The 139,361-nt window shown below is 59.2% G+C and overlaps 2 protein-coding genes across 3 annotated transcripts; one reads left to right on the top strand and one right to left on the bottom strand.

Annotated features, from left to right (window-relative positions):
* Positions 1-40,702: 40,702 nt before the first annotated feature.
* Positions 40,703-47,428, bottom strand: IRX2 (iroquois homeobox 2). Of its 2 annotated transcripts, none has more exons than XM_062212162.1 (5): positions 47,183-47,428; positions 45,651-46,056; positions 44,770-45,489; positions 44,144-44,216; positions 40,703-41,493 (listed from the first exon to the last, which is right to left on the bottom strand). In XM_062212162.1, the coding sequence occupies exons 1-4, from the start codon at positions 47,426-47,428 to the stop codon at positions 44,164-44,166; spliced, it is 1,425 nt and encodes a 474-aa protein (XP_062068146.1). In that variant the 3' UTR covers positions 40,703-41,493; positions 44,144-44,163. The 2 variants fall into 2 exon arrangements, with proteins under 2 accessions (XP_062068146.1, XP_062068147.1); XM_062212163.1 differs by lacking the exon at positions 40,703-41,493 and adding an exon at positions 42,867-43,604.
* A 2,901-nt stretch (positions 47,429-50,329) lies between these two features.
* LOC133774707 (basic proline-rich protein-like) lies at positions 50,330-97,942 on the top strand. The gene is made up of 4 exons (XM_062212617.1): positions 50,330-51,115; positions 51,312-51,762; positions 52,276-52,327; positions 97,549-97,942. Exons 1-4 carry the CDS (start codon positions 50,330-50,332, stop codon positions 97,940-97,942), a joined length of 1,683 nt encoding a protein of 560 aa, XP_062068601.1.
* The last annotated feature ends 41,419 nt before the right edge of the window (positions 97,943-139,361 follow it).

Genomic DNA, 139,361 nt, shown 5'->3' on the forward strand with positions numbered 1-139,361 from the left:
TAATTAACTACATCTGGTGCAGAAAGAGTTGCAAGGGGGAACGGCCGGGCTCCCTCTGTAAACTGTCACCCCCGCCCTGACGGGGGAGGCGACTCCAGCGGGCACAGGTGCGGGAGGCCCTGTGGCCAGCGGGGCAGCGGGCAGCGGGCAGCGGTGCCTGGTGGAGGGAGGGCTGCTTCAAGCCCGCAGCGGGTTCTGTCCCCAGCCCCGTGTCGCCATCTCAGAACCTGTTCCGGATGGAAGACCCCGTGGGGTAGGAGCGTGCCACGGCCTACCCCGAGAGTGTGCAGGCCAGGGCCCCCTGAGCCCTGGACAGAAGGCCGCTGAGCACAGATGCACACCTGGCTCCCCCCTACCGTGGCCTGAGAAGCCCCCCTCTTCCCTCCTGGCCCAGCTTCCGGCTGCTGCACACACAGGGGCAGAGCCTTCGGCCGTGTGCGAGGAGGCCCAGGGCACCCACTAGGGAGGCTGTGCCTGGGCCTTGCTCCAGGAAGTTACAAGAGCGCTTGGCAGGTTCCCACCCAGACAGAAGCGGCCTCCCACCCCCAGGCCCACGTGTCCCCCCCCCCCGCTGTGCCTGGCCCCCCCCCCCGTACTGCCCTTCTTCTCTGTCCCGGCACCCGTGAATTACCCGTGTGTCCTTGTCTGGGGGGGGGGGCTCAGGCCAGTGTCCCTCCCGGGCCAGCACTGGCCACTCTGGAGCGGACACACAGACAGGCCCCCACGTCTCGGCCACAGGTGCTGGGTGGGTTGCATGCACACCCCCATGACAAGCTATGGTGTGGGGCACTTGTTCCGCCCCTGGACGCTGGCTGCACGGGCTCCGATGGACAGTGGACACCCCTCAGCCACACACCGCTTTCCTGGCCGCTGCACCTCCCTCCGCTGGCTTGTCTGGTCCCACCGTGCCCACTGAGCCTGGCATACCCACCAGCGTGAAGAGGGCACGACTCAGGGCCGCACTGGAGTCGCCAGGGAGAAACTGGACAGGAGGAAGCCAGCGTATCCTCACTGGTACAGGAAACCTCTACACCCCGCCAGAACCTGTCGGCGGTGATAAACTGACTCAGTAAAGTTGCAGGATACAAAACAAACATACACAAAGTAGCATTTTTATACACTAAGGATGATCTCACCAAACGAGAAATCAAAACAGAAATCTCATTCAAAAAGCTACCAAAAATCAAATATATAGGAACACACACACACACACACTCACACTCACACTGGAGCATTAGACAGCCATCAACCAAGAACGAGATCTTGTCACGTGCCCCAGGATGGGTGGGACCGGAGGACACACGTGGAGTGAAATGAGCCAGACACAGAAAGACTGAAACCACGTGTTCGCGCCTGTGTGGGAGCTAATGCTGAAAACAAACCTCCGTCAGGACGCAGCATGCTGGGTAGGAGGGGCTGGGAGGGGCGGGACGGACCGGAGTTTGTACTGAAGGGGCGGGGAAGCTGGTGAGGTTGTAGCAAAGATACGGACAGGAGGTCCACGGCAGGGGGGCAGTGTGAGGGGCACATGGGGCCTGCTGCCTCACACCTCCCAATGTACGTTTTGTAAATTTAAAACAATTCTGAAATAAAACGTTAAATAACAAAAGGAGCCCCTGTGTGCTGCAGGGAGCCAGCCCAGAGATGGGACCGAGCCCCGAGCACACGCCAGGGCCCTCAGCTCCATCTCAGAGCCCACGAGACACGGGCGCCTGCAGGTTGGGGCCCCTGCACCGCACGTCGGAGGGCCCGGGTTCGAGTCTCAGCTCCTGCTCCTGACCCTCGGAGGCAGCACTGACAGCCCAGGAGCGGGCTCTGCCCCCTCCATGTGGGAGACTTGGGCTCAGGTCCCAGCTCCCAGCTTTGGCCAGCCCAACCCCAGCCGTCGCTGGCATCTGAGGGGCGGACTGGCGGATGGAAGCCGTCTGTCTCCCCTTCCCTGTCCCTCCGCCTCTCAGTTACATAATAAACATTTAACACGAGAACGGGAAAAGCACAATCTACTTGGCATCGTAAGTAGATCTTTCCAGTTACCGGGTGACAGTGGACGAAGTGGCAGGGCTGCTGAAGGGCTCGGCAGCCCTCGGGGTGGGCGGGGCCCGCCGGGACAGAGCACAGCCACCAAGGACCAAGGACAGCTGGGGGTATGGCCAGGGAGTGCAGCAGACCGAGGGCCGTGCCGACTGCCCGGGGCTGCATGGAGGGCTCGGTGCTCCATGAACCTGGCCGAGTCCACCCCGGAAGGAGCAGAGGCTCAGTCACCCAGCAGCTCTGCCCCGGAACGGCTCGCTCCATCCTGCTCGGCACAACATCTACATGGGGCAGGGTTTTCGTAATGGCCGCAGAAGTGGCTGACGGTCCTCCCCTGAGCTGTGGGATCCTGGGTGGCTCACGAGGGCTCAGACCCACCCCGTGGGTGCAGCTGCAGCTCACCCCCAACAGAGGCGCTTCCTCCTTGTCCTTGGGAAGCGCTCCTGTGGCGCCCCCGTGGCACCCCTGATCGCAACACCTGCGGGGTTGAGGGCCTGGCCACGCGGCCACGTGGGGGCGCTCTGGCCACCGGTACAAGCTGAGCTCAGCATTTCCGCCCCAGACAACTTGGCGAGGCTTTTCTTGCCCCCAACCTTGGGATCCGTCCAACCTTCTCGTACTTCCGCTCGAGGCCCCAGGCCTACTAAATCAGACACATCGTCTCCTCTGGGCTGGTTTCAATCCCCAGGCCCTGGATCCGTGAGCCAAGTAAAACGGCTGTGGATGCCACGGGGTTTGGGGTGACTGGTTTTGCATCTGCGGGAACCAGGACAGGATTTGGCAGCCGGCAGTGGACGTCGCCGTGAGCGAGCCCGCAGTGTGTGGGCTTGGAGAGGCGGTGGGAGACGCTGTAGGCCTGGGCGGGGTTGAGCGCCGCAGCCAGACCGCCCTCCTGGGGGCTGTGGTGAAAACTCAGGGAGAAGCCAGGAACACCGGGAAGACGTCGTTAGAGACCCTCGCAGCGCAGAAGTGAAGACGGCAGCAGAGCTGTGGCCCGCGGTCACGGCTGCAGGGTGGAGGAGGAGAGGACGCGGCGAGGCAGCGGGGTCCAGGGTCCGGTGCTTCCCTCGGCCGCGTCGCCCAGGGTGAGGACACAGAGGGCCGGGCTACGGAAGGAACGATTCTGTTTCCAAGCAGAGTTTGGAGAAGATGCAGGGACAGGACCGGCCAGCTTTGACCTTGAACTTCACGCTTGGGCTCTCCCGGGAGAGTTAGGGCAGCGCTAACAGGGTCCGTCTAACCTGGAAACTCCTCCCGGATCCGGAGGCTGGGCCTCACCGCCCCTGCCCACAGTCTGCGAGAGGCTTCCACGCGGTCCTCGGAGGGGGCGCGGGTGACAGAGCTGGCTCTGGCGAGCGGCGTGGGCCACGAACGCACACAGAGGAGGCCCGCGGTGTCTGGAGACGCCTGGTGTCTATGGACGTGATCGGAGCGGGCAGCGGCCTGTGACATCGGGGGCACAGACAAGCACGTTCAGCCGTGAACCTGGTCCTGTCTTGGAAAACGTGAGGAGCCAGCCTGGTCGGGTGCCCTCTGCCAGCCCCGCCCGGAGCAGGGAGCCCGCACTTGTCCTGCTGTTGCAGACTGGGGCGGGGCCTGCACACGACATCTCCCTGGGTCACAGGGGCCTCCAGGTCTGCGGGACCTGTGTCCAAGGAAGCGCACGCAAAGCCTCAGCCCCACGTGGCCCTGGGCCTGATGTTGGAGCTCCTGCTGTGCCAGGCCAGCCGGCTGCAGGGCACGGTGAGGTGTGCCGCACTCTGGCCCGAACGCTGCTCCCACGGGAAATGCCTCCCCGTGGAACAGACACCAACGCGGTGGTCCTCTTTGCAGATGTGGTCGGAGCATGGGGTTCCGGTACGTCATAGGACAGGCAAGGCTCTTGGTAGGACCAGAGCCGGGCCTCTCCGCCACAGTGCCGGGTGCCTGGGTTCTGGGTGGGGTCCACGGAAGGGTGGGACCTCCACCATCTCGGGGTCTCCCGCTGGCTAAGTGTGGGAGGCCGCTGTCACTCACGGACTCTCTCCTGGACCCAGGCCGAGGACCGGAGGCTTGACCACGGTGTAGGAGCAGACATTCTGATAACAACTCAAGGGTCAGTGGAGCTGTGGCAGGGGAGGGGGAAGGGAGGGGGGAGGAGAGGATGAGAGGAGGAGGGTAAAGGGGGAGGAGAGGAAGGGGGAGGGAGAGGGGCAGGGGGAGGAACAGCTTCGCAGAGAGCAGATTGCTGGGACACCCCCCCCCGCCCCGAGAGGACAGGAATTTGCTGTCAGAGCTGCTCCTGCAGGTACACCTGCCTGGGGGGCCACACACCTGCACGTGTTCCCAAGCACAGCCGAGGCCTGAGAGGAAGGGCAGTGACCAGGAACCCACGTGGACACGCAGTGAGCTGAGAGATGACCAGGAACCCATGTGGACACGCAGTGAGCTGAGAGATGTCCAGGAACCCATGTGGACACGCAGCGAGCTCAGAGACGTCCAGGAACCCATGTGGACACGCAGTGAGCTGAGAGATGTCCAGGAACCCATGTGGACACGCAGTGAGCTGAGAGATGTCCAGGAACCCACGTGGACACGCAGTGAGCTGAGAGACGTCCAGGAACCCATGTGGACACGCAGTGAGCTGAGACGTCCAGGAACCCATGTGGACACGCAGTGAGCTGAGAGACGTCCAGGAACCCACGTGGACACGCAGTGAGCTGAGACGTCCAGGAACCCATGTGGACACGCAGTGAGCTGAGAGATGTCCAGGAACCCATGTGGACACGCAGCAAGCTCAGAGACGTCCAGGAACCCATGTGGACACGCAGTGAGCTGAGAGACGTCCAGGAACCCACGTGGACACGCAGTGAGCTGAGAGATGACCAGGAACCCACGTGGACACGCAGTGAACTGAGAGACGTCCAGGAAGGTTCACCCCGCGCCCCTCCTGCGGCCTCTTCCTGGCAGAGGCCACCTGCGGAGACCAAACCTGGGAGCAAGAAATGCAAGGACGTGAAGGCTGAGGATCCTGCCCCTGACGGATGTGCCACACCGGGGATCCAGTGTCCCGATCTGCCCCTGACGGATGTGCCACGCCGGGGATCCGGTGTCCTGATCTGCCCCTGTCGGATGTCCCACACCGGGGATCCGGTGTCCTGATCTGCCCCTGACGGATGTCCCACGCCGGGGATCCAGTATGCGGCCTCTGAAAGGGAACCTGCAGATGGACACTGATTAGTGCATCCCCCAGGGTGAGGACAGACACAGGGACACACCCTGCGCAGTGCCCCCCAGGGTGAGGACAGACACACGGACACACCCTGCGCAGTGCCCCCAGGGTGAGGACACACGGACACACCCTGCGCAGTGCCCCCAGGGTGAGGACAGACACACGGACGCACCCTGAGCAGTGCCCCCCAGGGTGAGGACACACGGACACACCCTGAGCAGCGCCCCCAGGGTGAGGACACACGGACACATGGACGCACCCTGAGCAGTGCCCCCAGGGTGAGCACAGGCACCCCTCCCTCACCCCGGGCGTCCAGGAGAGCTGCTCTGGCCGGTGGTCCCCTGGCTCCCTCCCCCCACCCAGCGGGGCCTAGCGGTCTGCATCCTGGTGCTGGGATCAGGGCCCCCCCGTGGAGGGGATGGCAGCCCTCCCGTCCCGTTATCTCGCCCAGCCTGTGCTCCCTGGCAATCACACAGGGCGGGGCAGTCAGAGCTGAGGGCGGCACGCGGCTCTGCCGTGCACACAGGGGCAGGGACGAATCCGACTTAGAAAGGACTTCAGGTGTCTGGCTCTGTGGGGGCCGGCGGCCCCCAGCCAGAACGGGGTGGAGGGAGCCCATTCAGGCCCTGAGTTGGAGCTGCCTTCACCGGATCTGGCATTCAGGGTCCCTTATCTTTCCCTTCCCACCTCCTTCCGCCCCTCCCCCCACCCCAGGCACACACCACGGGCTTTGATTGTCAGTCAGCCGGGTCTGGGAACAGTGCCTGCGCAGGAAATGGAGAAAACCCTCCCGCACCTCTCTGTCTGTAATGAAGCCTGCCGTCCGGAGCCAACCTGCGCAGGGCGCCAGCAGCTCCTCTGGCCACCGCGGCCCTCGGCCCCCGCCACGCTCTCGGCCACTGCCCGGTGCTGGGAAGGACGCCGGGCATTCCCGCCGCAGGACGCCGCACCAGGTGCTCTGTGAGGTGTGCTCTGGGCGAGGAAGGGGCATCCACCGGGCGCCACGGGGTCCTCAGAGGCCGGGAGAGCAAGCTGCACACGTAGGCGCTTCGCACCAACCCTTGGGAAGGCACCTGCACCTCTCAGTCACAGCAACTGGAGACGCGAGAGAGGTGGGGCTCTCAGCGTGGGATTCCTGAGGGCCCTTAGAGAATCGGGCTCCGCCCCTGCCACAGGCCCCCTGGCACACGGGCATTCTGTCCTCACAAGCCCCAGGCCACTTCTCGTCTCTCGCTGGACCCCAGCCTCATGCTGCCGTCTGGAAATCGGCTTTCCCCGGGGGCTGCAGGACGCTGCCCGCCGGCCTCTGACCTCTGCAGGCTCCGTCTCTGTTTGCTTTGCTGGCCTCGCTTCCTCCGGTCCCTGAGACCCTGGGGCCCCCTGCATTCCTGGCCTCTGCTCCCCTCCAGTCCCCAAAGGCTCCAGGCACGCCTGCAGCTGCGGGGTGTCCCGCAGAAGTCCCCGCCCTCCAACACCAAAGCCACCCAGCCAGCTGCCTGGTGCACGTTGCCAAAGGACGGCGTGGAGTCGCCAGGAGCCAACCTCTCTGCAGCTCCACCTGCACCCAGCTGAGCCTGTCTCCCCGGGTCCAGACCAGCTGCCCTGCTGGACGCCCAGGACAGAGAAGGGGGCAGGCAGGGAACCTGCCCTGGGTGGCCTATGAGGAACAGGGACACTGACAAAGCCACGCCGGTGACAAACGCTGCACGCCCTGTCCAGCTCCACCTGTCCATATCACCAGATCTCAGGGCGGGCGTTCGGCTCAGCCATCGGGACGCGGCTTAGGGCGCCACAGCCCATGTCAGAGTCTGGGTGCGAGTTCCAGCTCCACTCCCTACGCGGCCTCCTGCCGGGGTGCACCCTGGGAGACAGCAGGTGACAGCTGCAGGAGGTAGGTCCCTGCCACTGACATGGGAGATCTGAGTTCAGTGTCTGGCCCCCAATCCAGCCTGGCCCAGTGTTGGCCACTGTGGGCATTTGGGGAGTAAGTGGGTCCTCCAAACAAATTAGGTAAATAAACAGAATGATTTCTGGGTCTCGAAAGCGCACTTTTCAGAGGAAGAAGAGAACAGCTCTCACTTGCATTAGGGACTCCCGGACGTGAGGACAGAGACGCCAAGTGTGTCTTTTCCAGTAGTAGTGTGTCCAGGGCGGGAGCACAGACTGCACGGGTGTGCACACGTGTGTGTGCGCGTGTCCAGAGCAGCTGGCCATCTCCCTGGTAACCCGGCCGTGGGGGCTGCCTGCACTCAGCACAGCTCCTAGGAAGCACCCATCACCACTTCGTACTCTGGGGAACCGGCCGGCGGCGGGCGCACGGAGCCAGTTCCCAGCAGCTCCCCGCCCTGCTGCCAGCAAAGACAGCACCGTGCACTGACAACGTGCAGCCGCAGCCGGCAGCCCAGGGAGTCCCGAGGCTGAGCCAACAGCAGGAGGCGCCCAGCACCCACAGCCGGTGGAGAGGTCCCAAAGGGGCATTCGGGGAGCCCAGGGACCCCATGCTGTGCAGAACACCCCAAACCCACTTCCTCCGCCACCTTCCACCCTAACAGTGCATCGCTCCCCTTTGTCAGCCCAGCCTGTGCCCATGCCCCGGCCCCAGGACCTCCGGCTGCCCCAAGGAGGCAGGGGCTGGAGCCGGCTGGCCGGCCGAGCAAGGCGCCGTCTGTCTGAGGTGCAGACCACAGCACCGCACACGGAGTCCTGGGGTGAAGCCGCCCCTCCTCACCGCCAGCCCCCGGCCCTGGCAGCAGCGCCCGCCGGCGTTCCGCCCCATCGCTCCGTGGCGCAGCCTTCCGGACGCAGCCCCCCAAAGTACTTTTGCAGGAGCACGCTTCGAGAGACCACCGCCGGAGGGGCGGCCCCGGAGGCCCCGAGCTTCAGACAGCCGCGTGATTTAGGGCCCCGAGCGGCCGCGGAAGGCTGGGGTCTGAAACCTCAGCACGCCAGCCGCGCAGCCTGTGTGGGCCAGGCCAGGGCCTCCACCTGGGAGCAGGGGCCTCCCCCGTGGGTCGTGTGCACCCGGGGCACCAGGGAAAGAGCGGACAATGAGCAGCGGTTCTGTCTGCCAACCTCTCGTGCATTCAACCATGCAGAGCGCTCACAGCCGAATCGCGCACTCAGCGGCCGGCAGTGCGGGGCGCCGCCCCAGACACCTGCGCCGGAAGCGCTCGCTGAGTTCTGCCCTGGTGAAGTTTCTTGGCCCGAGGAACGAGAGCGGTCACTTTCTCCCACAATCCGGACTGTCCAGCTCTGCTCCGGAAACTGACCACAGAAGTGGGACACGTGAGAGAAGGCTCGAGAACCTTGGAACCAGCAGCGTTTAGGGACATCAGTGTTCTTCTCTAAGGGACCAGCAAGGTTTCTGGACTCCTGATTTACCCACGCACCCGCGGCAGCCAGGCACTGACCGGGACTGTGGTCCATGTTGCACACTCCAGCTCTCCCGGGGGACCCTGTGTTAGCGGGTGCAGAGCGCCATGTATTTCATCGTGCACACAGAGCGGGTGGATGCCCCGAACCAGTGGACACGCATGAACAGGTGGACACCCGTGAGCTACCGGACGAGTGCTCCCGTGTCCGAGAGAGCTGGGGCTGCTGCTTGGGAGACACGGAGACAGCGACCCCGCCAGGGGAGCAGCTAGTGGTCAGCGGCCAGCGTTCAGCGGCCGCCCCCCCCCCCCCCCCGAGCAGCGCACTCTGAGCAGGCTGGTGCCTCATCGGCGATCTGCCACGCCCGGTGACAGCTAACGCTGGCTGTGACGGCTAAGGAGACAGGACGATGCACCAGATTAATACTTTGCCTTTTTAATCTATTAATCTACCACCTCTGGGACATGATTTTGAATCCACTGCAGAGCAGAGTGACTGAAAATCATTCTGCTCTGACAGCTTTAAAAGATCAGAAGTGAAACGTGCTAAGAAGGGTCTCGGCCCGAGGATACGGAGCCAGGGCGCGACCCGCGGAGGTCCTCACCCGGGGGGCTCCACGCCCTCTCCAAGGGGTCTCCAAATCGCACCCACGCGTGGACCAAGGCTACTCCAGGTGGGCTGGGCCTGTTTGTCGCTGATGGATCTGGGGGCCCCAGAGGAGCTGGGAGGTGCGGCTCCCCGCACGGAGATGAGCTGTGGGCTGCGCAGGAGGCGGCTCACAGCCAGGCGCCAGGGGCTCACGGGTTTGCCACATGAAAAATACAGCTTTCCCCCAAAATGATGGTGACACAAACAAAATGTGTGTACATTTGCATTTTTCACTTTATTTTTTTCTTAGTTGAGAGAGATCTTCCTTCTGTTGGTTTACTCCCCAAATGCCTGCAACAGCCAGAGCTGGGCCTGGGCGAAGCTGCGAGCCAGCAGCTTCACCGGGCCCCCCGCATGGGTGCAGGGACCCGAGGACTTGAGCCATCATCCACTGCCTTCCAGGGGCATCAGCAGGGAGCCGGATGGGAAGAGGAGCATCCAGGACTCGAACCGGCGCTCTGCTGTGGGTCGTACGGTCACAGCAGCATCGCCCACTCCCACGGTGTCCATTTTTTAAAAGATTTATTTGAGAGGCAAAGTTACAGAGAGGGAGAGACAGACAGAAAGGTCTTCCATCCGCTGGTTCACTCCCCAGCCGATCCGAAGCCAGGAGCCAGGAGCTCCATCTGGGTCTCCCACGTGGGTGCAGGGGCCTAAGCACCTGGGCCATCCTCCACTGCTTTCCCAGGCCACAGCAGAGCTGGATCAGAAGAGGAGCAGCTGGGACTCGATCCTGTGCCCGTGTGGGATGCTGGCACTGCAGGTGGAGGCCCAGCCCACTACACCACAGAACCGGCCCCTGTGTCCATTTTTTAAAAACAAATTGGGGAGCACCTGTTCCCTGGTCAGGCCGTGTGTCCACAGGAAGACTCTCCCACAGCTAGGGACAGAGCCAGAGCCGTGGACGAGGCCCTGCCCATGGCTCTCACAACACCCAGGACCGTGAAATCATTGCCGCCCCAGCCTGCACGGCTTCGCAAAATCAAAGCGGGTGAGGCAGGGGCCAGGCACGCGTGGACGAGGTGAGGCAGGGCCACACTGCGCGCTCACTCCCTTCCCTCGGGGGCCGAGGGTCCAGCGTGCACACTCGGCCTCTGGGTGCCGAGGGCCTGATCCTCCGACACTGAGCCGAGTGATCCCCACTACACAGCAGTTGCTCCAAGCCCCTGGGGTCAGCCTCGGAGAGCCCTGTCCCCGGCCGGAGAGGCCTCAGCCCGGGCAGAGTGCAGAGCGGACAGCTCCCACGGAGCACTGTGTCAGTGTCCCCACGAGGCTACCCCTCAGCCAGGCCTCTCAGGCGCAGGAACTCTGGCCACAGCAGGGAGTGGCACCCAAGGCGCGGCTCCTGACAGCTGTCATCGCAGTGTGCTTCCTGGACAGAGATGTCAACCCCAGCGCCCAGCGCCCCAGCGCCCCAGCGCAAGCAGGCCCGTGATGGCCCCGTCCCACAGTCCAGGCCTGGGCTTCCCTGGTGCACCCAGTTCTCAGCAGGGGGTCCGAGCCGCCCCTGCCGATGGCCGGAAGTGGCATGGGGGCAGCACAGCCACGGTGCTGCCGAGGTGTCGGGGCGGCCTGGCGCTCTGAGAGGTGCCGCAGAGAGGGGCAGGCGTGTTCCCCACGGGCGCCAGCACAGATCTCAGGGGACGCCCCCTTGGCTGTTAAAGAAGTGACCAGAGGAGCGGTGATGCGGACGACCCCGTGGCGAAGGCCGGTGCTGCAGCCAGGCGTCCGGAGCAGCAGGCGCCCAGCCGCAGTGGGGACCACGGGGTCGGCCAGTGCCCGGGGCCAGGGGCTCGCTGGGACGGCCGGGCTGGCCGATAGCACCTTCTCTCCCCCCAGGCAGTCGCCACACACGTTCAGGAAGAGGCGGCCCTTGCTCCCCTCGCCCTGGCCATGTTCCTAAGCCGTTGCTTGTTTAATGAGAGGCGAGCAGCCTCGCTTCGCCCCCGACCTAATGAGCTCCTCCAGATGTGGAGCCGGAGACCACAAAGAAAACAGCTGTAAGTGTAGTGTAGTGGGGCACCTGGCCCGTGTCGGAAGCTGCTCCATGCCGCCCCTCTAGCTGCAAGGAACCACTGGCCAGGCATCTTCCCCCCTCCCCAGAAGAGGTGGATGGGTGCGGGGAGCATGTAGCAGGGAAGGGGGCGCCAGGCCTACCTTTGATCTCCCACCCACTGCTCCCAGTGCCCAGGGTGCTGTCCACACCCGCTGCTCCCTGTGCCCAGGGTGCTGTCCACACCCACTGCTCCCTGTGCCCAGGGTGCTGTCCATACCCACTGCTCCGTGCCCAGGGTGCTGTCCACACCCGCTGCTCTGTGCCCAGGGTTCTGTCCACACCCGCTGCTCCCTGTGCAGGGTTCTGTCCACACCCGCTGCTCTATGCCCAGGGTTCTGTCCATACCCACTGCTCCCTGTGCAGGGTTCTGTCCACACCCGCTGCTCTATGCCCAGGGTTCTGTCCACACCCGCTGCTCTGTGCCCAGGGTGCTGGCCACACCCGCTGCTCTGTGCCCAGGGTGCTGTCCACACCCACTGCTCCATGTGCAGGGTGCTGACCACACCCACTGCTCTGTGCCCAGGGTGCTGTCCATACCCTCTGCTCTGTGCCCAGGGTGCTGTCCATACCCACTGCTCCATGTGCAGGGTGCTGACCACACCCACTGCTCCGTGCCCAGGGTGCTGTCCACACCCACTCTCCATGTGCAGGGTGCTGACCACACCCTCTGCTCTGTGCCCAGGGTGCTGACCACACCCACTGCTCCATGTGCAGGGTGCTGACCACACCCACTGCTCCGTGCCCAGGGTGCTGTCCACACCCGCTGCTCTGTACCCAGGGTGCTGGCCACACCCGCTGCTCCGTGCCCAGGGTGCTGTCCACACCCACTGCTCCATGTGCAGGGTGCTGACCACACCCACTGCTCCATGTGCAGGGTGCTGACCACACCCACTGCTCTGTGCCCAGGGTGCTGTCCATACCCTCTGCTCTGTGCCCAGGGTGCTGACCACACCCACTGCTCCATGTGCAGGGTGCTGACCACACCCACTGCTCCGTGCCCAGGGTGCTGTCCACACCCACTGCTCCCTGTGCCCAGGGTGCTGTCCATACCCACTGCTCCGTGCCCAGGGTGCTGTCCACACCCGCTGCTCTGTGCCCAGGGTTCTGTCCACACCCGCTGCTCCCTGTGCAGGGTTCTGTCCACACCCGCTGCTCTATGCCCAGGGTTCTGTCCACACCCGCTGCTCTGTGCCCAGGGTGCTGGCCACACCCGCTGCTCTGTGCCCAGGGTGCTGGCCACACCCACTGCTCCATGTGCAGGGTGCTGACCACACCCACTGCTCCATGTGCAGGGTGCTGACCACACCCACTGCTCTGTGCCCAGGGTGCTGTCCATACCCTCTGCTCTGTGCCCAGGGTGCTGTCCATACCCACTGCTCCATGTGCAGGGTGCTGACCACACCCACTGCTCCGTGCCCAGGGTGCTGTCCACACCCACTCTCCATGTGCAGGGTGCTGACCACACCCTCTGCTCTGTGCCCAGGGTGCTGACCACACCCACTGCTCCATGTGCAGGGTGCTGACCACACCCACTGCTCCGTGCCCAGGGTGCTGTCCACACCCGCTGCTCTGTACCCAGGGTGCTGGCCACACCCGCTGCTCCGTGCCCAGGGTGCTGGCCACACCCGCTGCTCCATGTGCAGGGTGCTGACCACACCCACTGCTCCATGTGCAGGGTGCTGACCACACCCACTGCTCTGTGCCCAGGGTGCTGTCCATACCCTCTGCTCTGTGCCCAGGGTGCTGACCACACCCACTGCTCCATGTGCAGGGTGCTGACCACACCCACTGCTCTGTGCCCAGGGTGCTGTCCACACCCGCTCTCTGTGCCCAGGGTGCTGTCCATACCCACTGCTCCATGTGCAGGGTGCTGTCCACACCCGCTGCTCCGTGCCCAGGGTGCTGTCCAGCTGCTGCCTGAGCTTTCCTGACACCACTGTTGCTGCTCTGCCCATGGTCTCCCAGTCAGGCTGCCGAGCCCCTCGTACGCCAGTTGTGCCCTTTAAGTCCCCTCAAGTGAGACCTCTTCCACGTGACCTGGCATGGTTTTCCTTAGAAAAGCAACTCTCAAGTGACTTCCGGATGGAAGAGGCAGGGGTCTGTGTGGTCACTCCTGGGGACTGGGGGCGCCCTTGTGAAGACCCCGAGTTAGAACTCCCCCCAGGGCAGGGCACCCCGACAGCCATGCCCGACACGTGTTTGACGAGTGACTGTGTGAGCGTGCCGCCGTGGTCCAGATCAGCAGAGACCCACAGCTGAGTGCTGGGAGTGAGGACGCAGAAGGGGACAGTCCCCACACCCATGCCCCTGCCAGGGCCGTGCCAGTGCAGCTCACGAGCCACCACAGTTCAGGAAATCATCGAGGTGAAAGACATGGCACAATGAGAGCAGGAAGGACTGTGTGAGTTTCTCTGTTGTGTTTACAGAGCTCTTCATTCATGGGAAGCGTGCATAGGAAAACCTGTGCGTAGATTTCAAACTGTTTCTCACCAAAAGAGACATCTTTGTTTCCATTTTCCATGAATTTTTTTAAAGATTTATTTTATTTATTTGAAAGACAGAGTTACAGAGAGAGAGAGAGAAAGGTCTTCCATCCACTGGTTCACTCCTCAGATGGCTGCAATGGCCAGGACTAGGCCAGGCTGAAACCAGGAGCCAGAAGCTTCATCCGGGTCTCCCACACGGGTGCAGGGGCCCAAGGACTTAGGCCATTTTCTGCTGCTTTCCCAGGTGCATTAGCAGGGAGCTGGATCGGAAGTGGAGCAGCTGGGACTTGAACTGGTGCCCATACGGGATGCTGATGTCACAGAATGTGGCTTTACCAGCTAGGCCCCAGCACAGACACCCTAACCATTCTCTTCTCTTCTCTTCTCTTCTCTTCTCTTCTCTTCTCTTCTCTTCTCTTCTCTTCTCTTCTCTCTCTTCTCTTCTCTCCTCTCCTCTCCTCTCCTCTCCTCACCACTCTCTTCTCTTCTCTCCTCTCCTCTCCTCTCCTCTTCTCTTCTCTTCTGCCTAGCAGAGTTAGACAGTGAGAGAGAGACAGAGAGAAAGGTCTTCCTTTACGTTGGTTCACCCCCCAGATGGCCTCTACAGCTGGCGCACTGCACCAATCCGAAGCCAGGAGCCAGGTGCTTCTCCTGGTCTCCCATGGGGTGCAGGGCCCAAGCACTTGGGCCATCCTCCACTGCACTCCCGGGCCACAGCAGAGAGCTGGCCTGGAAGAGGAGCAACCGGGACAGAACCGGTGCCCTGACTGGGACTAGAACCCCGGGTGCCGGCACCGCAGGCGGAGGATTAGCCTAGTGAGCCACGGTGCCGGCCACCATTTTCCTTTTTAAAAATACAGTTTCTTGTGGGACCTATTGAAGAGCACGGTGCTCCATCTGGGATTCCACCTCTGGCTCCAGTATTATTTGCTCATTTAAAAACAGCAATGTGTCAAAAACTGCATGGTAACGCGTGACCTCCAACGCGGAGGCGCAAGGCAGTGGGGCTTGCTGCATGTGCGGCTGAACGCGGAAGCTGACGGCGGCACGTTGTTCCCTGCATCGGTGGGGCTGCCCAGCTGCTACTGAATGCAATTTAAATGCCATCCACACCGTGGCTGGCGAAGTCCTGACAGAGGAAGATGACGGGATTCCACAGCAGTAACTTCGTTTCCTACCTTGAGGCCAGGTGAAGGAGCTTCCAAATGTGGTCCTTGAGCTGGGTTTGCAGCCACAAGGCTTGGGCTCCAGAAAGTACGTCTTATCTTTCGAAAGTGACTTGAAAAGCTCTGAGTCTTGAGCCCTGAACACATTTCTTCGGGGCTCTCTCCGCTTTCCTCGTTATTTTATTCTGTGAAGTCCAAGAGCTTCCTTAAATCGGTCTCAATCCCTCTGGTTTGGAATGAACTTCGTGCGGGTACCCAGCGATGCTTCATCCTGATCCTCCGCTCTTGTCGGGGGAAGAGCGCTTCGCACAGGAGTTCACTCGGAGCTGGAGCTCAGTGGATACGTCGTCACCTGGATACACGGAGCACTCGACTAAGGGAGCCGTTCGCTCGGCTCTGTGGCTGTTTCTAAGAAGTGCCGGCCACCCCTGGCGGCCCCGGGAGGGATCAGGGCAAGAGTCGGCAGACCTCACTGCCACGGACACAGGCACAGGGAGATGGACGCGTGCCGAGATGATAGGTGACAGGTGGACAGCCAGACATAACAGATGGATGACAGAGACAGACAGAGATAGACAGATGAGCGATAGACAGACAACAAATGGTAGATGGATAGACAGGTAGATATAGACATAGATGTAGCATAGACCAATGTATAGACAGATGGTAGAGGATAGATGATAGACGGATGGATGATAGACGGATGGATGATGAGTATAGATAGATGGATACATGATGGGTAGATAGATGAAAATGGATATATAGACAATAGATGGCTAGATAACAGGTATAAAAAATGGATAGGGCTGGCACTGTGGTGTAGCGGGTAACGCCACAGCCTGAGTGCCGACATCCCATATCAGTGCCAGTTTGAATCCTGGCTGCTCCACTTCCAATCCAGCTCTCTGCTATGGCCTAGGAAATTAGTGGAAGATGGCCCAAGTGCTTGGGCCCCTGAATCCGTATGGGAGATCTGGAAGAAGCTCCTGGCTCCTGGCTTTGGATCAGTGCAGCTCTGGCCATTGCAGCCAACTAGGGAGTGAACCAGTGGATGGAAGACTTTGTCTGTCTGTCTGTCTCTCTCTGCCTTTCCTTCTCTCTCTGTGTAACTCTTCCTTTCAAATAAATAAATAATCTTTTTAAAAAGATGGATATACAGGTGGATGATAGATGATAGAAAGATTGATAGATGGAAAGATGGCAGGCACAGAAAGATGGCCAGATGATGGTTAGACAGACGACAGATAGTTGACTGGTAGATGAACATTTGACACAGACACAGACACAGACGGAGGACGGAGAGAGAGGCAGGGAGCGGCTGGAGGGAGAAGGCGGATGCTGTGCCACTGCAGGCAGGTGGATGGTCGTCCACGCTGAGCCCTGCGGCTCCTGGCTCTGGTGTCTCCATCGAAGCTCTGAGGATGGCGTGGCCTTTCCTCTCCACACACGTGGTCCAGCATCTCACTCCTGGGTGTGCACCCAAGGGCAGCGAGAGGGGTCTGCTCATCAGAAAGCCAGCTCCCGTGTCCACTGCAGCTCTGTGCACAAGGCTGAGAAGCGGAGGCCACCGCCACGTCCATGCGCTGGTGGGAGGAGAGAGATGCCGCCGGCACAACCCCCTCGTCACCTGGACGCACAGGGAGACGAGCGCCGGTGAAGTCACAGAGGTATGGCGGTGTAGGAGGGAGCAGTGCAGCCTGGGGCCCAGCGGTGGGGAGGGCAGCCGGGCGGAGGGGTGAGGCAGGGACCAGCAGAGGCCACGACCCCCGGGCCGGACAGCAGTCGGAAGTTCTGCGGTCCCTGTCCCACAGGACGGTGGCCGGAGTGGGGTGAGGGTGCTGCATAATTCTGTGACAGCTACACTGGGAGACAGGACTGCGCGAGGTTCGAGGAGCTGCATGTACCCACGCTGACTGGGCACCACACACGGGTCGCAACCGGGAAGATTCAACATAGCTGGCCTTATGTGTATGGGACTTGACTATTTAAAAATTAAAATAATAAAAAAATTAGGCATATGAATCAGTAACAATAAAATCAGCACTTAGGAAAGAATTCTGGAAAACCTTCTCCCTTTCTAGACTTGGTTTCTAGAATTGAGAGATTTGGAGATTTACAAAAGTTCAGAGGGGGCTGGCGCTGGACACTGGTTCAAGTCCCGGCTGCTCCAGTTCCCATCCAGCCCCCTGCTAATGCGCCTGGGAAGCAGCGGAAGACGGCCCGAGTGCCTGGGCCCCTGACCCATGGGAGACACTTGTAAAAGCTTCTGGCTTCAGCTTGGCCCAACCATGGCTGTTGTGGCCCTCTGGGGAGTGAGTCAGTGGATGGTTCTCTCTCTCTCTCTCTCTCTCTCTCTCTCTCTCTTTCTCTCTCTGTAGCTCTGCATCTCCAATAAATAAATAAAGATTTAAGAAGTTCATGGAATGAGATTGCCTTCTGCACCTCTACTAATGTATTTGCTTAATGTATTTTTAAGATTTATTTATTTATTTGAAAGGCAGAGTTACAGAGAAGCAGAGGCAGAGAGAGAGAGAGAGAGAGAGAGAGAGAGAGAGAGAGAGAACCATCCACTGGCTCACTCCAGCGGATGGCTGCAATGGCTGGAGCTGCACTGATCTGAAGCCAGAAGCCAGGAGCTTCTTCCGGGTCTCCCATGCAGGTGCAGGGGCCTAAGGACCTGGGCCATCTTCTACTGCTTTCCCAGGCCACAGCAGAGAGCTGGATTGGAAGTGGAGCAGCCGGGACTTGAAGCTGTGCCTACATGGGATGCTGGTGCTGCAGGCGGCTGCTTTACCCTCTACACCAAAGCACTGGCCCCTGCTTACTGCATTTTTTTTTTGACAGGCAGAGTGGACAGTGAGAGAGAGAGAGACAGAGAGAAAGGTCTTCCTTTTTGCCATTGGTTCACCCTCCAATGGCCGCTGTGGCCGGTGCATCTCGCTGATCCGAAGCCAGGAGCCAGGTGCTTCTCCTGGTCTCCCATGCGGGTGCAGGGCCCAAGGACTTGGGCCATCCTCCACTGCCTTTCTGGGCCACAGCAGAGAGCTGGCCTGGAAGAGGGGCAACCAGGACAGAATCCGGCGCCCCAACCGGGACTAGAACCCAGTGTGCCGGCGCCGCAAGGCGGAGGATTAGCCTGTTAAGCCACGGCGCCGGCCTGCTTAATGCATTTTTAAAAAGTACCTGCTAGAGGCAGAGAGACACAGAGCTTCTATCACGGGTTCACTCCCCAAAGGCCAGCATGGCCGGGACTGGGCAAGGCTGAAGCCAGAAGCCAGGAACCGTCCAGGTCTCAGAGGAGTGGCCGGGTCCCAGATGCTGAGCATCACGGCTGCCTCCCCAAAACGTGCCTTAGCAGGAGCTGGGCTCGGACGGGAGCCCAGGCACTCAGGTGGGACGCCAGCACCCCAAGCGCCGTCGCAAGTGCTAGGCCAAGTCCCAGCCCCAGCCACCTTTTGACTCCCGTGGGGGGACTCGAATGCTCCCTCCACCTGTAGCCACGCCTGCTTCAGGAAGTGGCCAGACAAAGCCGGAAAGCAAACGCGGAGCTGTGGCTCGATCTGGGAGCGCAGGTGCTGCGGCCTTGAGAGAGAAGCAGGCTTCCGGGACGCGTGGGGGCTCCCCTGACGCGTGGGGGCTCCCCTGACGCCTGATGCCCCTCGAGAGGTCACGGGAGACAGCGCTCTGCAGAGCTGGAGGCGGGGTCTTCCTGCCAGTGGGGGAGCAAAGGTCAGGGTGAGGGTCCCTGAGACTGCCCGGCGGGGAGCGGGAGTCCTGGCTTCCGGTGGGCTGAGAGCAGACACCGGAGCCGCATGGGCAGGGCAGGGTCAGGAGGAGCAGAGCAGGGGCACAGAGCAGGGAGGTGGGAGGGCGAGGGAGGCGCAGATGCCCCCGACAGACCCCGTGAGCCTGGAGGAGGCTGCATTGCCCGGCCGCCGGCAGCCAGAGCAGCTCCTGAGGACGCCGCTTCTCCCAGGGAAGAGCGAGGGCTCCCATCGCTGGCTCTGCCCAGCCGCCCGGCCCAGGGCCGTCATCCCCAGGCCTCTGCAGACGCGGCTGGATCCAGGGCAGCACTGGAGGAGTTCGGGGACCAAGTCTGTAACCCACGCGCTGGGGGACGTCCGGCAGCCACGTCCGTCCCCAGCTCTGTGGTCAGGCCGAGGGCCCGGGGCCTCTGCAGACGCGGCTGGATCCAGGGCAGCACTGGAGGAGTTCTGGGGACCAAGTCTGTAACCCACGCGCTGGGGGACGTCTGACAGCCACGTCCGTCCCCAGCTCTGTGGTCAGGCCGAGGCCCGGGGCCTCTGCAGACGCGGCTGGATCCAGGGCAGCACTGGAGGAGTTCTGGGGACCAAGTCTGTAACCCACGCGCTGGGGGACGTCCGGCAGCCACGTCCGTCCCCAGCTCTGTGGTCAGGCCGAGGCCCGGGGCCTCTGCACTGCTCGCCCGAGGCCCTGCCAAGCAGCAGCCCCGCAGGAGGAAGGCTCTGCGCTGCTGCAGGGATCGGCTCCCACCCGGCTACGGTGGCTCCCACCTCGTCTCCTGGCCTTGACCCAGGGGTGCGCCAGGGCTTACCTGATGTGGTCTGGGGTCGGGAGCCCAGTGTTGCTGGGTGCTGGACAGAGCAGGAGCCAGGGAGGGCGGGGGACTGCTGCCTGTCCCCAAGGCCTGCTCAGCCCAGTCTCCCAGTGGCCCAGAACAGCCTCGGTGGGCACCAGCAGTGGGCTGTTGCTCAGAGACAGGGTGTGCACTAGTGTGTTGTGAGTAAGCTAGCATGTTGTGGCGTGTGTTAGCATGTCATGACATGTACTAGCATGCTGTGGCATATACTCGTGTGTCATGATGTGTACTCGTGTGTCGTGGCGTGTAATCACATGTCGTGATGTGTCCTAGCAGGCTGTGACATACTCGTGTGTTGTGGCGTGTACTCGCGTGTCGTGATGTGTCCTAGCAGGCTGGGATGTGTCCTAGTGTGTTGCGGTGTGTAGCAGCGTGTTGCCCTCCCTGCTCTTCACGCAGTCAGGAGCGCTTCCTGCAGACCCCCACTGCCGTTCTGGGACTGTGCCGTCACTGTTGCCCCTTGGAATGAGACGGGCGTTTGGTCCCGAAGCCCCGTGGTTCTGTCCCCGGGGAGGTCGCTGGCCCAGCACAGCTTGGCCTGGGGACTGTTGCACGGGCTTGGTTTTGATTGGCCCATCCTTTTGCCCAAAAATATTTTTAAAAATAATCCAAAATGCATTTTTTAGAAAATTCACAGTGGAACCAAGAATCAGCTTGAAATAAATGTTGGATTCCTGTGTTGGCAGAGACAGAGGCCATGGTCTCCAGCTGAAAAGTGGGGCGGGGGCTGAGCCCTGGGGAGACCTCGGGGAGGGACCCCGACAAGTTTGTCCTCCCTGCGGAAGGTGGACGTGCAGAGAGGGGGCCACGTGCAACACGGTGCGCTCACCCCCACAGACATTTAGGGTGCGAGGACTGGTCACAGACGCTTACGTATCGCTCGTCAACGCAGCCACCAAGCACGTGTGCTCCAGGGAACCAGCTACTTCTCCACGCATCTGAATCCCAACGTTCACACTTGTAAAGTGACTTACGAACTTCACTTTATAATTTTAAATTTCCCCGATATTCAATGACTACGGAGAAATGTGAGAATTTCTGAATGTGGTCCTGAGTGGCCTCTCCCTGCCCGCACGTTTAAAGGTAGAAGCCATTCTATTCCCCAGCCATCGCCACATCGCAACTAAGCGAGCAGCACGGCGGTGACTTCGGCGAGTCACACAGCGCTGGCTCGGGCCTGCCCTGTCACTCATCTCGGCCATCACAGAGCGGCACGCTCGGCTCTGGCCCGGGGCTCCCCTCCCCTCTGGTGTGGGGCAGGGTGGTCCCAGGCCCCCCGGGAAGGCCAGGCACCCCAGCTCCCGGGGCCCAAAGCACCCGCGTGTGTCTGAGAAAACACAGACCTCCAGCTCCCAAGGAGACGGCACTGAGCCAGCTGCGGTCCGGCAGTGACACCGGCCTGTCCCCTGTCCCCTCCCCTCTGCCCCAGCTGAGTGGGCGTCCTGCGGGTGGACACTGGGGACAGCCACCCTGCTCCCGGGGGCCAGGGTGAGGCCGAGGCGGCCAGCAGCACAGGCTGGCACTTCTGGGAGGGAATCATCACCAAGTCTCTGATGCCGGGAAGCTCACAGCTGCATTGCCTGGGCAGAGAGCAAAGCAGCCGTGGACCAGTGCCCCCGGTTCCTGCCCCTGCTCCTTCCCTCCGGCCCCTTAGATTTCCAGTGGCCAGTCACAGAGGGATCCTCGTCTACCAAGAGAGAGAGAGAGACAGTGCGGGGAGAGAGATCCTCCATCGTCTGTTCACTGGGTCACTCCCCAAGTGCCCGCAGCTGCTGGGGCTGGTCCAGGAGCCTGCAGCTCCATCAGGGTCTCCCAGGTGCGTGGCGGGAGCTGAAGCCCTGGAGCCGTCACTGCTGCCCGGGCACACGAGCAGGGAGCTGGGTCACACTCGGATATGGGATGTGGGCGCCCTGGTCCGGGCTTACTGGCTACACCACAACACCGGCCCCGGAAGAATCCTGGTTAAGCTCTCGAGCAGTTGGTGAGGGACTCTATGTGACCGCACCTGTGGTGTGGGGTGGGCTGCAAGGCAGAGGGGGTCTCAGGTGGCTTTGCCCAAGTGGACCTCATGCCCTGGCAGTCCCTGTGTTCCTGGGGGACAACCAGGTGACCTGGCCTGGGTGCCCTGCACCCAGGGTGAGTCCTGTGTCCAACAGCTGGCCAGGGGCTCACACAGAGGAGGACCAGGCCCTGAGTGCCTGCCCATCTCCCAGGGCCACTGCCACTGTCCACGGCTGAGCCACCGTGGCACACGCCACAGCTGGGAAAACACTGTGCCCCTCCTCTGACTGCCCTTCCCCCCATCTCTCAGGAAACCAGACCCTAAGAGCAGGGTGTGAGTAGACAGAGGCATGCTGGGAACATCCTTTTGCCTCTGTCGGGATGGAGGGGCGTCCTGGGGAGTGGGGGTCTCCGTGGCAAGGGAGGGAGCTGCCACCTGGGACAGGAAGCTGGCGTGGGGTCTTGCCCATGCAGGGACCCGCTCTGCCCCAGTTTCCTGGCTGGGGGCTCACCCCCAGAGTCACAGCCCTGAGTGGGGACCAGCCGGGCACGAGGCTCACTCGGGGGGGGGGGGGGGGGGGGCGTTGCCCCTTTCTGGATCTTCTACTTGTGGATATTTGTAAGTGGAGTCGTTCTCCGTGTCCCCAGGGAACCGGTTCCAGGACGCCCCACAGATGTCAAAGCAGTCACAGGCTGGAGCCCCGTATGTAAAACAGCACAGATCGGACACACGTCTTCCCTTGAGTTTGAGATCGGCTCAGTGTTACGCCCAACACAAGGTGACGCCAGGTAAGTAGCTGTGACACTGCATTGCTCAGGGACAATGACAGGACCTGCTCCGTGTACGTTCAGCCCAGATACCATCTTTTTCCCGAACGTTTTGCAGCGCATGCTTGGCTGAGTCCCTGGACGTGGAGCCTGCAGTACAGAGCACTGATTAGTTTGGAAAAATTCAGAACAGGAAAGGCGAGCTGGAGGGGCCGGCGTGGTGGTGCCGCGGGTGAGGCGGCAGCACGCGAGGCTGGCATCCCCCACCGGAGTGCCGCTTTCAATCCAGCTCCCTGCTGGTGCACCTGGGAGGACACTGGAGGACAGCCCCAGTACGGGGCCCTGTCACCTCTCTGGGGGACCACCGTGGCGCTCTGGGCTCCTAGCTTCAGCTTGGGACAGCCCCAGCCATTGCTACCATTTGAGGAGTGAACCAGTGGATAGAAGATACCTCCCCCCCCAAATCAATCAACGTTTAAGACAATAATAAAAGGAATTAAAAGGCAGAGCAGAATTAGGCGACGTCTGTCGGGCCCCGGGCTTCTGAGCTGCCCTGAGTGACAGCGGCAGTAACACGTGTGTGCAGCGTGGGTAACATGTGTGCAGCGTGGGTAACACGTGCATGCAGCGTGGGTAACGTGTGCAGCGTGGGTAACACGTGCATGCAGCGTGGGTAACACACGTGTGCAGTGTGGGTAACATGTGTGCAGTGTGGGTAACACGTGTGTGCAATGTGGGTAACACATGTGTGCAGCGTGGGTAACATGTGTGCAGCGTGGGTAACATGTGTTGCAGCGTGGGTAACATGTGTGCAGCGTGGGTAACACGTGTGTGCAGCGTGGGTAACGTGTGCAGCGTGGGTAACACGTGTGTGCAATGTGGATAACACATGTGTGCAGCATGGGTAACACGCGTGTGCAGCGTGGGTAACATGTGTGCAGCGTGGGTAACACATGTTGCAGCGTGGGCAACATGTGTGCAGCGTGGGTAACACGCGTGTGCAGCATGGGTAACATGTGTGCAGCATGGGTAACACGCGTGTGCAGCGTGGGTAACATGTGTGCAGCGTGGGTAACACGCATGTGCAGCGTGGGTGACATGTGTGCAGTGTGGGTAACACGTGTGTGCAGCGTGGGTAACACATGTGTGCAGCATGGGTAACACGCGTGTGCAGTGTGGGTAACACATGTGTGCAATGTGGGTAACACATGTGTGCAGCGTGGGTAACATGTGTGCAATGTGGGTAACACATGTGTGCAGCGTGGGTAACACGTGTTGCAGCGTGGGTAACACGTGTGCGCAGCGTGGGTAACACGTGTTGCAGCGTGGGTAACATGCGTGTGCAGCGTGGGTAACATGTGTGCAGTGTTGGTAACACGTGTGTGCAGCGTGGGTAACACATGTGTGCAGCATGGGTAACATGCGTGTGCAGCGTGGGTAACATGTGTGCAGCGTGGGTAACACATGTGTGCAGTGTGGGTAACACGTGTGTGCAGTGTGGGTAACACATGTGTGCAGCGTGGGTAACACATGTGTGCAGTGTGGGTAACATGTGTGCAGCGTGGGTAACACGCGTGTGCAATGTGGGTAACACGTGTGTGCAGCGTGGGTAACATGTGTTGCAGCGTGGGTAACACGCATGTGCAGCACACGCTCACGTGTGCCGGGAGTGCAGCTCCTGGTCACAGAGCCCCACTTGCATCCCACTGCAGCGCAGGAACCAGATGACGAAAGGGCAGTGACACGGCGGTGGCGCCCGGCGCTCCGCGGCAGCTTCCCAGGGCCCACATCGCTCGTCCTCCCCTCGTCCTCAGCCGAGTGCAGCGAGCAGCTGGCCAGAATTCCCGAGAGCCTGTGATGAGGGCGCCTGCGCTGTCGGAGTTGGTGACTAAATGGAAGAAGACGGATGCTCCTTGGTGGGTTTCCTGAAGCAAGCTTGTCCTGAAGACCCCAGCGTCCCGCCTCGTCCGTGCGCCCCACGGCGGGAGACGGGGCTTCTGATCACGGCGGCCAGGGCACCCGCTCCGCTCTCTCCCTGCTTTCAAAGTCGTGGCCGACTCCCAGCTCGGGGGCCTGTGTCCTGGGTCATCAGACTGTGCAGAACACAGTGGAGCAAGGAGGCCGCACACGCACACGGGCACGGCCCCTGGGCTTCTCCCCACCGTGACCACCATGGGGCCACCGCTCCGGACTGCCCCCAGCTCCCGATCGCTCTCCAGACCCTGTCCTGAGGGGTAAGAGCGAGTGAGCTGATCCGCGCTAGGCTCCTGGGAAGTGCGGCCACACGCCAGCCTCGCCCCACACTGGGCTTTGTTGCGGTTGGGTGGAATAAGCCGGAGGAGGTGGTGTGTGCCAGGAACAGCCCATGGGAAGGCAAAGGAAGACTCAGAAGGGCCGCACAAAGAACACACGTGTGGTGGGAGGGGCCACACAAATGACATGCATGTGGTGGGAAGGGTCATGTGGATGATGCACGTGTGGTGGGAGGGACCATATACAATGACACACTGTGGCGGGAGGGGCCACGTGGATGACACACGTGTGGTGGGGGTGGCCATGCAATGACACATGTGTGGTAGGAGGGTCACACAAATGACACACGTGTGTTGGGAGGGGCCACACAACGACATATGTGTGGTGGAAGGGGTCATGTGGATGACACGTGTGGTGGAGGTGGCCATGCAATGACACACATGATGGGGCCCCAGCAGCCCTTCTGCCTACTTCTCACAGGGACATTTTTCCGTTTGTTAAAATCCAAGGTCATTTTAGTCACTTGTCAATCGGTGTGAGGGATTATTAATGGAAGTCTTGACAATGCTGTTCAGACAGGATCTGGATCTATATGCGTGTGACCAGGGTGGTGTTGGGGTCTCGGAGAGCCTGGGGTAACTGTTGCCGACTTCGCCGATACACGGAGCTGACAGCTTTTCTCCCTCCGAGTCTCTCCGACATGGCCCTGCCAGCCCACGGAAGGCATGTTCCCACGTCTCTCCGTGTGTCTCAGTGCAGAGACGCGGGTGGTCCACGTGCACAGCTCAGCACACGCCAGCATCTGCCCCTCTGGTCACACCCGCACGAGGAAGGAAGAGAGGACTGTTGTGGGGGGCAGAGGAGGAGCGGGGGTGCGAGCCCGGCGCTGCTGCGGGTGCCCCCAGGGCCGGGCACTCAGCGACACAGCTGGCCATGGCTGTGCCTGGCCAGGGAGAGCACGCCGTGCACCCGGCTCCTCTGCATGGTTGCTGTGTGGACGAGGGGCTCAGTGCATGGGAACCACAGTCGCCTCCTTCCGACAGGTGGGCCCACGGGAGGAAGACGCTCCAGGTCTGCTCTGGCGCTGCCGGGCACGTGATGCCAATGCCATAAACCCCAGGCCCTGGTGGTCTGCACTGAGGCTGCCCGCTGGCCAGGGCCACAGAGGCTCCTGGGCCCACCTCGGGACAAAGCACAGAACTTGCTGGTCGGCCACCACCATCTCGCCCTGGCGGTCCTCAGCCCACCATGGCGCTGGGCTCCTTCTGGGCTGTGTGAGGTCACTCAGTCCTTTCCCTCCGTTGCCAGGTGAGCACACCGGCAGTGGAGGCCACATTGTCCTCTTTGATTTACAGAAAGCTTGTTTATTTGAAAGTCAGAGAGAGAGAGAGAGACAGACAGACAGAGACAGAGAGACAGAGGAAGAGAGAGAGAGAGAGAGCTTCCATCCGCTGGTTCACTGCCCAGATGGACGCAATGGCTGGGGCTGAGTCAGGCTTCCTCCAGGTCTCCCATATGGGTGCAGGGGCCAAGCACTTGGGCCGTCTTCTAGTGCTTTCCCAGGCGCATTAGCAGGGAGCTGGATTGGAAGTGGAGCAGCCGGGGCTTGAACCGGCGCCCGTAGGGGATGCAGGCGCTGCAGGCTGCAGTTTTGCCCACTGCACCACGGCTCTGCCTCCCCCCTCCCCCGTTCTCTTTCGATTAAGGCTTCCTTTGGGTCAGGAGTCACATTTTCTCTCAGCGTGTATCACGTCGCCTCTCTGGGGGCTTCGGAACCATTCTGCTGCTCCTCTAATGAGGAGGTCGACAGCCACACAATTGTTAATAACTTCGAGAGAGAGAGCGAGAGGGAGAGAGCGAGAGAGAGAGAGAGAGGGAGAGAGATAGAGAGAGGGAGAGAGAGAGAACGAGAGTGAGAGAGGGAGAGGGAGAGAACGAGAGAGAGAGAGAGTGAGAGAGAGAGAGGGAGGGAGAGAGAGCGAGCGAACGAGCGAGAGCTAGAGAGAGAGAGAGGGAGAGAGAGAGAGCGAGTGAGAGAGGGAGAGAGAGAGAACGAGAGAGAGAGGGAGAGAGAGAGAGGGAGAGGGAGAGAACGAGAGAGAGAGCGAGCGAGCGAGAGAGTGAGGGGGGAGGAGAGAGAGCGAGCAAGAGTGAGAGAGAGAGGGAGAGAGGCATCTTCCACCTGGTCATTCATTCTCCAAATGGCTGGGCCAGGCCATTCGGGTCTCCCACACGCAGGGCAGGGCCCTGGGCACTTGGGCATCCTCCACTGCTCTCCCAGGGAGCTGGACCGGAAGTGGAGCGGCCGGGCCTGAGGTGGGTGCCAGTGCCTCCAGAAGCGGCTTAGCCGCTGCCCCCAGCGCGGGCCCCCGAGGGACACAGTCGTTCTCGTCGGCAGGAGGCAACTGCGCTCTTCGTGTGTGCGTAGTTCAAACACCGTCTTCATTTTTAAAAAACTGTGCATTTTTTTGCCACGGTGTTCAAGCTGACGTTGGGAGAGTTTGCTCCTGGGTGGCAGGTGGATTGCTGTTGAGTGCCTACAGCACCATGCGTCAGCACAGAGGGAGGCGCCGAGCACGGGAGGCCCAGCTGTGCCCGGTCCCCTGTGGCACGTGTGCGGCTGTGACGGGAGGCTGGGCAGGTGCCATCCCCGCTGCCCACGTGCCCAATACGAGGAGCTTGCTAGGTGCCCGTCTAGTGTGTGCTTGTGAGCTGCCACCGCCCCCGGCTGTCCCTGCAGACCGTGCCGTGTGCCGGGGCTGTGCCAAGAGGGCAGTCCCCAGCTCAGTGCCACACAGGGTCCTCCCCTGGACGCCTGGGGTCCAGGAGGGCGGAGGCGCTCACCGTGATCAGTTATCACCACAGGAGCTTCATCAGAGGCCGCCACGGCCCGCGAGGGGTCCAGCTCTGCGTAGCCGGACTCGCAAGAGGTCAGCAGGGAGGTCTCGGGTCGAGCCGTGGGCAGGGAGCCCTCACTCACCGTCCCCGCCTCCATGCATGGCAGCGGCTGCTGGGACCAGGAAACGCCTCCCTGAGCTCCCACAGGCTCGCGAGGCACCTTTGTGGAGAGGAGGGGGCCCAGCTGCTGGTCCGTGACAGCCGACCGCCCCCAGGCCCCTGCAGGACGTGGCGACTGGACGGCAGCTGTGGAAAACCCCCGGGAAGTGACGGAGCGCGCAGGCCAGGATGAGACGGGGAGCGAGGAGCTGAGTGTGCGCCCGACTGGCTGTGGGTGGTCAGGTTTCTTTTTGTTTGTTTGTTTGTTTAAGATTTATTTATTTATTTGAGAGGCAGAGTTACAGACATAGAGAGAGAGGTCCTCCATCTGCTGGTTCACTCCCCAGATGGCTGCAATGGCCAGGGCTGGCTAATCCAAAGCCAGGAGCCAGGAGCTTCTTCCGGGTCTCCCACATGGGTGCAGGGGCCCAAGGGCTTGGGCCATCTTCCACTGGATTGGAAGTGGAGCAGCTGGGACTCGAACCGGCACCCAAATGGGAAGCTGGCACCACAGGTGGAGGATTAACCGCTACACCACAGCACCAGCCCCCTAGTGTCCAGGTTTCTGCTCCCACTAAGGCTGAGGTGAGGATGCCCAGCCGAAAGAGGGGGTGAGCAGTTTGCAAGGCAGTGCGGGAGGAGAGCTGCACCTCTGCGGGCCGCTCCTGCCGCTCGGCGTGGACGCCGGCCTCCCGGCTCTGTCCTGGCCAGCCTGTGTCAGCAGGAAGCCAGGAGAGCGCGGGCAAAGGGAAACGTTGCCAGGAGACGCGACGACGCACGCAGCGCTCGCCAGACGCCCATAACCTTCAGAAACGCACGCTCCACGCGGGAGGGACAGGGTTCACACACACATACACATCCTGCGTGCATCACAGAGCTTCCGGGTCTTCCAAAAGTGCATGGACGGTGTGCATCCTGGAGAAGCCGCGTGGGTTCAAAATGTGTTTGCCTCAAAATAAACTGGTTTTATTTATTTGAAAAGCCAAGAGACAAAGTTCTTCCATCCATTGGCTCTCTCACCCCAGTGCCTGTAACAGCCGGGACTGGGCCAGGTTGAACCCAGGAGCCAGAGACTCCATCTGGTGGCAGGAACCCCTTACGTGAGCCATCACCCGGTGCTTTCTAGGGTGCACAGGAGCAGGAGGAGCGGAGCGAGGCCCCGAAGCCCGGCGCTCAGCACCCCGGGCAGTGCGTTAACCACCGCACCGACGCCCACCCCTACGCTTGCCTTCTCAGCCACTCTGGAGTATTCTTGTATAGAGGTGGAGACAGGGATACACAGTGCCAACTTAGATATAAAATGCAGATACAGATGCAAACCTTTAAGGTCAAAAGGGACAAATTCTCAAGAAAGAAACCTGGGAAGAAAGCGTGCCGGCAGCGCCTCCTCCAGCAGGGACGGGGTTCTGGGAGCCGGGGACAGCAGGGTGCCCCCTCCCCGGCTCCCCACGGCTCTCACCACCTTTTCAGGGGTGCCCCCCCAGCTCCCCACGGCTCTCACCACTTTTCGCATGGCAATGGCCTTGATGGTGGGATTTGTTTTTGCCGATGCTGAAAGCTCTTTGCTGGTAATTTGCCGTAGAAGACTTGGGGAGACAGCTTCTGCAGCAGCACCGGCACCTGTACCGGGAAGAGGGTGCCGGCTCTTGCCGTCTGCACTGGGCCCTGGACTAAGCCAACAGGGGAGCGGTGTCTTCAGGATGTTGGAAACGCACACTGCGGAAACACAGTGCAAGGAGTTCAGACCGTCTGCAGCCAGCTGAGCTGAGCTTTTCGTTTCGCGTTCCCACGGTCGTGTGCGTGGAGTCGCTTGGTGCGTTCCTCTGAGTCGGCTGCACGATGGCCACACCCAGAGGCCATCACAGAGGCCCAACGCAGCACCGGCTGTGAGCCCCTGCTGGTCGCAGGGCCCTGTCTCCGTCCTCCACGGCACTCGTCTGCCCAGGTGAGTGGGGGTGAGCGAGGGGCCCAGCACAGGAGACCCCAAGGCTGAGGCGCAGGGGGAGAAGCCAGCCTGCAGGAGGAGGGCCCAGGCCTCAGCAGAGGCGGAACCCACAGCAAAGCCCTCATTCTGAGTCACGGGGCCAAGTTACAAACCTCGGCTTCCTGCCCTGTGAAATGCAGGTGTTGTCGCGTTGTGGACACCAAATGCGGTGTCGTGAGGCAGGTGCACAGAGGAGGTGCCAGGCAAACACCACCAGCAGCTCCCCAAGCAGGGCCCTGGCCCCAGCACCCTCCTGGTAAGGCATGGACAGCATCAACCCTGGGGGCTGGGAGGTCCTGCAGGATGCTGAACTGAGGGGCTGTATGCCAGGGGCCTTGCACACCACCGCGGAGAAATCTTGGCTGACCCCAGAACCCTGATCGTCAGCCCCAGCCGGCAGGAAAATCCGGAGTGGAACACCTCCAGCCAAAGGCCCTCCCCAGGGCAAGCTGCGCGAAAGACCCCAATTTCCTTCCCCAAAACACAGAACAGCACCGGGCTCCTCGGCTCTCATCAGAAAGCTGGAGTTGGCTGGCGTTGCGTTAGAAAGAACTCCCCTCTCCTTCCCAGGGGAGCTGTTCTGAGTCACAGAAGCTGTGATCCCAGGATGAAGGGGCTGCACCCCTCCCTGGGACCCCCGTGGCCAAAAGAAGTCTCGCCGCTGTCCTCCATTGGCTGTCGCCACGACTGTCAATCAACCCAGTCTTGTGCCCTGGGAGACTCCACCCCCACACACGGCCAGGTCAAGGGGCCTGGGGTGGGCGGTCCCGCAGAAGCTGGGCTGAGTTGCATAATCATTACGCCAATTAATCCGCACCTCCTTCCCGGCCCCCAGCCGCCGCCCCCCGCCCCCCCAACGGCATTTCCTGGGAAGCCAAGGAGCAAACTCATGTATAATTTAGTCCTTTTCCAGACCGAGGCCCACAGGACATTAGCTGAGTTGTGATGCAAATGATGTCAGCGGCCACTAATTAAAGAAAGAAAATATTGGGCTGAACGACGATTTCCAAATGCCTCTGCTATTGAAGTCTCGTGTCAAGGCCACTCATTAAAATTAATAGCACTTAGTGCCCATAAAGACAGTTTGGATTTCACAAGTCTCTTTCCCATCGTGGGGGCTCCTGCTCCACCGCGGGGTCGGGGTGCGGAGACCCGGGAGTGGGACGAGGGCCTCCGGGGAGCCTCGGCAGGCCTCCCAGATGGACTCAAGCTCCCTCCGCAAACGCCACGCACACGCGTGTGCACGCGCACACGCAGCCGGCGGCGCAGGCCTCCAGCCCTGACTGTGCACCCTGATGAGCGAGGAGCCCCTGGAAAGCGAGGCAGGAGGCAGCCGGGCCCAGGGTGCCACCGGGATTGGCCCCTGTTGGCAGTGGGCTCCCCCGTGGCCCCTGCTCGGCAGATGGGAGCCCTGGCCGGGGCGTGGCTGGCGAGATGGGTGCTGAGGACCCAGCGGAGGGCAGGCAGCTGGAGAAGGAGGAGGAAAGAGGAGAGAAAAGGCCATGCAGAGGGCGCAGTGGTGCGGCCGGGGCCGGAGGCCGCGCTTCTAAATTGCCACAAACCTTACTGCCAAAAACGCGGGATTCCAGGTGAGCTCGTGCCTGTGGCATCTGTGGCTTCTCCTCGCTCTAAGCACATGAAACACTGCTCTTCGGGGGCAGCCCTCTCAGCACACCTGGGGCCATCCCCAGACAGGCCCGGTCCTCACAGCAGGCGGGGTCGGGGTGGGGGGGCCGGGGCCCGGGGTGCTGCCTGTGCCGCACAGGCGACGCGGGCTCAGAACACACAGTGCAAGGAGGCGCCGTGGCTGCCGCCGTCCACTGAAGCCAGTGGGGAGCTTGCAGGAAACCCGCGTCCCCTGCAGGGCCACTGGGCTCGCCGTCCACACTCAACTGCTGCATTGCACAGCAGCGCGAAGACCCCACGACCCCCAGGAGAAACTCTGGAAGCCAGCTGAGCTGGAAGGGGGCACTTCGGTGACCTGGCACTCACCACTGCACCGTGGCCGCCGCCCTGTGCTCCGAGATGCGGCTGGCCCTGGTGGCTCCCACGCTCCCCGGAGCTCAGCCAGAAGCCCCACGGGCAGAGCCGGCGCTCTGGGGGCCCCCCGTCGGCGCCCACATTCTCACGCCGGGCAGCAGACGCTGCCTGGGGGAGTGCACCCTCATTTCCCGTGTCGGCTGCAGGTCAGTGCCAACCCAGCAAGACCTGCTTGGCCCCAGGGGACCGGGAGCCCCAGTCCTCGCAGAGACGCAGCCTCTAGAGGGGTGCAGGTCACCGTACTCCAGGGGCCCCACTCCCCCTGCACGGCTTCCCTGCCGCCGGGCTGCCGTCTCGCCACGCCACTGGCTGTTTTCTCAGCTTTTTGAAGTGTGCCCACACAGAGGGTGACACGGGCGGGCACCGGGGGACAGGAGGAGGTCGCGTGACTGCGACCTTCGCCCCCGGTGACTGCCGGCAAGTCCGTGCCGCGTCCGAGCGGGCAGCATTCCCTCCCAGAATGTGCACGGCCTAGGAACAGGTCTTCACCCGGGAGAGCGGCCATGGGGGAAAAGGAGAGCAGAAAGCCCCCCGGGCGTCCGTGCCCATGCGCAAGGTCTGCCCACGCCCCCTCTTGCCATGCCACACACGCCTCCATCCCCCCGTGAACAGCCTGCTGGTTGTGTGAGTTGTGTGAGCAGAGCTGTGTGTTTCTTTAGTTGTGCGAGTTGAGTTGTGTTTAACTGTGTGAGTTTAATTGTTTGAGTCGAGCTGTGTGTTAGCTTAATTGTGTGAGTTGTGTGTTTTAGTTGTGTGAGTTCAGTTGTGTGTTTAATTGTGTGAATTGAGGTGCATGTTTGTTTAATTGTGAGTAGAGCTGTGTGAGTTGTTTTTGTGAGTTGTGTGTTTCTTTAGTTGTGTGAGTTGAATTGTGTTTTAGTTGTGTGTGAATTTAATTGCAGGTTGTGTGTAGTTTGTGTGTTTAATTGTGTGTAGTTTAATTGTATGAGTTGTGGTTCTTTAGTTGTGTGAGTTGTTTATGTGAGTTCAGTTGTGTGTTTTAGTTGTGTGGGGTGAGCTGTGTGAGTTGTGTTGGTGTAGTTGTGTGAGTAGAGTTGTGTGTTTCTTTAGTTGTTTGAGTTGAGCTGTGTGAGTTGTGTGTGTGAGTTCAGCTGTGTGAGTTCTGCTCCAGAGGCCAAACTAAGTAGGAAGAAAAGTCTTACTTGACATGTATTTTATTTTATCTTATTTTTTTTCGACAGGCAGAGTGGACAGTGAGAGAGAGAGAGACAGAGAGAAAGGTCTTCCTTTTCCATTGGTTCACCCCACAATGGCCACTGTTGCCGGCGCACCGCGCTGATCCGAAGCCAGGAGCCAGGTGCTTCTCCTGGTCTCCCATGGGGTGCAGGGCCCAAGCACTTGGGCCATCCTCCACTGCACTCCCGGGCCATAGCAGAGAGCTGGCCTGGAAGAGGAGCAACTGGGACAGAATCGGGCGCCCCAACCGGGACTAGAACCCGGGGTGCCAGCACCACAGGCAGAGGATTAGCCTATTGAGCCACAGCGCTGGCCACTTGATATGTATTTTAATTGTCTCATTAATATTGAGGTTTTACAAATGAAAATATGAACGCAGGTCATATCTGAATTACAGACAAGCAACAGAAGTCTGCAGAGTACCCCCCCCACACACTTAATGAAAAGCATCCACGTTTGTCCGGATCTGAGCTGCAGCCCCAGGGCCTGTGTGCACTTAGCGACTGTTTCCCGTTTGTGGGGACACACACGCACACTCGTGCCCTACCATGCGCTATTCGTGTTCTTTGCATTGCGCACTAGCTTGGGCGTCATTTCTCCCGCCATCTGCGATGCACCCCTGGAGTCAGGGCCGGCGGCTTCTGTGCTATGGAATTCAGGCCCTGGGCAAGCTCTCGGCACGGGGGTCAGGATGCCGAGTGGGACCTCGGCCTGGGCTCCACCTCCAGCTGCCCTCCTACCCTCACGGGAAACCTGGGCTGAGGCCCCGGGGCCCAGGCATCTGGGGAGTAACTCAGCAGGGAGACAGCCCTTCGCTCTCACTCTCCCTCCCCAAATAGCAATTCTTCAAAAATAAAACTTTTAAAAAAATTTAGAGAAATCTTTTAAAAATGCACACACACCTAGAATGCACAAGACCAAGAGTGAACACTAAGATAAGCCCTAAGCTTTCGTTAATATCGGTAATAATAGATGGATATTGGTTCATCAGTTGTCACAAACGCACCGCGCTATTACGAGACGCTAGAAACTATGGAGGCAGGGGATGGGTCCTGGGACTCTGTGTACTTGTCAGATAATTTTTCTGTCAGCTGAAAACTGCTCTAAAAAGTCTACTTAAAGCCAGCGCCGTGGCTCGCTTGGCTAATCCTCCACCTGTGGCACTGGCACCCTGGGTTCTAGTCCCAGTTGGGGCGCCGGATTTTGTCCCGGTTGCCCCTCTTCCAGTCCAGCTCTGCTGTGGCCTGGGAGGGCAGTGGAGGATGGCCCAAGTGCTTGGGCCCTGCACCCCATGGGAGACCAGGAGGAAGCACCTGGCTCCTGATCAGCACAGCGTGCCAGCCATAGCGGCCACTTGGGGGGTGAACCAATGGAAGGAAGACCTTTCTCTCTGTCTCTTTCTCTCACTAACTCTGCCTGTCAAAAAAAAAAAAAAAGTCTACTTAACAAATAAGGCACTCAGCAGGTGCAGGCGCTGACCTCCTTGGTCTTGGACACGATGCCTGCAGAAGCCAGCCACTTCTCGGCTCTAAGGCAGGACAGGGACAGCAGGATGCGCTGAGCCCAGGCCGGCTTGGGTGCCCCCTTGCTCCTGGTGAATGCCCCAGGGTACCCGCGAGGCACTGGTGGCGCTGGGTGACCTCCTGAGGTGCAGGCCAGGACTCACTGTGACCAAGAGGCCACGGGGTCCCGGGGGCTGCGTGCAGGCTGAGGGGCTGGGCTGACATTCCCCGTCCAGGGAAAACTGCACTCCATGCCCCCACCCCTCACGGCCTCCCAGGGCACCACTGGGGTCTGTCTGCCCCGGCCTCCGCCCACCCTGTGCACACCCCTCATTTCCGACCCCATGTGTCACTGAAGCCACGGCCCCGGTCGTCCCAGCAGGCCTGTGCTCACCTGGCATCTCATCTTCCCAGGGGCCCCTCCCTGGGGAGGTTGCTGTGCCCTCCCCAGGTGCTCATGGGAGAACGAGGCCGTCAGGGAGGCCCAAGTCCGCTCCCCGAGGGCCCTGGTGCAGCGCTTCCGGCTGAGCGTGCAGGCTCCCACACGGATCTTCTTGGTCTTGGAGATTTATTTGAGGGGCTGTGGTGTAGCAGGTAAAGCCGCTGCCTGAGGCGCCGGCATCCCTTATGGGCGCTGGTTCCAGTCCCGGGTGCTCCACTTCCGATCCAGCTCTCTGCTAATGCCCCAGGGAGAGCAGCAGAAGACGGTCTGAACACTTGGGCCCCTGCACCCACGTGGGGGACCTGGAAGAAGCTCCTGGCTCCTGGCTTCCGATGGGCCCAGCTCCAGTCACTGTGGCCAATTGGGCGTGAACCAGTGGATGGAAGACCTCTCTCTCTCTCTCTCTCTCTCTCTCTCTCTCCCTGCCTCTCTGTCACTCTGCCTTTCACATAAATAAAGGTAGAGTGACAGAGAGTGAGAAGCAGAGAGATCGTCCATCTGTGGGCTCACTCCCCAAGTGCCCACAAGAGCCGGGCTGGGCGAGGACAAAGGGACTCCACTCAGGCCTCTCACTAGGGGGGTGGGGACCCAGGTACTTGGGCCATCACCTGCTGACTCCCAGGGTGTGCCCGAGGAGGCTGGATCAGTGTAGAGCAGCCGGGACTTCACCCAGGCCCTGTGACGTGTGATTGGGGTGCCCCAGCCAGCAGCCGCACCTGCTGCTCCACACGGCCGACCCCCTAGGCTACCTCTGCCATCTCTAGTGCTACAATACAGTATCATTGAAAGAGTTATTTATTTATCTATTTATTTAGAGACAGAATGACAGAGACAGGGACACACACACACACACACAGATCTTCCATACGCTGGTTCATTCCCCAAACAGCTGCAAAGGCTAAGGACTGGAATAGGCTGAAGCCAGGAGCCTGTACCTCCATCCGGGTCTCCCACACAGGGGCAGGGACCCAAGCACTTGGGCCGTCTTCTGCTGTGTTCCCAGGAGCATCAGCAGGGAGTCGGGCAGGCAGTGGAGCAGCCAGGACTAGAACCGGTGTCCATATGGGATGCCAGCATGGTAGGCGTTGGCTGAATCCATTGTGCCACAATGCCAGACCCTGTTTTATTTTAAAGGTTTTATTTAAATGGTTGATATTTATAAATCATGCTGTACATTTTGTCTTTGATGGATAAGTGAATATTTTAGAAGAAAACTCTTGGAAAACCACAATTTAATTATTTTTATTTCTCAGTTCTGATTGCTCTACAGCCGCTGCTGAAAACCAGTGTAAACGCGCACTGTGAGTGGAGTTACACCTGATTTGGGGGTTACTGTTGCCGAAGCACAGATTCTGTGAAAATCTCGGTGACTCCAAGGTAGAGACCGTGCTCAAAGACAGCAGAAGAGTGGTAGATACACACAGAACTTGTGAACTACACTGTCGTCACGGGAGCACAAGTGCGGACGTTGTCAGCCTGTCGGGATAGAGCGCTGGCTGCGTAGCGGTCAGCGTGCAGGCCTCCTGGACGCCGGTGACGCCGGTAATGTCCACGCACAGTCTCGCTCTGTGCTCACTTTGCCATTGTCCCCATCTGAAGGTGAGCTGTTCGGGGAAGAGATTCAGGCACACAGCACCGGACAGTTCACAAGCCTGGCTCACACGGTCCGGACTCAGGGCCACCAAACGGGCCTCGGCTTGTCCGTGCTGCCACCCCACACCACAGGGGGCAGAACCCACTGGCAGTGGTCGGGCCGCGGGGACTCCAGGGCTGCCCGGCCCCCAGCCTGCTCCTGCCCTCCAGCCCTAAGGCCCGAAGCCCCACATCGCTCTGCTGGTTCAGGAGAGCCGCCCGGTGCTGAGCGGGGCCGTTCCAGTGCCCGTGAGTGGAGGCCCCAGAGGGAACACAGAAAGCCCCCCGCGTGTTCAGCGCGATTTCTCCCAGGCAGAGGGAGCCACAGGTGCGAGTGGGCCGAGGAAGGAGAGCGCTCCCAGGTTTCTGTCCCCAGGGACCTAACTCGGCAGGGAGTGGGGGCGTTGGCAAAGCCAGTGGGAGCACCCTTGCCGATGCCCTGAGCGTGGCCCCGGAGGCCACTGGCACCGCCCAAAGACCCAGGGTCATGCAGGTCACTGGGGGGCACCTGTCTCCAGGATGCATCTACTGCCTGCTCCGCCCCCCGCTGAGGAGGGGGTAGGGGGTCCACTTCAGACACTGCGTGCTCCCATCTGTAGTGGCCCCCATCTGCCCCCAAATTTCCGCCCCAGGCCCCTCCAGGCGTTCACACCACCAAGGGACCATGGGTGCAATGCGCATCCTTCCTGGGAGCACCCCTGCCCAGGGCTGGGGCCCATAGCGCACCTGCGTGGAGCCTGCGCCTGAATTCACCCCACCTCTGCTTCCGGTCAGGAAAAGCTGTTGGACACCTAACCCGTCCGCAGGGTCTGTTCACCGCCTCTCCACGCACAGCCTGCGGGCAGCCCCTGCCCTCACCGCCCCTTCCCCGCGCCTCCTGGCCCGCCCCAGGCGCTCCCTGGGGGCGACAGGTGGGGCCCTTGCAGTAACTCCCGCGTGTGGCACAGCCCGGGGTCACCAAGCTCACTTCACTGGAGCGCGCAGGCTCGCAGGAGCGTCATGGAACAAATTGCTCTCCCATCACCGGAGCGGCGCAGCACGGGGCTGGGGCCCCAGACCCAGGTCGCCCACCTCCCTAAACCGCAGAGCGGGGAGCCCGAATGCCAGGGCCCGGCGCTGGAGCCGTCCTGGGGCTCCTGACCTCTCTCTGGGCCAAGTTACTCGGGGTGCCCGTCAGGGCCCCTCAGGGCCACAACTTCCCCCAGACCCCACCTGGGGTCCCTCACCCCCCCCCCCCCCCCGGGGCGGCTGCTTCCTGGTTTGTCTTGGCTTGAGCTGCCCGCCCCGACAGACTCAAGCCAAGGACGCCTGTGCCCCTGGGAGGACGCGAGGCACAGGCTCCGCCTGGCCGGGTGGGGAAGGCAGCCTCTGTCTCGGGCTGGGACGTGGGCGACCCCCGTCCCGGCCACACATCACCTCCTCCAGGCAGCCCTCCAGCCTGATTGTCAGGAGGAGCGCCGCGAGTGGGACTGGGCAAGGGAGTCCAGGCCTTCCAGGGGTTGAATTGGCTTTGCTGGGAAAGATCCACATCGTGGGCCTGCGCACGCGGGGCCTGCGGGGCCACCCTCCCTCCGCGCGCGCGGCCTGAGCGCTTCCCCGCAGCTCCCACGGGAATCCCGCACTCCGCGCCGCACGCAAGGGAATGGAGCCCCGGAGGAGGGCTGGCCTGCGGCTCCCGGCGGCTTCAGCCTGGACGGCGCCCGCGAGCCCCGAGCCTGCCCTCGCCGGGCCGCTGCCGCTTGGCCCCGCGCGCTCCTGTCCCTCCCCGGGGAAGGAGGCCGCGAGTCCTGGGCCGGCGGGAGCGACGGGGCGGGAACGGGCCTGCGTACGCGGAAGGCCGGAGCTGGGCTGGGCGGGGCAGCGGGAGTGGGTCCCGAGCGGGGCTCAGGAGCGGGAGCCGGGCGGGCAGTCCCGCGGGCGTCCAGGCGGCCCCGCGGGCCTGGCTGAGGCCTCCAGGGAGGAGCCTTGGAAGGGAGCCCAGCCGAGGGGCCCGAAGGCCGTGTCGGGAAAAGCAGCAGGCGGCCGGGCCCCCCAGGCACGGGGGCGCTCCGCGCAGGGCGGGCCGGTGCAGGGGTCCCGGTCCGCCCGGCCCTCGGGCGCCCCACCGCCGGCTCGTCCCGCCAGCCCCTGCCTGCCCCTGCGGTTTTGTCTTTCAGGGCCTGGACGTGACCAGTCACGCGGGCACGTGGCTGCGTCGCGACGGACTTGGGTCTGGGGGTGTGAGCGCGACGGCGGGGCGTGGGGGGCGCGGCAGGCAGGGGCTGGGGCACCGCTGCGGACCGCGAAGACGCCCGGGGGCTTCAGCGCCAGCCGCCCGGGCTGCCGTGGCACAGGGAGCACTGGGCGCCCGCGCCTCTTCGTCCCGCGCTCCGGGTGGGTGTCAGGACGCCCCTCCGTCTCCCTCGCCCCCAGCCGCCCCCCTCCCCCGGGGGCCACGCGCTGGTCCCCACCTGTCACTCACCTGTCAACCTTTCCCTTCGCTCCCGCCCCGCCTCGCCCGAGCAGCGGGTGGGGTGCGCGGGAGCCGGGTGCCCGGGAGCGCACCGCCGCCCAGCCCAGGTGGCCCGCGTGCCCGCGTGCCCCTCGGGCGTCCAGGGTTAAAACCTTCGCTTCTGCGGAACTTGGGGGCGGGCGGGAACGGCGGGCACAGGAGCGGCCCCCGCCCTGTCGCTGGGCGCAGCCGCAGAATTCCAGCTGCTTGGTCTTCCTCCGCCACCAGCGCTTGGGGCCCAGGCGGGGTGGGGAACAGCGGGGGACCGAGCCCGCTGGGGGCTGGAGGCGAGCAGGTGACCCGGCAGGGGGGGGCGCTCTCCTTAAAGGTCGCGAGGAGCAGCTCTGGCGACCTCTGTGCCACCAGGAGCATTAACTAATTACCAGACCGGGGAAATGAAAAAGCAAATATTCCTTAAAACGAGAGAAGGTGATTATGACCCTGCTGTTGAAACCAGCGATTAATAATTGATCGGGAGTTACACGCAATAAATCGACAATTTATCTGCCCACAAACACGCCCGCGCGCGTGGCGCCCGCGTTCCGCTTCTCCCCGTGGGCGTCTCGGCTGAAGATCTCTCGCCGCCAGTTCGTGCAGAATTTGATTTAATTTGTTTTCAGCTCCACACAGAACAAGACAACATTGAGACACCTTAGGAAAAAAAAAAAAGAAAGAAAGAAAGACTGTGCCTTATTATCTGGGGGCCAAACGGCACCGTCGTCCTCTCTCCCACCTGGGCTTGCAAGAGAACAGACGCCCCCGATTTCAGAACGCAGCCCATTTTGATTTATTCGTGTTGCGTGGCCAGCACAGGGCTCCTAAGCAACATCTTCTTAGAAAGGGGGGACGCGGCGCCCCGGGCCAGCAGCCGGAGCCGGAGGGGCGCCGCCCCCTCCCAGGTGAGGCGGGGAGCGCGCACAGGTGTGGGCGCCCGGCCCGCCGGCTGGGGTCCCCCTGCTTTCACTTTCGCGCGCCCACGCGAGGGCCAGGGAGAACGCTCGATCCGGAAGCCACTTGGAGCCTCTGGAAAATCGCACTGTTGTCGAGAACTCCGCGCACTAAGCCTTCCGTACTGGTGGCGATGTGCCCCTTGGGGGACAGCCGAGGGCCAGGCGGGGACGCCGGCCGTGGGAACCCGCGCCGCCCGTGCGCGCGCCACGGACCCCGAGGGCCAAGCCCACCCTTTGGGTTACTGCGTTGCAAAAATAACTAGAAAGTTATTTTTAGGAAAGAAATTCGAAAACAAGTAACGGACTGATCCGCCCATGTGTTTAGCTGGTCAGCGACACGCGCGTTCTCCGGGCCTCTCCGCGCCCAGCGGCTGAGGACGTGGCGGTCACGGGGACCCCTCCCCAGGTGGGGGGCGTCCTGGGCAAGCCGAGCCGCGGCAGCGCCAAGAGCCCGGCCGCTCCCCGCGCGTTCACTCCGTGCGGGAAAGACCTGCGCGGGGGTGGCACGGCTGCCCGGGCCTTCCCGGCTCAGAGTCTGCGGAAGTCGGGGAAACGCCCGGGGACGCCGCCGGCCAAGCTCCGGGCTCCCGGGCGCGGCGCCCCAGCCTCCAGGCCGCCCCGCAGCTGCTCGCTCCGCCGCCCGGGCCTCCCGCCTCACGCCCGACCGACCGCGGGACGCGGAGTGCCGGGCAGCCCTGCACAAAGAATAACTCCCTTATTGGGAACAAATGTTGACATTTGACGCGCGCGGGGCAAGCGCCCCCCCCCCCCCGCCCCCAGGGCCCACCTGGGACGGGAGCGCGAATTCCGATACAGCAGCTTCCGCGGGGCCGAGGGCCCAGGGGCTGGGCGCGCACCCGGCGCCACGTCAGTGCCTCGCAGCGCCTGGAGATGGCAGCTGTCCCGGGAGACCCCAGCGAATGCGGGCCTCCTGGTCAACACGTGCATCCTTTCTCTCTAACAAGTGGGTTTTGGTGAGCTCCTGTGAAATCCAGATATAAAACCCAGACGCCTTAAGCGTGGTCCCTTCCCCTGGTTAGTTTTCGCTCTTTCTCTCTGGCTCTGTCTCTCTCTGGCTCGCGCGCGCGCTCGCACACACACACACACACACACTTTAAATCGACCCCCGCAAACACCTGCAGGTTTTCTGTCCTTATGTATTTTGAAATCAAGTCCTGCAGAAAGCAGTTCGGGTCAGCTGACAGGGTGGGTAAGTTATGGAAATCTCTGATGATGTGTTGTGTGTAGCAACATCAAAGAGGCTTCTTGTGCCTTGCTAATCTCCGGAGCAGCTCCGGGTTGTCGCCGGTGGAGAGGCCCCCATCATCCCGGAGCATGGCGGGGGAGAGGGGCAGGCACCTCGTGGCCAGCCAAGCGGTCTTCCTGCGGCGGAGCCCTGGCTTCCGGGTCCCAGAAGGCACACAGATCCATTTTCCTCGGGGTGTCTGTGGGAAGGTCTTCTTCCGGGTCTCCTTGGTTTGCCGCGGCGAACGTCTTTGGGTGCTCAAGGTCACCTCTCACACACAGAGACTGCTGCTCTGTGAGGCTGGAGGTGTGCACAGTGTTCGTCCACACCCTAGACCCTCACCTTGAAGGCACAAGGTTCCTCAGGCATTGTCTGTATGTATTCTTGATGGCTTTGTGTCTAAAACCAAAACAGGCACACAGTTAGCACTCAGGATCGCTTCCGGATCCCCTGTGCTCCCAGGCACACCGCCCCTGCCCCTGCCACGGAGTGGGTCTTCCCTTGGGAGAGGCCGTCCCTCTCCCACCAGCTCCCTCCCAAACATCCCCGCCTCCATCGGGAGGGGGGACACACAGCCCCTGGGCCCCCGAGGAAACCGCAGGAAACCGAAAGCAGCCGCTCCCCCCACCAGCAGGGCTGTGTGTCCAGTTGTCTCCTGGCTGTGCCTCAAGTATCGCGATTACTTCCAAATACCCTTTTATAACAAGACCCCAGCAAGAGGCCACTCTTTTCCAAGGCACAGAAAGCCACTGGAGAGAGATCCGTTTGTCAATATCAACTGCTCTAGCAATTTCCCAGCCTCAGACACGTCGGCCTATTGGAGCTGGCAGATGCTTAGACAAGATTTTATAAATTGTTCAATATCAGCCCATAATGAACCCCAACTGACCACTCCCAAGCAGCTAAAAGCACCCGCGACCTCCCCCGCTGGTATCCAATAATGCTCTCACGCGGCACCGTTATTAATCATGGAATAAAATAGATGAACCTCTTGAAAAATAAGTGTATGATTGATTAAAAGGCAATCTACGGAGCCATTATTCTTGTTTTATAACCGTCACTTATATTCACTCAATTTATCTTTGGAGAGGAAATAAATGATTGTTCATTTCTTTTCTGAAATTATATTATGTGGATATCCATATAATTTTGTTGAAAATTAAAGTGACAGGTTTGTTGCTTTTATGATCCTAATCAAAGAAGATATGTTACTTGTCTACAAACCTCAGACTTGTCCTGTAATTAGAAAGTGAGTGAGGTAATAAAGCAGCCGGGTCCAGGACTGTTCAAACTTCTCTCCCCCGGCCCCCGGGGTACGCGAGAGAGCGGACACACCACTCCCTGCTGCCCAAGGATCGTCCCCGGCGTTCACCGCAGCTGTTGGATAGGGCAGCCCAGAATCCTTCCAAGATTCCGAATTCCCCGCGCCCAGCGGCGTGGGCACCGGGGCTCTGAAAGCCACGGTCAGGGCCATGGGGGGGGGGGTCCACCCTCACCACGCTCCAGCGTCCCAGTGTCGCTCACTGAAGAGGACCAGAGAGCAGCATCGGAAAGGAATGCAAAAGGCGCAGGCAGGGCAGAGCGTTTTATTTTTGCCAAGTTCTAGGATTTTACACAGCAGACATGTTGCATATTCAGAGCACAGAGACCTTAATTTTCTTGCCATACATTCTACAGGGATCAGCGAGGGCAGACGTCTGTCCGTGGCTCTCCTGCCAGCTGCACTTCCTGCTTTTCGGAGCGTGAGAAAGGAGAGTTTATTTCACACAGCTTCTGACTCACGGGGGAAGGCGGTGGGGTGGGGGGAAGGCAGTGGGGTGGGGGAGAAGGCAGTCGCCAGGGGGCTGACAGACAGCACTGGGCTCTGTACCCAAGGCTCACTCCCCGGGAAAAATGAGCCCCAAACACCGCGTTCATTGTAGACTAGGCTGCTTTTATTTACAATTTGAGATATAAATTAGTAAAGAATCAGTGTTAAACAACCAACAAAGATTGTATAACCAGCAATGTCCAAATAAAAACCAGGCAGAATTTATTTACAAAAAAAGTTTCGATTCCATTGCAATACAACTTGCATAAATTACTAGCTTTATATCATTATAAAAATAAATATCAAATTTGTTTCCACTTCTTGCAGTACGTAACGTCTCCAATCACGTGGTATTCCTACTGTGTACATCTTTTACAAAGAACTCTCCCAGTCCGTCCTAGCACACCTAGAGAATATAGACCGTGGCAATGAAGTGATGGATGCGAGGGATCCTGAGAAAAACAGATTGTTCCCGAAAATCGCACGTACATCTGGAAGCTACACTACGCCAACACGTTACGCACGTCCCACAACACAGCTCTGGCCGCACAGTCCCGGGGGCTCTGCTCGCTCACAGCGGCGAGAGATCGGTCCGACCCGAGAGATCTGGGCTTCGCAGCTGTGGCTTTAGGAGCTCGGCAAGAGAAAACGGGCTGCTGACTTTATTATTTTTTGTTTCCAAAGCAATTGTGACACCTACCTGTGGACCAAGGAAAAAACCAAATCATCCCAAATCCTTCTGCGGCGCACCAACACCATCGCACTACAAGAACGAGTGAGTCACTTGAAAGGCTCGCACCGCGTCCCCGTCTGCTGGCTCTGTGACCGGTGACTGTGCCTAGTGGTAGAGAACCGTGGCCTCTGACGCCCGCAGGCCCGGCCGCTGCGGCTCTAGCCGGCTCCGGGTCGCGCCGGCAGCCCCCTCTGCAACACCGCCGCGTGGAAGCAGGTGTCCGCGGTGACAGCGGCTCCACACCGCGCGCACGCGCCCAGACTGAGCGTCTAGGACCTTGTCTCAAGCAGAGAACCACGGCGGTGCGCAATCGCGACACAGGGACAGTGCAGCTCTGAGTGCTTCTTCAAAGAGCAGCTGGCGAGAAGGAAAACGGGGATCCAGAGCAGAGGGCCCCCCCTTTGCCGGGAACGAAGACCCGAGCGGGCCGCTCTACCCTCAACCCCGGGACAGGACGAGCGAGTCACGCACGGAGCCGGCGTGCGGGCGCGCGGGCGTCCACTTACGTGCGTCGCCGTGCGGCGTTCTATAGGTAGGGCTGGACGCCGCCTCCAGCCACGGTGCAGCCCTCGCTGGCATCTGTCGGGGGAGGGGCAGTGAGTGAGACCCCAGCCCTGCCAAAAGACGCCCTGGGCCCAGGTCCCCGGCGCCGCCTCCGAGGCTTGGCCTGCCCGGCAGCTTCTCACGTCCTCTCTATATGTTTAGTTCTCGGGTAGCCCGAGTTACGAGGCGCCGAGGCCGCGCACCGCAGGGCGGAGACGGGGACAAAGCCCTGGTTTTCTGCTTACAGGCAGGAGCCTGCGAGAGGCGCGCGCAGCTGCCCTCTTCGGAGACCCCGCTCGGGCGGCGCAGCGAGGAGCTCAGCCCGGCCGTCGACATGCGTTCGGAGGCCGTTTGCCTTGGCCAAAGCCAGTCTGGCGCCTAATACCAGCAGCCACAATAACGGTGAACTGGGGCAGCAGCAAGCGACGGCCACACCTCCGCTCCCTCTCGCCCCCGCTGCATGCAGGGCCCGCACTCCCAGCCTCCTTCCCCAGTCCCCTGCGCCAAATCCCTGGGCGTCCCTTGCCCCCACCCAGACTTTCCCGGGACGTGCCGCCGACCCTCCCTCCCCACAGCCCCCGCAGCCTACCTTTCTTGGGCTCATAGCCGCCGCCCGGGGGCCGGTAGTGGGGCTCCAGCGGGTGTGCGCCCGCCTTTCCCGCGTCGCTGGCCGCCTTGGGCGCGGCGTGCAGCGCCTCGCTGGGGGCGGCGGCCGCCGAGTTGTAGCGCAGCAGCCCCTGGCCCTGCAGCGCGGCGTTCAAGTTCCCGTAGTTTGTGTAGCTGCTGTAGAAGGGCGCCGTGTAGTACAGGTGGCGGCCGAGCAGCGGCGAGGCGGGGTAGGGCGAGCCGCTCGGCGGCGCCCCGGACGGAGCGGGCGCAGCGGCCGCGGGCATCCCCGGCGGCCCGCAGCCCGGGCCCAGGCTCGGCTGCTTGAGGTCCGACGTGGCGATCTCGGCCAGCGACCACAGCTTGGGCTTGCTGGCCTGCGGCTGCGCGCCAGGCGACGTCCGGCTGCCCAGGGGCGGCTTGCCTCCACCGCCTCCGCCGCCGCGGGGTGCGGCCTCGGGCGGGGGGCTCAGCAGCGGCGCCTCCACGCCGGTGAGCGGCGACGAAGTCACGGGCTTGGGCGGCGCCAGGTCCTGCACGCCCTCCTCCTCGTCGTCCTCCTCATCCTCCAGGTCGTCGTACTTGTCCTTGCACTCCGAGCCCGATTCGCACAGGGGGTCCCCGGCGCGGCACGGCAGCTTCTCCCCGTCCGACTCGGCCGAGCAGGAGTGATCCGTGAGCGAATCCACGTGCAGGCTGATCCCTGCGGGGGCGCGGGCACGGTCGGTGGGCTGCCGGGGATGGCCGCCCCCGGGGCCCTCCCCTCGGCCCAAGCCCGGCCCCGCCTCCGCGACCCTGGCCTCCCCGCCGAGTGCCCTGGAGGGCAGCGCGCGCCCCGCCTGGGAAGAAAGCGTTGCGGCTCACCTTCGTCCTCCGCCGAGGTCTCCGCGCCCTCCTGCGCCTTGTCGGGACTCCCCTCCTTGGCCCTCGCCGCGTCGCCCTCGTCTTCGTCCTCGTCCTCGCTTTTGTTCCGCGGCGCCCACGTCATCTTGTTCTCCTTCTTGAGGCGCCGGCGCGCGTTGGCGAACCAGGTGGAGACCTGCGTGAGGGTCATCTTGGTGATGATGGCCAGCATGATCTTCTCGCCCTTGGTGGGGTAGGGGTTCTTGCGGTGCTCGTTGAGCCAGGCCTTGAGCGTGGCCGTGGCGTCCCGCGTGGCGTTCTTGCGGTACGCGGGGTCGTTGAGCTGGTATGGGTAGGCCGCGCTGCCATACGGGTGGTAGCTAATGGCGCCGGTCATCCCGGTCGTGTGTGCGTCGTAGGGCGCGCCCTGGAACCGACAAGAGCCATGAGTGGAGGCGCTGGCGGGCCAGCGTGGGGGCCGCCCATGCGGCCGAGGGGCCGCGCCTCTCCCGGCCAGCGAGCAGGAAGGGCAGCGGGGCCTAGGGGCCAGCTGTGGATCACAGAAAGTACTGCGGCTTCATTCTGGAATTTCTGAACTATTTCACTTTCCTAAGAGGATAGGTCTCCCCCTGGACGCCCCCGAGCCGCGCGCGCGCATGCACAGGCCCACAGGTAGTGTTGCAGCGTCTTCATTTCTGCGGGCGCTCCGAGTGCCGCTGCCTCGCTGCCTCCCCCCGCCCGCCCTCATTTGGTTAAAGAAACAGCCGAGCCCCCACCGCCATTCACACTCCAAAGCTGGGCAAATCCAATTTGCGACTCAGAAGCCAGTCACCGTTTCCAATTCTTCAAATACGCGGTAATTAGCATTTTAATTCATCCTTTAACGTTTAAATTCGAGACCTTAGCAGCCTTCTCCCAGGCCGCGCCTACTCCTCCCGTGCCTGGGATCCCACCGAGGGCCGGCGGCGGCGGCCACCAGCCCCGGACTGGCCTCAGTCGCCCGAAACGCGCTCGGCCACGGCCCGGGCCAGCCCAGCTGCCGGCCGCGGGTCGCGGGAGCGGGAGCTGCTCCGGCGAGCCGGGGCTTCGGGCGGCGCTCGGCGGGCCACACGCGCACCGACTGCTGTCCAGACTGGTCCGCGCGGCGGAGCCAGGCCGAACCGGGAGCCGCAGCCGGAGGCTCCCCGGGGAGGACCCGCCGAGCCCCAGCCCCGCAAGTAGGGGCGAACGGCCCGAGAGCCGCCCCGGAGGCCCAGCGGCGTCGGCCCTCGCCCCACGCCAACGCGATCGAGGCTGCGGGGGTGAGCCAGGGAGCACCCACCGCAGACCCCGGGCCCCGGGGGAGCCGGGTTTCCCGGGCTCTCCAAGAAGAAGACCCCGGGAGCCGAAGGGGAAGCGGCGCGGGTCCCGGCGCCAGCTCAGAGCCGCTCCTCGCTGGCCGCACTGCCCCTGCCCCCTCGTTCCGCATGCGGCGACTCCGCAGCCGCCCCCCGCGCTCCGTCCCCGGCGAGCCCCGAGCCTCGGCGCCCCGCGTCCCCACCCTGAGCGGTTACCATGTAGGACGGGAAGCCGGCGGCGGCCGCCGCGTCCGCCGAGTACTGCAGCGGGCTGCCGAAGCCGGTGGCCGCCTGCGCCGTGAAGGCCGCCGAGCCCGGGTACGGGCTGAAAGCCGAGCCGGACGCCGAGCGCGCCAGCTCCTCGCTGCGCGGCGCGGCCAGCGCGGACGCGCCGTACGCCGGGCACGAGTAGAGCGCCAGCGAGCCGGGCGCTTGGTACAGGTAGCCCTGCGGATAGGACATGGTGGGCGCGGGGCGCGGGGCCCGCGTCACGCCGAGCAGCGGGCAGGGCGCGCGGCGCCCTCCATCCACGCCCGGCCGGGGCGCGGCGGCGCGGCGGCGGGCACCCGGGCCGCGGGCGGAGGCTGGCCCGCCCGGGCACTAGCCTGGGCGTCCCGCGAGCCGGGGGGACCGCGAGGCGGTGGCGGCGGCGGCGGCGGCGGCGGCGCGGAGCCGGTGGGCGCAGCCGCGCGCCAGGCCGGCGGTCGGGGTTTGGGGGAGTCTCGAGCCGGGAGTGAGGAGTTGAGGAAGGAGCGCTCGAGTTTCCGAGGGACATTGGAACGCGGAGCTGTCCGTCACGCGCTCATCTGCATATTCGGGCGCCCGCCCCTCCCCTGCTCCGCCCGCCGGCCCGGGCCGGGGGCGGGGCGGGGCGCCGCGCGGGGCGGGGCGCGGCGCGGGGGCGGCGGGCGCGCGGGCGGGGCGCGCCGGCTTTTGTGGCGCAGCCGCCGTTCTCTGCGCTCCGGCCCCGGCCCGCCGAGCGGCGCCCCGCGCCCCGGCCTGCGGGGCTGCCGGATCGGCGCGCGCCCCCGCCCGCTCGCACAGGCTCCCGGCCACCGCCCCCCCCACCCCCCATCCGGCCGGCCCCCCGACCTCGCCCGGGCCGCCCCCCGCCCGCCCCAGGCGGCCGCTGCCCCGCCCCCAGCTCGGCCCTCGCGGACTCGGCAGAGGCCGCCCGCAGTCGGGCCGGGCCGGGTCCACTCGGGGCACGCGCGACCCGTGTCCGCCTCTCCTCCCCGAGGAGGCCGGCCCGGGTCCGAGACCGGAGCCCGGGAGGATGGGGGCGCCTCTCGCCCGCACCCTCCCCGGGCATCGCGGCCTCGAGGGCCCAGGCTCCCCGCGCGGCCTCGCTGCCGGCCGTGGAGCGCGGACCTGAAGTCCGGGCGCCCGGGGTGTCGACTGCCCGGGGGCCCTGAGTGAGCCTGGGCGGGGGCTCCGCGCCGACGAACGCCGCCCCAAAGCAGGTTTGTTTTGTTTTGTTTTGATCAGTTGATGCCTCTTCGGATTGAGTTCAGGAAACGCGGGAAAGAGTGGACGCGGACGAGCCGCCTAGAGCACGGAGGGCGCCCCGGAGAGGGACGCGGAGGCAGCCGGCACCGCAGGTACCTCGGCCGGCGCCCGCACAGCCCCGCGTACCCACGCCACGCGGCTTCCTCCCTGCCCCACCATAGCTCCCGGAGGAGGGCATCTGTGGACCGGGCCTCAGGGTCGCCGGTGGGGGGCGCTCGGGGGGTTGTTAGGGGTTCAGGGGTGTGCCGGTCCGGGTGCCGGAGCGCACCCAACAGGTGCCCGCTGGGCGTGCGCGGTGATGGGGTGGGGCGCGGGGGCTGGGGCGGCCGGGGCGCAGGCCTGCAGCTGGCGGCACGCGGGGCTCCAGGGGCTCCAGCCAGGCCACGCGCGCACCAGGGCCGCTCCGAGCAGCCGGGCTGTCTGTGTCTCTCTCCCCAGGTCCAAGGGACTGGCGAACTGCGGCATTGGGAAGACATGGACGCCGCCTCCTCGGCCAGCGGGCGCGTGGCCCGGCAGGTGCGGTCCCGGCAGGCTACCCCTCTCCCTGTCCTGTCCCCCCCCCCCGCCCCTTCCCCTACACGCCCCTGAACCCCAGGCCTCCAACATCCGGATGCACGCACCCTGCGTCCCGAACTCCGGGCTCCTCGTGCGCCTGGCAGGGGAACCCCACCTGGGGCATCCCAATTCAGCTCCGGCTGGTGTTTTTATTTTGGGGGGTAGAGTGGGGGGGGGGGGAGGGAAAGGGGGAGAGAGAGACCGCCGCGCACACAGTCCGTGACAAGTTTGGGCTTCTTGGGAGCGAATTCCTCCCGGAGGCCGCGTTGCGTGAGATGCCCGCACGCTGGGACCCGCACAGGTCAGGCTGCAGCCTTTCAGGTTCGCTTCCAATCAGATTAAGTGGGGGGAAAAAACCGGGTGTAATTTTTGTCGCTGGGGAGCGCGGGCCTGGAGCCCTGCCGAAGCCCGGCTCCTGCTGCGCCTTCGTGAGCTTGGGGTGCGGCCCCTCCTTGGGCCTGACCTCCGCCAGTGGCCGAAGGGAGAGCAGCGGCTCCAGATACAGTCGGTTTTGACATCAATTAAATACACAAGCAGACGCGCGCACGTGACCGCCGGCCCCGCGGCCGCGCGCACCCTCCCCTCGCCCGCAGCTCTTGGAGACGGCCTCCTCCTCCGCGGTGCGTGTTTTCCGCAGCAATTATTCCCCTGCATCGAAATCTGGGTTTTCCATACTGCTGCCTGTGCCTAATAAAACCCGTCTACCGCGCACCGTCGCACAGCCGCGTCGCGCTGCGTGCGGTTTTTATTGGTAGTGACTGTGGCAAATTAAAACGCTTACGCGGGAACATCAGGACCCGTGCCGCTGGAATAGGTAAACTCCGCTTCGCTTTAAAAACAATTTTATTAAATCACTTTTTATTGGGTTGAAGTTGGCCTCATCCTCTTCAAAACAATCCAGGAGCCAAAAGGCAGGCTCCGAGGGTGGAGGCCCCGCGCGGTGTCACCGGCCCGACTGCCCGCCTGCGAGCGTGGCCCGGGCTGGCCGGGACTCCAGCTCGGGTCCCCGCGGGGAGCCACGGGGCCCTGGGCGTTTCGCTCCAGGGCGAGGCGGCGTTCGGGCATGCAGGGTCGAGGGGGCGGCTGGGCGCTCGGCTCCCGCGGCTACCAGTCGCCATCCCGCCTACCGGGAGCAGAGGGAGACAGAGGATGGGCGAGCACGCAGGGAAGGGCAGCCGCTGGCCGCTGTCCCGACCCTTCCCGCAGCGGCCCCCCTCCCCCGCGTGTGCACAGCAGAAAGGAAGCCCGCGCTATTGCTATCCTGCTCCTTGTCCCCGCAACCAAGAACAAGCGGCCAGTATGCGGGCCCCAGGGTCTGGTGGGGGCGCGATCCGAGCCGTGGCCGCCACAGCGGGGTCCCGGGGCTCTCCGGGGCGCGGGCAGGCGAAAGAAGCGACGAGGCCAGGAGTCGTGCGCGCGGGCGGCGAGGGGGCGCTGTGGCCCGCGCCTGCCGGCCTAGGCCCGGCCACCGACGGGCGGAGACGCCCCTGCGCCTGGCGCGACCCGCCTCCTCCCGCATTGGCTCACGGCTGGGAAGAGGCATCGCGACCCGGGCGTTTCAATAAAAGTGCAGCCGCGCCGGCCGTCTCTGCCGCTGTCCTAACCGCTCCGGCCCCCGGTGGAGTTCCGTGGGAACGCAGCGACTGTCCGGGGCGTAACTGGGCCGCCGAGATGAACGCGCGCCATCTCCCGGGTCCCGCCCTGCGCGAGATGCACGCGTTTCCAGCGCACCCGGCCACGCGGCTGCTGTGTTCGCCGTGCCCGACGCCCCCGGCCGCGGACACCCCGGCGCGCCCGCCCTTCCGCGACCACCGGAACGCGTCCTTACGAACTGTGCCCAAGTTTCCTAAAGTGAAACGCAGACCGCTCGCACTCCGGACGCGCGCGAGTGCTTCTAGACTCCCGGCCGGCTGCAGGAGCCACAAAGTCTCCCTGAAAACCACGCGCGGCGGAGACCCCGCAGGGTCCCGCTCGAGGCTTCCGGGGGGCCTGGGCGACCCCCGGGCAGGGCAGGAGGGCGGCACCAGGGGCCTAAGGTTCCCCCGGGCAGGGCAGGAGGGCGGCACCGGGGACCTGGCGTCCAGGGCCCACGCGCGCGTTCTCTTGGGCACCACGTCCTCCTGGGCGGCTCTTCCCCGACCGCTCGCGCCTCCCGGCTTCCTTTGGGGGCAGCGGAATTCCCCGTTGTCCCGCGGATGCCCCGCCTCCGACGTGCTTCCCGAAGTTTCTCAGGGCGCGGGGCCGGGAAAGCCCCATTTGCCGGTGGCTCCGCGGCCCGCAGACCCCGGCCTCCCGCTGCGCTCGCGCGAACCCCAACCCTTGCTCCCCGCCGCCCCCGACCCCGTCCCGGACCCCGGATCCCGGATCCCGGCTGCGGTTCCCTCCCGCCGCGCTGGGCCGTCGCCGGCCGGGGCGCCTGGCGGGGAACGCGGCGCGGAGACGGACCCAGGCCGTACGGGATCGCAGTGAGAGGACGCCCGCGGCGGGAGCGGCTGCCCGTGGAAACCCACGCGCGTGGCCCGCCCTTCGGCTCACCGGGGCGCGCGCGAAGACCGAGGCTCCGTACGGCCCGGAGAGGCCGCGGCTCGCGGCGGTGGCGTGGCGTTCCAGCTTCGCTTTTCAGCGCGTCCGGGCGAAGAGGCGGCCGGGAGAGGTGCGCCCCGACCCCCGCACCTCCAGGCCGCTGCGCGTCCTCCTTGGGAGCGGCGCAGCGCAGGCCGCCGCCCCGGCAGGTAGGACCCCTAGCTCTCAAGCCGGTGGGCGGCGGCGAAGGGAGTCTGCCACGAGGCCTGGGCTCCTGGGGGGCCGCGGTTGGTACCCGTTGCCAGCTCCCAGTTGGGTAGTGTACCGGGCGGCACGTGGGCGCCCCTGCGCGCACCGCGCACCTCGCCGCTGCCCCGCACACCTGCGATGCCAGAGGCAGGGCCGGAAGCGCAGAGGCCAAGCAGGTAAAGGTGACCGCATTCCCAGCCGGCCATCAGCGGGGGATTCAGGCTGGGCTGACAGGGTGCAGCCGGCCGGGCGCGGCGGGGGGCGAAGGCAGGGCGTGAGCCCAGCGAGCGGGCGCAGCAGGGCCGCGGGGGCGGCAGGCAGGGGGCCCGGGATGGGTGCTGTGTCACACTCTCTGGGCGACACCAGCCGCGAGTTCTCAGGTGTGGGGCCAGGCGGTCCCAGACAAGAGGATGCCCAAGTCGGTCTGGGAGGCGAAAGGCCACGTTTAGCCCTGTTTGCGGGCCTGAGCCTAGGTCTCTTCCAGGCCCAGGGAAGCTTCAGGGTCTGCGGTGCCGGGGATGCGAGGTGAGGCCTTAGCTCCAGCAGCAGTGTTTCATTTGTGGAAAGCTTGTCTGCAATAACGTTCTAGAATGTCAGCCTCTCAGCTCGGAATGGCGTGGACGTGGGATCGCATGGCTCCACACGTCCATGTTCTGAGATACGTTGATGGTTCTGGAAACGAAAATGAAAAATAAGTCCTAGCTCGTAAGAGAAGCCACATCGCCCGCAGTCTTCCAGGCCACTCTGGGAAAACGCTCCACTCCCAAGGCCCCACGGTCTTCCACGTTTTCTGTCCTCTTTTTCCTCCGCCCACACTTGGATGAAGCAGAAGTTGGCTTGGACTTGCAGCGTAGCCTTTGCTACTTGGGTCTGTGTCTTTGTGCCATTCTCCCAGGCGTGGCAGAGAGAGGCAGGCTTGGTGCTCCCTCAGCCCCTGGGCCTCCCAGGAGGTGCAGCCAGGGGCTCCCGGGGGTGCAGGGCCGAGCCGGACACAGCCAGGTGCCTGCACCCCTGGGGGAGGCTTGGGCTGGGACAGTGCCCGTGGCTCTGTGGCTGCTCTACACCACAGTGAGTGTATTTTAGAAAATTCAAGTAAAGATTGGAGAACCGGCCCAGGGAGCCAGAGGCAAGGGGAAGGAGCCTGGGAAAGCACAGGATGCAGCCAGCAAAGGCGGGAAGGAGAGTGTCCTGCCAGGCAGAGGGGGACAGGAAGGGCCTCCTCCCTCTGCTCAGCTGGGCTGCAGTGCCCAGCAGGCCTTTGCACACTTCCTCTCACGCCCAGCCCCGAAGCTCCTCTGGAAGCAAGCCCCTCTGCCTTTCTGGGCACTGCAGCCCCGCGAGACCTGGAGCCTCGCTAACTCCAGTGTGCTTCCAGCCCTGGCTCAGAGGGAGAGGCCGGCAGGGCTGCTCGGTGATGCCGCGGTCTCCATGTTCTCTTTTCCTCACCTGCTCCGAAGCGGGCAGGGAGGAGGGTGCCAGGCCTGGGCCGGTGCAGTCCCAGAGGCCTCCCTGGGCTCACTGGCCCCTCTGAGCTGCTACAGCGTGCAGCTCAGTGCTGGGGACACTGGCCAGGCGCCGGCAGCCTGCAGCCGGACTCGCTCCCATGTGGGGCCTCCACAGGCTTCCTCCTGTAGGTCACAGCATCCCGGAGCCTGGGGGTGGCGGCCTCCACCACCCCTCACTGCCTACCTGGGCGTGGCGCCCTCTGCCCACCCTCACTGCCTACCTGTGGGTGCCAGACGAACACTGATTCCCTGAATGTATGCGTGAACAGTGACTCTGTGGCTCATCCACCTGTCCTAAGAGGCACAGCAGGGAGACCCATGGGGACACTGGCCTGCGTAGCCACTCCCGCTGCTCCCCACACCTGATGGTGGTAGATGCCCTAGTCCAAGCCGACCACGGCACCCCTGGCAGCCCCCACTCCCGAGTGTAAAGCAAGGTCCATTTCGGATGCTGACAGTTAAGGCTCACTGGATACGGACATTTTAACAAAACGTCATTTAAAAAAATCCCTAGTGATTGTCATCCCCAAACCATGTATTCCATTTCCTACACAGTAACCTACACAGTTCCCAGGACCCGGGGGTGCTCGGTGGCGTTCACTGAGCAAATGAATGTGTCTATGTTGATATTTGGGGAAAAGGAAACTTTAATCAAAGCTGACTGGCCTTTCATGGTATTTTCGGTGAGAAGTTCAGAGTGGGGAAGAGTCATAGACACCATATTTAAAAAATAAGTTAGGTCCCAGCGATGTTTTTGTAGACATAGATAAGCTCATACCAAGATGTATATGAATGGGCAGAGGCCTTGGGAGAGCTAGGATAATTTGGAAAAAGAGTGAAGTGGTAGGAATCAGACTTCTCTGTTTCTAGAACTGAGAGAGAGAGGTGCTGGTGGAGGCGCAGACGCACAGACCGGGGCGGGGTGGGGCACCGGAAGTGGAGGCCACAGGTGTGTGTTCCGCACAAAGGCGCAGGAGCGAGCCGTGCAGGGGCGTCAGCCTTCAGCCGCTGGGCCTGGCACCGCTGGCCACTCCAACCTAAGTCTCACGCCTTGCCTAAAAATTAGCTGAAAGTGTGGGCCGCGACAAATGCAAAATTATAAAACTTAAAAACAAAATGGGAAGAGAGGCTGGTGTTGGGGGCTAAGCCACCGCCCGCCGTACCAGCATCCCGTGTCCAGGTGACAGTTCTACCCGGGCTGCTCCACTCCCCTCCAGCCCCCTGCTAATGGCCTGGGAAGGCAGCGGAGGACGGCCCGAGTGCTGGGGCCCCTGCGCCTGGGTAGGAGACCTGGGTGGAGCTCCTGGCTCCTGGCTTTGTCCTAGCTCAGCCCCAGCCATTATAGCCATTTGGGGAGTGAGCCAGCAGATAGAAGATCTCTCTCTCTCTCTCTCTTTCTGTATGTGAGTCTTTCAAGTAAATAAATCTTTAAAAAAATTGGAGAAGTTCTTTGGGACCTGAGGCTAGGTAGAGTTTTCCATCAGATACCAAAAACTCAATCAATAAAAGCAAGATTTTGCTTAACTGGATTTCATCCAAATTTAAAACCTTTGCTTGTGAAGGAGCTTGTTAAGGGAACCACATGTATCAGAGTGAAACAAAGAACTGTTGTCAGAATTTACAGGGTGAGGGGGAAGATGGCGATGTGGCATAGCGGGTGAAGCCACCACCTGCAGTGCCGGCATCCCATATGGGCACCGGTTCAAGTCCTGGCTGCTCCACTTCAGATCCAGCTCCCTGCAAATGGCCTGCACCCGTGTGGGAGACCTGGAGGAAGCCCCTGGCTCCTGGCTTTGGGCTGGCTGTTGCAGCTATTGGGGAGTGAACCAGCTGATGGAATCTGTCTCTCTCTCTCTCTCTCTCTGCCTCTCTCTTTCTCTCTCTCCCTCTCTCTCTATCTCTGCCTCTCTGTAACTCTGCCTTTCAAATACATATATAAATGTTTTTAAAAAAAGAATGTATAAGGGTTAGTCCAAAGTGAGCCATGCAACAAAACCAGAATTCAGCTGGAAAGTGGGGAGAAGATGCGAAAGGCCATGCATCGGTGAGACGACAGGTGGTTAAAAAGCGCGTCACACAGATGCTCACCGTCTGTAAACACCAGGATTCGGACCACAGTGGGTGATGCTCACCTGTCAGAGTGGAGAGACACGAGAGCCGTGATGGCACCCAGTGCTGCGGAGGGCGTGGTGTGGTCTGGGCTGGCAGAAGCCGCGTGGGGTCCACTCTGGAAGACAGCCAGGCCTGTTCCTCTGGGACTGAAGACGCGGCTGCCGCACAACCCAGCGCTCGTGTTCTTGGTGTTGGTTGTAGACACGCTGAAGTACATTCACAGGAAACCCTGGCCGCCAACAGCTGTGGCCACCTGATCCACGGTAGACAGGACTGCAGCAGCCGGGTGCCCAGGCTTGTTCCTTGTGAGCATTCGGAGAGTGGGCCAGCGGATGGGAGCGTGCTCTCTCTCTTTCTCTCTCCTCTCTCTCTCTCCCTCTCCTCTCTCTCTCTCTCTCTCTCTCTCTCTCTCTCTGTTTAATTAAGTAAATTTAAAAACAGTTAAACATCCCAATTTTTTTTGTAGAAACTATTAAGTGGACTCTAACGACGTGGAATTACAGAGGCCTGGAGTAGGCAGAGAGATTTGAGAGAGGAGCCTGTGGCTTGGTGTCAGGCCCTGGGTGCGGTTACGGTGACTAGGACAGTCGGCTGCTGGTGGCAGGTGAGCCGTGCAGACCGGGGCGGGGCTTGGACACCTGCGTCCCCCATCAGGCTGCCTGTGTTCAAGTCCTGGCCCCCTCCTGACCCAGCTTCCTGCTGGTGTGCATCGGCGCATGACGGCCCCGTGACTTGGTCCCTGCCACCCAGGGAGGGGCTCTGGCTTTGGGTTGAGTTCCTGGCTCCTGGCTTCAGCCTGGCCAAGCCCCTGCTATGTGGGCAGCTGGGGAGTGAACCAGTAGATGGGAGGTCTCTTGCCCAGTTGCTTAAAAGATACCTAACACCATCAGCCGCAAGGAATGAGATACTCCACGCGTTAGATGGCTCCTGGCAGCATCCAGGGCCATCCCTGGTGGCGGCGTGAAGAGACAGCAGTGTCTCAGAGCCTAAGGTTAAGCATCGCTCGTCGTTGTGTGAGTTCGATGTACAGATGTGGCAGGCATGGCTCCTGAAAAACTGAGGCCCCCCTCCCCCGGTGTCTGCCAACAGAGACGATGGGGTGGCCTGTGGTCCTCTCACACTATGGGGAGGGGAAGGCGGGGACGACATGGCACAGAGGGAGCTGAGAACCCAGAGACCTTGGTGAGCTGATGCTTGTGCCGTGCCTGGGCAGCAGGGATCCCTGGATCCACGGGGATGGAAGTGGCCAGGGACTGAGGCTGGGGCCTGCGCAGGGCCAGGAGGATTCCACGGGTGATGACATTGCGTCCTAGGCTGTCATGACGCAGAGACGCGAGTTTGAAAGCCGCCACGTTGTGCGCGAAACGTCCCGGTTAGTGAAACGCATGCGTCTTACGTTTCCACTGAAATGATAAGCGGAGATTTGAAAGACTCACTGAGATTTTGTTACGTCACAGTGCCGGTTGGCAGACTCCGTCTGGGAACTGGTACTGGCCCTCACTGCACCCTGCCCAGCCCAACAAGTGGTACGTAATGTTTGTTCCCAACTCTCCTTTGTTTTTCATTATATTTGAGGCTGGATAGCATTGCACATATTTATTTCTCAAATTACTTGTCTCTGTGAAATGCCCTCCGGTTCCTTAGCGTTGATTCTCTCTCCGGTATTAATAAGAGATTTTGTATTCCTTGATATTGAGTCTCGCATCCACATACATTGAGATTATTTTACTCATTTGAAAAAAAATTTATATGCGAGGCAGAGAAGAGAGAGAGCAGACAGAGCTCCTGTCCACTGGTTCTCTCCCCAGATGCCACAGGGCTGGGGCTGGGCCAAGGCTGAAGCCAGGAGCCAGGAATTCAGCCCCAGCCTCCCACATGGGCGGCAGGGACCCAGCTACATGCGTGGTCGTGTTGCCCCCCAGGGTCTGCTCCAACAGGAAGCTGGAGTCGGGAGCCAGGGGCTGAGGGGGCCCAGCCTCCGGTGGGGAGCGCAGCGTCCTAACCACGAGGCCAAGTGCTGCCACCCCTGCATTTTTGTCTCTCAAGTCAGCTTAAAACATCCTTGACTTTAAATAAATTCTGATTTTTTTTATCAAATTTTTAATTTTTTTTTATTTTTGACAGGCAGAGTGGACAGTGAGAGAGAGACAGAGAGAAAGGTCTTCCTTTTGCTGTTGGTTCACCCTCCAATGGCCTCCGCGATAGGCGCGCTGCGGCCGGCGCACCACGCTGATCCGATGGCAGGAGCCAGGTGCTTATCCTGGTCTCCCATGGGATGCAGAAATTCTGATTTTTTAAAAATATTTTATCTAATTGGAAATCAAAGTTACACAGAGAAAAGAGAGAGAGAGAGAGAGAGAGAGAGAGAGAGAGAGATCTTCCATCTGCTGGTTCACTCCCCAAATGGCTGCAACAGCCAGAGCTGAGCTGATCTGAAGCCAGGAGCCAGGAGCTTCCTCCCGGTCTCCCACGTGGGTGCAGGGGCCCAAGGACTTGGGCCATCTTCTACTGCTTTCTCAGGCCAAAGCAGTGAACTGGATCGGAAGTGGAGCAGCCGGGACTCAAACTGGCGGCCGTATGGGATGCCGGCACTGCAGATGGTGGCTTTACCTGCTATGCCACTGCACCAGCCCATAAATTCTGATTTCTAATGGGACAGTTTGTTAGTGTTCTATGACGTTTTGATTGACTAAAAACATTTTTTCTAAGAATATAGAATAAAAATATGTACTTTTTCTTATGTCTATGGGACTTTTACATTAACTTTTTTTATTCATTTGGAATTTATTTTTAATGGTGTGAGTTACATTTATTAACAAGATAGTGGGGCCAGTGCTGTGGCATAGCAGGTAGGGCTGCCACCTGCGGTGTGGGCATCCATATGGGCGCCGGTTGGAGACCCGGCTGCTCCACTTCGCTCCAGCTCTCTGCTTTGGCCTGGGAAAGCGGTAGAAGATGGCTCAAGTCCTTGGGCCCCTGCACCCAGTGGGAGACCAGGAGGAAGCTCCTGGCTCCTGGCTTCGGATCAGCACAGCTCCGGCTGTTGCGGCCATCCGGGGAGTGAACCAGTGGGTGGAAGACCTCTCTCTCTCTTTCCCTCTCTCCCTCCCTCTCTCTCTCCCTCTCCCTTTCCCCCTCCCTCTCTCTCTCTCTCTCCCTGCCTCTCCTCCTTTGTGTAACTCTGACTTTCAAATAATTAAATAAATCTTTTTTTAAAAAAAAAAAAAACAGGATAGCCAGTTTTGCCAGGCCTCTGAGTAGCTCACTTCCCCTGCTGATTGATTATTTGCAGTGAGCTCCCACCTGCTCATTCACGCTCCGATGACTGCGGCAGCCAGGGCTGGGCCCGGCCACAGCCAGGAGCCAGGGCTTCTGTCTCGGTCTCCCGGGCGGTGTCAGGGATGCAGCACTTGCCGTCTTCCACTGCCTTCCCAGTGCGTGGGCAGGAAGCAGAATTGAGAGCAGAGCAGCTGGGATTCCGGGGCAGGCCGGCAGGGGATGTGGCATCGCGACAGCAGTGTCCCTGCGGTGCCCAGCCCTGGCCCCCCCACTGCTGTTCCACTGCTAACTGCTTATCCCGGAGCTGGCGACAGTCCTGCCTGGCAAAGCTGCACGTGAAGCCGGAACACCTAGGCTGTTTGCATGTGTCATTCATATTATAATTTTTTACTATAACATTTCCCACCTCTGTTTATTTAGAAACATTTTGCCTCCTTTCTCTTTCACACTGTTAATATTTGGAATTCACATAGCTGATGTGGATAATGCTGAGTATATACTTTAACAAATTTAAAGCAACAGAAAAAATATATACAGGCAGAGTGGATAGTGAGAGAGAGAGAGAGAGACAGAGAGAAAGGTCTTCCTTTTTGCTGTTGGTTCACCCTCCAATGGCCGCCGCGGCTGGCGCATCGCGCTGATCCGAAGCCAGGAGCAAGGTGCTTCTCCTGGTCTCCCATGGGGTGCAGGGCCCAAGGACTTGGGCCATCCTCCACTGTGCTCCTGGGCCATAGCAGAGAGCTGGCCTGGAAGAGGGGCAACCGGGATAGAATCCGGCACCCCAACCAGGACTAGAACCTGGTGTGCTGGCGCCGCAAGGCGGAGGATTAGCCTGTTGAGCCACGGCGCCGGCCAAGCAACAGAAAATAAATGTGTGTGTATTACAAGTGTTTCAGGAAGTTGAGACAGTGATGAGATCTTCTGATTTACTTATTGTATGAATATATAAACACGTCTAAATATGGGCTATAGCTTAGTGTTCCCTTCACTGCACACATTCTGGTGTTTGTGTTGTTTCTGGCACAGTTGGGAGCGGACAGAAGCTCCGTACGTGTAGCTCTGTGTTCTGTTTAATTTCCTTGTTATGCCTTCTTTAATGTTATTTGTTCTTGTGGGAAACTTGTCTTCTCTCCTGCAGAATATTTTTTAGGGATTTGCCTAATGAAGTCTCATTGGTCTGATTGTCCGCCCTTTTCCCAGAAAGCTCATCTCTCGGGATGTGTGATCCGGATTGGTTGTGTTTTTCAGCCCTTGGAGAGGCTGCTGACTTCCTACTGTTCTCCACCCTCCGCTGTCATCCGGAGAGATCCGCCTTCGGCCCGGCTTTGCAGGAGTAGCGCGTCTTCTCTCCGGCTGCTCTCAGGGTCCTCGCTGGTGTTGTGTGTTCCAGCTCCCTGTCAGTGTGTCCAGAGAGAAATTTCTTTTCATTTTCCTGTTCTCGAATTCGTTAGCAGTCCTGGTTCTAGAAGTCGTATCTGTTTTCACTTAGGAATACATTGTAGCCATTGTCTTCTTAAAAGTTGCTGCCCCAGGCCAGCATTGTGGCTTAGCAGGTGCAGCAGCCGCCTGTGATGCCAGCATCCCATGTGGGTGCTGGTTCGAGTCCCGGCTGCTCCATTTCTGATCCAGCTGCCTGCTGTGGCCTGGGAAAGCAGTGGAAGGTAGTCCAAGTCTTTGGGCCCCTGTATCCACTTGGGAGACGCGGAAGATCCCGGCTCCTGGCTTCAGCTTGGCCCAGCCCTGGCTGTTGAGGCCATCTGGGCAGTGCATCAGTGGCTGGAGAATCTCTCTGTGTCTCCTCCTCTCTGTAACTCTGACTTTCAAATAAAGAAATAACTTTTTTAAAAAATGTTTCTCTGGATTATTTTGGAAGTTCAAGGAGATACATTTCGTAACTTTTTATTCTATCTTCCCGGCCTGCCCCCTGTCCTATTTTCTACCTCGTTCTCTGCTATGGTAGGGGTACTTTCTTTTGGATTTGTCTTCTACGTAATCTTTCCATCTATGTCATACATGAGGATATTTCACAATTACTGTGACAAGGCGAGTTTATTTATTATTGGCACGCGTGGGGCCAGGGAGTGGTGATGAGCTGGTCGTTCCAACACACTGTCCCCCACTCTGGCAAGACATCTCGCCGGCCGACGGAGACGCCGAGGCGCAGTCTTCAAGTTGGGTGAGCAGGCAGTGAGACTTCAGCTGGCTCCCTTGCGTTCCTGGAGCCCCTCGGGGGAAACCGAGGCTGCCGCGAGTGCTGCACTGGCGTGCGGCTGTACCGCAGCCACGCATGTGTGGCAACCTTGTGCAAAGAAGCTTCACGCATTGAGTTTCCGCTGAAGGATCGAGAGCTCTCCTGCCGACCTTGCCACACTACTCGCTGCATGACATGGTGTTGCACAGAACAGAATCGCAGAGCAGGAGTTCCAAATCTATTGCATACCAGGTACTCAGAAGCTCATGGAAAACGTGCATTATGGGAAAATAAAAACTGTCCTCAGATTTCAATTTTTCTGCATCCAAATAAATGTATCTTTAAATTTTGTTTCTCTGTGATTTTTTTTTCTGAAGTACTTGCCTGTGTATTTATTATTTGAAAGGCAGAGTTACAGAGAGGCAGAGGCAGAGAGAGAGAGAGAGAGAGAGAGAGGGAGAGAGAGGTCTTCCACCTGCTGGTTCACTTCCCAAGTGGCTGCAATGGCTGGAGCTGTGCCACTCTGAAGCCAGGAGCTTCTTCTGGGTCTCCCAAGTGGGTACAGGGACCCAAGGACTTGGGCCACCTTCTACTGCTTTCCCAGGCCATAGCCGAGAGCTGGATCAGAAGTGGAGTAGCAGGGGCTCGAACCAGCACACATATGGGATGCCAGCACCACAGCTGGCAGCTTTACCCGCTGTGCCACAGTGCCAGCCGCCTATGTGGCTTTTAGTCAAGTGTGGTGCCCGCACGGTTTCTGGTCTGTGTTTGTATCATGTGGTGTTGACGGTGGAGCACTGAGAGGGGTGGGTGTCCTGGTGGCCCGTCCTCTTACCTGCTGGGTTCCAGGCTTGTGTTCAGGCTGTGTGCACACCTGTGTGCAGGGCAGCCCGGGCCCAGGGAGCACAAGGCTCAGGTCCCTGGGTCAGGGCAGGTGTGGACAGGAGTCAGGGCAGGGGAGCGGTGTGTTACAGAAAGGCCAAGAGCAGAGGTCAGTGGTAGCCGGGCTGGCCCAAGGCCCCAAGAGGCATTCGGTGTTGAGAAGGCAAAACCTGGGGCAGCGGTGGCAGTGGTCTGCTGCTGGGGCGCAGCGAGGCCGACACGTGGAACCTGCTTTGTGTCGGCACCGAGTACATGAGCCCTGGCCTCCCGCTGTCTCAGAACCAAGGCTTGGTGTCTCGGGGAGCGAGCAGGTGCTCCAGGAGGCGGGGCCAGTGACCAGAGGGGGTTACTTGATCCGTGTCCTTGGGGGGAGGCCATGCCGTGAGGGAGCCTCCCAGAGACCCCGGGTGGGGGTGTCTGCCCAGGGAGTGTGGGCTTGGACCCGCAGCGTCCTAACCCATGGAGCTCATTTCCTGTGGCTCACGTGAAAATGGCCACAGAGCAGGGAGCTGGACACAGCAGGAAGGCTCTGCAGGCTGGGAGTCTGACTCAAGGTGTCCCCGGGGCTCTGCTGCCCTGGAGGCTCCGGGGAGACCGTCTGGCTTCTCCCAGCTTGTACTGGCCCCAGGTGTCCAGCCCACCACTGCCTCTGTGTCTGCCTCCCCTCGTCTGGAGAGCGTGCCTCCCATCAGACTGCCCGTCGCCCTAATCCCAGCCGCCAGGACCTCCTTCCATAGGAGCTGGACTCACAGGTTTCAGGTGAGAACATGCGGACGCTGGGAGGGATTCTGAATATGGGCAACCCCCAGGGGACAGCATCCATCCCTGCTCTCCGTGAGCCCCTCCGGGGGTAGGCAGAGGGCGGAGGGGCTGCACCCCAGGCAGGCAGACGCGGCTGGAATCCGAGAGGGGCCAAGGGGTTCACAGTGACGCTAGGGCAACGGACGCCAGCAGGGGAGCTGGGCAGGAGAGCAGGCACCGTGGGCGGGGCCCAGGGTGGGGGTGGAGCATCTGGGCAGGCTGTGGTCCTCTCGTCCTCACCTTTCCCCTGAGTGCTGGGATCCTGCCCTCCCACCCATGGCTTCCAGGGTGCTCTGCTGCCGCAGGGCGGCCCGGCCTCCAGCCCCTGCCCCGCCAGCCCCCAGGTGCCTCTCTCCACCTCCACCCAGTCCCTGGGCCTCAGGGCTGTGGGGCCCAGCCACAAGTGGGGGCGGATCCGGCGCGGCACTGCAGCCCAGGCATGCATGAGTGTCTTGGTCGATGTGGGCCACCGTGCCAGGGGACCACAGAGCGGGGGCTGCAGTGTCAGGCACTTGTGTTCCCTGGAGTCAGAGATGAGGGCATCATCAGAGCTGTGAGAGGGGATGGGTCCCAGGCCTCTGTCCTTGGTGTGCAGATGGCGTGTCCTCCCGTGGTAGCCCCTGTGCTGTGCCTGTGCCCTAACCTCCGTGCACGTGTAGATGCCACTCAGAACCAACACTGCTGCTGCGTCGCCCTGAGCTCTGACTTCCCACCCTGCAGCCTCCCTGGACCCGGAGCCATCCCAAGGCCCGTTCTCCCTCCCATCCCATCCCGGGGTCCGGCGCGCATCAGCCCACGGCAGCCCCAGGTGCCCCTGGAGAGCGCAGTCTGCTGAGGGTGGTTGGGTGACTCTGCCTGTTGAGCAAGACCCAGGCCGCCCACTGGCTGACCGTCCACCGGGCCCTGGGCGGCCCGCACTGCTGGAATGTGCCTGGGGTTGCCGGCGGTGCAGGTGAGAGTGACTCCCGCAACCGGTTCCACCTGTTTCCCCCTGGGCTGCAATCAGCTTGTCCAGACAGGGCCAGTTAATGAGGCCAGGGTCCTCCTTGGCCCACGGCACTGGGGCTCTGGGCCCTGCCGGGCCGTAGGTCCTGAGAGGCTTCGGGGCACAGCTGCGGTGGGTGGCAGGTGCAGGGAGAGAGAGGCACAGGGCACCTGGTCCCCGAGGCGCTCCCTCTCCCAGCTGCCGGCCTCTCTGCTCCTCCTCCTGTGGCATCTCCCAGACTCCAGGGTGCACTGGCAGGGGTTTCCTGGAGACAAAGGCAGAGTCCACCAAACGTGGGGACCCCTCCCAGAGCATGCTCCTCCCAGACCCTGCCCCGCCCTCCCACCTTGCCGGGAAGAGCACTGGGCTGCGTGGGCAGCAGCCACATCTTACAGTGTGTAGAAGGCTTTGTGCTGGGGAAGGTGATTTCCTGTCTACGAGGGAACCTGAGCGACTGTGAGCTGATACATTTTATATCACGTACAGAAAAATAGCTGCCGATGAAGTACACAGAGGGTCCTAAAAAGACGTGTATCTTGCAAAATTATTTCACAGATCCCCAGGTAAAAAAATACTGGTACAATAATACCACAAATGAACAGCAAAGAACCCCAGATGGATCACTTGGAAATTAACAACCCTGGCAGAGACAAAAGTGGAGTTCAGATTGCGTGAAAACGCGCTGTGGGCGTGAAGCCAAACAGAAGCCGCACTTCTGCCACAGATGCAGGCTGGGTAAGTGTTTTCCACGGCCTTTTTTCAGACATGCGTCAGAATTTACACTCTGGGTAATCCCTCACGCAGCGAGTTTGTTTCTAGAAATGCAAACGATAGCAACGCCCCGCGCTAAGTGTCCGGGCGTTTAGCGTCGAGGGTTTGCAGCAGCTGTCAGTGGCAATGACCGACACATCTCCAGGGACGTCACTCGGGAGAGCGCTCGGTGGCTGAGGCCCTGGCAGCTCTGCCCGTCCCTGGAGTGTCTGTTAAGACCACCCTCAGGGTGAGAAGTGTTGCGTTTCTGACCAACGGAGTGCTGGGAACCACTGCAGTGGGCACACTGGCTCCGTCTCCTGGGGTTTTATTGGTTTTAATCACAACTGTGCTCACTTTACGACGGCAGCAGCAGGAGCTGCCCGCTCAGCTGCTGTAAGGAGGAGCTGTGTAGGGTGCAGCCGCGCGAGGGCAGCTGGGGAAGGCGGCACGGAAGGCGCTAACCATGTGTGGGGCCGGCGCTGGGGCGCGGTGGGTTGATCCTCCACCTGCAGTGCCGGCATCCCATCTGGGTGCCAGTTCCAGTCCAGGCAGCTCATCTTCTGATCCAGCTCTCAGCTGTGGCCTGGGAAGGCAGTGGAAGATGGCCCAAGTCCTCGGGCCCCTGCACCCACGTGGGAGACCCGGATGGAGCTCCTGGCTCCTGGCTCCTGGCTTCAGATCAGCCCAGCTCCAGCTGTTGCTGCCATTTGGGGAGTGAACCAGTGGATAGAAGACCTTTTTCTCTCTCTCTTTCTCTGTCAAACTCTACCTCTCAAATAAATAAATAAAATCATAAAAAAACCCAGACCCCTGACGCAGCGACTGTGTGCCATCCGGGCACATACGTGTGTGGAGGTCTGGCGTGTGAAGGGCAGCTGCTGGCCCGCCCACGTGGCGTGGCTCCTGGCGGGGGCCTCGTGCTTTGTCCTGATCCAGCCTTGCCTGCTCCCCAGCTCGGCTGTCCTCAGTGGACGGGGCTCCAGAATGGAGCAGTGACCGGTGACAGTGTGGCTCAGGACCCTGCCGGCAAACTCCGTCCTCCCGGAAATGCCCCTGCCCCACAGCAGCTCAGACCATCCTGGTCTCCAGCTGAACACGTGGGCACCTCCCACAAAGCGCTCAGGTTCCTTTTTTAAAGATTTATTTATTTACTTGAAAGGCAGAGTTACAGAGAGGCAGGGGCAGAGAGAGAGAGAGAGAGAGAGAGAGAGAGAGAGGAGAGAGAGAGAGAGAGAGAGAGGTCTTCCATCCGCTGGTTCACTCTCCAGATGGCCATAACGACTGGAGCTGTGCTGATGCAAAGCCAGGAGCCAGGAGCTTCTTCCAGATCTCCCATGTGGGTGCAGGGGCCCAGGACTTGGGCCATCCTCCACTTCTTTCCCAGGCCATAGCAGAGAGCTGGATCAGAAGTAGAGCAGCTGGGACTTGGCACCCATTTGGGATGCTGGCACTGCAGGTGGCAGCTTTACCCGCTACGCCACAGCGCTGGCCCCAAGTGCCCAAGTTCCTTGCAGCTGAGGTGTGGCTGTGTGGGTTTTGGCAGAAGGATGGGGCACCTCCCTGCTGGGTTCCTCAGAGGTAGATGCGCACTTCTCCCCCCACTCCGTGTCCTTCGTCCCAGCTGGACGCCAACACAGTGCCAGCAGGCTGCCTAGGGGGCCCTGTGCCTGCAGAGTGATGGCCTTGAGTGACAATCAGAGGCCTGTGGGCCCCGGATGGAGCCGCAGCCCAGCCCTCCCCCTGAGGCCGGCAAGGCCCTCGCTCACAAGCCCCCTGGCTGTGTGTCAGACAGAACCACAGCGGTTTGGGTCTCCATTGACAGAAATTGTTCCCAGAAGCACCCTCACCACCACCAGTGCAGCGGGGGCTCCTGGGAGGCCGTAACAAACAGCACCGATGGGTGATGTGGCCCTGGGAGCGTGTCCTTGTCCCCCTGGGGAGGCCAGAGCCCGATGCCCCATTGTGGGCATGGCAGCTCCCTCGAGGCTGCCAGCGAAGCCCGTGCCCCCTCCCTCGTGCCTGGCTTCCCTGGCTGGGGGCCCGGTCACGGCAGCCCTTGCTCCGTCTCCACGTGGCCTTGTCCTCTGCCTGCGCGTCCTCCGCCAGCCCTCCAGGACAGTGGCCTCTGGATCTGGGACCTCACACAGATAACTCGGACGGCTTCATGTCACAATACCCAGTCCCACCTGCGAAGACCTCTCTCCAGAGAAGGTCTCACCGCCCCCAGTCCTGGGGGTGAGGACACGCACCTGTCTGTTGGGGGGCTGCCACTTCACCCCGACAGACCACTCACCGTCTCCTCCCATCACAGAGCTGACTGAGCACACAGACCTGCTGCCACGGTAAGACACTGTGCACCTGTCTGTGCCCTGACAGACGTGCACGGCCTGGGCCCATGTGTACATGTGTATACACATGTGTAAGGACTGTGTGTACAGGCACATGTACCTAGAGACACATAACATCTATGTGTGCACACGCGTGTGCCCAGGGACACGTAACGCAAGGCCTAGATCCACGTGTATCCACACGTGTACACAGTGTAAGGTGTAGGTATACGGGCAGGTGCACACAGAGACACATACAGCTACATGCGCGTGTGCCCATGGACATGTGGTACCCGTGAGGGCCTGCAGACATGCAGGGTGATAAGACACCCACACACGCACATACACGAGGCGTATGGACACGTCAGACATGAGTGTGGCCTTTGCTGGCTCACCTCTGGTGAGCACAATACATCAGAAGTCCAAGTTCAGGTCTCACAAGCTGACCTGCCGTCTGGCTGTGTTTCCCTGGAGGTCCCGGGAGTGATCAGCAGCCAGGTCACGGGGCCACCCTGTGAGCCATGTCCCTAGGTGAGGCCAGGCCCTGGCAGCATGGAGTGAGCACACTGGCTGCCACAACCTCCCGGGACACGGAGACCCTTGGGGTCTCTGAGCCGCCCAGTGCCGGGCCACTCGGGTCTCTCTCACTAACAACATCACGGACTTTTTATGTCCCCCATCCCCCTGCCTTCTGTTGTCTGTGGAGTGGTCCACTGTCAGACTTGTCCCCGGTTCTGAATAACTGGGCATTTATAGTTCCAGGATAGTCTAGTTATGTCTGGGCTTTACACGTTTTTTTTTTTTTTTTTTTTTTAAAAGACAGGCAGAGTGGACAGTGAGAGAGAGAGACAGAGAGAAAGGTCTTCCTTTGCCGTTGGTTCACCCTCCAATGGCCGCCGCGGTAGCGCGCTGCGGCCGGCGCACTGCGCTGATCCGAAGGCAGGAGCCAGGTGCTTCTCCTGGTCTCCCATGGGGTGCAGGGCCCAAGGACTTGGGCCATCCTCCTCTGCACTCCCTGGCCACAGCAGAGAGCTGGCCTGGAAGAGGGGCAACCAGGACAGAATCCGGAGCCCCTACCAGGACTAGAACCCGGTGTGCCGGCGCCACAAGGCGGAGGATTAGCCTGTTGAGCCACGGCACCGGCCTTACACGGTCTTTACACAGTTTGGGCGCGGGTGCCTTCGTGTCGCTTCCGTCTGAGCAGGCTGGCTCTTTAACTTCTGACTGATGCCTGCCACCGTCTAGGAAGGGACAGCGCACGGCAGCGATGCTTCATCTCCTGGCTGCAGTGGGATTTCTGGAGCCGTCGTGGCCGTGCCGTCGTGACAGCTCCAGGGGAGGGAGCGCGCGTCTCCCGCTGCTCGACTCCAGGACTGAAAGACCACCAGATCAAGCTCGTTAAACGTGGCGCTCAGCTCTGTGCTTCCTGTGTAATCTGCTTCTCTCCACGTGGTCCTGAGCCATCGCGCGTGTCGTGAGGGCCAGGGGTTTCCAGCAGCGGCGTCTTCGTAGCACTCTTCTCCTTTTGCTCCCTGAGCACCCACGATCTCGCTCAGCTTTGCTGTTTCCCTGGATTCTAGTTTGTTCCGTCTCAGCAGCTGCGGCCACTTGCTTCGTAGGAGCCTTGATTGGAGCGCGGTTTTCCGGCCCCTTCGCTTTAGCTCACGTGAAATCTGAGCGTGCGTCTCTCCTGCTGGGCGCGAGTGGCGTCTGCAGCCGCCCGCCGGCCTCGCATCGATTGCAGGCGCTGTGGGCTCAGCCTCCCCGCCGTGTTTTCCCGTTTCTTCTTTCCGCCCTTCGCCTCTCGGCGCTGACGGGATCACGTTGTCTCAGCCAGTCCTGCCCCGGCTTCCTCACTGAACACTCAGGTAGGGGCTGAGAGGTCGGAACTGGTGTGACAGCCACGCGTGTGCCTGCGTGTGAACGCGTTTTCATGTCTTGTGAATGCATGCTCCAAGCCAGTGGGGGGCTGTTGGGCCACGTGGCAAGTGCGTGTTCTGTTTTGTGAGGACCTGGGGGCGACTGCCCCTCCCCCGGGCTGCGATGCACCTTCTGTCTCCCCCAGGGAGGTCAGAGACCCCGCGGCCCACCTCCCACCAGCGCTTGCTGTGCCCTGAGAGCCGCGTGAGGCTTCAACGTGCATCTCTGTAACAAGGCAAACATCTCCCCATGTGCTTATGGGCGTACACTGTCGTTTGTAAACAGCGCGTTAAAACATTGGTCTCACTTTAGCAAAATGTGATGACTTACTTTCTTATTATTGACTTATTACAGTTGTTTATATATTTTGGATATAAATCCTTGCTCTGCATCCTGTGTTAGCGCCACTCTCCCCAGTATCGGGCTTGCCTTCTCATTGTTTTCAGTATCTTTCCAAGAGCGGAGGTTTTAACTTTTATTGAGGTTCACTTTATCAGTCTTTATTGTGTGGAGTCTGGGCTTTTTGCTTCCGGTCCAATAAATCTTTGTCGGCCTCTGTGTCACAAAGATTTTCTCTTATTATTTCTCCTAGAAGTTTCAGAGTTTATTGTCTCATATTTAGGCTTAGAATCCATTGCAACTTGATTTTTGCCTGGATTTTTTTCTTTGTTTTGTTTTTGCTGTTTTTCCTTAAATTAATATACAGTTGTCCTAGTGTTTTTTAAAGTTTTATTTATTTATCTGGAAGAGTGACAAAAAAGAGAGAGAGAGAGAGAGAGCGAGAGAGAGATCTTCCATCCTCTCATTCACTCCCCAAATGTCCGCAATGGCTGGGCTTGGCCAGGCCACGCCAGAAGCCAGGAGCTTCATCTGGGTCTCCCACGTGGGAGGAGGGGCCCATCTCCTGTTGCTTTTCCCAGGTGCATTAGCAGGGAGCTGGATGGAAGTGGAGCAGCCGGGGACTTGGACGGGTGCCCATGTTGGATGCCAGAGTTGCAGGCAGTGGCTTAACCCACACCAACTCCTAATTCATCCCTTAATCCTACCAACTTTTGTATAGACTTAGGACTTTCTGTATACAGGATTCTCCTACCCGCAAAGAGAGACGGTTTTATGTCTTCATTGCTCCTTTTCCTCGCCCTGCGCTCGTTAGACCCTGCAGATGGTGGGGTGCTCAGGGGGAGAGGCGCCGTCGCCGCCCTGCAGGCCGAGGGGCAGCTCTGCATCCACCAGCATGCCCTGCCAGTGGCTGCAGAGCTGCAGGTGCTGCATGTGGCTCCCACCTGCTCCCCAGGGTTTCTTCAGTTTTCGCCTATTGGCGGTGTTGCACCTCCCAAACGCTTTTCCTCCATCTACAGAGATAATTACAGACTTCCATCTTTCTTTGTTAATGTGATTAACTCGACTGATTTTCCAATGCTAAGCTAATCTTGAATTCTGAGAAGGAGCTCCATGCAGCTGTGTTTTTTAACTGCTGGAGTTAACTCGCTGCGTCTTTTCTCATGTTGAGTATTGGCCTCTAGTTTTCCTTTCTTATGACAGTTTTTGTGTGGCTTTGGGTATCTTGTGTAAAGTAGTTGTGTCCTCACACAATGAATTTGGAAACACTTTGCTCCTCTGCCTTCTAAAACAGTGGTGGATTAATATTTATACCAAACCATTGATAGGATTTGCTGCTGAAGCTGCTTGGATGTTTTTTGTAAGATTTTAAATTCTGAACTGAACTCCTGGGCAGACACACAGCTGCTGAGATGTTCTGCTATTTCTTGTATCGGGGGCCTCTCAGAGCATCTTGCTTTTACCTGAGTGGTTGACTGTGTTGGCGTAAAGCTCCCTGAACCCTCCCTAGTGCCTCGAGGTTCTGTACCCATGTGCCCTCCCTGAATCCTCCCTAGTGCCTCGAGGTTCTGTACCCATGTGCCCTCCCTGAATCCTCCCTAGTGCCTCGAGGTTCTGTACCCATGTGCCCTCCCTGACTCCCTAGTGCCTCGAGGTTCTGTACCCATGTGCCCTCCCTGAATCCTCCCTAGTGCCTCGAGGTTCTGTACCCATGTGCCCTCCCTGACTCCCTAGTGCCTCGAGGTTCTGTACCCATGTGCCCTCCCTGACTCCCTAGTGCCTCGAGGTTCTGTACCCATGTGCCCTCCCTGACTCCCTAGTGCCTCGAGGTTCTGTACCCATGTGCCCTCTCTGACTCTCTTAGAAATTAATTAATTTATTTGAAAGGCAGAATTACAGAGGAAGAGAGACGAGAGAGAGAGAGAGAGAGAGAGAGAGAGAGAGAAGCAGAGAGAGGCACAGAACCATCCTCTGGTTCATTCCCCAAATGGCCAAAACAGCCAGGGTTGGGCCAGGCTGAAGCCAGGAGCCAGAAGCTCCATCCAGGCTTCTCACATGGCTGCAGGGACCCAAGCACCTGGGTGTCCTCCACTGCTCTCCCAGACGCATTAGCAGGGGGCTGGATCAGGAATGGAGCAGCTGGGAATGGGACCAGCACCCATATGGGAAGCTGGTCCCGTGGACAGCAACGTAACCCGCTGCGCCACAGCTCAGGCCCCGCCTTTGACTCTTTTTTAGAATTTATTTATTTAAAAAAAATTTTATTTTTTATTTTTATTTTTAATCATTCTATTTTTGAGAAACTTAATTAACTTTGAAGAGGAACTCAAGAATGACCTTTTGTGAGCACTTAGACATAACTATAATTCGTGTGACATGAGAATGTCCTCCACTTAATACACTACAATGAAATAAACCTTGAGAACAAGTTTTACAGTTAATCCTCATACTACAACTCATTGAGGACAGAGGTCCTGCATGGAGAGTTAGTGCACAGTGATACCTGTTGTTAATTAACAATGAACACTCTCATGGATGCCGTCAGTGACCACCCAGGGCTCTTGACATGAGCTGCCTAGGCTGTGGAAGCTTTTTGAGTTCACAAACTCCATCAGTATTCAGACAAGGCTATAAGAGAAGTAGAAGTTCTCTACTCCCTTCAGAGAAAAGTACCTCCTTCTTTAATGGCCCCTTCTTTCCACCGGGGTCTCACTCACCAAGGTACTTCATGTAGGACATTTTTTACCACAGTGTCTTGGATTTCCAAGCCTGAAATACTCTCTGGGCTTTTCAGCCAGACCAGAATTCCTTAAGAGCTGATTCTGAGATCAGAGTGCTATTGAAAGTTATTGTCATTCTATGAGTCTGCTGTGTGGACTGCTTCCCATAATGGAATTGGGATTAAAAATTCCTTTTTAATTCTATCTATTATTCTTACCAGACACTTAGTCCTATTCACATGCTCACTTTAACATGTAAAATGCTTTTTTTAAACCTTTAGCTTAAGGGGATACTGGTTGTTTGTATCTTCTCTTGCTGTTCAACTGGCCAGAGACTCATAAATTTAATTGATCTTTTCCAAGAGTGACTTTTTGGTTTCATTCATTTCCCTCTGCTGTTTGTCTACTTTTGACTGCATTGACTTCAACTCTGATGATTGTTACTTCCATTCCCCTGTGTTGGGCTTTCAACTTCTTAAACTAGCTGCTTAGGTGACTGCTTTGAAAATTCCCTACTTCTAACATGAGCACACAATGCTGCGAATTACCTTCTAGTCTAGCTTAAGCTGAAGCCTGCAGTTTCATATTCCATTTTTATTTGTTCCAAATATTTGCTAATTTCCCTTTTGTTTTTTCTCTCTTATTTGACCCATTTGGGTTATTTAAACATATTATGCTTAAGTTCAAAATACTTGAGAACTTCATTAATATATTTTATTGAGTATTTCTCATTTAACACCATCATGTCAAAGAACAATTTCTGTATAAGTTCAGTCCTCCTAAGTTTGCTGAGACTTATTTCATGGCCTGGCATTGGTCTGAAGTGGGAAGGTGCTGGGACTGCCTGGAAGCCTGGATTCTGCCAAGCTGAGACCCTGGGACGTCCGTTTGTTTGAGCTGTCGATGGCCGTCTGGGTTTCTGTCCACTGGCTGTGGGTGCTGAGGAGGCAGGAGTGTCGACACCCCCAGCTGCACTCTGGGATGCTCTGTGCTCTTCCTGTGTGGATTCCAGGCCTCGTGTATTTGAGCACGGCATGCTGGGGTGCACCCAGGTTCACGCTGCTGTGCCTTCTGGAGTAACAAGCCTTTTAATCATTATGGAATCCTCCACATGCCCTTCTCTGGGCAGTGACATTCGTGGTCCTCAAATCCACTTTGTCTGATTCCAAGATGGCTACTCAGCATCCTTAGGGTCGGCTTCTTTCCATTGTTCACCAATCTCTGTCAGTTTTGTTGTAATCTAGCTCTGTTCTGGTATTTGAAGCTTATTTCCTGAAGGCAGATATGGCCAGTCCTACTTCTCTGTCAAGTCTAACAATCTCTGCCTTTTAGTTGGCATTTTAGTTCATTTGCATTTAATGCAGCTATTGTTATAATTTGCTTTAAGTCTACCATATTTGCATCCGTATGACTGCTCTTTTCCTTGGTCTATCTTCTTGTGCCGTTTCAGATTGACATTTAAAAATATTCTGTTGTGGCTCTGTTATTGGTTAATTTTCTATATTTCTAATTATTTGTAGTAACCTCTAGAGTCTACAATAACCAACTTAATAGCATATACCTGATATTTATATTTACCCTAAATACACTTCTGCTTATATAGCATATGACCTTGTAAGAAGGTGCTTCTATTTTTATTGTTATATTTTTACTTATGTATATGTGTACACATAATATAAACCTCATTATCTATTGTTACTTTTTTCTTTAAAAGTTCAATTATCTTTTAAACATTTAAAAATTAAGAAAGATATCCTCAATATTTTATGCACATATGTGTCATTTCTGGAGTCTTTGTTTCTTTTCTAGATTTAGATTCCCATGCAGCATTGTCTGACTTCAGCATGAAGCTTCTTGTTACTACCCTTATTTGTCATCTGTGTTTGCTGGCAATAAATTCTCTTAGATTTATTTATCAGGGAAAATTTAATTTTCTTTATTTTTTAAAGGAATTCACTGGACATGAATTGCAGGTTCGCTTTATTTAGCCCTGGATCTTTTTAGAAGTTCTTCCAGTGCCTTTGGCTTTCATCAGCTCCTGTGAGAAGTCTGTGGTCACAGGTGACTCTCTGCCTTGGGCACAGCGTTTTTCCCCCCATCCCCTACCCCCAGGGCCTGCAGGGTTTCCTTGGCCTTGCTCTGACCTGGCTCTGAGAGTTTCCTCCCTCTCTGTGCTCAGTTTGCATCACTTTGGGTAAGCCTGGACCATGGGGTGTGTTTCTCACCCTCTCTGTCTTCAGATTGTGGGGTCTTCTCCCAGTGGTCTCTGGGGCTCAGTCCTCTCCCTCCCCTCCCTCCCCTGTGCTCTTTGGTTACAAGGTGTTGCTAGGTATTTAAATTCCCCGATCTGTCCTCTATCCTGTGACTCTCTATCCTGTGACTCTTTCGAAGGGTGGATTAATTATTCCATAGTTTGAAAACAGAATCTAAAATTTACCCACCCATCTTCTGAATTAAGGGCGCTGTGTCATCGCCAGCTGTTGCCATTTGCAAGATGGAGTTCCCTTCCAAGGGCCTGTGTGTTCTCTAATTTAAAAATTGTCACCTGATATAACTTTCCAAATATTCTGTCTTACACATCCGTATTTGGTCGTCCACATCACATTCCCACAGAAGTCGTTGATTAAGGGGTGGCCTCGTGCCCTCTGCGTGGCTCTCAGGGTTCTGTCTCCCTGGAAGAGAATTGTGTACCTGGTGTAGATGAAGATTTCCTGACATTACGTGTCAGTGTGGCAGCCACAGAGACACCGTCCACTTTTTTTTTTTATTTGACAGGCAGAGTTAGACAGTGAGAGACAGACAGAGAGAAAAGTCTTCCCTCCATTGGTTCACTCCCTAAATGGTTGCTACGGCTGGCGCGCTGCACCGATCTGAAGCCAGGAGCCAGGTGCTTCCTCCTGGTCTCCCACATGGGTGCAGGGACCCAAGGACCTGGGCCATCCTCCACTGCACTCCCGGGCCACAGCAGAGAGCTGGACTGGAAGAGGGGCAACCGGGACTAGAACCCAGCGCCCATATGGGATGCCAGCGCTGCAGGCGGAGGATTAACCGAGTGAGCCGCGGTGCTGGCTCCCGACACCATTCACTTTTAATGCCACAGAGAAGTGTGTCAGTGATTCAGTATTTCCCAGAAGGGAGAGGGGCAGCACCGTCCGCCCGGGAGGATGATGTGCCGGGTGCCCCAGCCCACAGGTCACACTCCACGGTGGCGTCCTTGGGCCCCGCCATGCCAGCAGCCGGGTGAGAAGCTGTGTCCCTGGACTCACACTGGCACGCAGGGGCCTCTCAGGAAGCCTCCACTGCTGAGCCCCGCCTGCTGGGTGCTCCTTTGACACGGCATCATGTGCACCCCAGAGGGTGTCTCTGGGGACAAACGTTCTCCCCCTGCGTTCTGCACTGACAGGCGACAGGCACTCAGCCTCACAGACACTGCCCTCCTGCCGCACCCGGCACCAGCGAGAGCTTGGCTTGGAGGAGGGTCTCGGTGTGAGAGTCAGGAGCGGGTGCCCTGCAGGGGCCGTGGGCCGAGCACCACCCTCTGGGGAACCCACGGCGTTAGGCTCTTTTTGTTTCAAATTTGCATCATCTTTGGAATGAACGAGAAATCTCTCCATCGTTTTCTGATGTTACCCAAGGCACGGGGCAGGTGCGTGGGGAGCCACGCTGCTCTGCATGTCCCGTCCTCCCTGGTCTCGGGCACAACCCCTTCTCTGGGGCTAGCCGGGACCAAGGAGCCCCTCTGGGAGTCCCGGTTCACGCAGCCGTGGAGAGCAGGACCGAGCCCACGGTGCTGGGGGAAAGGCAGGACACCTGGGTGGGCGGAGGCAAAATCAAAAGTAAAAGCTCCCAGGGGTCAAGGGGGTGGTGACTCATGAGTCTCCGAGCAGGAATGTGTGTGGAGAGGATTTGGGGCTGCGACTAAGAAATTCCCGGTAAGTCAGCACCGATGAGACCCTACCACGCTCTGCTGCTGCACGTGTGAGCAGGGATGGAGCTCTGGAGAAGCCGGTGCATGGACAGCTGGAAGCAGGTAGAGCGGCCTACAGGAATGGTGACTACCGCAGCCACGTGCCAAAGGCTTGGGTCGGCCGGCGAGCGGCTCACTAGGCTAATCCTCCGCCTGCGGCGCCGGCACCCCAGGTTCTAGTCCCGGTCAGGGTGCCGGATTCTGTCCCGGTTGCCCCTCTTCCAGTCCAGCTCTCTGCTATGGCCCGGGAGGGCAGTGGAGGATGGCCCAAGTGCTTGGGCCCTGCACCCGCATGGGAGACCAGGAGAAGCACCTGGCTCCTGGCTTCGGATCAGCGCGGTGCACTGGCTACAGCACACCTGCCACAGCGGCCATTGGGGAGTGAACCAATGGAAAAGGAAGACCTTTCTTTCTTTCTCTCTCTCTCTCACTGTCCACTCTGCCTGTCAAAAAAATTAAAAAATGAATAAAACAAAGGCTTGGGTCAACCCTTCCTCTGCCGTAATTGTGGATATGGGGTTTTGTGGTGGCTTTTTATTTTAAAGATTTATTTATTTATTTGAAAAGCAGAAAGAGAGAGAGAGAGAGAGAGAGAGAGAGAGAGAGAGAGAGATCTTCCATCTGCTGGTTCACTCCCCACATGGCTGCAATGGTCCAGGCTGGACCAGGCTGAGCCAGGAGCCAGGAGCTTCCTCTAGGTCTCCTATGTGAGTGCAGAGGCCGGAACACTTAGGCCTCTGTTGATTTCCCAGGTGCATTAACAGAGAGCTGGATCCGAAGTGGAGCAGCCAGGACTTGAACTGGTGCCCAGATGGGATGCCGGTACTGCAGGTAGAGGCTTAACCTTCTGTGCCACAATGCCGGCACCGGGATTTTGTGTTTTAATACAACGAATGTGTGTGTGCATCTATGTGTGTGTACATTGTGTGATGGTGCAACACGGTCATGGAAATGGACTTAGAATATGGGTTTGTTTTGGTGAAATATGAAATCCACACGCAGTTTTTTAACATTTGCATTTTCCATGAGCTGTCTGAGGCTCTCTCGTGCTTGCCGAAACTCTGACAGAAGCTGAAGCCCAGGCGTCCCTCAGAACAGCCACAGCTCATTCTCCAAGCAGGGTGGGATTCCGGCTCGGCGTGAAGACCGGGAGGGCCTCAGGCGTCGGCTGGCGGCCGTGCGGGGTTTGCCCCCGTGTCGCCCCTGCAGAGATGGAGGCTACGTCTCAGCGCCGAACGGCCTCACCCGATTGCTGCTCCTCTGTCCAGAGCCGCCGGGGTTGTGTCACCAGGAAAGCCAGAGCCTGCATCCGGCGGGCTCCCTTCTCTGCCTTGGCGGCAGCCCCCTGGCTGAGCCGGCCTCTTGGCCGTGTCCAGGTGAGCATCCGTGTCCAAACGCCCCGCGGGCACAGGACAGAGTGATGGATTCTCCAGTGGGAGAGCTGGAAACCAGCCACACAGCAACGCAGGACCGAGTGAACCAGCGATCGAGGAAACAAACCGCTGGGTCCCTCGCGGGGCCGGGGAGGCTGTTTGCCTTTTTATTTTCCAGGACTGAGAATAGCTTCCTTTTTGTCCTCTGTGGCTACAATAGATCCCCTGCCCCTGCCCCCCCAGGCCCGCAGCAGCATCAACCATAATTAGAATCTCAGCAAATTTTTGCAACTGTAAAACACTGCGTTTGAAAGGAAACCCACTGCCCCTCCCCAGAGCAATCCCTGCTCGGCTGAGGCTGTGAATTCCCGGCGCCTTCCCCACCCTGGGCGCCCGGCTCCGGGAACTTCTTACTGGGGCGATTTATGATGGACGCCATCTGGTCTGATAGAAGGAAACAGGTATTGATTTTTAATATTTTCTCCCAACTTGTTTTCTCTGGGACACTACAGCAGCTGTGTGGCAGCTTGTCTCGGAGTGGAAAGGACTATTACCACTGCCCCGATGAGATAAATTACGTAGGATGACTTGAATGGCGAAAGGGTGTGCTTTGATGTTATGTCGCTTCATTTACCCTTATGACTAAATGATTATTGATTTTATATTTTTAAGCTCTTGAAACGTGAAAATAAGTTGGTGGAGAAGCCCGGCTGTGTTAGTTTTATTAATTTATTTCTGCAGGGCATAATTTACTTTGGACCAAGTTGTGAAGGTTTTGGGTTCATGACCGGCTGCAGATACAGTTGCAAAGAAATGGCTTATTTATATAGTCATTGCGAGTAGTCCCAAAATCAATACAGTCTGGGATTGGGTGATTAAACTCGGCCCCTTTGTGGGATTCATTCCTGTGGCTGCTGCCCACGTCGTGTGGACTGCCGCAGATGCATGTGCCCGAGCCTACAAACAGCAACTTTGTTCAAGTTGAGATATTTTTCTGCTCATCACTTTTTTTATCTGCTCTGTTCACTCCATGACATCTTAGCAGCCGGGGGTGGGGGGAGGTTGACTGACTACATCCGTGACGTCACTGATCTGCCCCTACAGAGTGGCCTCTGTGGACTTGGGAGTGTCCGTTCCGGGGACTCAGGGCGGACTTTTGATCAGAGGGCCCAGCCTGTGCTGGGTTTGGTCCTGGAAGTTCAAAGCCTGCTGGCCCTGGACTCCACGTGGCTGGGGCTGAGGCCGGGAGGCCCAGACGTGCCCGGGTGGGGGCTGCCTCTGCCATCACCCATGGAGGCCCCTGCGCCCCTCCTCCACCCAGGCCTCTGAGACACCGGCCGGTCACGTGGGTCGTTCCCCCCAGTGTATTGTCACAGACTTTTGAGCCGATTGCCCGCGTCACGTCCCCTCCTTGTCCGGGCAATATTCTGAGACTGAACACCGCCTCCCCTCGCCCCGGCCCCGGCCCCAGGACGCGAGCAGCAGGAAGGACCGGTTCTCTGAGCCGTCCTCAGCCCCCGGAGGACCCGAGTCTGCCCCGGGAGGTGGGGGGGAGCGGTGGCGGGGCGGTGACTCAGGCCCTGCTTTATTTTAGCGAAGTTCTTCCGCCTGCCAGTCTCCCTCCCAGTCCGCGGCCTCCACTGTGGGCTGCTGGGCCTTGGAGCAGAGGCCTCGGGGAGCGACGGACATGCCCCGCCCCGGGACGGTCACTTCACAGCCCAAGCTGTGGCAATTCTACTCCTGACCGCCTGCCTGGGGCACCTGCACCCCGCTCCCTGGGCCGGCCGCGGGGGCTGTCTGCAGCCAGGAAGCAACTGAGAGAGGTTTGGTTTCCGGACAGAACTTCTCAAGTCACGCGGCGTGTTCTCAGAGTCACGGAAGGCGTAGCGTGCTCCCCCTCTCGTCAGCATACATGCATAATTAATGTGCAGTAAATTACCGGCTCCAGTTTAAAGCTTGTTTAAATGCATAGAATTTGAAGTAGAAGGAAGAAATAAAATAACTTTTGGAGCAGAGCACTGTAATACGTTGATCAATTTTATAGGGGAGTGGTGAATATTTAATTAATCCCCTTTTGACAATCATTCACTCTGGTCGGAATCAAGGTCTCCATCACAGGCGAAGAATGGCTTCATTACAAACGACCCATAAAGGTGTCAAGCGCCGGCTGCCGGGACTCGGCGTCTCTCCTCCGAAGCCCTGGGCTGGGCCGGTGGGGGCGGGGAGGGTGATGGAGCGCCTACCCGTGGGATGGCAAAGAGATGCTTCCACAGCAAATGTGACGGCTCTGCCAGGCGTGATCAGGGGCCGGCTCTGGGAGGACGAGGGTGGTGGCCTTCTCTGTCCGTCCCGGAACGGGATCCGAGGGCAGAGGGCGCCGGTGCCCAGCAAGCCAGGAGGCTGCCCCTGCAGGTTGGCCTATGGGATCGGAAGGTGTCTGGACAGCCGAAGATGGCCCATACATCACCGAGCCAGCGCCATGTCCCCACCTGGCATCCAGGAGCAGAGCAGAGGGACCATCCGGGCTCCTCCTCAGCCTGCACACGCACTGGGACGTGGGTAACGGCTCGTGTCGCCGGGACCCTGCGCCCACCCTACCTCTCAGTCCTGGCCCAGAACCCCCGGCACCGATCAATGTCCAGGCGTCAAGATGGCTCTCAGGGTCTCACGAACTCGTGTAGGTTTCTCACTGAGTGAAAAATGTTTTCTTTCCCAAATGACTCAGGGGAGAAACTCGCTTTTGAGAATGCCGGGATTCCACGGCCTGGGGGATGTGCTCCAGTAGACTTGCTCTTGGCACCGAGCTGATAAGGATCCAGGCTCAGCCTTCGGGGCGCTGCACGCCCAGCCCGGGGAGCACGGCCCACGGGCGGGAAAGCTTGGACACGTGCGTGTCATTGCCATCGTAGGTGGCTCGTTCGCTGTGAGAATCTCTCTAAAATCCAGAAACCGGCATCAGCCCGTCCCGGCTTCCACACACACAGAACGTGAAGACCCTGGTCCTCAGGGCGTGAGTGCGACCCCCCCACCGCGGTGTGCTCCTGGAGCCGTCGCCCGGCTCTGTGACGCCCCAGCTCCTGCAGCCCTGGGCGGCCTGGCTCTCGTGCACACGCAGTACAAGGGGCCACTTGGAGAACTGATGGCTATTGACTGTCGCATGGGCCTGGGCGATGCTATCTGGCCGTAACGACGCTGGCCTGCCGCTGACACTGTACCCGGCGACTGTGTAATCACCGTTGATTTTCCTGTGTGTGGGACCCATGTCAAACAACCCAATATATTTAAATGTGACTGTTTCAGTTACGTATCTACTATTAGGTAAGATCAAAGGGATGGGGTGGGGGCAGGAAGACGGCGTCGTGCGCTTGTGCCTCTGCCCGCACCAATCGAGGGGATGATTAACCCTGGGAAGCGTGTGGAGATTCGGGGCCGCCAAAGAGTGCGGCCTGGCAGGTGGAGTGGAGCGGGGCCGCGGCTCGGGGGTGCAGCCGGGGATGAGTGGCTTCTCAGAGACCCTGGGAAGGCAGCCTGCGTGCCTGATCACGCTTTGGTTTTGTACAAATTCCTGTGAACATGAGAAGTAACCCGAGATTGATGTGTCCTTTCCCCCGGATGTAATCCTCAGCTCCCAAGAGTGGGGTTCATGGGGAGCCCCCCGAGCCGAGGCTCCTTCCCAGGCCAGCTGCAGGTGGCGAAGGATTAGCCACGTGAGCTGTGGGCTGGCCAGATACTGTCTTTTTAAAAAAAGATTTGTGTATTTGAAAGGCCTAACAGGGGAAGGGGGGGTGTCTTCCATCCATGGGTTCACTCCCCAGCTGGCTGCAGCAGCCAGGCCTGAGCTAGGCCACGCCGGTGGTCAGGGGCTCCATCCCGGCCTCCCACACGGGGCAGGGGCACGAGTACCTGGGCAGCGTCCACTGCCTTCACAGCACGTGAGCACGAAGCGGGTTGTGCATGGAGCAGCTGGGGCTGCAGCGGCGCTGGGATGTGGGCTCCTGGCATTGCAGCATCAGCTCCACCTCTGGTGCCACCACCCGCCCCCTAGAAGCCGTCTGTCACCCATGGTGCCGCTTTCCCGAGAGCAGTGCCCCGGGTGGCTCTCCAGCCCAGGGCGTGTCTGCCGCAGACACAGTGGAAGGCAGGCGGAGCAGCCCGAGGAGGAGCAGGTCCCTCTCCAAAACGAAGACGTCCTCATGGGAGAGCAGGAGAGACCCGGGGACTCGGGAAGACGCCCGTGTGCTGGCAGCTGCGGAGCCTGAGTGACGAGCTGCACGCCGAGGAGCCGGCCCGGTGATGCTGGCCACGCTGGAAGCATGGGAGGCCAGGCAGGGTCCACCCCCGTGGGCTTCCAGGGCCCTGGGATGCTGCGGGCGCCTTGGAGGACTTCCAGCCTCCAGGGGCAGGAGCCAGGTCTCCGTGGCTTTCGGCCGTCAGTGTGTGGTCCATGGTGCGGCAGCCCAGGACAGGAGCGGACTTACTGGACGCATTTGTCCCCAGAGCACTCACGGATGGACAGTGACGATGAGCACCGTCAGAGGGGCCCGCCTGGCAGGAAGTGGGCTCTGGGTTGTCCTGGAAGGCAGGCGAGGACAGCACCAGCTTCCAGGGGCCCCGTGTGCCAGGACGGGTCCCTCGCCGCATCCCCAGGCCGCGGCACGGCAGGCGGAGCCGAAGATGCCCCGGGCCCCACTGTGTCCCCGAAGTCGCAGAGCGCCGGAGCCCCTGTGCAGCCACTCCCCGGCCTGGAAGCTAACCCACCCCGTGCCCCAGTAAGGGGTTCCGCCTGGTGTGCCCTGCTTCAAGTCACTTTAAGGAACGAGCTGCCGCTCTCTCAGGTTTCTCCAAGGCCCACGGGTGGTCCCCATGAGACGAAAAGTCCACTTTGTCCTCAGGAGCTTCCGTCTTCCTGCGTAAGCCCTTGTGGGGTCTGGGGCACCGCCTGCCACCTCGCTCTCGGCTGCAGGGATTGGTGTTACTTGTGCCACCCGCAAGCGCTCACGCTTGAAGGCTGACGTGAGCCGTTAAATCGAGACTGTCCCTATCTCCCACGCGAGGGGACCAAGGGCCAGCGTGACTGAGTGACCCCAATGCTCCCCGTGCCGCAGGTGAGAGGCAGTCCAGCCCCGATCCTGAGCTCCCCTAAGGTTGAATCTGGGTCCTAGCGCTGTGCACTGCCAACTTCAAGCATCTCCTTAAAACAGCCTCGTAGATCTGTTGGATTGCAAGGAAGCGCCCTTCATGCCGCTGTCACGTTTTGTCAGAACCACAACTTGAATCACGTTTAGCAAAGAAACCCAGAGCATTTCATGTCTAAAAAATCTCGTTGAAATGTTTTTACTGTGTCATGTCTTATTGCATTGGCCTAAGTTATAAAAACAAACTGAAATAATGCAGTAACAGATAATTCTGTTTTTATTCTAATTTTAAGTGTGTTCCTCGTGTTGGGAGATACTTTTAGTTTTGTCCATTGATTTATTTTTAAGGTTGCATTCATTTATTTGAGAGGCAGAGTTACAAGAGGGAAAAACAGAGAGAGAGAGAGTGAGAGAGAGAGGTCTTCCATCCGCTGGTTCACTCCCACAGGGCCACAGCAGCCAGAGCTGCACTGAGCTGAAGCCAGGAGCTCATTCCAGGTCTCCCACACGGAGCAGGAGCCCAAGAACGTGGGCCATCTTCTACTGCTTTCCCAGGCCACAGCAGAGAGCTGGATCGGAAGAGGAGTGGCCAGGACTTGAACCAGCGCCCACACGGGATGCGTGTGCCCCAGGCAGAGGCTTAGCCTACCGTGCCACAGCGCTGGCCCCGCCCATTGATTTAAAATAAAGTTTCCACGTTCATCCTCCCATTTGGAAGAAATCTGAATTTTATCCAGTGCTGTTTCTCCACCTATTATTGTGTAGTTTTGAACTTACACGTCTTGTGTGGCACAAAAACAGCACTTTCTTACGTAGATGACTTGACCTGTGCCCTGTGAGACAGGTGCATGTGGAAGACCTGGAGCTGGGGGCAGTGTTGGGCACGCGGCTGTGCCTGGGCTGGGCTCGCGGAGAGGCCACACACTTACCAAGTGCACAGTGAGGTCCCCGCGGTCTGGCCTGCTCAGCGGGGAGGCGCAGGCCCGCGTGACTTTATCTGCACGGGGTCCCACCCACAGGATGACCAAGCGATGCGGCTGCTGGGCAATTCGTTTTTGGTGCTGCAGGCAGAGAAGTGGAATCCGGGCTGGAGGCCTGAGCCTTTATGTTTTGTGGGTAACAGTTGCGTCTCGTGAGCCACTCCCAGAGCCCCGTGTCCGCAGAGGGACTTGAGCCGGTCTGTGCCCTCAGGCTTTCTGGGGCGTCTCCACAGCACGAGACAAGTCGTTCGCGATGTCTCTCCAGATATTTGCTAGTGTTTCCCTAACTTACTGCTGTGCTGTGATAAAAGTCAAAGGCGCTGGCCCAGATTGCCAGCTGGCTTCCCCACTGCTGTCCAAAACAGGCGAATTTGGCCGTGATGGCTAAATATAAAGGCTGCAGATGGCACCCCTCGGCGGCATTGATAAAATGCTCCTCCTCTCCACAGTGAGAGCGGCAGAGGCCTGGTTCTGACACCAGCAGAGAGCACACGAGGTCCACACCAGTGCCAGGCGTTCCGAGGCTGGCCGCGTCTGCTTCAGGCTCACGGAAGCCCTGTTGTGCCGTGGGATCTCTGTGTGTCTCAGTGCTTGGTCTCTACCAGGGGAGGCAGAAGACAAAAGATGGACGGCTGATCCTTTTACCACTTGGACACTCGGAGGAAACCCAGCGCTACCTCTGCTCCTGAGCTTCCCCTGGCCTCCCGGCGCGGGGTCTTCCGTGGGATGTCTGCGTCGGCCCTGCGTACTCCACCTGACGTCCCAACACAGCTCTCGGAAAGGAAATCATGGCACTGTCTTCTTTGCCGGGTGTCTTGGTGGGCGGAGAGCTCTGTCTGTTCTCAGGGGAGATTTCCACCCAGGCTAACAGCTGCTAGCACGAGACAGACCCCCTTGTCACTTTCTGCTCCCGGTAACCTTTCAGACCGCTGAAGGACGGCTTCCTTGTAAAACTGTATCTCACCGATTCGCCCCATTGTTTCGCCTTGCTTGAGCCACCCTGAACCTGAGAAGCAACAGGGGAAAATAGTGTCATTTTCTCTCGTACCCACAGACCTCTGGGCCCCAACCCAGAGCACACAAATGAGAGGACACAACCCATCGGGGGTCCTGGGAAAGCCGGGTCCCGGCATGCCCCAGCGGCTGTAGTGGGTGCCCTGAGGTCGGGCGGTCGCTACGGCTGCGGATGGTTGAAGTTTCCCTGGGAGACCGGCACCTGGCACCTGGCGTGGAGGGCGGCTCCTGGTGTCCCAGCGCACAGCTGGCAATCGCACAGGACCCGGTGTTTCTGGGGTTTCACAGAGCCAGGGCAGCCACAGGGTCAGAATCCACACCTGCGAGGAAGGAGGTGACAGGTGGCGCCTAACAGGTGTCTGTAGGACAGGCAGGGCTGGAGGAGGGGCTCTGGAGGGCAGGGGGGTGAGGCGGTCCAGGTCCCCGGGGGCCTCAGGAGAGCCCGCGACCTCTTCCCAAGAAGCAGGGGCGCTCAGCTGCCTGTGAGCCCGGCAGGCGCGGTGGGGGAGGCTGGGGCACCCGACTCCGTGTCCATGAGAAGTGGCAGCTCTGTGTCTGTGTCTGGGGGGACCACCGCCCGCTCCAGCCCTGCCTGGGCACTCCCAGGCCAGACAGGGATGTGAGGGGCGCCGGAGCTCAGGCCCACAAGCATCTTGGGAGCTGATGCTGGTTTACGTGGACCCCTGAGGGTTGGTGCCCTTGTGGACAGAGCAGCGTGGTGAGGGCAGGGACAGGCTGTGGGCCCAGGAAGAGGCCCATGGCGAGGTCGGCCTGAGCGTGGCAGCCACTGGCACGTTCACCAAGAGTCGTGGTGGCACCCGAGAGGCCCAGGACTGCTAGGCTCGGCCAGGCAGCTGGCTCCTAAGTAGGAAGAGGAGCCCCGTTGTCCCCAGAGTCGGGGGCTGGGTGCTGACCTGCAGGCGGGCGCCTGGTGTCTGTGGAGTCGATGTGGCCACAGCAGACTGGACTTCCTCTGCCCTGCGAACCTAGGCCCGTCACCTTCACTGCGAGAGGCAATGGGACGTGAAGGCGTCATGAGGTGCTTCCTGGGTGTGGGTGCCGGGTGGGGGTGTTTCCTGGGTGTGAGTGCCGGGTGTGGGTGTTTCCTGGGTGTGAGTGCCGGGTGTGGGTGTTTCCTGGGTGTAGGTGTTTCCTGGGTGCAGGGGTTTCCCGGGTATAGGTGTTTCCAGGGTTTAGAGTGTTCCCTGGGTGTAGGTGTTCCCTGGGTGTGGGTGTTTCCCGGGTGTGGGTGTTTCCCGGGTGTGGGTGTTTCCTGGGTGTGGGTGTTTCCAGGGTTTAGGTGTTCCCTGGGTGTGGGCGTTTTCCAGGTGTGGGTGTTTCCTGGGTGTAGGTGTTTCCCGGGTGTGGGTGTTTCCCGGGTATGGGTGTTTCCAGGGTTTAGAGTGTTCCCTGGGTGTGGGTGTTTCCTGGGTGCAGGTGTTTCCCAGGTGTGGGTGTTTCCCTGGGTGTGGGTGTTCCCTGGGTGTGGGTGTTTCCTGGGTGCAGGTGTTTCCCGGGTGTGGGCGTTTTCCAGGTGTGGGTGTTTCCTGGGTGTGGGTGTTTCCCGGGTGTGGGCGTTTTCCAGGTGTGGGTGTTTCCTGGGTGTGGGTGTTTCCCGGGTGTGGGTGTTTCCCGGGTATGGGTGTTTCCAGGGTTTAGAGTGTTCCCTGGGTGTGGGTGTTTCCTGGGTGCAGGTGTTTCCCAGGTGTGGGTGTTTCCCTGGGTGTGGGTGTTCCCTGGGTGTGGGTGTTTCCTGGGTGCAGGTGTTTCCCAGGTGTGGGTGTTCCCTGGGTGTGGGTGTTTCCTGGGTGCAGGTGTTTCCCGGGTGTGGGCGTTTTCCAGGTGTGGGTGTTTCCTGGGTATGGGTGTTTCCAGGGTTTAGAGTGTTCCCTGGGTGTGGGTGTTTCCTGGGTGCAGGTGTTTCCCGGGTGTGGGTGCTGGGTGTGGGTGTTTTCCAGGTGTGGGTGTTTCCCGGGTATAGGTGTTTCCAGGGTTTAGAGTGTTCCCTGGGTGTGGGTGTTTCCTGGGTGCAGGTGTTTCCCGGGTGTGGGCGTTTTCCAGGTGTGGGTGTTTCCTGGGTGTGGGTGTTTCCCGAGTATAGGTGTTTCCAGGGTTTAGAGTGTTCCCTGGGTGTGGGTGTTTCCTGGGTGCAGGTGTTTCCCGGGTGTGGGCGTTTTCCAGGTGTGGGTGTTCCCCGGGTGTGGGTATTCCCCGGGTGTAGGTGTTTCCTGGGTGTGGGCGTTTTCCAGGTGTCGGTGTTCCCTGGGTGTGGGTGTTTCCCGGGTATAGGTGTTTCCAGGGTTTAGAGTGTTCCCTGGGTGTGGGTGTTTCCCGGGTGTGGGCGTTTTCCAGGTGTGGGTGTTTCCTGGGTTTAGAGTGTTCCCTGGGTGTGGGTGTTCCCCGGGTGTGGGTGTTCCCTGGGTGTGGGTGTTTCCTGGGTGCAGGTGTTTCCCGGGTGTGGGCGTTTTCCAGGTGTGGGTGTTCCCCAGGTGTGGGTGTTCCCCGGGTGTAGGTGTTTCCTGGGTGTGGGCGTTTTCCAGGTGTGGGTGTTTCCTGGGTGTGGGTGTTTCCCGGGTATAGGTGTTTCCAGGGTTTAGAGTGTTCCCTGGGTGTGGGTGTTTCCCTGGGTGTGGGTGTTTCCTGGGTGTGGGTGTTTCCTGGGTATGGGTGTTTCCAGGGTTTAGAGTGTTCCCTGGGTGTGGGTGTTTCCCTGGGTGTGGGTGTTTCCTGGGTGTGGGTGTTTCCTGGGTATGGGTGTTTCCAGGGTTTAGAGTGTTCCCTGGGTGTGGGTGTTTCCTGGGTGCAGGTGTTTCCCGGGTGTGGGTGCTGGGTGTGGGTGTTTTCCAGGTGTGGGTGTTTCCAGGGTTTAGAGTGTTCCCTGGGTGTGGGTGTTCCCCGGGTGTGGGTGTTTCCTGGGTGTGGGTGTTTCCTGGGTTTAGAGTGTTCCCCAGGTGTGGGTGTTCCCCGGGTGTAGGTGTTTCCTGGGTGTGGGCGTTTTCCAGGTGTGGGTGTTTCCTGGGTGTGGGTGTTTCCCGGGTATAGGTGTTTCCTGGGTTTAGAGTGTTCCCTGGGTGTGGGTGTTTCCCTGGGTGTGGGTGTTTCCTGGGTGTGGGTGTTTCCTGGGTGCAGGTGTTTCCCGGGTGTGGGTGCTGGGTGTGGGTGTTTTCCAGGTGTGGGTGTTTCCAGGGTTTAGAGTGTTCCCTGGGTGTGGGTGTTCCCTGGGTGTGGGTGTTCCCCGGGTGTAGGTGTTTCCTGGGTGTGAGCGTTTTCCAGGTGTGGGTGTTTCCTGGGTGTGGGTGTTTCCCGGGTATAGGTGTTTCCAGGGTTTAGAGTGTTCCCTGGGTGTGGGTGTTTCCTGGGTGTGGGTGTTTCCCGGGTATAGGTGTTTCCAGGGTTTAGAGTGTTCCCTGGGTGTGGGTGTTTCCCGGGTATGGGTGTTTCCAGGGTTTAGAGTGTTCCCTGGGTGTGGGTGTTTCCTGGGTGCAGGTGTTTCCTGGGTGTGGGTGCTGGGTGTGGGTGTTTTCCAGGTGTGGGTGTTTCCAGGGTTTAGAGTGTTCCCTGGGTGTGGGTGTTTCCCGGGTATGGGTGTTTCCAGGGTTTAGAGTGTTCCCTGGGTGTGGGTGTTTCCTGGGTGTGGGTGTTTCCTGGGTGCAGGTGTTTCCCGGGTGTGGGTGCTGGGTGTGGGTGTTTCCAGGGTTTAGAGTGTTCCCTGGGTGTAGGTGTTTCCTGGGTGTGGGCGTTTTCCAGGTGTGGGTGTTTCCTGGGTGTGGGTGTTTCCCGGGTATAGGTGTTTCCAGGGTTTAGAGTGTTCCCTGGGTATGGGTGTTTCCTGGGTGTGGTGTTTCCTGGGTGCAGGTGTTTCCCGGGTGTGGGTGCTGGGTGTGGGTGTTTTCCAGGTGTGGGTGTTTCCAGGGTTTAGAGTGTTCCCCGGGTGTGGGTGTTTCCCGGGTGTGGGTGTTTCCTGGGTGTGGGCGTTCTCTGGGTGTAGGTGCCAGGTGAGCCACTGCGTTTCGCAGTGTGTGGCTGTGCTTGCCGGGTGTCACAGGGACACGCTGAGCTGCCCTCACCAGTCCCCTTCTCCAAGAGGGGCCGTTCTCCTCGGGCGCAGAGGACGGCCCGCGGATCACGTACTCACGATTGCTGCTAATAAGTCCCCATAAAAGTGCGGACCGCGTGTGCTGGGTCTCCTGAGGTCTGCACGGTGTTCAGAGGCTTCCTCTCCTGAGCCCGCAAAGCCGATGGGCGTGCACGGCTGCTGAGTGATTGGCGTCACAAGGACACACCCCCAGCAGGGCGGGGCAAAGTCGCACGCCTGTGTCTGATGCCGTGATGACTGCCCATTGCACTGGCGGGCCAGCGCCTTTGACTTTTATCACAGACGACCCCAGAAAGTCCGTTTTCTGGCCCTGAGGGCCTTGGCTTTCTCAGGATCCAAGAGGCAGAGCAGGGGACAGTGGCTTCTCCCAGCGTGGGACCCCTGTAGGGAGGCGCAGCTCCGCGCTGTGCCATTAAACAATAATTAAGTCCTCCCGGCTCAGCCCTCCATGCTTGCTAATCTTGGCGACTGTTTACATGCTACTATTTGTTTAATGGCAAAGTTTATTGATTTGGCAAATTCAGTCCCACGTTGTAGATTTCCGCAGTCTGTGCTCCTCCGTGCAGCTCAGCATTTTTAAATGTCAGCTGCGGAGGTTCATTGATCGCAATTAAAAGTGTGGAGAGAATTAGCACAGCAAAAGCTTCCGGTCATTAGTGGAGGGCGCGGGAGGTTTTTAGCACGTTTTCACACTTATTTTCCTTCCTATTATTGACGTAGAGTATGATGCTTGCTGAACAGTTTTTGTTTTGCTAAAAAGGAAACTTTTCACATCAATAAGAATTAATGACACGCAGTTGTTGTCTGAGGCTTGCTGGCCCTGGCCGGAGCTCGGCGGGCGTGCGGGGCCTCCGGAATGGAGCCGCGTGGGCCCTGTGGGCGCCAGGTGAGCGTGCAGACCTGGCCCGCACAGGGCGGAGGCCGCTGCCTAGGCGAGGCAGGGAGGGGCTGGGAAGGGCAGGTCCCCCTGTCCTCAGAGGCTGGCAGGTCTCTACGCACTGCACTACTGCCTTAAAGGGGCCTTGCGACAGCCACCGCGCACGCAGGAAGTGGCATCGCTCACAGAGCGAGTGCCCTCAAACCCTGCCCTCTCATTAGGTTTAAAAAACGAAAGCACAAACGGCCACACTTCTGTGCTGGCGCGTGGGGTGATGCTCCAGGTAGGCTGGAAAGGGAAGGTGGGAGGGGCTGCAGGGCCGGGGGGGACCTTGCCTCCCGGGGGGGCGTCCCAAAGCCTCCATGCTTGGAGGAGAACGAAGCACATGCAGGGTCGTTGAGACCCGGGGCTTGGGCCAGAGGTGAGAGGCAGTACACGGTTAGGTTCCGTTCCAGCCCTGGTGAATGACTGGGAATACTAAGGTTTCCTAAGATACAGTCATGGGGTCACAGGTGCATGGTCAGTGGTGCCTGGTGGACACTGGTCATGGCATTAGGACTGGAGGACTGTGCGTGTGTGGCCAGAGCGCCATTGCCAAGGGCAAAGAAGTTAAGATTACATTGTGATTTCTACCACCTGGATGAAGGAGACTCAACATGGAGCAATTTATGTTCTCTTCTGTCTCCATCCATCCATCCAAGCGTCCATCCATCTCTCCATCCGTCTATACCTCCTTCCACCCATCCGTCTATACCTCCTCCCATCCATCCACCCAATCCATCCAACCACCCACCCACCAAGACATCAGCAGTCACCCAACAGAGCGTTGCACTGCCCTGGCTCTGCTGCTGGGTCCCGGGTCACTACTGAGGAGCCCACGGTGGCAAGCTCTCCAGGGCAGGCCACGCCGTGCCGCCGTGGCAGGCTGCATGCATGAGAGCCACGCTGCCTGGGCTGTGTGCGTGCTGCGGCTGGGTGGGTGCAGGAGTGACCCTCCTCGTCGGGGGAGGACAGTGGTGCTGGGCACATCCCAGAGTCGGGGAGCTGAGGTTCTGTGGGCGCCACCAGTGCTGGGGCAGTGGCAGGGCAGCATGGCCAGGAGGGGGCGGGGCAGGGCTCTCCAGGGAGGTAACCATGGCATGAGCGAGGGCAGGCAGCAGCAGGTGTTTCACTGTCCCACCCATCACTGCCTTGAGGTCGCCATTGCGTGTTTTCCAAGACTGGAAATTTGGTCACTGATGCCCAGAAACTGGAAGGGTGGGGTCCGAGTCCCTGGGCTGGTGGGAGGTGAGAGGGTCAGTCCACCATCTACCCGCGGAGGACTGTGGAAGTGTCAGCAGCTCCAAAGGAGGCCGTCAAAGTACAACTTGGGGACAGGGACAGAGAAGCCCGGCTCCAAAGGAGAGGGCTGGAAACCTGAGAGCCACAGTGGAGGTGGCCCAGGCAGAGACCCGCAGGGACCCTCACCACGGAGCAGCATCGTGCAAGGAGACGCTACCATTTAATAATTCAGTGAGCTATTTTTTAAAAGAAATGAAATCTATTAAAAGCCGTATTTTCATTTGATTAATAAAGGCTATAAAGGAATAACAAATAACCAAATAATTAAAGCAAACCCAATCTCTTAATGCAAACATCCTCTAAACAGTCCTTAATTTGCGTTTAAATATAAATATTAAATAATGCTAAACATGCGCGCGGCTCCCTCTGCCCCCGGCTAGCTTTGCAGCTCTGGTTTGCTGAGTACAGACTTGCACCACAGTGGCAGCTCCCTGCTCTCTGCCCCAAGCGCTCCAGGGCGCCTCTGCTGTGCGAATGAGACCGGACACAGCGAATTCAACTTTTGGACCAAGGGTTATGAGAAGAGTGGAAGGGTTGCCTGAAACTTTGGCCACAGGACGTACTCAAGCATTCTTGTTTGATTGCTCCAATGTGTTTTTACATCGATGTTTCCTTTTTTAAATCATGCGACCTGTTATTCGGGTGCACGCATGTTTAAGGAAACGTTTTGTCACAATAAGCCACATCCTCACGGGCTACGCGTGTACTGGATAGGTGAGCAGTGCGCACGGACCCCAGCAGGGCCGCCCGGCACTTCCCCTCCGTGACCCCACTTCGGGACTGCACACTTGGAGCTTCCTTCTTCCACGTGTCCAGGCAGCACCCGTGGGTCATGAACTCCGGCTCCCCCGTGTGCGGTGTGACCCCAGGAACTTGTTCCTGCAACCTGACTGATCGGGTCCGTTCTCCAAACCCCCTCTCCCGCCCAAGCCTCGGTGCGCTCCATCCTGGGTTCAGATCGAGGGCTTCTGGTCTGTTCTGTTTGCTGTCTGAGCTCCCACAGGGGAGGGGGGTTTGTGCTGTTTCTGTGTCTGGCTTGTGTCATGTGACGTGAGTCCTCCGGTCCCATCCATTCCACTGCACGTGACAGAATTTCATCCTTTTTATGGCTGGATAGTACTCTGCTGTGAGTGTGTGTGGGTGTGTGAGTGTGCATGTGTGTGTGAGAGTGTGTGAGTCTGTGAGTGTGTGTGTGAATGTGTGCGAGTGAGTGTGTGTGAGAGTGAGCAAGTGTGTGAGTGTGTGTTTGTGTGAGTCTGTGTGTGAGTGTGAGTGTGTGAGAGTGAGTGTGTTTGAATGTGTGAGTGTGAGAGTGTGTGAGTGTGTGAGTGTGTGAGTGTGAATGTGTGTGAGTGTGAGTGTGAGTGTGTGAGAGTGAGTGTGTTTGAATGTGTGAGTGTGTGAGTGTTTGAGTGTGTGAGTGTGAGTGTGAGTGTGTGAGAGTGAGTGTGTTTGAATGTGTGAGTGTGAGAGTGTGTGAGTGTGTGAGTGTGAATGTGTGTGAGTGTATGTGTGTGAGTGTGTGTGAGAGTGCATGTGTGAGTGAGTGTGTGTGGCATTTTTCTGTGCTCCCTCCTCTGGTGATGAGCCTGTGGCTGATTCCACACCTTTGCCCCTGTGTGCAGTGTGTGTGAGTATGTGTGAGTGTGAGTGTGTGCATGCATGTGAGTATGTGTGTGAGAGTGTGTTTGAGTGTGTGTGAGTGTGCATGTGTGTGAGAGTGTGTGAGTCTGTGTGTGAGTGTGTGTGAATGTGTGTGTGAGAGTGAGTGTGTGTGAGAGTGAGCAAGTGTGTGAGTGTGTGAGAGTGTGTGAGTGTGTGTTTGAGTGCGTGTGAGTGTGAGTGTGTGTGAGAGTGAGCAAGTGTGTGAGTGTGTGTGAGTGTGAGTGTGTGAGTGAGTGTGTGAGTGTGAATGTGTGTGAACGTGTGTGTTTGAGTGTGTTTGAGTGTGTGTGAGTGTGAGAGTGTGTGAGTGTGTGAATGTGTGTGAGTATGTGTGTGTGGGTGTGTGAGTGTGCATGTGTGTGTGTGAGTGTGTGAGTCTGTGTGTGAGTGTGTGTGAGAGTGAGTGTGTGTGAGAGTGAGCAAGTGTGTGAGTGTGTGAGTGTGTGAGTGTGTGAGTGTTTGAGTGTGTGAGTGTGAGTGAGTGTGTGAGTGTGTGAGAGTGAGTGTGTTTGAGTGTGTGAATGTGTGTGAGAATGAGTGTGTGTGAGAGTGAGCAAGTGTGTGAGTGTGTGAGAGTGTGTGAGTGTGAGTGTGTGAGAGTGTGTTTGAGTGTGTGTGAGTGTGAGAGTGTGTGAGTGTGTGAGTGTATGTGTATGAGTGTGTGTGAGAGTGCGTGTGTGAGTGAGTGTGTGTGTGGCATTTTCTGTGCTCCCTCCTCTGGTGATGAGCCTGTGGCTGATTCCACACCTTTGCCCCTGTGTGCAGTGTGTGTGAGTATGTGTGAGTGTGAGTGTGTGCATGCGTGTGAGTATGTGTGTGAGAGTGTGTTTGAGTGCGAGTGTGTGAGTGTGTGCGAGTGTGAGAGTGTGTGTAAGTGTGAGTGTGTGTGGCACTTTCTGTGCTAGTCCTCTGGTGATGACCCGTGGCTGATCCCACACCCTCGCCCCTGTGTGCAGTGTGTGTGAGTGTGTGTGTGAGTATGTGTGAGTGTGAGTGTGTGTGTGAGTGTGTGTGTGAGTGTGTGTGGTACTTTCTGTGCTCATCCTCTGGTGATGACCCGTGGCTGATCCCACACCCTCGCCCCTGTGTGCAGTGTGTGTGAGTGTGTTTGAGTGTGTGTGAGTGCGAGTGTGAGAGTGTGTGTGAGTGTGAGTGTGTGTGGCACTTTCTGTGCTCGTCCTCTGGTGATGACCCGTGTCTGATCCCACACCCTTGCCCCTGTGTGCAGTGTGTGAGTGTGAGTGGTGATGTGTGAGTGTGAGTGGTGATAACCCGTGGCTGATCCCACACCCTCGCCCCTGTGTGCAGTGTGTGCATGTGTGTGAGTGTGAGTGTGTGTGAGTGTGTGTGTGAGTGTGTGTGTGGCACTTTCTGTGCTCGTCCTCTGGTGATGACCCGTGGCTGATCCCACACCCTCGCCCCTGTGTGCAGTGCTGTGGGACGCGTGCGGAGCAGGCATCTGCTACAGCGACCTCTCGTCACTTGGCTGTGAGTCTCCTGCACCCAGCGCCGGGCTTGCTGGGCCCGCGGCAGCCCCGGTCTGCTCTGTATGGCGTCTCGGTTCCGTTTCCACGGCGACTGCACTGATTTACGTTCCCAAGGCCAGGCAGGAGTTGCTCTTCCTCCACACTGCCGGCGTCTGCTACTTTCTGTCCCTTATAGTGACCTTTCGGCCAGCAGCTGGGTCACATCTCATCTGGTTTTGATTTGCATTTCATAAAAACTTGATTGTTTTTTCATTTATTTGTTGACTATTTGTATTTCTTTGACAGCCATCTATTCAGGTCCTTTCCTCATTTCTTAATTGGTTTTTTTGTGGTTGTTGATGACTTTTTTGGGTTCCTGTAGATTCTGGTATGAATCCTTTGTTGGATGAGTTGCTTGCAGATATTTTCTCCGCTCTATGGACTGATTTCTTTGCTGTGCAGAAGCGTCTAAATTGGGTGTAATCCATTTGTCAGGTTTTGACTTGGTTGCCTGCAGCTTTTTTTTTTTAAGATTTATTTTATTTATTTGGAAGACAGAGTTAGAGGTAGAGAGAGAGAGAGAAAGAGAGAGAGAGAGGTCTTCCATTCTACTGGTTCACTCCCCAAATGACTGCAACAAACAGAACTGCGCCAATTCTGAAGCCAGGAGCCAGGAGCTTCTTCCAGGTCTCCTATGCAGGTGCAGGGGCCCAAGGACCTGGGCCATCTTCCACTGCTTTCCCAGGCCATAGCAGAGAGCTGGATTGGAAGAGGAGCAGCCGGGAATTGAACCGGCGCCCATGTGGGATGCCAGTGCTGCAGGCTGGGGCTTTAACCTGCTGTGCCACAGCGCTGGCCCCTGGCTGCAGTATTAAGGTTTGATCCAAAAAAGAAGTAGCTATGCCCATGTCTTGAAGTGTTTTCCTTGTTTTTCTTTCAGCAATTTCATAGTTTCAGGTCTTATGTCTGTACCTTTGATTTGTCTTGCATTGATTTTTGTATATGTTAAGAGGTAGGGATCTAATTTCATTTTTCTATATAGGTGTATCCAATTTTGCCAACACCATTTATTGAAAAAAACTATCCTCTCTTCAAAGTGATGTTCTTGGCGTCTATGAAAATCAGGCAGGTGTGTGTTTGCAGTAACTCCTGGGCGCTCTGTTCTGGTCCACGGGTCTGCGCGTTGGTCTTTGTGCAGGCAGCGTGCAGGTTCAGTCTGTGGCTTTGCGGGACGCTCGCAGGCAGGCATCGTGACAACCCTGCTTTCCTTCTTTCCTTCTGCGTCTACTTAGACGAGGACCACTCGGGTTATTCCGGGTCTTTTGTGTTTCTCTATGAATTTCAGAATTCTTCTTTCTGATTCTATAGGAATGGCATTGGAATCTGATGGAGAATTGCACTGAATCTTTACATTGCATTAGGTAGATGGACATCTTGATGACATTAATTCTATGAATACATTAACAAGGAATATCTCCATTCTGTGTGTGTGTGCTGGATGGTTTAAATGTTTATTTATTTGTTTGAAAGAGAGAGAGAGAGAGAGAGAGAGAGAGAGAGAGAGAGAGAGAATCTTCCATTAATTCACTCTCAAAATAGCAGCGAAAGCCCGAGCTGCGCCAATTCTGAAGCCAGGAGCCAGGCACTCCTGGTGGCGGGGACTCAGGTACTTGACCACTGAGCCACCGTGCGGCTCCTCTGAGCATCAGAGGTGGAGCAGCCAGGACACTCCCCGGCGCTGGGACACGGGTGCAGGTGTCCCGGGCCACAGCTGAGTCTCTGTGCCACAGCGCCCGCTCCTTCCCGATGGCTGCTGTCCCCAGTGGTTCCCACTTCTCGTTGCGGAGCTCTTCCGCTTTGGTTCCGTGTTTTCCTGACACCTGCTTCTGGCAGCGGTGATGAGCAGGAGCTCTTCCTTGATTTCTCTTTCACAAAGGTCAGCATTGCTGTGCTGGTCTCCTCCTGTGCTGGTTTTGAGTCCTGTGACTTCTCTGAGTTTGTTCCTCATGGCTGACAGGTTTCTGCTGGGGTGTGTAGGTCTCTCCACATACAAAGTCGTCTGCCGACACAGATAATCTGACTTCTTCCTTTCCAATGTGATGCCTGCCTTCCTTCTCTTCCCCAGCTGCTCTCGCTGATGCTCTCGATACGGCAGTGAATAGCGGAGGAAAGAGTGGACGTCCTGTCTGTCCCGAGCTGAGGGGAAACGCTTCCACCTGCCTGTGTGGTGACTGCAGGTGGACACAGGCGTGCAGGACTCGCCCAGTGCTAGATGTACCAGCTGCTGGAAATCTCGCTCCCCACTAAATTACCCGGAAATGCAGGCAATCCAGATTACTGATCTTCTATTGATCCAAGACTAAAGAATGGTTTTAAATCCTTGTTTTATGTTTGGTAAAATACGATTATTTATCACAAAACACATCCTGTATGTGAATGTGTAATGAATATATTATCATGAATGCTTTTAAAAAAGATTTATTTTATTTATTTGAGAGGGAGTGTGGGGGGGAGGTGGAGGGGGGAGAGAGAGGGAGAGGGAGAGGGAGAGGGAAGGTCTTCCATCTGCTAGTTCGCTCCCTAAACGGCCATGATGGCTGGAGCTGAGCCAATCCGTAGCCAGGAGCCAGGAGCTTCTTCCAGGTCTCCCACGTGAGTGCAGGGGCCCAAGCACATGGGCCATCTCATCTTCTGCTGCTTTCCCAGGCCATAGCAGAGAGCTGGATCAGAAGTGGAGCAGCCGGGACTCGAACCGGTGCCCATATAGGATGTTGGCTTTAACCCACTGCACCACAGCGCCGGCCCCATGAGCGCTTTTTACCAAATGGAGAAATCCTTTATTTTATAAATTTCTAAAAAAAAAGGGAGAATTTGGATCACACGTGCAGAATGATGGTAGAAGACACCTGTAATTGTTTTTCTGTAACTATTATCGTTATTAATACGGTGCCTTGTGATTCCAAAACTTGCAGGTGGAAAACTGAGCCTGCGCTGTTCTTTGCCGAGGCCCTTTCGCCTTCTCAGAAGAGGCAGCAGCTGCTCACCCTACAGAGGCGGAGCAGGGCCGCGGGGAGCCCGAGGCTGGGCCAAGCCCGGGACGGTGGCTGCCGTGAGGCTGCAGGGCCGCGGGGAGCCCGAGGCTGGGCCAAGCCCGGGACGGTGGCTGCCGTGAGGCTGCAGGGCCTGCCCGCCTTCGCCGTGTGTTCCACGTGGCCGCACGAGCACCTGCTGCCCCCCAAACTGCCCGCGTGTTGCCCACACAATAAAACACACCCAGTTCTAGGGAAAACAGGATTTCTTTCCCCTACACAGTACCATATAAATCCAAAAGGTGCATCTCAATGTCCCGAGGTGAGTGGAGTATCGACCAACGCTCATTTCCTTGAAGGACCATTCCCGCATCCCATAATCCCTGCTTGCTTTTGTAGTTTCGTGCTTTTCGAGGTTCTCTGTGCCTTCCTTCTCTAACGGAGAGCCCTGGGACACTCTCCCAGTTCAGAGCAGAGGCTGCTGCTGCTTCTGGACACCCGAGACCAATTCCTGGGTGATTCCGTCACACCAGTGTTCTTGGGGCAGAGCCGTGGCACCGCAGGTAAAGCTGCCACCTGCCCCCGACCCCCGACACCACCTGCCCCCCAGCCCCAACCCCTGACACCACTGCCCCCCAACCACGACCCCCGGCACCACCTGCCCCCCGACCCCGACCCCCGACACCACCTGCCCCCCTGACCACAACCCCCGACACCACCTGCCCCCCAGCCCCGACCCCGACACCACCTGCCCCCCTGACCACGACCCCCGACACCACCTGCCCCCGACCCCCAACACCACCTGCCCCCCAACCATGACCCGCGACACCACCTGCCCCCCGACCCCGACCCCCGACACCACCTGCCCCCCAGCCCCAACCCCGACACCACCTGCCCCCAACCACGACCCCGACACCACCTGCCCCCCGACCCCGACCCCCGACACCACCTGCCCCCCAGCCCCAACCCCGACACCACCTGCCCCCCAGCCCCGACCCCGACACCACCTGCCCCCCGACCCCAACCCCCGACCCCACCTGCCCCCAACCACGACCCCTGACACCACCTGCCCCCGACCCCCAACACCACCTGCCCCCCAACCATGACCCGCGACACCACCTGCCCCCTGACCCCGACCCCCGACACCACCTGCCCCCAACCCTGACCCCGGACACCACCGCCCCCAACCCTGACCCCCGACACCACCTGCCCCCCGACCCCCGACACCACCTGCCCCCCGACCCCGACCCCCGACACCACCTGCCCCCGACCCCCAACACCACCTGCCCCCCAACCATGACCCGCGACACCACCTGCCCCCCGACCCCGACCCCGACACCACCTGCCCCCCTGACCACGACCCCCGACACCACCTGCCCCTGACCCCCAACACCACCTGCCCCCCAACCATGACCCGCGACACCACCTGCCCCCCGACCCCGACCCCCGACACCACCTGCCCCCCAGCCCCAACCCCAACACCACCTGCCCCCCGACCCCAACCCCCGACCCCACCTGCCCCCAACCACGACCCCTGACACCACCTGCCCCCAACCCCGACCCCGGACACCACCGCCCCCAACCACAACCCCCGACACCACCTGCCCCCCAGCCCCAACCCCGACACCACCTGCCCCCCGACCCCCGACACCACCTGCCCCCCGACCCCTGACACCACCTGCCCCCCGACCCCGACCCCCGACACCACCTGCCCCCCAGCCCCAACCCCGACACCACCTGCCCCCAACCACGACCCCCGACACCACCTGCCCCCCGACCCCGACCCCCGACACCACCTGCCCCCCAGCCCCAACCCCGACACCACCTGCCCCCCAGCCCCGACCCCGACACCACCTGCCCCCGACCCCCAACACCACCTGCCCCCCAACCATGACCCGCGACACCACCTGCCCCCTGACCCCGACCCCCGACACCACCTGCCCCCAACCCTGACCCCGGACACCACCGCCCCCAACCCTGACCCCCGACACCACCTGCCCCCCAGCCCCAACCCCGACACCACCTGCCCCCCGACCCCCGACACCACCTGCCCCCCGACCCCGACCCCCGACACCACCTGCCCACCAGCCCCAACCCCGACACCACCTGCCCCCCGACCCCGACCCCCGACACCACCTGCCCCCCAGCCCCAACCCCGACACCACCTGCCCCCAACCACAACCCCGACACCACCTGCCCCCTGACCCCGACCCCTGACACCACCTGCCCCCCAGCCCCAACCCCGACACCACCTGCCCCCAACCACGACCCCTGACACCACCTGCCCCCAACCCCGACCCCCGACACCACCGCCCCCAACCACAACCCCCGACACCACCTGCCCCCGACTCCAACCCCGACACCACCTGCCCCCCGACCCCGACACCACTTGCCCCCCTGACCCCGACCCCCGACACCACCTGCCCCCCTGACCCCGACCCTCGACACCACCTGCCCCCCGGCCCCAACCCCTGACACCACCGCCCCCCAACCACGACCCCCGGCACCACCTGCCCCCCAACCCCGACACCACCTGCCCCCGACCACGACCCCCAACACCACTGCCCCCCAACCACGACCCCCGGCACCACCTGCCCCCCGACCCCGACCCCCGACACCACCTGCCCCCGACCCCGACCCCTGACACCACCTGCCCCCAACCACGACCCCCAACACCACCTGCCCCCAACCACGACCCCCAACACCACCTGCCCCCAACCACGACCCCTGACACCACCTGCCCCCCAGCCCCAACCCCGACACCACCTGCCCCCAACCACGACCCCCGACACCACCTGCCCCTGACCCCGACCCCTGACACCACCTGCCCCCCAGCCCCAACCCCGACACCACCTGCCCCCAACCACGACCCCCGACACCACCTGCCCCCCGACCCCGACCCCTCTTAGGGGAGCCAGCTCAAGTCCCGGCTGCTCCACTTCCGATCCAGCTCCCTGCTCATGCCCTGGGAATGCAGCAGCAGATGGCCCAAGCGCTTGGGCCCCTGCACCTGTGTCAGAGACCCGAATGGAGCTCCGGGCTCGAGGCTTTGGCCTGGCCCAGCCCCAGCCTTGCAGTGAACCAGCAGAGGAGAGATTTCTTTCTCTCCGTAACTCTTACCGTCAAATAAATACACTCATTTTAAAAAAGTCTTTCTGAATGGGCCAGCTTTTCTTATTTATTTTGCCTGTGGACATCGCAAAGTCCTGTGCTGATTCCCACATGGGTTCAGCGTCCGACACGCAAGCACAGTTCCAGGCCCTGTCTTACAGGAACCTGCTCCCCACAAGGGCTTCCTGACCGGAGGATGGGCTGTGGCGGCGTCTGAGGGCGTCGGGAGCGACTGAACTGAGCCTCTTGCCTCCACCCTGCGATGGAGCTGAACTTCATCCCCGCCCGCGGGCTGGTCCCAGGCGCCACTCCACTGCCCAGGCTGAGGCTGCGTCTGGGCACGAGCGGAGGTCGCGGTGGTCACGGCTGAGTGATGGCCCTGCGCTGCGTTTGTAGCTCCTCGTCCCTGATGCCCCCAGCCTGCGCCCCTCCTGGTCGCGCACCCCCGAGTGTCAAGGTCCAGGTCGCACCGCTCTGGGGGCGCTTTCTTCCCCGGCCCCCACCCTGATCGCCAGCCCCTGCCGTGGCTGCCTTGGGTTTGGCTGAAATTTCAGGAAACAGAGACCCTCTGGAGAGATGGCTGCTGGGCAGCGGCTTCTCCAGGGCCTCTGACGTGGGCCATCAAAGGGAGCCAGGCCAGCAGGGCAGGCGGGGCGCCTGGCCTCCATCAGCAGAGACAGGAGCCAGGAAATGCGGGCACCCCGGCGGAAGCGGGAACCTGACGGCTGTCCCGCGGGGAGACGGGTTTGGAAACAGGAAGTGCTGAGAGACGTTGTCAGTTAACCACGTGCTGAAGTCCGCCGCGGAGGGGAGGCTGATGCAAGCCAGAGCTTGGGGGTGCATCTGATGCTGGGGGTGTGGGGCTCTCCACCGTGAGAGCGGAGTCCACGCCCCGCTCCTGCTGAGCACGGCTCTGAAGGCCCCACGTCTGTGGCTCCCAAGGTGAACTTGGCTCAGAGTCCAGGAAGGAGCAGCTCGTCCTGCAGCCATCAGGACTGGTGTGAGGAGGAGATGGGGACCCACGAGGGCACCCGTCAGGTAAGCAGACATCCACAGGGAGAGGCAATGGGGCAGTGGCACAGACACGGACCCAGGCACGGTGAGGCTTTGTGTTTTCACTGTGAGAGGTGGGAGAGGTGCCACACACGCGCGGTCTGGTGCTTGCTCTGTGTTGATTCCTGGTGGGCCAGACATTGAGTTCTCCTCTGAGACTGGCTCTCCTGGTTGGCGTTGGTCTTGGAAGCCGTTCTGTCCATCACAAGCTCTTCCCGGCTCCTCCGGGGGGCTGCGCCCTACTCCGGGCCTGGACGTCCCGTGGCCCCTCAGCAGCCCTCACTGATGGACATGGAGCTGCCTCCTTGCTTTCCACAGTGGAAGCAGGCGCTGTGAGCATTCCCGTGTGTGTGTCTATGTGCTGTGTGTGAGGACACTGGGTACACGCACACGTGAACCTGTGTGGAGGTGACCCAAACGTGCGCCGCGTCCCACCCAAGCATCTGTGTCTCTGTGGTGCAAACCCAGGGAGCAGGCAGCCCAGCTCCTCAGCATTGGTCCAAAAAGCTGGAAACAGGAAAATAAACAGACCTGACTTCAGAATGGCCCAGACTCAGGCCTGGCCGAGAGGTGTGAAGGCAGAATCTCTGAAGAGGAGGCAGCGTAAGAAACAAATGGCTGGCTCATCTACCCCCGCGGAGCTGTGTGGGATCCAAGTGGCACAGCACATGGGAAAATGGCCACCGCGGGACAGGTGATCAGCGCCACGCGGAGACTCGCCGTGCTGCACACCGCACCCTCACCGTGCACATGCCCACTGTCTGACCACCTCCAACTTAGGTCATTTCAGCAAAATACAGTCTACCACAGCTACTTAATAATGACCAAGACACAGCTCACCTGCTGGGCACAGTTGCCACGGTTCACACGCTGGACACAGTTGCCACGGTTCACACGCTGAATGCTGTTCAAACAGGTCCTGAAGAATATTAGGAGAATGTTCATTTTCTCATTAGGTTCTCGTCTTCTTTGCTGTGTGGAAGCTCTTCAGTTTGATAAAATTGCACTGGTCACTCGCACTGCTTTTGCTGGTTATACTTTTGGGATCACAGCCCCCAAATCACTGTCCACAGCACTGCCCACACCACTGCCCACACCACTGCCCACAACACTGTCCACACCACTGCCCACAACACTGACCACACTGTCCACAGCACTGCCCACAACACTGTCCACACCACTGCCCACAACACTGTCCATACCACTGCCCACAACACTGACCACACTGTCCACAGCACTGCCCACAACACTGCCCACACCACTGCCCACAACACTGTCCACACCACTGCCCACAACACTGACCACACTGTCCACAGCACTGCCCACAACACTGTCCACACCACTGCCCACAACACTGACCATACCACTGCCCACAACACTGACCACACTGTCCACAGCACTGCCCACAACACTGTCCACACCACTGCCCACAACACTGTCCACACCACTGCCCACAACACTGACCACACTGTCCACACCAATGCCCACACCACTGCCCACAACACTGACCACACTGTCCACAGCACTGCCCACACCGCTGCCCACACCACTGCCCACACTGCCCACACCACTGTCCACAGCACTGACCACACTGTCCACACCACTGCCCACAACACTGCCCACACCGTCCACACCACTGCCCACACCACTGCCCACAGCACTGCCCACAGCACTGCCCACACCACTGCCCACACTGTCCACACCACTGCCCACAACACTGCCCACACTGTCCACAACACTGCCCACACCACTGCCCACAACACTGACCACACTGTCCACAGCACTGCCCACAGCACTGCCCACACCACTGCCCACACTGTCCACACCACTGCCCACAACACTGCCCACACTGTCCACACTAATGCCCACACCACTGCCCACAGCACTGTCTACACCACTGTCCACACCGCTGCCCACACCACTGTCCACACTGCCCACAGCACTGCCCACACTGTCCACACCACGGTCGCACAGCTGTCCCCTTATGTTCTCTTGTGTGCTGTCTGGTCTCCTATTTGGATCTTGACTGCGTTTTCAGTTGTTTCTTACAGAAAACAGTGAGATAGGGTCCCTGTTCACTCTGTTCATGTGATTTCTTAGTTTTCCCAACACCATCTATTCCAGCGCCTGCCCCTTCTCCATGGCACGCCCTTGGCACTTCTCTTGAAAATCAGTTGACCATAAGCATCTGGGCTTGTACCTGGGCTCTGTCTACTGCTGGCGGTTGGCCAGTGTCGTGTCCCTTTAGTGACCACAGCTTTGTGACGTGTTTTGAACCCTGACAGTGTGATGCCCCAGCTTTGTTCACTGTGTTCAGGGCTGCTGTGGGGATGCAGGATCTTTGGTGGCTCCACACAACTTTTAGGACAGTTAAACGTGGCATAGGAATTCTGACAAAGTTTGCATTAAATCTGAAAGTTGCTGTGGGTAGTTGGATGTTCCAGCGGTCCGTGTTCACCCATCTGTGAACGTGAAGTCGCTTCCGCTTGCATTTGCTTCAGTCTCTTTCATCAATATTTTATTGTTTTCAGCCTACAAATCTTTCGCCTTGTTGGTTAAGTTTATTCCTACATATCATCATTTTCTGAGATGACATCACACATGGGATTATTTTCTTATTTTTCAGAAAGTTCATTGTTAGTTTGTAGAAATAACACCGATTTTGTAAGTTTGTTTTGTATCCTGCAGCTTTACTGAATCAATTCTAACAGTGTTTTTAATGAAATCTGTAGATTTTCCACATATAAGATCATGTTGTCGTCAAACAGAATGAAGATAAAATCCACAGCGTGGGAGAAAACATTTGAAATCACACATTGGTTAAGGTGCTAACAATATACAAGGAACTCAAATTAGCAATGGCAAGAAAACAAATCACCCACGAAACACTGACAAATAGACATTTCTTTCTCCAAAGAAAACATATAAATGGAAAACAGATACACGGAGAAATGCTAATATCTAGTCATCAGAAAAACACAAATTAAAGCCACACTGGGAGAGCAGCACATACCTGTTAGATTGGCTACTTAAAAAAAGAGAGATAGCAGACACTGGCAAAGACGCGGGAACACTGCACCCTGGCTCACTGTCGGCAGCGCTGCAACACAGCGCAGCAGCTTTAGAGCAGCGTGGAGCGTCCTCCAAACCATGCACGGAGCTCCACAGGATCCGACAGGCTGCTTCTGGGGCTGTAGCCCCGAGTGGGACACAGGATGCTGGGGAGGCAGGCGCATTGCTGTGTGTACTGTGGTCGTTCACAACACCAGGACACAGCGACGACGAAATGCCGGTCACGTAGGGGAGTGGATTGACAGGCGGGTTGACATACACAGCGGGAACCACTCAGCCTTCCTAAGCCACCTGTGACAACGTGGGTGAACCAGAGGCGTTGCGCTAAGTGAAACAAGCCAGGCGCACACACAAATGCTGTCGTCTCTCATGTGTGGATAAATTTTTAAAAGCCGAGATGCCGGAAAGGGAGAGTGGACAGGTGGTTCCGGGTGCTGGAGTGGAGGGGTGGGTGGGGAAGGGGAAGGCGCTGGTGACGTGGCACCAAGTTTCGGTGAGACGGGAGGGTCAGGCGCAGCGTGGCGACTGTGGTCAGTCCTCCTGCACAATGTGTGTTTCAGCACAGCCAAGAAAGGACCGTGTGAGAGGTGACGGACGCGGTTGCTATGCTAATGATCTCAGTTTGATCACCCACAGTGTATGCGTGGACGGCAATGTCCCGCTGTACCTTACAGGTACACGCGGTTATTGTTTGTCACTTAAAAATAAAAGAAAGCTTAACATTTGAAGGGTTTGGTACTGGGAGAGATCTGGTTCCTAGAATCAGAAACCATCAATGCTGACCGCAGCGTGAGTACGCAAGGAAGAGGCCGTTGGTGCTGTCTTCCAGTGAATTCCATCAGCGCCCCACCATCTGCTAATTACAGGAACGCTGTGCGCTGCAGGTCCATTCAGAGTGCAGCCACGCTCCGTGTTCCTGCTACGTTTAAACACGTACTGCACTGTAAAGTTAGCATGCAGAAGAGCCCGTTGTTTCTGAGTACTTGGACCTGACTGGAGCCCGTGAGAGTGGAACTGTTTTAAATTCGCTTGCATCGCTGCCATAGCTCCACGCACCTCATTCAAAATTACTTTATTCTGGAAATAATTTCTTTCAGAAGCCAATGGGGAAAGGATTAGGCTCTTCAAAAACGTCTGAATCAAAGACACAAGCGAGAGCTGTTTCTTATTTTCTCAAAACAAGATGTGAGTACGCCGTCACCTGCCCGAGCCAGTGACAACGTTAATTCAGGATGGCTCCGGGCTCTGGAAAGACAGCAGAGGGGACCAGGTGGCCTCCATGGAAGGACCCCTCCCCTCCCACACACAAGGCCTCCAAGGGAGATGGAAGCTTCTAGTAGCTGCAGGACCGCGTCTCTGCGCCACAGTCCCCCAGGCCATCGGGACGCAGCACACCAGCTGCGTGGTTCCCTGCGTGGGTGACCGCAGGTATGCATGGCAGGGCATCTCTTCTGGCCACCCTAACAGACACATTTCAATTTAGAGCGTTTTCTCCTCACTTTTGTGCACACACCTGCCGCACAGTTACAACACCCATGGAGACTCAGCAGTCAATCACGTAACACAGCACTCAGTGTGGACACCAGGAGGAACACCCGGCGGAACTGGACTCGATTCCGTCTCTTCGGGATTAAACAGGATGATGTGGCGCTAAGTTCTGAAGTTCTCTGTGTCTTCTCACTTACCTCTGACCAGCTTGTCCCTATGACCCACGGAGCAGCAGTGCTGTGGGCGCACTGGTTTCTCAGCTGCACGTGTATATAATTGCAATCACCTGTCAGCTTATGGCCAGTGTTTCCGTCCTCACCAATTCAGAATATGACAGTGAGGCCTGACACCCAGATCTTTCGACTTTGAATGCCTCTTAGTGTTTCCATCCACAGTGATAAAAACACATTGTTTCCTGCTATGTGCATGTGCTAAGCACTTTCGTGGATTCCTTTGAACGCTCTCCTGTTGCTTTTGTGGAGAATGGCGACGTGTGTGTTTCCGTGTATACAGGCAAATACCATCAGAAGCACCTGTGCTGGGACGGTAACCTCTCCACACACTCCCAACCTGTCCGCCTTTTCCTGAAGGTCGATTGGGTTGTCAGCTGTGTTATCTGCTCCGTGTTTGATGGAGTGGTCCAGATAACAGGCGAGAGCAAAGGAAAAGGAGTTTTTTGAAGATCAAAAGTGGCTGTTCATTTTGTTATCTGACCCTATCTGTTGTCATAGTAACAGGCTCCTTTTAACCCGTGTCATGGGATGGTTGGTCTCCATCTGCTCCGTGTTCCCCCCTGCCGAGAGCCTGTCCCGGGCAGTGGCGGCCGCTCCGGCCTCCCTCTGAAGATCCCCACGCTGGGAAGCATTTAAGCCACATTTCCAATGGAATCGGCCGCCTTCATTTAGGAGGTGGTAAAGGCTACACACAGGCTTCCGCCCCTGGTGCAGGGGGCGAGTCAACGCCACCTAGATGGCACCACGGGTGGATCCAGGCTGCACCTGGCGAGGCACCAGGCACAGAGGTGACGTGACCGGGGCTAAGGCGGTGCTGGGGGCAACCTCTTAAGGAAAGGGACACAAAGCCGCCCTGGCTCCCTTCGCAGCTCCGGGAGGCGGCCACCTGCAGGGGCTCCCCTCGGGCTGACCACGCGTGCAGGTCCTGGCATCAGGGGCACAGCAGTGAGTGGAGACAGGCACAGCTCTATTTAGACAAAGCCCTGGGAACGCTGAGTCGGGGACATTGCTCCCGAGGATCATGGCAGAGACCCAGTGCCCCTGTGCCGTCTCTCTGGATTTCACAGGTAAGGGAACTGCAGACATGACCACTCCGTGTTTCCCTCGGTCCTCACATGGCCACAACAGCGCCTCTGTCTCCTGCACTCCCACACTGCCCAGGCAGAAGGCGGGAGAAAGCCCCCACGTCCCCAGAGGGTGCTTGGCTCCAGCCCCCGGGGTCGCCTCACTTCCACGATCTGTGCAGGACTTGTGGGCGGCACCGCTCTAGTCCCCCAGAAGCAGTATCCTGCAGCTACCTGTGGCAGACAGCAGCCTCCCTGCCCACGCGGGGCCACCGTGTGAACAGGACAGCGCACTCAGCGCAGGCTCCCAGGCCTGGCACCACCAGGGCCAGCCTCTCCGCCTTGTGGCTCTAGGCTTGCTCCCAGGGAAGGTTCTCTCGTGCCCTGGGAGCCAAGCCTGGCCCAGCCCACCCTCTCCCAGAGGCACACGCCCTCCAGATGGGTCGCCAAGTCACGGAGGCCCCCACTGGGCACAGCGCGCCGTGCAGAGGAGCCTCGGTCTGTCCATCTGTGGAATGGAGAGAGCAGCGGCCCCGGGCAGAGGGCCGACAGCCCGACTCAGCGCGGGGCGGGCTCACTGAAGCCGCGCTGCACAGGTGGCTCCGCGCTCACCTGAGCCAGGAGGCCCCGCACAGCTGACCTCCTCAGATGCCGTCACACAATGGCCGTCCACAAAGTCCACAGTCGCGGACCTGGCCGCGTGGGCTCCTTCGCTTCTGGGACATCGGCACAGGACTCGGAGGGCTCTCTGCCCGTAGGGGGCCTCTGGTGGCCTCGGCCAGGAGTATTGTGCCAGAGCCAGAGCAAACCCAGAGATGCTGGCGCTGACGCAGAGCCCGGGGCCTCGTCCTCCAAGGCCCCTGCACCCCTACTCAGCAAGAGCGCACCCTGCTCCAGCCCTGCGCACAGCCCAAGGAGGGGGCAGCAGGAGAGAGAGGAGAGGAGGGAGGAGGCTGCAAGGGAGGGCACCCCTGCCCTCGTGCCCGGGCAGCAGCGAGCCAGCTGCATGGAGGCAGAGCTGTGTGCTCCCCGGGGGGGAACGGTTTAAGGTCCTAGCGGGGCCAGCATCGTGGCACAGTAGGCTAAGCCGGCATGTGCAGCGCCGACATCTGTACTGCGGTGCCTGTTCAAGTCCCTGCTGCTCCGCTTCTGATCCAGCTCCGCCTAACGCACCTCAGGAGGCCAAGTGTTGTGCACCTGCCACCCATGCGGGAAACCAGGGTGGCGCTCTGGGCTCCCGGCCTCAGCCGCGCTCAGCCCCGGCTATGGCAGCCGTTCAGGGAGTGAACCACAGATGGACGATCTCTCTCTCCTCTCTGTCGCTCTGCATTCCAAATAAATAAATAAGCTTTTAAAAATAATAAAACTTGGGAGGTGAACTTCCTAATCATCGTCTAGAAAGACTGTTACTGAGGTGGGGTTTGTGTGTTTCCTGGCCTTCGAGGGGGTCAGAGAACGAGGCCATACCCGGCTCACGTGAGAAGTGAAGCCCCTTATTTGCTCCGGACACCGCTGTGGGTGTCTAAGCTGACTATAAACAGGGGGGCTTCCCATACGGCGGGTCAGCGAGCTAGAAGGTGCGCTGGGCTGAGCTCATTCCTCCAGAAGCCTAACGGTTAGCATCACATTTGGTAACTGCTGTATTTTCCATCGGATTTTCAAAGGGACTTTCAGGAGAGAATGACTGCTACTCTCTACAGGGCTGTTCCTGTTTTGTATTCCGACAAATTTGTGGAATAAAAAACCCGGGCTTCCCAGATACACCCTCCCGAAAGGCCTCGTGCGTCCTTAACTAGACATGAAGGGGCCGGCGCTGTGGCGTATTGGTAAAGCCATGGCCTGCAGTGCCAGCATCCCATATGGGCGCTGGTTCGAGTCCTGGCTGAGTGGCGGAAATGACATCCTCCGTGGACGCCCCTCTGCCGCTGCCCGCGCACGTGTGCACGCCGCTTCCGGCACGCAGGCTTGCTGGGCTGTGTCGTGTGGCAGCTTCCGCTAGAAACAGCGAGTGGGCGGTGTCTCGGGGAGGCACGCGTGCACCAGCTGGAAGCAGCCTTCGTCCCCTCCGAGACGGTGTGGCCGCAGCTCCACTCCTGGAAGCCACTTCCCAGCTTCCAGGAGCCACAGAGCGCTGTTATGTTGGGACTGTCACTGCCTGTGTCTCTCAAACCCCGTTTGCCTCTAGCCCATGGCGAAGTCTGGGTTGAACAGGATCAGAGTTAGTAGAGGGGAAAACATCTCACGTTATTGGCGTTGGGTGTCAAAAGCACGATGTCAGCTCCGGCCGTTGCTGCCGTTTGGGGAGGGGACCAGCAGAGAAGCCCCACCCCCTCTGCCTCTGCCTCTCTGTGACTTTCAAGTGAACAAATAAATCTTACAAAAAAGGGGGGGGGGGCTTACCTCACTGCAGCACAACGCTGGCCCCCACGATGCTATCAACAGAAAATAATTTGCCCACTGCCTACGGTGTACAAGATCCTGGGCGGGAATGCTGTCCCTAAACAATGTATGTTATAATGTCTGATTGTATGCAAAGTGTGGCTTTGAACACATTTAAAATAAGTGAATATAGCAAGACAAAACATAATTAAAATGAACCCATGGAAAACGTAGACGCTAAAATCCGTTATTTCCCCCGTCCAGTGACGCTCCGGGCAGGTTCCCCGGGGACGTCCAACACAGCAGGGCCTGAGACGCCAGAGCCCACGTGAGAAGCACAAGCCCGAGGGGAGACCCAATGTCAATGAAACGGAGAACACGCGTGTAGCACACGTGTGACGCCACGCCCACGGCTGATCAGCGCCTCAGAGGCATGTCGCGGGAGACGTCCGCAGAGGGAATGTGGTCTCCAAGGTCACTCTCGGCCCCGAGTGGTTGTTTGAATTCTAAAACCCTCTCACGGAAGAGTGGTTCGCGACAGCGCTGCGGCTCTGTTTCCCGTCTGCTGAAGCGTTTTAAGGTCGGCTTCTGATGCCCTTTGCCAGACGCCTCTCTGCGGGCCGGCCGCGGAGCCGGGCTCAGGCCTGGGGGAGTCCTGCCATATGGAAACGTTTAAGGGGCCGGCGCAGCCTGCGAGCCCGCCTTTCATCTTGGCCGGGCTTGAGCGTGGTCCATTCAAAGCCAGATAACCCAGGCAGGGTCTCGCGGGGACCCTGGCCGCCGGCTCCCCGTGAGGGTCTGCTCAGGCTCAGCGTTCAGGATCCCGCACGACGACCCACCCCTCACTGCCCGCCCTTGTACCCGGCGGAGGCTGATGGGACATGTACAGCAAGTTAGCGGTGAACCCGCACTGGGAGATGACACTGGAGCGTGTGCCCCTCCTAACACGCGTGGAGAGACCCCTGACTCCACACCTCATCTGATGGCCCCTCGCCTCCAACGCCCAAACCTGAGAATGCTTTTCTGGCTCCCCCACAAAGAGGACAGAGTTCTCACCATGTTTCTCTGAGAGTATTTTAATGACAGTGCTTTCATTCAAGATGGGTAAGAGCGAATGCAAATTGCTGCTGACCAAGTCTGGTGAGCCTAGGTTGTTTCTTTTTTAGTTATTTATTTTTTTGAAAGGCAGAGTGGACAGTGAGAGAGAGAGACAGAGAGAAAGGTCTTCCTTTACCGTTGGTTCACCCTCCAATGGCCGCTGCGGCTGGCGCACCGCGCCGATCCGAAGGCAGCAGCCAGGTGCCTATCCTGGTCTCCCATGGGGTGCAGGGCCCAAGCACATGGGCCATCCTCCACTGTACTCCCGGGCCACAGCAGAGAGCTGGCCTGGAAGAGGGGCAACCGGGACAGGATCGGTGCCCCGACCAGGACTAGAACCCGGTGTGCCGGCGCCGCAAGGCGGATTAGCCTGTTGAGCCACAGCGCCGGGCAGCCTAGGTTATTTCTAATCTTTACATCAATTTGTTTGCCTGAGAACCAACCAGGTGTTGGTGGCTCCGCCCCTCCTGGTCCTCCCTGCAGCCCACGGGGCTCCGGATGCCAGGGCGTCGCCCACACCTGGTAGGAAAGACCAGGGGTTTTGTCGTTGCTCTTATTTGCCTCCAATCTGTGGCAGAGAAGTAATTTTATTTTAATTTTTTAATAAACAGAATTTTTTTTTAGATTTTTAAAATTTATTTGAAAGAGTAAGTAACAGAGAGAGGTAGACACAGAGAGAGAGAGAGCGAGGTCTTCCATCTGCTGGTTCACTCCCCAAATGGCCACAACGGCTGGAGCTGAGCTGATCAAAAGTCAAGAGCCAGGAGCTTCGTCCGGGACTCCCACGCAGGTGCAGGGGCCCAAGGACTTGGGCCATCTCCCACTACTATCCCAGGTGCATTAGCAGGGAGCTGGATCGGAAGTGGAGCAGCCGGGACTCCAACCAGCACCGATATGAGATGCCGGCACTGCAGGCCAGGCTTTGACCCACCATGCCACTGCACCGGCCCTCGTATTTTTATTTTTTATAAAATCCAATCACAGTTAATAAATAATGAGATGAGAATATACAAACTTTTAAAGCATTGACATAAAGTTGCTGGCATGCGGTCACTGTTTCTGTGTGCTCGCTCGCCATTCTGCTCCTGCCTGGTGGTGGGCTGGGAGAAGGCGTTGTGGATTATCAGTGCCACCGTGCTGCAGACCCTCACGCAGAGATGGGGCTCCAGTCGCGGAACTCCAGCGACCGCTTGAGGATGGACTCTCTGTTTTCCGGGGATTCAGCCCAAGAACTGCCATTGCCTTCTGCCCACCTCAAGTCCAGAGCCTGGTGTGCGGACAGCACAGGGTCTGTGTGTTGGTGAGCACTTGTCGACGTGTCGAACGCTGTGTCTTTGAGAACCTTTGGTCTCGGACACCCGTTCCCGAGAGGTCAGTGGAGCAAGGGTGAACCGCAGTGCCTTGGTGCGGGTGCTGGCAGGACAGGCCCTGCGGCACTGCCTGTCCCCAAGCCGGAGTTCTGCATCCCCACAAACCTTCCCGACTCAGAGGGCACCGGCGTGGTCCCCGCAGAGAGGGCTAGTGAGACAGCCTGCTGAAGAGCGAGTAAAATCCGAGTGACTGTGACGTGGGGGGCTGTGTTCACACCAGGGTCACTGCCCTGAGTGGGGGGCTGTGTTCACACCAGGGGCACTGCCCTGATGTGGGGGCTGTGTTCACACCAGGGTCACTGTCCTGAGTGGGGGGCTGTGTTCACACCAGGGGCACTGCCCTGATGTGGGGGGCTGTGTTCACACCAGGGGCACTGCCCTGATGTGGGGGCTGTGTTCACACCAGGGGCACTGCCCTGATGTGGGGGGCTGTGTTCACACCAGGGTCACTGCCCTGATGTGGGGGTGTGTTCGCACCAGGGGCACTGCCCTGAGTGGGGGGCTGTGTTCACACCAGGGGCACTGCCCTGAGTGGGGGGCTGTGTTCACACCAGGGGCACTGCCCTGAGTGGGGGGCTGTGTTCGCACCAGGGGCACTGCCCTGAGTGGGGGGCTGTGTTCACACCAGGGGCACTGCCCTAAGTGGGGGGCTGTGTTCACACCAGGGGCACTGTCCTGAGTGGGGGGCTGTGTTCACACCAGGGGCACTGCCATGAGTGGGGGCTGTGTTCACACCAGGGTCACTGTCCTGAGTGGGGGGCTGTGTTCACACCAGCACCACTGCCCTGAGTGGGGGGCTGTGTTCACACCAGGGGCACTGCCCTGATGTGGGGGCTGTGTTCACACCAGGGGCACTGCCCTGATGTGGGGGGCTGTGTTCACACCAGGGGCACTGCCCTGATGTGGGGGTGTGTTCACACCAGGGGCACTGCCCTGATGTGGGGGTGTGTTCACACCAGGGTCACTGCCCTGAGTGGGGGCTGTGTTCACACCAGCACACGGGCTGTGTGTGCGGCAGCTCCAGGAGGCGTCACAGACGGCAGTGACCACAATGAGAATGTTCTGACAAATCAGGGCCGTGTCCTCACATCACGGAGGAAGACTGGATGCTGGCTGCCCGCCCTGCCCGGTGAGGACCATGACAGGTGGGTGTGCCGGCCACCTGTACTCCGTAGCCACGGGAAGAGAAACGGCCTGTGGATCGGAAAGGGAGGGGTGAAGCTTCTCTGCATGCCGGTGTAGAGTCCTAAGGCACCCACCACGTGGCAACATGAGGTGCAGTACGGGCTTAGCAAGGCTGCAAGGTACAGCACCAACAGGTGGCGATCGATTGTTTCTGTTCACTCGGACCTAACTATCTGAAAATGAAGAGAACAATTCCACGTACAATAGCATCAAAAATAAATTAGAGGTCAACTTAGCAAAAAACTATAAAACGTGTTCTGAAAACTTCCGTTGAAGAACTAAGGGATGGAAAACCACTCCGTGTCCCTAGACTGAGACAACGCTGCGGAGAGAGCACTGTTCTCCGGCGGTCGCGCTGTGGTCTGCTGCAGTCCCAGCCAGAATTCCGGGGACTCTAGGGTGACCAGGCCGACTGCGACGTTCCTTCGGAGCTCACGAGGGACTGGAATAGCGGAAGCAGCTTGAGAGGCAGGACAGAGAAGGGAGACTCCGCTTTCGAGTCTGAGCAGGAGCGCGGTCCCGAGCCGCCGTGGGACAAGAAGCAGTGGAGTACAAATGAAGCCAGAACTGAACGCCTCTGTCCCAGGTCAGCGGGTTCAGGACAGAGCCGCCAAGGCCCTGCCGTGGAGAGGACGGGGTTCCTCCGCGGGGCCGCGGGGCCGCAGGCCGCTGAGGAAGCTGGACCCTTACGACGCACCATTTCCTCGATGAACCCAAACTGGATCAGCCACCACAATACCAGAACTAGGCAGCGAAGCTCTTGGAAGAAAACAGAGATTGATCTAGTGGCGCTGAATTCGACCACGGCGTTGTCTGCGACACCAACAACATCAGCAATAACAATGAGTGAGCTGGACAGGGTCAAAGCCGGCAGATTCTGTGCTTCGAAGGACACCACGAATGTACGGAGACGGCCTCTGCAATGCGAGGAAATATCTGCAAATCCTATGTCTGATAAGGGGCTTCTACCTAGAATGTTTTTAAACTCGGGTAATAAAGAGCCTAACAACCCACTGCTTAAAAATGGGCAGACTGCCTGTATACAAACGGGTGATAGAATTGCTTTAGAAGATGCTAGAAACCGTTGCTCACCGAGGATGCACAAACTAGAACCACAGGGAGAGACGGCTTCGTATGACTAGGGTAGCTACAACCAAAACGACGAGAGCACGCTTGGCGTGCAGGCAGACCCGAGCACTCCCCTGTGGTCGGAGCGCAAAACGGGGCGGATCCTTCGGCGCACAGCCGTGGCTCTGCAAGTGAGCAGCCACAGATTTGCCACGTGACTCGGCAGTTCCACTCCGAAAAATCCCTCAGGGAAGTGAAGACTCTCCCTCCAGGGACCTGTGTGCGAGGGTTTCTAGCAGCATTGTCAACAGGAGCCGAAGGGGGCACTCCGCGAACGCACAGCTGGGGAGTGAACACACAGCGCAGCCGATCTGTGCGGTGGAACTGCTCTGCACACCGGTGGAAGCCCCCAGCCAGAGCTGCGGGAGGAAGCGGCAGGACCGCCCGGCACCATTCCCTGAGCGGGGCTGCCGATCGGTGAAGACGCGACATGGAGAAACCTCCCGGCCGGCCAAGGAGGAAGCGCTTCCAGGCTCGGGGTCCATGCGGGAGCTGGCGCGTGTAGGTGGGAGACGGGATTTGGGTTGGCCGGGGCACTCGTGTCAGCAGATGTCGGGCTAACTCCAAGCTTCTCCAGGTATTTTCTTGAAAACTGAGAACTGGAATGGAAGAGGTGAAACGTAAGGGCACACATGTTGGCACCAGCTGGACAAACTGGGGATGTGCTGTGTCTCATCTCTCAGCGCTGGGAACTATCAGAAGCCAGTGCTAACGTAAGAATTCTCCACGAGACCCAGGGGCCGTCTCCACGTGTCCGGGGTCAGCACCCCCCACGTGACAGCTCCGACATGGAGGGACGGTTTGTGGTCGGTCCCCCTCTGCCGGAGCGCAGCGGCCCCGGGCTCGCAGACGGGGTTCCAGCTGCCAGACGGTCACTGGGGAGAATCTAGTCGTTGATACGGACCAAGCGGAAGGCAGCGTCCTGGCCCAGCGATGGCTGTTCCCCTGGCAAACGAAGACAGGTGATGTGCGTTGTTGTCGTTAGAAAGCTCAGCCGGACAGCGGTGAAATGAATGACTCCGCACAGTCCAACACCCGGGGCCGTGTGGACCCAGGGCAGACAACACCACGGGAAAGCTTCCTCCCCACACCGACAGCACGCACACGCAGCAGTGCCTGGGAGACACGCGTGACACAGACGTCCGGGATCGTGAAGAAGAAAATTCTAGAACCTGGAAGAAGCTCTTGGTAGGGAGAAGCCACGTTTCTGCAGAGAATTCCATGTTGTAAAGATCCCAGTTCCTCCGGAGTCACTGTCAGTCCTCCGGGAGTCCCATCCAGTAGCTGAGGTCTGTGTAAGGGACTGCGTGGATCTTCTCCCCAGGTATTTTAAAGGAGTCCTGAGAGCTTTTGTTTTGTTTTTTAAGCATTATTTATTAATTTGGAAGGCAGAATTACAGAGAGAGGGAGAGACAGAGAAAGGCCAGTGTTCCGTCTGCTTCACTCCCCAAGTGGCTATGACGGACAGGGCTAAGCCAGGCCAAAGCCAGGAGCCAGGAGCCTCGTCCAGGCCTCCCACGTGAGTGGCAGGGGCCCAAGCACGTGGGTCTTCTTCCCCTGTGTTTCCTAGGCCGTAACAAGGAGCCGGGTTGGAGGTGGAGCAGCCGGGACACGCATGGCCGTATGAGATGCCGGTGCTACAGATGAACCCTACCCCACGACACCGCGCTGCCAGCCCCGAGACTCTAGACTTCTAACATGACATTACCAGGCTATGACACACACAGGAGCTGGGAGAAAAGAGAGATGTGGGAACAAGCACGGGCAGAAATACGAGGAACGGTCGAAGCTATAAGGAGACGTTTGCGGGGGATGTGTGAAGTGGTTCCAGGATTAGGGTTAGGGTTATGGTTAGGGTTCGGGTGTGGGTGTAGGTGTGGGTGTGGGTTAGGGTTAAGGTTAGGGTTAGGGTTAGGGCTAGGGCTAGGGCTATGGTTAGGCTGTGGGTGAGGGTTAGGGTGTGGGTGTGGGTTAGGGCTAGAGTGTGGGTTAGCATTAGGGTTAGGGCTAGGGTGTGGGTGTGGGTTAGGGTGTGGGTAGGGTGTGGGTTAGGGTTAAGGTGTGGGTTAGGTTAGGGTTAGGGTTAGGTAAGGGCATGGGTTAGTGTTAGGGTGTGGGTTAGGTTAGGGTTAGGGTTAGGGTTAGGGTGTGGGTTAGGTTAGGGTTAGGGTTAGGGATAGGATGTGGGTGTGGGTTAGTGTTAGGGTTAGGGTCAGGGTTAGGTAAGGGCGTGGGTTAGGGTTAGGGTCAGGGTTAGGTAAGGGTGTGGGTGTGGGTTAGGGTTAGGGTTAGGGCTAGGGCTAGGGCTATGGTTATGCTGTGAGTGAGGGTTAGCGTTAGGGTTTGGGTGTGGGTTAGGTTAGGGTTAGGGTGTGTGTGTTAGGGTGTGGGTTAGGTTAGGGTTAGGGATAGGGTGTGTGTTAGGGTGTGGGTTAGGTTAGGGTTAGGGTAAGGGTTAGGTAAGGGTGTGGGTTAGTGTTAGGGTGTGGGTTAGGTTAGGGTTAGGGTCAGGGTTAGGTAAGGGTGTGGGTTAGTGTTAGGGTGTGGGTTAGGTTAGGGTTAGGGTCAGGGTTAGGTAAGGGTGTGGGTGTGGATTAGGGTTAGGGTTAGAGCTAGGGCTAGGGCTATGGTTAGGCTGTGAGTGAGGGTTAGCGTTAGGGTTTGGGTGTGGGTTAGGTTAGGGTTAGGGTTAGGGATAGGGGGTGCGTTAGGTTAGGGTTAGGGATAGGGTGTGGGTTAGGTTAGGGTTAGGGTTAGGGTTAGGGTGTGTGTGTTAGGGTGTGGGTTAGGTTAGGGTTAGGGTCAGGGTTAGGTAAGGGTGTGGGTGTGGGTTAGGGTTAGGGTTAGGGCTAGGGCTAGGGCTATGGTTAGGCTGTGAGTGAGGGTTAGCGTTAGGGTTTGGGTGTGGGTTAGGTTAGGGTTAGGGTTAGGGTTAGGTTGTGTGTGTTAGGGTGTGGGTTAGGTTAGGGTTAGGGATAGGGTGTGGGTGTGGGTGTGGGTTAGGTTAGGGTTAGGGTCAGGGTTAGGTAAGGGCTAGTGCTGGACATGGGTCCCGGAGACACCGCGGCAAGCCCGTGGCACACACCTTGCGCTCTGCTGAGAGCAGGCAGTGTGCAGCCGGGCATCGCGGGCTTTGTTTGCTCAGACCAGCATCACACAGAAGCTCCAGACAGGGCTGCACCCGCGGAGGTCCCACCGGGGAGCAGAGCCAGTGGTTACACCAGAGAAGAGGGGCCAGGAGCTTCCCTCCTTGGGCTCATGGAGCTGAGAAGGCCCAGGAGAGTCGGGGCTTTGGTGTGGGTCTTGCCGAAGCCCCCAGAGCCCAGAGCCCACGGTGGAAACGTCGGTGGGGAAGACAGCGGCCATGTCCCAGTTCAGCGCTCAGGCCCTGAGGGGGCTTCCTCCCCGCCCTGCCTGGCCGTCCACAGGCCCTCGGGGATGGAGGGCAGTCGGCGTCCCCGGCCCACCTGTTCCAAGGCTGGGCTCACCCGGAAGCACCTTCACAGACCACACCCCTTGTCAAGTGGAGGCATTAAAATCAGCACCGTTAACCAAATCCCAAGTCAGACAGAAGAGTGCTGACGGCTGTGGGCCCTGCAGCCGGCAGAGGGCTTTCCTTCCACTCGCGGAAGAGGGAGAAAGTCATAATCGAGTGTGGAAAATCATTTTAAGAGCATTTTGCAAAAGGTAAAGATACGAATACGCTTTAGAAATATTCAGATTGGCCGGAAATTTTCAAATTCTTAAAATCTTTAGATTCAGAATTGTATTCATCCAATCGCTGACTCGGAAGAACACGGCTGCTCCGTGTTCTAAGGGGAGGGGTCACCGTCACCGTTCTGGAAGGCACCGGGCTCACTCTGCCACATGTGCTCATGCGTGTGGATGGCAACGCCTTTTGTTGGACACAGACGTGTGTAGACACACGTCAGGATGGGAACGACACACGTGTCGTGTGCACAGCAGAACGCGGTGTGTTCACAGTCGATTACAGGTTGTAAGATATTGCCCGAGTGACTGTGGTTTTATGCTGAGCACACGTTGACAACGTGAGAAGTGCTGTTTTAGGAACCAGAACGCAGCAGGCAGGCACCGGGGGCAGCAGTCACGGCTGCTGGGCACTGCGCCCGTGTCGGAGTGCCTGGTTCGAGTCCCAGCGCTGCTCTTCATCCCAGCTTCTGCTAACGCACACCTGGGAGGCCGCAGGTGACGGCTCAGGCGGCTGAGTCCCTGCTGCCCACAGGGGAGACCCAGCTGGGGAGCCTGGATCTGGGCTTCGGCCTGGTCTAGGTCTTGAGTGTTTCAATCATTTGTGGAGCCAACCAACGGATGGGAGATCCCTCGCCCTCTCTCTTTACCTTTCAAATGATTATTTTTTTCTACATTAGAAGGCTTTAGTTGATGAAAAAATAATTTCATAAACATAGCACAAGCTAGGACAGGATGGACTGGTTTATTCTGTAAATCATCGCCACTCCTCTAAATAGAGACGATGTTGCTCAGTTACCGCAGTTAGCACAAGACTAAGTGGAGACACAGGTTAGTGCCGAGAGCAGGAGACACAAGCAAGACCCGGAGAGGCCCGGGGGAGCAACCAGCTGTCCCTGGAGGCCTCGCCTGCGCACGAGCCCAGCACCTGTGTGGATCCTTCAGGAGACGGCTCCACAGAGCACTGACCGCTGGGCGGGCGGTGTGGACGGGCGTGGAGGACTTGCACAGCCAGGACTCTAGCAGGAATCCCAGTGCACACTCAGGGTAGCTGTGCGTTAGGGAAAGAGGTGCGCGCACAGCCCAGCTCAGAAACCCTTGGAAAATCCAAGCTGAGACGAGAACGCCCAAATCCTCACCCACGAGCACTGACTCCAGTCCACGGCAGACCTTGGAATGAGACGAGTTCAGAATTACTTTGAATGGGTGCAGTTAAAAAAAAAAAACAAACCCTCGAGAATGTCTGCTGGGCGGGTAGCCTCTGATAAAGCCGGGGAGTTTCCTGATGTGTTTCCTCCCAGCGTGAACGGTGCTGGCCGGCCACTCGGATATTTCATTCGAAGGGAGTATAATGAACTGTTTCCTTTGTATTGATTGAAGAAATATGGTGCTTATTTTTTTGCTCGGTTCTCCGGTAGTTACTCCGTGGGTGAAAGGGTAGCGCCATCCGTTTCCTAACAGGACGTTCTGGGCGAGATTTGCAAGTCCTGGAGGCACCTGGGAGCGTGGATAGATACGCGCTCCTGCCTTCCGACGGGCAGTTTTTTACTACCAAAGGATGATTATGTCGTGTGCTTTGAGACACCGGCCGTAATATATGTCCTGTCCCTTTATTGCATTTTGGAATCATAAACAATGACTGTTTGGCTCAAAGCCATTTATTCAGCCCAAAAAGACATTATTTGCACAACAAAAATCAATAAAAATGTTCCCGGGTCTGGCTGGATACTTTGCTTAACTGTGGTATTTGTCTATCACCGATGGCACGCCATCTCTCGCAGCACACTGGGGCCCGAACACGGCTATTGATCCCGTCAGCTGTGATGGATGCCGGCATTTGGAGAGGGCTGTGGCAGCGAATCTCGATTAAAAGACTATTCCCGGGCTTTGCCCGCAGCGGAGTCGGGATGGCCGGCGCGCGGAGACTTCCTCCCTTCGGACGGTTTCTCCCTCTCCGTGGCGGGAGGCGCGCTCGGGACCAAAGTCATTACCGAAGGAATTAAGTCAGCCCGTGTGCAGCCGGCGGCTTCAGCTCACACCAAACTCTGCTGACGGGGACAGGTGCGCCAGCCCTTCCCTCGCTGGGGGTGTGGGGACAGCGAGTCCCTCTCGCCGGGCTGGGGAGGGGCTGCCGGCGGCCCTGGCCCCCTTCCACTCTTCCCCGTCCTCTGGGACGGACTGCCTTCCCCCCAGGAAGTAAGCACCCCTGTGACGGGGCCGGTGTGAGTGATACAGAAAACATACCAAATGGGTTATAGACAATTTACTGCCCTGAGCTCCAGCAGACGCGTGATCCATTATCCCGCAGCCCCATAAATTCAAAATATAAAATTGTTTTTCATTTTTCACTTGCTATCTCCCTACCCACACCATAAATCTGACCCGTGCAGCCACACAGCGCAAGGTGAGGGCGCTTGACAATACTTTGATTTTATTTTACTTCATTTCATTTCATTTTATTTATTTGGGTATTTATGCCACACCTTTTCCAAAAAGATTTCATGGGGAATTGAGCTCCCGGGAGAGAGGCCTGCCCATCACGGGGAGACAGAGTTCCGGCTGTGCCCCGTGCACCTGCCACTCCACGGCTCTGGGTGGTGTGCTTCGGCCCAGCCACGGCTGCTCCCGCACAGACAGTGGCTCACGGGGTGTGCAGAGCCGGATGGGGCTATCGCCCTCCCCACGCTGGCACGTGCTGTGCTGTGGGCTGCTGTCTTTGGACCCCAGACTGATCCCAGGTCACGCGTGTTGCTGGTACGGATGGCTGTTCTTAAATCTCTAAAACACTGCAGGGAGTAAACGGTCAGAACTGGCCGTGAAAAGCTGAGTGTTGCGGCCAGCGGCAGCCTCTGTGGGAGAGAAATCTGCTCCGTGGTTCGACCAGAGCCAGGGCAGGGTGTGCATGTGTGTGCGTGTGTGCATGTGTGCGTGTGCGTATGTGTGTGTGTGTGTGTGGAGGCCTCCTGGCCATTTCTTTCTCTGGGTTGCGGCGGTCGAGGCCCTGTGTCCTGCTTGTGAGTTTTGCATGAGAGCTAAGTGCTTTAGCTGTCTTACGCCATGCGTGATTCTCTAACCCTGTATTGTGGCTGCACTTTTCAGTAGGCGCACAGTGGACAGGAAGTGCCGGTATCGGGGAGAGGTTCCCAGGACAGTGGATTGCCGGTGCTGTTTGTGGTGCGCTGAGAAAATGGCCCAATTAGAGACTTGAACAAATATTTGTCGCTTGAACTGTTGAAGCGAAAGTGCATTTAGCTTAAGTTTAATGCTGAATCTACTTAATTGGAGTTAAATTGTCCTTTCAAAGACTAATTCAGCAGAGTGTGAATGGTAGATTATCTTCCGTGGACGCTCCAACCGCGCCAGCCTGGAATGATCCGGGGAAGCCCCGGCAGGACCGTGTCCCCTGTGCGAGCCAGCTGGCGTCTCGGGTTCCGGCGGTGCCACGCTTCCGCGCCCCACGCCAGCGTCGTTCTGAGTTTTTGTTGGGGGAAAGGATTGCATGCTGGCATCCAAGCCGTGCTGTGGACGGGAGGCAGACACTCAGGGCGCGTCACAATGAGATGGTTTCTACTCCCCGGGCTCCAGGTGGAGCCGGCTCTGCCTCTGGCTCCTCCCGGCTAGGAGCATCAGTCAGTGAGGAGCAAACAGCTCACCGAGAGGCCAAGTGCTTTATTAATTCATCATCAGAATTATCTCAGCACATTAATATTAATAGCCTCAAATTGGATTTCATTTAAGAGGTGAAATAAATATGCAGATAGTAACGGCTGCATGGGCTAGAGGCCGGCCGAGGGCTTCCACACATGCCTTGCCCGGGAGGGCTCCTGGCGCCCCCTTCCTGGCGGCCTTGGTGGGTGGGGGCAGCTCAGCCCCTCGGCGGGAGGAGCTGCTCCGGGCGGCTCAGCTCGGCCTGTGCGTTCTGAGGGACAACCCCGAGTGTTCCGTTTGTGCAAGCGACAGGAACTGCGGGTCTGCAAAAAGTTCCTGGAGATCCATGCCATGGAGAAAACACACACAGACCTCGCATTTTTCTGCACCAAACGTAACCAATCCTTGAATCTCGTTTTTTCCCGTGCCTTGGGAAGAACCTTCACACTTCCCCGGAGCCACACTTCATCCACTCAGGGACATGGGAAGAAGAGGCTGGCGTCCCATCCACTCCATTGGGGACATAAAGATCACTGGGCTCCAAGGCTAGTGCTGGGTGCGATGGGTGGGGCCATGGCCTGTGGTGCCGGCATCCCATGTGGGCGCTGGGTTGAGACCCGGCTGCCCCACTTCTGATCCAGCTGCCTGCTAATGGCCTGAGAAAAGCAGTGGAGGATGGCCCAGGTGCTTGGGCCCCTGCACCCACATGGGAGACCTGGAAGAAGCTCCTGGCTCCTGGCTTCAGCCTGGCTCAGCTCCGGCCATTACAGCCATTTGGGAGTGAATCAGCAGATCTCTCTCTCTCTCTCTCTCTCTGCTTTTCAAATAAATAAACAAATCTTTAAAGAAATCATTTGGCTCCTATTCAGCAAAAGCCTTGACATAGTTTTAGTGGAACTTTGTTGGGTCTTTTTATTTTTTTAAAGGTTTATTTATTTATTTGAGAGGTAGAGTTAGAGACAGAGAGAGAGAGAGAAAGAGAGAGAGAGAAAGAGAGAGAGAGAGAGGTCTTCCATCCACTGGTTCACTCCCCAGTTGGCCACAATGGCTGGAGCTGCACTGATCCAAAGCCAGGAGCCAGGGGCTTCCTCCGGGTCTCCCACATGGGTGCAGGGGCCCAAGGACTTGGGCCATCTTCTAGTGCTTTCCCAGGCCATAGCAGAGAGCTGGATCGGAAGTGGGGCAGCTGGGACTCGAACCGGCGGCCATATGGGATGTGGGCACTGCAGGCAGAGGCTTAGCCCACCATGCCGCGGTGCTGGCCCCTGTTGGGTCTCTAAAAATCAAGGATGGTTTTTCCACGCAGACCCGTTTGCCAGGGCTACCTCAGCGAAGGCCGTGCCCTCGGCGGTTACAGCACAGAATTCTTTCTCTCGTGATCCTCGAGGGCCCCGGGGAGGCCAAGGAGGCCAGCGGGCAGGGCCAGGCTTCCGCGGGGTCTCAGGGCAGGGGCTCCCTGTTGGCCGATGGGCCTAGGGTGTCTGGCCAGGACACCGCCTGCCCTAACGGCCTTGTTGTAGCCTAATCACACCTGCAGAGACCCCTCCCCAGATGGGGCCCAGCCACAGCATGGGGTCAGGACTTGAACACATCCCCTGAGTGGGGCGTATTCGCTGGCACTTCCAAGGTCACTCTGAAACTGAAAAACCAGCGTGTTTGCCAGCCTTGTACCCCAGAGGGCAGAGGTTTCACCCAACTCCCAGCAGAAAGGGCGGAGCTGCAGAGAGGACGGGGCGGCTGGCGGTGGTTAAAGGTGGCCTCCCAGGTCACCTCGGGCCAAGGCCGGCGGGTCAGCTCCGTGTGGGCTGACCCAGGAGGGTGGCGTCTCCTCGGCCCTGAGACCCTGAGCTGCTGTCAGTCATGGAAACCTGCCCAGGACAGCAGGTCCCGCCCCGCCCTGAAGGCCTGAAGAGCTACACAGGGGCTCCGCCCTGCGGAAGGGGTCCTCCTGGCGTCGGCTATGGGGTCCAGAGGTTCTAGGCCTGGGGACACCAAGTGGAGACTGGAAACAAGTGGGCACCGGGCTCTGCCTGCGGCCGTTCTGTTCCCAGCGAGCTCAGCCCTATAGGGAGCTCTGCTCCCCTCCTGGCAAACCTGTCCCTGTCCAGCTCCCACGGGGCTCTCTGACGTCCCCAGCCCAGCCGAGGGCCCCTTCAGTGCACAGCACCCACAGGGAGGGGGTGGAAGCTGATGTTGTTGCAAACCACACCCCCACCCTGCGCCCCGGAGCCCTGAGCACACCTGGGCGCCCCTGCCGCTGTCCTCACCCCGGGGACCCGCGCCCCTCCAGGCGCTACTGATAGGTGCGGCTCCACCGGGCCCCGTCTGATCTCCACGATCAGTCCCGGTCCTTTCGGCCCAGGTTCGCCCACGGCAGAGCGCCGAGAAGCTGCGTGGATAGAGAGGTCACTCTGCTGCGCCGCGTTGTCTTAGCGGAGCCTTTGGACGCAGACGCACAGAATCGACGTCACGGATAATTCCTGTTTCTGGAATTGTAGCCCAAGGAGGCTAGAAACCCAGCAGAAAGGGAATGAACAGAGTCCACGCTTCATTTGACCACACGTGACAATGGACTTGGGGGACGAGCAACTCAATGAGGACGCAGCGCAGTTTTATATGTAACTAATTTCCTACGTAATTTAAAATAACATTGTAGGAATTCTCCTGCCTTTGCCATGACCCCGAGAATCTAACGTATTAATACATTCCTCTAAACGGGAGAAGAGAATTAAGGAAACGAAATGTCATCTCCCCAGGGGGAGGTGTGGTTCCTGAGCAGATCCTAAAGAATCCCTGGGGGCCGGAAACAGCACCCACGTTACCTTGGCCAAGCATTCCCACGCGAAGCTGCGAGTCGTTCTCGGTGGTCATCTGGGTGCTCTGGCTGCTCAGTGCACGACTGGGAGACCACAGTGTGGCCAGTGTGAGCTCTCCAGGTGAAGCCCCGCCCACAAATGACCTGTGACTATGCAGCAGCAGCCCGAGGGCCAAGAACCAGCCAAGCCTCTGTGACAGTGGGGCCAGCACTTGGTGCACATCCAGGGCCTTTGCAGAGTTGGGGGGACCTGAGGGACCCAGAGCACAGGCGATTCCTGCCCCAGCGCCGGAGCCTGCAGGTGGCACACACTGGCACCTGCTGCTGGCTTCCCTGGGTTCTGAACCTGTCTGGCCAGAGCTGGGGCACTGGTCGGCTCAGAACGGAGCTGTTGAGCCTCTCCCAGGTGCTGTCCTCAGAAATGCAAACCCAGCAAGGCCCTTTGGGCACGTCAATTCTAGCCGGACAAAGAGAAGCACACACAGACAGCTGGCAGAACGGCAGGGGAGGGCAGCCCCACGCTGGCTCCCAGCCCCCTGGTGCCAGGAGCTGGCCGAGGGCAGCCCGAACGTGAGGACACGACACTGCCAGCTAACGTTCTCGCTCGTCTCAAGCTCTGCGACGTGCCGAGCGCTGGCTCTGAGACACGCCCTTGAGGAACCGTCCCCTCGCCCGCCCAGGGAGCCCTGGCAGTGCCCCCACAGCACTGGGTTCGCACCCTCTGACACCTGCGCGTGGGGCCGTGCTCGGTGAGGCGGAAGCAGCTGTGCCAACTGGCAAACGTGCTGATTTTTCGACAGCATGGTTTCTGTACTAAAGCATCAGTATCTTGTTAAAAAGTAAAAGCCTTGCACTGGACCGCTCGTCCGAAGGCAGCGCTGTGTCCGCGTCCCACCTGCCTTCATAGGGGCTGCAGCTCCCAGCTGGTGAACAGCTCAGATGTTTGCAAACACTCCAAGTGGTGCACTTACAAAATTCCCCAAAACTTGCATCTCCCACCCCCAAAATGAAACCAATTTACATCCCATAAAGCACATAAAATACGATTTTATCCCTAATCTGGTGGGCCCAAAATAGTTTCTTACTTTCATTTTCATTTTTCTAATTACCTGTGCACCTGTGCATATTTTTGGTTTGCTGATTCTCGCTATTTCTCTCGAGTGTTTTGTATCAGATAGTTCCTCACTAACTTGTCTTCTTCCTCTGTCAGTAGGCTGTGCAGGTATCTTTTCCAGGTTGGCAAATGTTTTAAAGGTTGTCCATGGCTTTTTTGCTGCATAGTTTTTCATTTTAATGCACTCGATATTTCTCATGTGTTACACACAGGAAAAACAAAACCAGAAAAGCAACAGCAACAAATACCCCAGCCCAGGTGAGTGGATAGAAAAAATGATGGACAGGTGACAGACAGATGAAGGATTGACAGACAGACAACAGGTAGATCTATAGATTCACAGATAGATGATCGATGGATAGGTAAGTTACAGAGAGCGGGACATGTAGACAGACACGCAGATAGATCACAGACAGACGTGCAGGTACGCATAGGCCGAGCCTGGAATACCTGTGTGGAGGACTCAAGCCCTTCGGGTCTCTGCTTCACAGGCAACCTTGTGGAAGGGCATTAACCTCGACCAGAGACAAAGCCCACACTGTTTTGCTCTGTTTTGTGTTGTCGCTCCCCCAGCCACAGGCTCCTGAGCCCTCCCCCGCACGATGCGGGCGCAGAGAGACAGGTCGTTCCTTGGGTGTCCCGGGAGTGGATTTTTTTTTTTTCCTTTTTTTTTTTTTTTTTTTTTTTACAGGCAGAGTGGACAGTGAGAGAGAGAGACAGAGAGAAAGGTCTTCCTTTTGCCGTTGGTTCACCCTCCAATGGCCGCCGCAGTTGGCGCACCGCGCTGATCCGATGGCAGGAGCCAGGTGCTTCTCCTGGTCTCCCATGGGGTGCAGGGCCCAAGCACTTGGGCCATAGCAGAGAGCTGGCCTGGAAGAGGGGCAACCAGGACAGGATCGGTGCCCTGACCAGGACTAGAACCCGGGGTGCCGGCGCTGCAAGGCGGAGGATTAGCCTAGTGAGCCACGGCGCCGGCCTAAGGAGTGGATGTTTTCATACATTAAGATAGTAGATTGTGTTTAGGTTTCCAAGTCTTGAGTCTCACTGCCGCACATGAAGGCTGCTCCTGAGTGGGATCAGTCATGGGTGCACCTGCAGGTCTGACCTCACTCCACCCAGTGCTCGAGGGCCCGGAACTCAGTGGGATGAGTGCAGCCATGTGGCCAGTGTCCACAGGCGTAGACCAGGACAGGACCCCTCTCCCAGTTCTAGTGAAACAAAACAGCTCTGAGCCCCCTCCCGCGCCCCCTTGACCTGGGCCCCCAGGGATAGGGGGAGCAGGGAGACCGCCCTCAGAGAGGATGGGGGGGCCCAGGGACCCTCCTTGCCCCGAGTGAGGTCTGCTCTACAGCATCTTTTAGATCAATAAATTACAGCAGTAAACAGCAGGGGGAGGAAGGGGGAGGGTTCAAGTGGGTGGGGGGCGCTGGGCCCTGGGCCACGCCCACACCCACGACTCACACCCACCCCCGCTTGGATTGGCAGACTGGGGTTCCGCCCCGCTCCTGACATCAGTCAGGGGCCCCAGGATGAGTGTTTTCAACTCCGAATAATTTTGGTTGTTGTTTCTGCTTTAAAGAAATAAACGCGCTCAGCCTCATCCAGACCCCTAACTCTGGAGCCGTGTGGTTTGAAGCCACTACCTCCGCACATCACAGGCAACAGGTGCGCCCGCTCCAGGCTGGCGGGTGCTCTGCCCTGCGTCCTGGAAGCGTCGGCTCTAAGTCAAGTTTGTGAATCCATCACGAACCGCTGCTCTTGGGCATCCCCGGACTTATTTGACGCTGGAAGTGCTCTTAAAATTTTAAGCTATTTAATTAACTTCGGTAAATATTGAAAATTGAGCGGCGTGAGCACATCTCCCCGAGGAATATTTAAATTCAGCGAAGCCCTTGTCCTGTCTGAGACACGGAGCTTGTCTCCGCTCGTCCTCCCCACGCACTGACCTGGGCAGGCCCTCCGAGCCTCCCTGCTGCCCTGCGCCTCCCTGGCTTTCCTGGTGGTTTGGAGACCTGCGGCCTCCCACTCCGTCCCTTGCGGGGGTCTGTGTTCCTGCTTTGTCGCCCGAGAACTCCCCGCTTGGTTTTGGGGGGTTGAGGGGGGCGCTCCGCGGGCCTCCTCGCCGCCTGGTTTTTCCTGCTGTTCGTGTGGAGTCCGAGATGAGAGGAAACGTAATCTTGGCGTTGCCCACGCCCCTCTCTTCATCAGGACAGCCCCGCGGTTAGGGTGCGCCGTGCGCCTGGGAGGCCGTGGGCATTAATACCGGCGGTGGCATCTCCCCATTCAGAGCTGTCCAGCAGAGCTGACCGCGAGCGCGGCGTTTGGCTGGGCTCCATCGCTCGCCGCGGGGGCCCTTCCAGCTCAGTCAAGCGGGAGGCGACCCTGGTCCTCGGCCTCGCTGACTCGAGTCCAGGAATCCGCGTTCTCTCGCGTCGGGCACTTACGTTTCACCCGAATCTCCTGCCTATCTACCTGCTAGTTGGTCACCTGGCTGTGCGGAGGACGGGCAGCTGTGGCTCCCCAGGGCGCTGGCCCCGCCTCTTCTCCAGATCCACTCCCCGAGGAAGCACAGGCCCCTCACGGATGCAAGCGAGCCAGACTGTGCAGGGGTGCAGCTGAGTGTGCCTGAGTGTGGCCCTGAGCGTGCGCCTGAGTGTGGCCCTGAGTGTGGTCCTGAGTGTGCCCGAGTGTGTACCTGAGTGTGGCCCTGAGTGTGCCCGAGTGTGTACCTGAGTGTGGCCCTGAGTGTGGCCCTGAGCGTGCACCTGAGTGTGCCCCGAGCATGTATCTTAGTGTGTACCTGAGCATGTACCTGAGCGTGTATTTGAGCATGTATCTGAGTGTGTACCTGAGCGTGCGCCTGAGTGTGCCCTGAGTGTGCACCTTACACTAACACTAACCCTAATCCTGAAACTGACCCTAACCTCTAACCCTAACACTAGCCCATCCCCAGCCCCAGCCCAGCCCAGCCCCAGCCCCAGCTAGCCCTAGCCATAAACCAAAGCCTAACCCTAGACCCAACCATGAAAGAAACCCTAACGCTAACCCAAGCCTTAACCCTCGACCTGGCAGTAGCCCTAGCCCCAGGCTTACGGTTAGCATTAGGGCTACAGTTAGGTTTAGGACCGGGGCTATGGCTAGAACGCAGGCTAGTTCTAGGGCTTGGGATAAGATTAGTGTTAGGGGTAGGGTTAGAGGTAGGGGTTTTGTCAGGGTTAGGGTTAGGGCTAGGGCTAGGGTTAGGGCTAGGGCTATGGTTAGGGCTAGGGCTATGGTTAGGGCTAGAGCTATGGTTAGGGCTAGGGCTAGGGTTAGGGCTAGAGCTATGGTTAGGGCTAGGGCTAGGGTTAGGGCTAGGGCTAGGGTTAGGGCTAGAGCTATGGTTAGGGCTAGGGCTATGGTTAGGGCTAGGGCTATGGTTAGGGCTAGAGCTATGGTTAGGGCTAGGGCTATGGTTAGGGCTAGGGCTATGGTTAGGGCTAGAGCTATGGTTAGGGCTAGGGCTAGGGTTAGGGCTAGGGCTAGGAGGGAGGGAAGGGAAGGGGAGAGGGAGGAGAAATTCTGGGAGACCAAGAGCAGGGGCGCTGCAAGGAGAGGCGCGACTGGCTTTGCACCTGCACTGCCCGGCTCATCGGGCCCTGTCTGTGGGTCCAGGCTGACAGAGGCCATGCTGCTGGGCAGCCCCGCCGGAGAGCGAGGCACTGTGCGCAGGTGGTCTCGGGGCAGGGCCCCCTCCTGGAGGACTGGCGATGCCCTCCTGGGGCTGGGAGGGCGAGGGTTTGCAACTTCCCACAGGCTGAGGGTGGGCGGGGGATGGGGCCGCCACGGCAGGACTACTGAGAGCTAAGGGCCACGGCAGGGCCACCAAGAGCTGAGGGCCATGGCAGGGCCACCAAGAGCTGAGGGCCACGTAGGGCCACCGAGAGCTGGGGGCCGCGGCAGGGCCACTGAGAGCTGAGGGCCACAGCAGGGCCACCGAGAGCTGAGGGCCACGTAGGGCCACCGAGAGCTGGGGGCCACGGCAGGGCCACCGAGAGCTGAGGGCCACGGCAGGGCCACCGAGATCTGAGGGCCACGGCAGGGCCACCGAGAGCTGGGGGCAGCCCCCGTCTTCCTGTTCACCAATCTCTCTGCGGATGCAGACGCCCAGCTCTGGACACCCAGGTATCAGCGCGGGCGGTGTGTGCCCCGTGGTCGGGACCAGCGGCTAGTGCGGGACACCACGGCGCCAGGTGTGCACACCTCCCCACGACCACCCGACCCTGGTGCCGGGCCAGCCCCTTCCCCCTGCTGACGGGAGAACCCAGGGTCGCTGCCACCAGGGCACGCAGGGTCCCACAGCTTCTGTCCAGAACTTCCAGCTTGTTGTTGATCAGAGGGTCTCCTGCAGGGCTGAGCTCGGCCTGCGCCCCGCAAGGCCCCAAAAGAGCAATGAGAGGAAAGAAGCCCTCACTGGGCCGTGCACCCACACATCAGGGACCCAGGACGTGGGCTCTGCAAGGGGGTGTCTGCATGCCGGAACACACGTGAACATGCGTGAACACCTGTGAACATTCTCCAGGGTGCCAGGGGCCTGGAGGAACACAGCTCCCTGCTCGCTTGGCCAAAAAGTCCCTGACAGTCTTAGCAAGTGAACGGAGCCTCGGTGGCCGTGCTGGTGGATCTGGCTGAGACTTGCCTGCGCCGGCCCCTGCTTCCGCCATGGCAGAGGCCACGGCTCAGAGCCAGACGGCCAATTGCCTCACGCCCGGCCTCCCCAGGTCCACTCCCTCGGCAGGTGCAAGAAGGCAGAGGGGCCCCGAGCAGCCCCGCGCCCAGCCTGGTGCGGGATGGCGGCTGGGCTTATCTACTCTCCCCTAATGACAGCTCTCAAGCCAGTGCCTCGTGGAGCTAAATAGTGTAATTAAAAAGACATTTGGTTTTTCACCTGTTCATTATAGCATTTACGGCAGCAAATGTTCCCCTAAATGACAAAATGCTTTTGGGTTCCACTCTCCAGCTCCGTGCTTGCCGCTCACAATCTGACCAGCTCCTGGCGGGTCGGCAAGCCTTCGGCTCCTCAAGAGGCAGCCAGGGCCCCATTGAAGGTGGACCGGGGGGGCTGGGGCCCAGGGCAGGGACCCCAAGGCTGCTGACTCCAGGCTCCATGTCCCGAGACAACATAAAGAACAACCAGGCACTGCAGGAATTCAGACAACGGCTGGTGGCCTGGCCTGCCCAGAGGGGTTGTCAGGAGGGCTGGGTCCCCGGTGCAGAGACCTCCCCAGGACAATGTGTAAGGAACTCCGTGGCAGCACAGGCCACGGCAGGGACCTGTGGTTCTGTGGCTCAGGTGGCGCCGCACTGTTCACCAGCAACACCTGTCTACATGCGAGGTTTACAAACGAGTTCACATCGAGTTCATCGACGGGTCGGATTTGTCATTTTGAACTGCAACCTTAAGTGAAAAGGCACTGGGGAAGGCAGATGGCTCTGGGGGGACCGGCTGCGATCCATGGCCCGGACGTTTTTATGGACTGCTTTAACCTCTGGCCTTTGCAGGGGGGAGATCAATAAGGTATTAAGAAAATCATGAATTAATGTTTCATAGAGTGTAGAGGAGCGTCCGGGCCAGGCACCGGAACTCCGGGGGAGGGAGGGAGGGATGTGAGAGCGGAGGCGTCCTGGTGCTGGGTCCTGGTGTTGGAGCCCAGAACGCTGCCAGGGGGGCGTGGGGAGGGCCCCGAGACCTCTGCGCTCTGAGTGGAATCCCTGCCATGAGCTGGATCGGACACCCGAGATGAACCACATCCTCTGACCCCAAATCCCGGGGGGCTGGGCCTCCTGGGTCGTCCCAGACCTGCTGCCGGCTCCACCTCCGCCCCACCCACCTGGGATTGCGCTGGAGCCCCTGTCTTCCCCGGAGGCCAGGCCATAGCTGCCCGCGCCTCGCCGCCGCCGGGGCCACCTTTTCCCGCATGGCCTGAGCAGGGGCCCTGTGAGTGCCTGGACCTCTTCCATGTCCCCTCCCTCCCCAGGAATGTGGGCCCCTGAGGGCCAGGACTCTGCGGCCCCGGTGGCCCCAGCACTCAGAATGCTGTCCCGGCACTCAGCCAGCCAGGCAAGCTGCTGTCTCCACACGGCCCCGGGGCACCCAGCAGCCTCAGGACAGGCCTGGGTGGTGCTGCCTTCCCGGGCGTCCACTCTCTCCGTCCTCCTGTCCTCCTGCGAGCTGGCTGGGGAGCAGCTGCCCCCCCAGCCTGTGTGCACTTCAGCACTTGCTGACCGGGGCACAGCTCGGACTGGCCTGGGGGTTTTGGCTCCCAGAGCCCACGTCTGCCCTGCACAGAAGGACAGGGGCTGACTCAGCGCTCTGGGCGCCTTTCCCTGTGGGTCTCACAGTTCACCTGCAGCTGGGCAGCAGGGGTGGGGGCTCAGATGCTGGTGGACGGCAGAGGAGGCTGAGCGTCCGGGAGGGGCGGGGACCCTGCTCCCCAGGCCCTCCTCCCCATGCAGGAGGCGCAGAGCTGGGAGGCAGGTCACCAGGTCACCTCCTGCTCTGGCTGCTATCTGGATCCCCTGGCTCCGTCTGAGTCATTGTCTTAATTGGAATCACCTGGGGAGCAGAGGCACCACATTCTCCAGGGGCAGCTCAGGTGGTTGTTCCTCCGGGGAGGGGGGAGGAGGGAGGTGGGGAGAGGGGGGCAGACCCCCTGCCGTCCACGGCGCCCTCCACAGCAGAAAAGGGCCAGCGAGCCGCCTGGGTGCTCCAGGGACCCCGACAGCTCCGTGCACCCTTAGGCCCTGGCCGGCCCAGGGGACGGGTGCTCTCACTCCAACCCCTTCTCGTTCCTTAATTTAAAGCCAGTAATCAGCATGACGAGAGCTGATGGCCCCGCTGATTTCTTGGCTCCGCTTGGGTGCAGAGGTGGGAGCCCAGCACGGAAAGCAGGCTCCAGGTCCCTGCTCCGTGGCAGGAGGGCCCGGGGCTGTTGGTCCCAGACAGGGCACACGCCCTCCAGACACAGCCACAGAGACCAGGGGAGCGGCAGGCAGGGGCAGGCCATCGCGGAGGGAGGCAGGGCTGTTCGTGGGCCCAGGGGGGTGGCGCCTGCCCCGAGATCCCCACTGGGTGGAACCCACGTGGAGCAGTGCTGCCCTCCCAGCTCGGTGGCCGCCTGCACCTGCTGGGGGTCTGCCTGCCTGTCCTGTCCAGCAAGGAGCCGGTGGTCAAGGGTGTCCACGATCCACTCAGGGAGAGGCGTGTCGGGGAGATGTGGCTTTGTTAGACTGAGCGGCACGTGGAGGCTTGGGAGCTGGGAGCACTCGCCAGTGCCATGGCTCCCCTGGGAAAAGAGACAGCAAAGGTGCTTTTTCCCCGGGCCCCATGGAGAGAGCCGGTCATCCACAGGAGCACCTGTTTCAGCTCTCTGGATGCACACTGTCCTGTCGGGTGGCCCGACGTCCGGTGGTCTGGCATCAGTGCCTGCAGGCACCCATTCCCGGCCGGCACCCAGCACCCTGGAGGCTGCAGAACGCAGCCTGCCCTCTAGCTGGTTTCTGCACAGGAGTCCCGGGCAGCAGCCCTGGTTGTGGTTGCGCAAACCAGGCGCAGTGCGTCACAGCGGAGAGGGCCAGGGAGCGCTCTCGTCCCCGTGGCGTGGCAGGCCCTGGGGAGGGGTCAGTCTTCCTGTCTCTGGCGCTCACTGGGGACCCACGCTTGCAAGGGCACCTTCAGGCTGCACCGGCACTGCCCAGGGCACTCCCGCTGCCGTGCGCCTGGCCCTGTGCGGTCTCCCTTTTGATGCTGCGTGCAGCTGGTGCAGCATCGTGGCAGATGGCGCTGAGTGCTTCCTGGGAGCCGGCCTGGGTCCTGGGACACTTGGGCGACTCCTCTCATCCAGAGCTGGCAGCCAATTGCAGAGGAAGGGAGAGTCGGGGGTGACGGGGAAGGAGATGCAAGGAGGGGGTGCCAGGGTCTGGGAGCAGAGACCCCGCAAACAGGCCGTGCGCGAGCGAGGGGGCCGTGCGGCCTTCCTCCTGCCTGTGGTGGACACACAGGACGAGGCGCCCCGCTGGGCTGACAGTGACTGAGTTGTGGGGATCCTATCAGCCCAGCAGCCGTCATCCGGCTGAAGGACTGGCACCAGTGACGGGCGCCCACCTGACACCAGACAGGTGACGCTGGCTCCGGTGCAGAGAGGGGCGGTGGATGGATCCGCGGGCGTCTGCAGCCTCCACAGGGTCCAGCCCGGCTCTGCAGGAGCAGCCAGCGTGGAGGCCGCACTCCTGCCCCGCAGCCCAGCCGATGCCCACAGACCCTGGCTTGAGGCTCCGACCTTATGCAGAAGATGGTGGCAGCTGGCCCAGCAGGCGCCCACGCAGGCCACGAGGATCAGAGCCCAGGCAGGGCTGCCAGGGCTCGTGCTGGCCTCTGTCTCCCCTGTGGAGGCCGTGTGAGGCTGGGGTGCTGGGCAGCGGACGACTCTCCAGCCCCAGTCCCCGGCTGGAGCCCCAGGCCCCCCAGGGGCTGTGAGGCTGCAGGAACTCCAGTCTGCATGGGGACATCGACCACGCTACAGAGAGCAAGTCTGGTCAGCCGGTGACAAGGCCGTGTGTGCCTGCCCATGAGGCAAGGGGGAAGGGCCTGGGTGTGACAGAGTGGCTAAGGGACCTGCAGCCTTGTGGGGGGAGAGGCCTTCAAAGAGAGGTTGCAAGTCACAGATGGCCACGCCTTCTCTGCTCCCGTGGGAGACGATGGCGCCGCCCACCCTGCTCTGGAGTCAAGCCGGGCTGTGCAGTGTGGGGCCGTCGCTGCCTCGGCTCTGGGCCTGTGACACCGGCAGCAACTCTGGGCCAGGATGGTGTGCAGACGGTGTGATGGCCTAGCCAGGAAAGGCAGCAGAACTACCAAATCCACTGCCACGACAGCAGGACTGAAGAAAAGTCCATAGCAACCCTTCGAACAGCAGCGGGCGTCCAGCAAAGTCCAAAGCGTGGTCGCAGCCACCGAAGCCGTCGGTTACCTGGGATTCACCTGAGCAGGAACACAGACGCCTGAGTGGGGAGCATCTTCAGGTCCAACAGAGGATGCGGGAAGGGGTGTGAAGAGACGGGAATTTGCTGTCCTCTTACAATCTCGGATTTGCAATGTCCCAAATTCATGTATAAGGTCCATGACATCCACTCAGTATTACAGTTGACATAGACTGAAAACTTAATGAAAGAAAAAATTTCATGTGAAACACGGGGCACCTGGCTGGCTAAGAAACACAATCAGGAGCCGGCATTGTGGCGTAGCGGGTAAAGCCGCCATCTGCAGTGCCGGCATCCCATATGAGCGCTGGTTCGAGTCCCGACTGCTCTACTTCTGATCCAGCTCTCTGCTATGGCCTGGGAAAGTAGTAGAAGATGGTTCACGTCCTTGGGCCTCTGCACCCATGTGGGAGACCCGGAAGAAGCTCCTGGATCCTGGCTTTGGATCAGCGCAGCTCCAGCTGTTGTGGTCATTTGGGGAGTGAACCAGAGGATGGAAGACCTCTCTCTCTTTCTGTGTATGTATAACTCTGCCTCTCTGTAAGTCTGCCTTTCAGATAAATAAATAAAACTTTTTAAAAAAAGAGGAAAAAAGAAAACCACCATGGGCCCAACAAAAAGTGGCGCCGTCGACTCCAAACCTGGCAGAGGCGGCAGTGGAGCCGGCGGCGGCACAGGGGCAGCCGCGGCTCTGAGCGGGCTCTGAGCGGGCTCTGAGCAGGCTCAGCTCCCACCTTTGCAGGTTCCAAACCTGATTCAACCACAGCTTGAGAAGGGAGGGAACACATGCACCTTTCGTCATGATCCCTGAAACGCTACGGTGTGACAACTCTGTAACCTGGAGGTGGCCTCGCGCCAGGGCAGGTGCGCAGGTTATGCCAAATGCGACGTCACTTTAAATACGGGGCTGCAGGGTTGAATCCCTCACGGCGATGGAGATGGTTTCCTGTGGGTCTGAGGCGGATGGCACGGGGGGGTGGGGGGCTTGGAAAAGTCTGGACAAATGGACGTCCAAGATCTGACAACTTCTGTGACTGATTTGGATCCCTCTTAAATACGGCCCAGGCGGGGCCACGGATTTGCCGTCTAGCAGACAGAGCTGGGAAGAGAGAGTGGCTCCAGGGTGACGTTAGTGCTGGTTCCTGTTACACATCCCATCCAAGGGGGACTTGCTGGGTTAAGGACCTCGGTGTGAAGGGTTTGACGAGACAGGGAGACGATCCGAGAGCTGTGCCCCCTGGGAGTGGAGGAGGGCTGCCGAGCCCCGGGGGCCGCAGGTGTGGCTCTGGCACGGGCTGCACTGGCAGGCCCAGCTTGGGCAGCAGCGGACTCTTGGGAAGAGAGGGGCGGTTGCAGGTTCTGTTCTCGCCTGCGGGGCGTCCCCAAGTCAGGCACCCAGGAAGTGGGTCGCCCCGCGTGATGACTGGAGCAGAGAAGGTGCTTGGGGAGGCCGTGACGTCAGCAGCGGGTGACCCGCAGCGTCTGCCCACGCCAGCTCTCGGTCCCCATTCTCAGGGCTCCGGCTGGGTCTTCCCTATAATTTACTGGAATCATAATTGGCAGAGATTCAATTATTCCTGAACACGTGAGCCATCATGTGCTCAAGTGACAGGCTCCTTTCTAATTCATGGGAGTGTGTATCTTTAATTGTCTTTCAGAAAATCATTAGAAAAGGGCAATTGAGTAACAATTAAGTTTTCTTTTAGAGACGTAATTAAACATACGCTCTGCTGTTTGATTTCCGATGTCTTCCGCGCATCACGCACGGCGGCGTGGATGGAACGTGACACTCAGCAGTCGGCCGCCTGGCCCCAGCCCTCAGGGGTCTTCTCACGGAGCCACGGCCCCCTTAGCCAGGCAGGACTTCCGGGACCCTCTCCCAGCGTTTCCCCGACGTGTACAGCAGTGATCCCGAAGCCTGCTTGGAGAAACTGACGGGTTCTCCCCCTAGGCAGGGAGAAGTCTATAGAGCAGGTGAATCCACACAGGGCTCCGAGCGACAGCCAAGCTCTGCGCTGTCGAGGGTGGGAAGACCTAACGCTCTTCACTCGGACACCCGTGGCCGCCCACGAGTCAGCCTATGAGAGTCCAGCGCTCTGGATTTGAGGCCGGCCCCAGAGCTTGGCAGCTGGGGGCCCAAGCACAGGCTGCCCCTCCCCAGCTGTCCATCTCGCTGGGCCGGGGGGTGGGGGGAGGGCTACATCCGGTGAATGGGCAGTGTGGGCAGCAGGGTTTGATCCCAGGGTGGCTATTCAGGTGCAAATAAGGGGACAGGCAAGAGCAACACCTGTGAAAACCAATGGAGCAGTAGCGGGGCGGGGTTACTTAGGGTGAGTGACAGGTAACGCCCCACTGCGGAGCGTGTGAGCACCACACCACACTCAGGGCTGGGGCGAACCTTCCCTCCCGCCGAAGGGCTCAGAGCCAGCTGCCGTCTCGGCATCAGGCGGTGAGTGGCCTCCCTTCCCCGACTTCGCCTTCCGGCAGGTGTAGGGCCCAGCGACGTCCAGCCCCTACCCCGGGGTCAGCAGGTACTCACTGGGCAGCCACCACTGGGGTCGCCTGTGAGCAGGTGGGAGCTGTGCCCAGGGCCAGCCCCAACCTCAGCATCCCGCGGCCGGTGGGTGATGTTAGGTATCAGCTGTTCTCTAACTACAAGGAGCTCATCTCGGCGGCGGCACCCGTGCAACCAGCACTGGCGCAGGCTTGCCGTGGGCCAAGGACAAGGGCATCTTTGCATTTCTGGACACGCAGAGACCTCCGGCCCTGTCCGGCTCCTCCTCTGTGTTCTCGTCACAGGTGTCAAGTCTCTCGTGCTCCATGCCAGAGAGGATGGTCCTAGCCAGAGCCTTCAGCATCAAGAGTGAGGTTTCCCAAACCACAGGAATTTTCTGTTTTTGTTTTTTAAAGGTTTATTTATTTATTTGAAAGGCAGAGTTACAGAGAGGCAGAGGCAGAGAGAGAGAGAGAGAGAGAGAGGTCTTCCATCCGCTGGTTCACTCCCCAAATGGCCAGAGCTGGGCTGTTCCAAAGCCAGGAGCCAGGAGCTTCTTCCAGGTCTCCCACATGGGTGCAGGGGCCCAAGGACTTGGGCCGTCTTCCACTGCTTTCCCAGGCCATAGCAGAGAGCTGGATCGGAAGTGGAGCAGCTGGGACTTGAACTGGAGCCCATATGGGATGCCAGCACTGCAGGTGGCTTTACCCACTACGCCACAGCGCTGGCCCCAACCATAGACTTTGGATCTTTGGCTGCCGGACAATGCCGGTGATCCGCTGGCCGGTGCTGATGTTAGGTATGGATAGATTTAAGTCGTGCAGTCCCCACTCTCCTTACAGAGTCAGAGAGCTGATGGCAGTGACGGTGGCCAACCCGTGGAGGTGTGTTTCAGCTTTCAAGTCTGCTTTTGAAACCTGCGACTCCCCCCTCACCTCAGCCCTTATTCTGAGTTCCAACTGTGTGTTGAGGCCAGCGTGAACAGAGACGCGGTCCCCCAGTCCCGCTCGGTGCTCCGGAGAGACCTGCAGTGCAACACCCGCTGCTGCCAGGAGAGCTGTGGCTCTGCTAATCATGCCGCCGTCCCCAGCCGCCTGGCCCGGCCTGGCCCGGCCTGGCAGGGAGTGGCCCTGTGGCCCTGCCGTGCTGTGCCGCTGAGGGGCTGGGAAACGGCAGGTGGCGTGTCTGAGCGGAGGTTTCAACACCTGTGTTCTTGCCTCCGTGTGTCCGACACGGGCTGCTCCTTCCTCCCGACCCAGAAGAGAGGGGAGGTAGAGCAGCAGTCGCTCACGGCCGGCGCGCAATGGCAGAGGGAGAAGCCGCGTGCAGTCCCCCAGCGAGCCGTCAGGATGGCCAGTGTCTGCGGCAGCCCCTCTGCAGGGCTGGTGGTCGCACCTGCCCACGAGCAAAGCAGCGAGGGAGTCTCGTCCCAGCAGGCTCCTCCGCCCTTGGAATCCGGGCCTGCTCTTCTGTCCCTCGGTAGGCAGCAAATGAGCCGCTGGGAGCTGTTTTGCAGCCGTCTCCGGGGTTGCTAAGGTGCTGGTGAGATTCACTCAGGGGACCCAGTCCCCTCTCCTGGTCAGCCTGGCTCCTGGCCCCCAGCACACCCACACCCTCAGATTACCCAGTGTGCATGCTGTGTGAATAGCTGTGGCTCCTCAGTGTTCGGGGAATGATGGGAGAAAGAATCTGCCCATCTTCAGTATAGAAGCTACTTGAAGAAATATTCTCAATCCGCGGAGATGGCAGCCGTGGGTAGAGGACACGCTGCGTGATCGGTGGAAAGTAAATCAGAAGAAAGCAGAGGAGGAAGAGTGAGGAGCAGATCGGACAGATGGGAGACAAAGGGTCTGCACGGCTGACTTGGATCCAAGTGAGCGAGTGTTAGCGCTAAGTGGATTCGAGCCACGTGGTGAACTGAAGACCCAGCCGTGTGCTCTTTGAATGAGGCGCACTTGCAGTACGGGGACAGGGAGTGCATCCTCACAGATCCTGCAGGCGGGAGAAGATAGTAAGTGCGGGCTGCTGTGGTGGCGGGAGGGCTCTGTCGCCTCCTGTGGCACCGGCATCCCCTGCGGAGTCCTGGCCCAAGTTCTCGGGTCCCCACCACCCCAAATCTGAAATACGCAGATGGAGTTCAGCCTGGCCCAGGCACGGCCATTGCAACCATCTGGGGAGTGAATTCTTTCTCTGATTCTCCCTCTCTCCCTGTGACTCTGCCTTCGAGATAAATAAGTCTAAAAAATTAAAAAGGTAGTAAGTGCATTACAGACGTTGTGGGCCGCGGCCCAGGCTGGGCTCATCCCAGCCTCTTCCTCCACATGTCAGAGCTGAGGTCCAGGAAAGGAGAGTTTGCTGAGGAGAGGAGTAAAATTCTGAGTGGAAACTTATGGCACGAGGGAGGGAGGGGCGCGTGGCTGTCCTCTGGGGACTGCACCTGTGGGACGCACGGAACCTGCTCTCTACGAGCGTTCAAAAAGGAAAAGAAACAGGGGTCCACATGCAGGGGCGACCGGTCTCCGTGAGGAAGGGGTGCAGGCCCCCCACAGCGCGGGGGTCAGTGCCCTGACAGGGGGTGAACGTGCAGACCCTTGCAGGAGGTGGGGCTGCAGCACGCGTGGCTGTCACCGCGTCCCGTGCAGAGGGAGGGGAGCTCCGGTGTGTGATGGGGGTGTGTGCAGAGCCTGTGTGGGGCTGCGGCACAAGGGGTGGTGGCAGCCTCGCAGCCCCTCCTCCCCGGCTCCCTGCCCACCCACATCGTCCTCACCTCCATACAGTACTGGAAAGTCTACACCACCCGAAGCTAGACAAAATCAATATAAAATCT

This window comes from Lepus europaeus, chromosome 15 (genome assembly GCF_033115175.1).
Source record: "Lepus europaeus isolate LE1 chromosome 15, mLepTim1.pri, whole genome shotgun sequence".
Classification (NCBI taxonomy): Eukaryota; Metazoa; Chordata; class Mammalia; order Lagomorpha; family Leporidae; genus Lepus; species Lepus europaeus.

Excerpts from the sequence above, each read along its gene's own strand:
- IRX2 (XM_062212162.1), bottom strand. The coding sequence starts at position 47,428 with ATGTCCTATCCGCAGGGCTACCTGTACCAAGCGCCCGGCTCGCTGGCG. Across the intron at positions 46,057-47,182 it reads CCGGCTTCCCGTCCTACATG|GGCGCGCCCTACGACGCACA; the intron begins GTAACCGCTCAG and ends TGTCGGTTCCAG. Across the intron at positions 45,490-45,650 it reads GACCTCGGCGGAGGACGAAG|GGATCAGCCTGCACGTGGAT; the intron begins GTGAGCCGCAAC and ends GCGCCCCCGCAG.
- LOC133774707 (XM_062212617.1), top strand. The coding sequence starts at position 50,330 with ATGCGGGCCCCAGGGTCTGGTGGGGGCGCGATCCGAGCCGTGGCCGCC. Across the intron at positions 51,116-51,311 it reads CCGGGGACCTGGCGTCCAGG|ACCCCGGCCTCCCGCTGCGC; the intron begins GCCCACGCGCGC and ends CGCGGCCCGCAG. Across the intron at positions 52,328-97,548 it reads TGCGGTGCCGGGGATGCGAG|CCCCGACCCCGACACCACCT; the intron begins GTGAGGCCTTAG and ends CCTGCCCCCCAG.